This window comes from Salmo trutta, chromosome 10 (assembly GCF_901001165.1).
Source record: "Salmo trutta chromosome 10, fSalTru1.1, whole genome shotgun sequence".
In the NCBI taxonomy this organism is placed as follows: Eukaryota; Metazoa; Chordata; class Actinopteri; order Salmoniformes; family Salmonidae; genus Salmo; species Salmo trutta.
In genome coordinates this window covers 28,562,827-28,707,005 of record NC_042966.1, presented here as the reverse complement: position 1 = coordinate 28,707,005, position 144,179 = coordinate 28,562,827, and the positions used below count along the sequence as shown (strand labels likewise).

Below are 144,179 nucleotides of genomic sequence, written 5' to 3'. Positions count from 1 at the left end.
CAAAGACCGTAATTAATTTGCCAGAATTGTACATAATTATGACATAACATTGAAGGTTGTGCAATGTAACAGCAATATTTAGACTTAGGGATGCCACCCGTTAGATAAAATATGGAACGGTTCCGTATTTCACTGAAAGAATAAACGTTTTGTTTTCGAAATGATAGTTTCCGGATTTGACCATATTAATGACCTAAGGCTCGTATTTCTGTGTGTTATTATGTTATAATTAAGTCTATGATTTGATATTTGATAGAGCAGTCTGACTGAGCGGTGGTAGGCAGCAGCAGGCTCGTAAGCATTCATTCAAACAGCACTTTTGTGCATTTGCCAGCAGCTCTTCGCTGTGCTTCAAGCATTGAGCTGTTTATGACTTCAAGCCTATCAACTCCCGAGATTAGGCTGCTGTAACCGATGTGAAATGGCTAGCGGGGTGCGCATTATAGTGTTTAAATCGGTGACGTCACTCGCTCTGAGACCCTGAAGTAGTTGTTTCCCTTGCTATGCAAGGGCCGCGGCTTTTGTGGAGCGATGGGTAACGATGCTTCGAGGGTGGCTGTTGTCGATGTGTTCCCTGGTTCGAGCCCAGGTAGGGGCGAGGAGAGGGACGGGAGCTATACTGTTACACTGGCAATACTATAGTGCCTATAAGAAAATCCAATAGTCAAAGGTATATGAAATACAAATCGTATAGAGAGAAATAGTCCTATAATTCCTATAATAACTACAACCTAAAACTTCTTACCTGGGAATATTGAAGACTCATGTTAAAAGGAACCACCAGCTTTCATATGTTCTCATGTTCTGAGCAAGGAACTTAAACGTTAGCTTTTTTACATGGCACATATTGCACTTTTACTTTCTTCTCCAACACTTTGTTTTTGCATTATTTAAACCAAATTGAACATCTTTCATTATTTATTTGAGGCTAAATTGATTTTATTGATGTATTATATTAAGTTCAAATAAAAGTGTTCATTCAGTATTGTTGTAATTGTCATTTTTACAAATAAGTAAACAAATAAATAAATAATCGGCCGATTAATCGGTATCAGCTTTTTCGGTCCTCCAATAATCGGTATCGGCGTTGAAAAATCATAATTGGTTGACCTCTATAAGAAATCCCGCTATGCCCTCTGGAGAACCATCAAACAGGCAAAGCATCAATACAGGACTAAGATTGAATCCTACTGCACCGGCTCCGACGCTCGTCAGATGTGGCAAGGCTTGCAAACTATTACGGACTACAAAGGGAAGAACAGTCGTGAGCTGCCCAGTGACACGAGCCTACCATATGAGCTAAATTACTTCTATGCGTGCTTCAAGGCAAGCAACACTGAAGCATGCATGAGAGCACCAGCTGTTCCGGACGACTGTGTGATCGTGCTCGCTGTAGCCGATGTGAGTAAGACAGGTCACAAGGCCGCAGGGCCAGACGGATTACCAGGACGTGAATTCTGTGCCCAAGAACAGCAAGGTAACCTGCCTAAATGACTACCGACCAGTACCACTCACGTCTGTAGCCATGAAGTGCTTTGAAAGGCTGGTCATGGCTCACATCAACACCATTATCCCAGAAACCCTAGACCCACTCCAATTTGCGTACCGCCCCAACAGATCCACAGACGACGCAATCTCTATTGCACTCCACACTGCCCTTTCTCACCTGGACAAAAAGAACACCTACGTGAGAATGCTGTTCCTTGACTACAGCTCAGCGTTCAACACCATAGTGCCCTTAAAGCTCATCACAAAGCTAAGGACCCTGGGACTAAACCCCTCCCTCTGCACCTGAATCCTGGACTTCCTGACGGGCCGCCCCCAGGTGGTAAGGGTAGGCAACAAAAGGAGGAGGGGTGTGGACTACAGGAAAAGGAGGGCCGCACGCCCCCATTCTTATCGACGGGTTGTAGTGGAGCAGGTTGAGAGCTTCCAGTTCGTTGGTGTCCACATCACCAACAAACTATCATGGTCCAAACACACCAAGACAGTTGTGAAGAAGGCACGACACCACCTATTCCCCATCAGTAGACTGAAAATATTTGGCATGGGTCCTCAAATAGTTCTACAGCTGCACCATCAAGAGCATCCTGACTGGTTGCATCACAGCCTGGTATGGCAACTGCTCGGCCTCCTTCCGCAATGCGCTACAGAGGGTAGTGCTTAAGCCCCAGTACATCACCGGGGCCAAGCTTCCTGCCATCCAGGACCTCTATTATTATTTATTTATTTATTTAACCTTTATTTAACTAGGCAAGTCAGTTAAGAATAAATTCTTATTTACAATGACGGCCTCCCCGGCCAAACCCTAACCCGGTCGACGCTGGGCCAATTGTGTGTCACCCTATGGGACTCCCAATAATGGCTGGTTGTGATACAGCCTCAAATCGAACCAGGGTCTGTAGTGATAAAGGCCTCTAGCATTGAGATGCAGTGCCTTAGACCGCTGCGCCACTCGGGAACCCTATACCAGGCAATATCTGAGGAAGGCCATAAAAACTGCCAAAGACTACAGCCACCCTAGTCATAGACTGTTCTCTCTGCTACCGCCCGGCAAGCTGAACCGGAGCGCCAAGTCTAGGTCCAAAAGGCTCCTTAACAGCTTCTACCCCCAAGCCGTAAGACTGCTGAACAGCTAATCAAATGGCTATCCGCACTATTTGCAGTGACCCCCCCCCCCCCTTTTTTATGCTGCTGCTACTCGCTGTTACTATCTATGCATAGTCACTTTACTCCTACCTACATGTACACTACCGTTCAAAAGTTTGGGGTCACTTAGAAATGTCCTTGTTTTGAAAGAAAAGCACATTTTTTGTCCATTAAAATTACATCAAATTGATCAGAAATACAGTGTAGACATTATTAAGGTTGTAAATGACTATTGTAGCTGGAAACGGCTGATTTTTTATGGAATATCTACATAGGCGTAGAGATGCCCATTACCAGCAACCATCACTCCTGTGTTCCAATGGCACGTTGTGTTAGCTAATCCAAGTTTATAATTTTAAAAGGCTAATTGATCATTAGAAAACCCTTTTGCAATTATGTTAGCACAGCTGAAAACTGTTGTGCTGATGTTCTTCACTCTTATTTTTCTTAAAACTGCATTGTTGGTTAAGGGCTTGGAAGTAAGCATTTCACGGTAAGGACTACACCTGTTGTATTCGGCACGTGACAAATACAATTTTTTTGATTTTATTGATCTCAATTCCCAACTTATATGCATTTACTAATGACATAAAGCTTGTAATTATTCTGGTGTGGAAGAAAGCGCAAATATTACTGCCAGATATTTATATTATAGCCTGAGGGACATACCATGACCATTAATTCCCTGAAGTATGTACATTGTATACAACTTGGTCAATCTCTTCATTCAAAGACTCAATCATGGACACTCTGACTGACAGGTGTGGCTGCTTTGTGTGATGTATTGTTGTCTCTACCTTCTTGCCCTTTGTGCTGTTGTCTGTGCCCAACAATGTTTGTACCATGTTGTGCTGCTACCATGTTGTTGTTATGTTGTGTTGCTACCATGCTGTGTTGTCATGTGTTGCTGCCTCACTATGTTTTTTTTTAGGTCTCTCTTTATGAAGTGTTGTGTTGTCTCTCTTGTTGTGATGTGTGTTTTGTCCTATATTTATATTGTATTTATTTTTTATTTTTAATCCCAGGCCTCCGTCCCCGCAGGAGGCCTTTTGCCTTTTGGTAGGCTGTCATTGTAAATAATAATTTGTTCTTAACTGACTTGCATAGTTAAATAAAAAATAAAATAAATAATACATAGCATAATCATCATCCATTTACATTAGCTATTATTATTATTTTTTTATAATCTTATTTTTAATTAATTAAATATTTCAACCGAAGATTACACAATACAACAGCAGTAGTGTTGTACCTCTATACATGATTGTATGTACTATTATTATTACTACTGATATTAACTGTATTTCATTATCCTCATTGCATTGTACTGTATTTACTGAAATGCTGTACCACTATACTGCTTTGGCAATATCTACAAATTGTATTTCATGCCAATAAAGCAATCTGAATTTGAGAGAGCGAGAGAGTGTGAGAGAGAGAGAGACAGACAGAGAGAGAGAGAGAGAGACAGAGAGAGACAGAGAGGAGAGAGAGAGAGAGAGAGAGGAGAGAGAGAGAGAGAGAGAGAGAGAGAGAGAGAGAGAGAGAGAGAGGAGAGAGGAGAGGAGAGGAGAGGGGCTTCTTTCTGAGATCATGGAGACGTGACCTCAGAAAGAAGCGAAATGAAAAGGTAAAAGATTAAAGGAGTGGTAAAGGTGAAAGCAAGTGCACGGGAGCTGCACATACAATAGGAGCAAAGAGAGATGGAAAGAAAGGACCCAGAGAGCAATGCTGTTTAGGTCAGAATAGGAAAACAGTCTCCATCTAGAATCCATACCCAATTCTCAGCACCAACACCACTAAACAGACATTTTGCAACCAGGGAGGCGATCTCCAAACTACTTAGTTGGGACCCTTCAATCCAGCCAAGCACAAAGCGCCTTTAGCCCTATGAGCCAAGCACAGCCTCCTCAGCCAGACATGTGAGCAGATGACATAGCCTGGCCTGACAAGCCAAACAGACAGAACCCTTATTGCCGTGAGCCTCCCAGGCCCGTCCAGTGTACTGTACCTCCTCCACTCCATAATGGACCTGATAGAGTCTAATCAATAATCCAAACTCCCGCCTGCCTCAGACAAACTGTCAAGAGTGAACCTGCATGTAAGCATTTCATTGTACTGTGTACATATGACAAATAAACTTGACAACAAAGACAAGAGATTCCTCTTCAGCCTGTACTGTATGTGGAGGCTGTCTGTCAGTAGAGAACAGAGCACACCGATCCACTGCCACGCCGAGGCCAGGAGAACAGCTTCAGAGTGCTGCCCTGCGCCTTTTGTTGTTGTTTTGCCGTTCTAGTTCTGGGTCAGTGGTTCGCCATGAAAGGAAACACTACTCACAAGAGGAGCAAAGCCACCCAGTATTTATGAAAAGGTTCCTCCCTCACAAGGAAAGTGTTATGATATATTTGGGTGGCATCCTGAGGAACATAATTGCCTACAAGACAATGAATAGTCCCAGTATTACTGTGAATATACCCTTTATTATAATATGTCCATGTTACCCATCTTACCACTGATTATCAGCAATGAGGAGAATAGATTATTTTATCATTTGAAGCTTTTGTTCCTGTCTATGTTAGTACAATCAGCATTGTTTTTATTGACCTAATATGAACAGCTCTGAAGTTCTTCTGTATGTGGTCAACTGGGCACTGAACACATACAGTTAAATCTAATACTGTAATTACATATTTATTAACTATGTTTTGGTGGATTTATGATGTTTATGTTATGTTGGGCAGTGTATGTGAAGTGTGGTAGTCAGGACAGATGCTGATATTTGCATGTCCTTGGCTGGGGCTGGAAACTGTAGGGATATACAGGTTTCCTAAAAACATAACCTATTCCTCCTTAGTGAAGCTCACCCTCTCTCCTATAGTGAAAATCTAGAGGAAGGTGTGCCTACGTTGATCACATGATCCAATCTATGTCACATGATCCAAGTTAAAGTCTCCTCATAATCCAAGAAACATGTCAGCATGTATTGTGTGTTGGACATAGCATTGATAATCTCATTTGGTTGAAGATTTTGAGAAACCACATGTGCATAACTCTTCATTAGGTGTAGCCTAATGTGCTGCATGTCTTCTCAAATGAGTCTGCAGCTGCTTATCTTATAAGAGAGCATATGGCCTTAAGGAAACCTCATGATTCCAGTATTTAACTGGAAGGCTGTGAAAGAGAGACTTCTCTGTGTGCACTTTCTTCTCTGTGTCCATCTCAAGGGCATCAAGGTTTCCAATACATGCAAATGATCAATCAATTGCAAGTTATGTTAGTGGTTTAGAAGCAGCTCTGTCAGTGAGACTCATAGCTGACTGGCCTTGTCATCCCACATTGGATTTTAACGCACTGTTGCTTTTGACATGGAAACGTTGCTTTTCTCAGAATGCAGGCCTACATCGTCCTCTGCACCGTTCCTACGAAACAGGGTTATATGCTTATGGATCTGTCTGGGTCCAGATCGTGGGATGATACCGGTGGCCTAGAGAAGTATCAAAGCACCAGGAAACTAACGGTGGATGCCAGCCAGGGGGTTTTGTGAGGATGGTGTTGTTGATGATGATAAAGTAACATTATTTATAGCTCTAGACTGTTTTGCCAAATAATAATGGAGACTTTGTATAATTTATTCTAATCGTAAAGGCATCAGGATGCTGAGGGTGAGATGAAAACTACTTGGTAAAAAGGCACTATGTGCAAGGAGCACCAAATAATAACGGGACATAGCCTACCCATTCCTCGTAGTGCTTACTGCCATTCTGCAATATATCTTCAAACTGTATGATGCAGTTAGCCACGAAATCGTCATATCCAATTGGCGCGTCGTGAAAAACCGACAGTTCGATTTTCCTTCCGTCATGCACCTCCGTAACGAACTCGTCGTTCCACGCAGGGCTGTTGGTTTTCTGTTTGGTGGAGGTTTGGCCCACACGCGAGTCATCCACGTTTAGTGCGATGTAGGTGTCTAGGAGAAAAGTCTGTGTTTTTGGGCCAACCGCATGCCTGAGAGACCAAGCCGTCGGTTTCAAGTCCAACGCCTCACAAATCTTGATCTTCAATAACCCATTGAAAACCACCATTGCGGTGATGTAATCCTCTTCAATGGGCTTTGGAACAAGACTGGTTGTTTACAATATATTCCTTTAACCCAGCCACTTCAACGGGTCATAAATAATTTAGCCTAGTTTTATGTAGCGTTTGAATCCTCAAATTAAGACAACGGATTGAATGGTTTTTCCAAGAGGTTGTGACTTGAATATAAGGGGAAAATGCCGTCCAGTGTCACTCTATCACACACGTACCAATCGGATGCTTATCAGTCGTTTTGAAACAGTCCAGAGACAATAAATGTTCTTGTTTTTGCTCTCTAACAGTTTCGGTTTTCACAATGATAATCCACATTTGGGTTTTAACCAGACAAAGCCTTTCTTTTGAATATAATAAATACACGTATTGAGAAGCGTATACGCAGGAAAAATATGACCATGCAGCAGTTGGGATATCAACAGCCTACCCAAACCGCAACCCGACAGAGCAAAATCTATCAAAGATATCTATCCTCGGCAACTCCACTAGGCTCTGGAAACACTCGTATTCCACTGTTGGAAGATAGGGCGACTCCTGCCTCCTTGCAGTGCATTTGGGATGTTTCCCAAACAGGCTACTCGACTTGTGAATAGCTCAAGCAATGTATAGTTGCCGGTCGACTCTAGGTTGTGGTTTTCTTGGTTTCTGTTCGCTCCTTATCCTCCCAGGATGTTCTCTCGCCGTTGCTGTTCTTGGTTTCCTGCAGACCTACCTCTTCTCCCCCCCGACCGTCTAAACGCTGCTGCAGGAAATGCGCAAAACACGTCAGTTTCTCGGCGCGCCGCGTCTTGTCTATGCCAGATGGGGGAGTGCGACGCAACAGTCAGTGTAGGCGAGCCGACCAGGCTGTCAGGACATAGGCGCATCCCAAGTGCTCAAGTGATAGACACTGGGATATTATTTTCTGGAGTAGGCCTACTCATTCCACTTCGGGAACATATCGGGGAGGCTCATCGCAGATGGGGTTATGAATACTGTTATAAGCAGGGACTATTGCATCAAATACATGGAAAAGGGGTGGATCATCGGGGTGGTTCGGTATGTCTGTTATTTGCAACATATGATTATTTTAGTCTACTTGATATAAAACTGACCGTTGCACCTGAATTACACCCATAGCTATAACAACAATACTTTATCTATTTTTCAAAACCATATCGTCGCGGATGATTATGATGATCATAAGATTACATGAATGACAATTCACACGGTTTTAGCATTGGGTAAACCATAGGAAATTCAATTATTGTGGATTTCTTTGCGACCTGATTAATAACCCATAAAATGTGAAGAGAGCCCACATTTTCCTAATATCTACATTTAAATGTATCCATAAATAAAGCGTATTTGACCCAACAGTGCATCCCTATTGTCTGGCCTATAACATCAAACGTCTAATTTATCGACCTTGACACAAGAAAAGCAATGTAAAAAAGCAATGTGGTGCCATGGTTGATACCGGCCAGGCAAAGTTTGCAACCACATATCACTGAGGTTTGTGTGGAAATTCCCTTCAGTGTTGCACGTCGGTCTGCTACAAATGCACCACATTTAGGCTGCGTTTGCTGTGTAAGCTGGCGTTTCATTTCTTAGTGTATGGCTCCACCACGTGGAAGGAATGAGGTGTCTGCACAGTTAGGCATATGGAAGAATAGTGGAACATTTAATTCACTATGACAACTAGGCTTGGCTACATCAATATTGTAACAGCACACAAACTCAGAGAACAACAGCTGCCTATACAGTGTAATCAGAAAGTATTCAGACCCCTTCTTTTTTTCCACATTTGGTTACATTACAGCCTTATTCTAAAATGGATTACATTAATGTTTTTCCTCATCAGTCTACATACAGTACACCATCATGACGAAACGAAAACCGTTTTTTAGCATTTGTTTAAGATAAAAAACAGAAATACCTTATTTACATAAGAATTCAGACCCTTTGCTATGAGACGCGAAATTGAGTTCAGGTGCATCCTGTTTCCATTGATCATCCTTGAGATGTTTCTACAACTTTTTTGGAGTCCACCTGTGGTAAATTCAATTGATTGGACATGATTTGGAAAGGCACACAGCTGTCTATATAATAAGGTCCCACAGTTGACAGTGCATGTCAGAGCAAAAACCAAGCCACGAGGTCGAAGGAATTGTCTGTAGAGCTCCAAGACAGGATTGTGTTGAGGCACAGATCTGGGAAAGGGTACCAAAAAATGTCTGCAGCATTGAAGGTACCCAAGAACACAGTGGCCTCCATCATTTTTAAATGGAAGAAATTTGGAACCACCAAGACTCTTCCTAGAGCTGGCCGCCCGGCCAAACTGAGCAATAGGGGGAGAATGGCTGTAGTCAGGGAGGTGACCAAGAACCCGATGGTCACTCTGACAGAGCAACAGAGTTCCTCTGTGGAGATGGGAGAACATTCCAGAAGGACAATCATCTCTGCAGCACTCCACCAATTAGGCCTTTATGGTAGAATGGCCAGACAGAAGCCACTCCTCTGTAAAAGGCACATGGCAGCCCGCTTGGAGTTGCCAAATGGCACCTAAAGGACTCTCAGACCATGAGAAACAAGATTCTCTGGTCTGATGAAACCAAGATTGAACTCTTTGGCCTGAATGCCAAGCGTCACGTCTGGAGGAAACCTGGAACCATCCCTACGGTGAAGCATAGTGGTGGCAGCATCATGCAGAGCGGGTGTTTTTCAGCAGCAGGGACTGGGAGACTAGTCAGGATTGAGGAAAAGATTAACCGAGCAAAGTACAGAGAGACCCTTGATGAAAACCTGCTCCAGAGCTCTCAGGACCTCAGACTTGGGCTAAGGTTCACCTCACCTTTTTTGTATGCTATTTTAATATATGAGAATTAACCAATGATATCAGGCCACACCCGGCCATGATTACAGACACCTGTGTGTCTTTTGACACTATATAAATGAGTCATCCCACAGTGTTTGTCATTATACCCTGATGAAGACAGCTTGTCTGTCGAAACGTTGGACATAAATATTTTTGCATCTGAGCACCTAGAGTGTGCGGCTCGCCGCTTGAGAGGATCTGCAGAGAAGAATGGAAGAAATTCCCTAAATACAGGTGTGCCAAGCTTGTATCATCATACCCAAGAAGACTCAAGGCTGTAATCACTGCCAAAGGTGCTTCAACAAAGTACTAAGTAAAGGGTCTGAATACTTATGTAAATGCGATATTTCAGATTTTTTATTTTTATAAATTTGCAAAAATTTAGAAAACCTGTTTTTGCTTTGTCATTATGGGGTATTGTGTTCAGATTGATGAGGGGGGAAAACGATTTAATCAATTTTAGAATAAGGCTGTAACCTAACAAAATGTGGAAAAAGTCAAGGGGTCTGAATCCTTTCCAAAGACACTGTATCATCAGTTGAAACGTCTTTCCTACCAGCTACCGTTCTCCTGTGAGCTGCTCCATGCCACAACCATGAGACCTGCATGCTCTTGCTGCCTTCAGATGATATTCCATTGAAACTAGGCTATGTGTGTTATTATTTTAGGCAAGTTAGTTAAGAACAAATTATTATGTTCAATGACGACCTAACCCGTAACTACATAATTGTATACCTCCACTACACTACTTTGATACACATCAGTGGGGATTAAGAAGCCAGTACACACAATGCCCATTGAAAAGGAAGTGGGTATATGGTCTGGTGCAATGTTCCGTCTAAACTGTGTGTGCCGGCGCATAGTAGCCCTGAGACTGCCGCGCAGCTCCCCAGGACTGCAACACAGAAGAAACATCAGCTCATGAGATATAACTTCACTCAACTTTCTAGAGCAGTGGTCACCAACCAACCGGTCAATCTCCAAGGCATCCCTAGTTGATCGCCAAACATTTCTGTAAAAAACCCAACGATAAAGCTTGTACCCAAGAAGGCAAAGATAATTGAACTAAATTACTATCGCCCTGTAGCACTCACTTCTGTCATCATTAAGTGCTTTGAGAGACTAGTCAAGGATCATATTACCTCCACCTTACCTGCCACCCTAGGCTCATTTCAGTTTGCATACCTCCCCAAAATGTCCACAGACAATGCAATCACCATCACACTGCACACTGCCCTATCCCATCTGGACAAGAGGAACACCTAGTTAAGAATGCTGTTCATTGACTACAGCTCAGCATTCAACACCATAGTACATTCCAAGCTCATCGTTAAGCTGGGTCTCAACCCCACCGTATGCAATTGGGTCCTGGACTTTCTGACGGGGCGCCCCCAGGTGGTTAAGGTAGGAAACAACATCTCGACTTCACTGACCCTCAACACTGGGGCTCCACAAAGATGCATGCTCAGCCCCCTCCTGTATTCCCTGTTCACCCATGACTGCGTGGTCATGCACGCCTCCAACTCAATCATCAAGTTTGCATACGACACAATAGTAGGGGGCTTGATTACCAACAACGACGAGACTCGAAGTGTGGTGTCAGGAAAACAACCTCTTACTCAACGTCAACAAAAGAAAGGAGGGGCCTCCCGAGACGGTGTACGGTGTATCCTCCGACACATTGGTGTGACTGGTTTCTAGGTTGGATGGGCGTTGTGTCAAGAAGCAGTGAGGCTAGGTTGGGTTGTGTTTTGGAGGATGCATGGCTCTCGACCTTCGCCTCTCCCGAGTCCGTATGGGAGTTGCAGCGATGAGACAAGATTGTAACTACTACCAATTGGGGAGAAAAAAGGGGGGAAAAAAACAACAACAAAAAAAACAAAGGAGATGATCGTGGACTTCAGGAAACAGCAGAGGGAGCACCCCCCTGTCCACATTGAAAGGACAATAGTGGAGAAGGTGGAAAGTTTTAAGTTCCTCGGCGTACACATCACAGACAAACTGAAATGGTTACCACCCACACAGACATTGTGGTGAAGAAGGCACAACAGCGCCTCTTCAACCTCAGGAGGCTGAAGAAATTTGGCTTGTCACCTAAAACCCTGACAAACTTTTACAGATGCACAATCAGAGCATCCTGTCGGGCTGTATCACCGCCTGGTATGGCAACTGCACCTCCCTCAAGGCTCTCCAGAGGGTGGTGCGGTCTGCACAACGCATCACCGGGGGCAAACTACCTGCCCTCCAGGACACCTACAGCACCCGATGTCACAGGAAGGCCAAAAAGATCATCAAGGACAATAACCACCTGAGCCACTGCCTGTTCACCCCGCTACCATCCAGAAGGTGAGGTCAGTACAGGTGCATCAAAGCTGGGACCGAGAGACTGAAAAACAGCATCTATCTCAAGGCCATCAGACTGCTAAACAGCAATCCCTAACTCAGAGAGGCTGCTGCCTACCGATACATAGAGACTCACTAGTCACTTTAAACAATGCCACTTTAATGTTTACATTTCTTACATTAATCATCTCATATCTATATACTGTATTTTATACCATCTATTGCATCTTGCCTATGCCGCTCTGTCATCACTCACCCTTTAGATTTGTTTGTATTAGGTAGTTGTTTAAAAAAAGAAGGGAATTGTTAGATTACTTGTGGAATTGTAATATTACTTGTTAGATATTACTGCACTGTCGGAACTTGAAACACAAGCATTTCGCTACATCTGCTAACCATTTGTATGTTACCAATAACATTTGATTAGGTTTTTTGATTTGCCATTTTTTGATTTGTCTTAGGCTGTTGACGGTAGGTGCACCCGATTCAGCTGCCCTGCTTGCCGAGTAGGCAAACTGTTGCCACTTTGAACCATTTCATGTGTCTGAAGGTACGATCTCTGCCTTCCCGGTGGGCCCAGAGAGCAAATCAAGTGCACTACAGGGCTACCGATGGTAAAGCGGATGGCTCAAATGACCGTGTCTGCAGTAGTAGCAGTCATAAAAGAAAGCTATAGCAAAGTTAATACTGGGAGAATTAAAACCATGACTAGAGAGAGACTGTCAACGAAAACAGCAAAGAGCTGCTGCTTGTAGGAGTGAGTTCATGTTTCAATTCTTACTCAACACTGTCAACATTTTATGAACCGTAAAATGTGCGTTCTTCCAATTTCCACTCAGCGCTGCAACAAGCACTGCAGCAGTAATGAATGAGTAGGAAACTGTATCGATAGGCTTGCATTGTTGTTATTATTAGTGGCTTGGGACTTTTTTAATATCAAGGAATATTTTACTTTCTCTGAGTTCATAGGAGTAACAACATGAATTTGTGCAGCATAAATAATGCAGTGCGACTCGAGTTCGCAATCAGCTAGCGACTGGAACGAGCAGCAAAAAACACTCAAACTGGACCGTTTTATCTCCATCTCTTCAAATACTCAATCATAGACACGCTTACTGACGGCTGTGGCTGCTTCGCGTGATGTATTGTTGTCTCTACCTTCTTGCCCTTTGTGCTGTTGTCTGTGCCAAATAATGTTTGTACCATATTTTGTGCTGCTGCCATGTTGTGTTGCTACGTTATGTGTTGCTGCAATGCTATGTTGTTGTCTTAGGTCTCTCTTTTTGTAGTGTTGTGGTGTCTCTCTTATCGTGATGTGTGTTTTGTCCAATATTTTAATTTTATTTTTAATCCCAGCCCCGTCCCCGCAGGAAGCCTTTTGCCTTTTGGTAGGCCTTCATTATAAATAAGAATTTGTTCTTAACTGGCTTGCCTAGTTAAATAAAGATCAGCTGAAGGACAGTGTCAGTGGGGGAACGGGAGAGCAGAGGAATGTTGAGAGGTGGACCCTCAGTCTACTGAGACTGACCACAGATGCAGGCACCATCATCCCAGTAAAATACAAATACAACTATTTAAATGTATGATGACGCAGCGGTGCGTCAAAAGTAATAAAACAACGGCTCTATTACCGGTTTGATCATATAGCCTACCTTAAAAATATATATATAATTAAAAACAAATGTCCCGAACATCAGTACACTGGCAGGGAAATTCAAGCAAAGCCAATGTGCGGTGATAATGTATTGGGCCTATAGCTTACTGCACAGACCTCACTGCTACAGTACTGTTTTTAATTGGTTAATGTTGCATAGGCTTACGTTTTTTAAGTAATGTAAAAAAAAAAATCTGAGCGGTAGATCTAGGCTTACATTTTGACTCAGAAAAGGTTGGTGACCACTGTTCTGGAGTTTTCCCTGTTAATACTATCTACGTTTCCCTTTACTGTGTCAATTGTGATCTTTTCAACGCAATATTAGCCAATTTGAATGCAGCATATCGAAACAAAACGAGCTATGCAAGAGATTGTTTAGTAGGCAGAACGCATCAGAGTAGGATTTTATTGCATTGACATGCACGACTCAGCTCATACTCTACAGACCGGTGCAGTTTAACCAATCAGAGCTGCAGTAGGCCTATAGGCAAATAGACCATTTCCATATATGGATCTGCGCCATTTACTTTGAACTGGTACGCCGTCCAGTTGGTGGCGGTAATGCACCATTAACATTGGATGCCATCCGCCGTTAAACCTCATCGAAGAAGAAGACTTTAAACTGGCCGTGAGTAGATGTGCTCGTTTTGAGATCAGAGCCGAGAGCTGCATGTAGACACGTGCACATTTTGTACAAGTTCTTTGCTAGTTAGTGAGTTATTAGCCCAGTTATAGATTATTTGTATTCAGCCATAGGGGAGTGAATGCTTCCTACAAGAGCACAACAAACGTACATTTCTAGACATCTTTGAAAAGCAAGTCAGGTAAAGGGCTTTTTTTGTCTTAATAAAGGGGCAATGTGGTATTTTGAGACAGGCTTGAATAAGCTAAGTAGCCAAAAGACAGAGGGTAGCATAATTTGTCTGATTCTCTGTAATAATGGTATGGGAATAATAATACATTTTATTTTATTAGTGGTTTTTTTTGCATCAAACAACACTACATTTTCAGTGACCTCCTTGTCTGAAGGCCAATCCCTGCATGTTTTTTTCAAAAGTCTCATGAAATGTAGGCCTACATTGAACACCACACATTGGCTGCTACTGTAGGCTGAATGATAGAACAGCTATTTCCATGTTAAAATGTTATGGGATGCATTTTCTCCTTTGTTTTTGATGGTAGGCCACTCTGGTAGGCCTACATTATGATCAAATAGCCACAGTAATCTACTTGGCCACTGTTAAAACTGTAACCTAAAGCGGGTACAGCCTCAGTGTTCACAGTAAACGCTCGCTGGAAGTTGCACTGAATTTCACAACGTTCCAGTTTGCGCTCAGCAGACCTGAAATTTGCTCAGTGATGGAAAACATTTGAGGGAACATTGGTGTGGTGTATACCTGTGTATAGCCTCCACTACACCACTGGCCCCTTGTGTTTTACAAAAAGTGCACTCTTCTACATGAGTGCGCTGGTATTATGGTTGCTGTCCTTTCAGAATCACAAACCTGTCACACACTGAAGACCTATAGGTTCACCACTGTACTAACCTGTCACACACTGAAGACCTATAGGTTCACCACTGTAGGTTCACCACTGTACTAACCTGTCACACACTGAAGACCTATAGGTTCACCACTGTACTAACCTGTCACACACTGAAGACCTATAGGTTCACCACTGTACTAACCTGTCACACACTGAAGGTCTATAGGTTCACCACTGTACTAACCTGTCACACACTGAAGGTCTATAGGTTCACCATTGTACTAACCTGTCACACACTGAAGACCTATAGGTTCACCACTGTACTAACCTGTCACACACTGAAGGTCTATAGGTTCACCACTGTACTAACCTGTCACACACTGAAGGTCTATAGGTTCACCACTGTACTAACCTGTCACACACTGAAGACCTATAGGTTCACCACTGTACTAACCTGTCACACACTGAAGACCTATAGGTTCACCACTATACTAACCTGTCACACTGAAGGTCTATAGGTTCACCACTGTACTAACCTGTCACACACTGAAGGTCTATAGGTTCACCACTGTACTAACCTGTCACACACTGAAGGTCTATAGGTTCACCACTGTACTAACCTGTCACACTGAAGACCTATAGGTTCACCACTGTACTAACCTGTCACACACTGAAGACCTATAGGTTCACCACTGTACTAACCTGTCACACACTGAAGACCTATAGGTTCACCACTGTACTAACCTGTCACACACTGAAGACCTATAGGTTCACCACTGTACTAACCTGTCACACACTGAAGACCTATAGGTTCACCACTGTAGGTTCACCACTGTACTAACCTGTCACACACTGAAGACCTATAGGTTCACCACTGTACTAACCTGTCACACACTGAAGACCTATAGGTTCACCACTGTACTAACCTGTCACACACTGAAGGTCTATAGGTTCACCACTGTACTAACCTGTCACACACTGAAGACCTATAGGTTCACCACTAACCACTAACCTGTCACACACTAAAGACCTATAGGTTCACCACTATACTAACCTGTCACACTGAAGGTCTATAGGTTCACCACTGTACTAACCTGTCACACACTGAAGACCTATAGGTTCACCACTGTACTAACCTGTCACACACTGAAGGTCTATAGGTTCACCACTGTACTAACCTGTCACACACTGAAGGTCTATAGGTTCACCACTGTACTAACCTGTCACACACTGAAGACCTATAGGTTCACCACTGTACTAACCTGTCACACACTGAAGACCTATAGGTTCACCACTGTACTAACCTGTCACACACTGAAGACCTATAGGTTCACCACTGTACTAACCTGTCACACACTGAAGACCTATATGTTCACCACTGTACTAACCTGTCACACACTGAAGGTCTATAGGTTCACCACTGTACTAACCTGTCACACACTGAAGACCTATAGGTTCACCACTGTACTAACCTGTCACACACTGAAGACCTATAGGTTCACCACTAACCTGTCACACACTGAAGGCCTATAGGTTCACCACTGTACTAACCTGTCACACACTGAAGACCTATAGGTTCACCACTAACCTGTCACACACTGAAGGCCTATAGGTTCACCACTGTACTAACCTGTCACACACTGAAGACCTATAGGTTCACCACTGTACTAACCTGTCACACACTGAAGACCTATAGGTTCACCACTGTACTAACCTGTCACACACTGAAGACCTATAGGTTCACCACTGTACTAACCTGTCACACACTGAAGGTCTATAGGTTCACCACTGTACTAACCTGTCACACACTGAAGACCTATAGGTTCACCACTAACCACTAACCTGTCACACACTGAAGACCTATAGGTTCACCACTATACTAACCTGTCACACTGAAGGTCTATAGGTTCACCACTGTACTAACCTGTCACACACTGAAGACCTATAGGTTCACCACTGTACTAACCTGTCACACACTGAAGGTCTATAGGTTCACCACTGTACTAACCTGTCACACACTGAAGGTCTATAGGTTCACCACTGTACTAACCTGTCACACACTGAAGACCTATAGGTTCACCACTGTACTAACCTGTCACACACTGAAGACCTATAGGTTCACCACTGTACTAACCTGTCACACACTGAAGACCTATAGGTTCACCACTGTACTAACCTGTCACACACTGAAGACCTATATGTTCACCACTGTACTAACCTGTCACACACTGAAGGTCTATAGGTTCACCACTGTACTAACCTGTCACACACTGAAGACCTATAGGTTCACCACTGTACTAACCTGTCACACACTGAAGACCTATAGGTTCACCACTAACCTGTCACACACTGAAGGCCTATAGGTTCACCACTGTACTAACCTGTCACACACTGAAGACCTATAGGTTCACCACTAACCTGTCACACACTGAAGGCCTATAGGTTCACCACTGTACTAACCTGTCACACACTGAAGGTCTATAGGTTCACCACTGTACTAACCTGTCACACACTGAAGACCTATAGGTTCACCACTGTACTAACCTGTCACACACTGAAGACCTATAGGTTCACCACTAACCTGTCACACACTGAAGGCCTATAGGTTCACCACTGTACTAACCTGTCACACACTGAAGACCTATAGGTTCACCACTAACCTGTCACACACTGAAGGCCTATAGGTTCACCACTGTACTAACCTGTCACACACTGAAGGTCTATAGGTTCACCACTGTACTAACCTGTCACACACTGAAGACCTATAGGTTCACCACTGTACTAACCTGTCACACACTGAAGGTCTATAGGTTCACCACTAACCTGTCACACACTGAAGGCCTATAGGTTCACCACTGTACTAACCTGTCACACTGAAGACCTATAGGTTCACCACTATACTAACCTGTCACACTGAAGACCTATAGGTTCACCACAGTACTAACCTGTCACACACTGAAGGCCTATAGGTTCACCACTGTACTAACCTGTCACACTGAAGGCCTATAGGTTCACCACTGTACTAACCTGTCACACACTGAAGGCCTATAGGTTCACCACTAACCTGTCACACACTGAAGGCCTATATGTTCACCACTATACTAACCTGTCACACACTGAAGACCTATAGGTTCACCACTATACTAACCTGTCACACACTGAAGACCTATAGGTTCACCACTGTAGGTTCACCACTGTACTAACCTGTCACACACTGAAGACCTATAGGTTCACCACTGTACTAACCTGTCACACACTGAAGACCTATAGGTTCACCACTGTACTAACCTGTCACACACTGAAGGTCTATAGGTTCACCACTGTACTAACCTGTCACACACTGAAGACCTATAGGTTCACCACTGTACTAACCTGTCACACACTGAAGGCCTATAGGTTCACCACTGTACTAACCTGTCACACACTGAAGACCTATAGGTTCACCACTGTACTAACCTGTCACACACTGAAGACCTATAGGTTCACCACTGTACTAACCTGTCACACACTGAAGACCTATAGGTTCACCACTGTACTAACCTGTCACACACTGAAGGTCTATAGGTTCACCACTGTACTAACCTGTCACACACTGAAGACCTATAGGTTCACCACTAACCACTAACCTGTCACATACTGAAGACCTATAGGTTCACCACTGTACTAACCTGTCACACACTGAAGAGCTATAGGTTCACCACTATACTAACCTGTCACACTGAAGGTCTATAGGTTCACCACTGTACTAACCTGTCACACACTGAAGACCTATAGGTTCACCACTGTACTAACCTGTCACACACTGAATACCTATAGGTTCACCACTCTACTAACCTGTCACACACTGAAGACCTATAGGTTCACCACTGTACTAACCTGTCACACACTGAAGACCTATAGGTTCACCACTGTACTAACCTGTCACACACTGAAGACCTATAGGTTCACCACTGTACTAACCTGTCACACACTGAAGACCAATAGGTTCACCACTGTACTAACCTGTCACACACTGAAGACCTATAGGTTCACCACTGTACTAACCTGTCACACACTGAAGACCTATAGGTTCACCACTGTACTAACCTGTCACACACTGAAGACCTATAGGTTCACCACTGTACTAACCTGTCACACACTGAAGACCTATAGGTTCACCACTGTACTAACCTGTCACACACTGAAGACCTATAGGTTCACCACTGTAGGTTCACCACTGTACTAACCTGTCACACACTGAAGACCTATAGGTTCACCACTGTACTAACCTGTCACACACTGAAGACCTATAGGTTCACCACTGTACTAACCTGTCACACACTGAAGACCTATAGGTTCACCACTATACTAACCTGTCACACTGAAGACCTATAGGTTCACCACTAACCTGTCACACACTGAAGGCCTATAGGTTCACCACTGTACTAACCTGTCACACACTGAAGACCTATAGGTTCACCACTGTACTAACCTGTCACACACTGAAGACCTATAGGTTCACCACTGTACTAACCTGTCACACACTGAAGACCTATAGGTTCACCACTGTACTAACCTGTCACACACTGAAGGTCTATAGGTTCACCACTGTACTAACCTGTCACACACTGAAGGTCTATAGGTTCACCACTATACTAACCTGTCACACACTGAAGACCTATAGGTTCACCACTATACTAACCTGTCACACTGAAGACCTATAGGTTCACCACTGTACTAACCTGCCACACACACACTGAAGACCTATAGGTTCACCACTGTACTAACCTGTCACACACTGAAGGCCTATAGGTTCACCACTGTACTAACCTGTCACACACTGAAGACCTATAGGTTCACCACTATACTAACCTGTCACACTGAAGACCTATAGGTTCACCACTAACCTGTCACACACTGAAGGCCTATAGGTTCACCACTGTACTAACCTGTCACACACTGAAGACCTATAGGTTCACCACTGTACTAACCTGTCACACACTGAAGACCTATAGGTTCACCACTGTACTAACCTGTCACACACTGAAGACCTATAGGTTCACCACTGTACTAACCTGTCACACACTGAAGGTCTATAGGTTCACCACTGTACTAACCTGTCACACACTGAAGACCTATAGGTTCACCACTATACTAACCTGTCACACACTGAAGACCTATAGGTTCACCACTATACTAACCTGTCACACTGAAGACCTATAGGTTCACCACTATACTAACCTGTCACACTGAAGACCTATAGGTTCACCACTGTACTAACCTGCCACACACACACTGAAGACCTATAGGTTCACCACTGTACTAACCTGTCTATAATAGATATAAAGACTGTTAAAATTTCCTTCTGTTACAATTTCCCCCGGTCTCCCCTTACTAACAGTGAGCGTGCAACTTTCCAACAATTTCCCCTAACAGTGAATTAAGGAAATTCTTACAAAGTTTTAGGATATTTTCAACGAAAGTAAAGGACAGTTATGTTATGAGTAAAGTAGGAAGCCCAGTTTTCAATAGGCGATGAGAAATTAATGTTTCAGGGAAGGAGTGTATATACAGTTGAATTCGGAAGTTTACATACACCTTAGCCAAATACATTTAAACTCAGTTTTTCACAATTCCTGACTTTTAATCCTAGTAAAAATTCCCTGTTTTAGGTCAGTTAGGATCACCACTTTATTTTAAGAATGTGAAATGTCAGAATATTAGTAGAGAGAATGATTTATTTCAGCTTTTATTTCTATCATCACATTCTCAGTGGGTCAGAAGTTTACATGCACTCAATTAGTATTTGGTAGCATTGCCTTTAAATTGTTTAACTTGGGTCAAACGTTTCGGGTAGCCTTCCACAAGCTTCCCACAATAAGTTGGGTGAATTTTGGCCCATTCCTCCTGACAGAGCTGGTGTAACTGAGTCAGGTTTGTAGGCCTCCTTGCTTGCACACGCTTTTTCAGTTCTGCCCACAAATTTTCTATAGGATTGAAGTCAGGGCTTTGTGATGGCCTCTCCAATACCTTGACTGTGTTGTTCTTAAGCCATTTTGCCACAACTTTGGAAGTATCTTGGGGTCATTGTTCATTTGGAAGACCCATTTGCGACCAAGCTTTAACTTCCTGACTGATGTCTTGAGATGTTTCAATATATCCACATAATTTTCCTCCCTCATGATGCCATCTATTTTGTGAAGTGCACCACTCCCTCCTGCAGCAAAGCACCCCCACAACATGATGCTGCCACCACTGTGCTTCACGGTTGGGATGGTGTTCTTTGGCTTGCAAGCATCCCCCTTTTTCCTCCAAACATAACGATGGTCCGTTCTATTTTTGTTTCATCAGACCAGAGGACATTTCTCCAAAAAGTACGATCTTTGTCCCCATGTGCAGTTGCAAACCGTAGTCTGGCTTTTTTATGCCGGTTTTAGAGCAGCAGCGGTCTTAGAGCTGCAGCGGTCTTTCAAGTTATGTTGATATAGGACTCGTTTTACTGTCGATATAGATACTTTTGTACCTGTTTCCTCCAGCATCTTCACAAGGTCCTTTGCTGTTGTTCTTTGGCACTTTTCGCACCAAAGTACGTTCAGCTCTAGGAGACAGAACGCATCTCCTTCCTGAGCGGAATGATGGTTGCATGGTCCCATGGTGTTTATACTTGCGTACTATTGTTTGTACAGATGAATGTGGTACCTTCAGGTGTTTGGAAATTGCTCCCAAAGATGAACCAGACTTGTGGAGGTCTACAATTATTTTTCTGAGGTCTTGGCTGATTTCTTTTGATTTTCCCATGATGTCAAGCAAAGAGGCACTGAGTTTGAAGGTAGGCCTTGAAATACATCCACAGGTACACCTCCAATTGACACAAATTATGTCAGTTAGCCTATCAGAAGCTTCTAAAGCCATGACATAATTTTCTGGAATTTTCCAAGCTTTTTAAAGGCACAGTCAACTTAGTGTATGTGAACTTCTGACTCACTGGAATTGTGATACAGTGAATTATAAGTGAAATAATCTGTCTCTAAACAATTTTTGGAAAAATTACTTGTGTCATGCACAAAGTAGCTGTCCTAACCAACTTGTCAAAACTATATTTTGTTAACAAGGAATTTGTGGAGTGGTTGAAAAACAAGTTTAAATGATTCCAACGTAAGTGTATGTAAACTTCTGACTTCAACTGTATTTGGCCTGGCGAAGGGGTTTTATTCGCTGACTGAATGGAAGCTGATAATTCAGGTTTTTTCTCCGCTGGTCTCACATGGTCTGGGGAAGAAATTAAGAGTCCTCACTGTCGAGAAATTATGGGTCCTCACTAGAGGTCGACGAATTTAATCGGTATGGCCGATTTTCACGGTTTCATAACAATCGGTAATCGGCCTTTTTGGATGCCGATTATGGCCGATTACATTGCAATCCATGAGGAGACTGCGTGGCAGGCTGACCACCTTTTACGCGAGTGCAGCATCAAAAGGACCTTGTGGCTGCAAGGAGCCAAGGTAAGTTGCTAGCTAGCATTAAAGTTATCTAATAAAAATAAACTATCTTTACATAATCAATAGTTAACTACACATGGTTGATGATTTTACTAGGTTAACTAGCCTGTCCTGCGTTGCATATAATCAAAGCGGTGCCTGTTAATTTACCATCGAATCACAGCCTGCCTCAACTTCGCCAAACTTCAGTCTTAATTAACCGTAATTAATTTGCCAGAATTTTACATAATTATGACATAACATTGAAGGTTGTGCAATGTAACAGCAATATTTAGACTTAGGTTGCCACCCGTTCGATAAAATACGGACCGGTTCCGTATTTTGCTGGAAGAATAAACGTTTTGTTTTCGAAATGATAGTTTCCAGATTTGACCATATTAATGACCAAAGGCTCGTATTTCTGTATGTTTATTATAATTAAGTCTATGATTTGATAGAGCAGTCTGACTGAGCAGTGGTAGGCAGCAGCATGCTCGTAAGCATTCATTCAAACAGCACTTTACTGTGTTTGCCAGCAGCTCTTAGCAATGCTTGAACCACAGTGCTGTTTATGACTTCAAGCCTATCAACTCCTGAGATTAGGCTGGCAATACTAAAGTGCCTATTAGAACATCCAATAGACAAAGGTATATGAAATACAAATGGTATAGAGAGAAATACTCAATGCGTCATAATTCCTATAATGAATACAACCTAAAACTTCTTAACTGGGAATATTGAAGACTCATGTTAAAAGGAACCACCAGCTTTAGCTTTTTTACATGGCACATATTGCACTTTTACTTTCTTCTCTAACACTGTGTTTTTGCATTATTTAAACAAAATTGAACATGTTTCATTATTTATTTGAGACTAAATTGATTTTATTTATGTATTATATTAAGTTCAAATAAAAGTGTTCATTGTTCATTTAGTATTGTTGTAATTGTCTTTTTTACAAATATATATACTGCTCAAAAAAATAAAGGGAAAACTTAAACACCCCATCCTAGATCTGAATGAAAAAAAAAATCTTATTAAATACTTTTTTCTTTACATAGTTGAATGTGGTGACAACAAAATCACACACAAATAATCAATGGAAATCCAATTGATCAACCCATGGAGGTCTGGATTTGGAGTCACACTCAAAATTAAAGTGGAAAACCACACTACAGGCTGATCCAACTTTGATGTAATGTCCTTAAAACAAGTCAAAATGAGGCTCAGTAGTGTGCGTGGCCTCCACGTGCCTATATGACCTCCCAACAACGCCTGGGTATGCTCCTGATGAGGTGGCGGATGGTCTCCTGAGGGATCTCCTCCCAGACCTGGACTAAAGCATCCGCCAACTCCTGGACAGTCTGTGGTGCAACGTGGCGTTGGTGGATGGAGTGAGACATGATGTCCCAGATGTGCTCAATTGGATTCAGGTCTGGGGAACGGGCGGGCCAGTCCATAGCATCAATGCCTTCGTCTTGCAGGAACTGCTGACACACTCCAGCCACATGAGGTCTAGCATTGTCTTGCATTAAGAGGAACCCAGGGCCAACTGCACCAGCATATGGTCTCACAAGGGGTCTGAGGATCTCATCTCGGTACCTAATGGCAGTCAGGCTACCTCTGGCGAGCACATGGAGGGCTGTGCGGCCCCCCAAAGAAATGCCACCCCACACCATAACTGACCCACCGCCAAACCGGTCATGCTGGAGGATGTTGCAGGCAGCAGAACATTCTCCACAGCGCCTCCAGACTCTGTCACGTCTATCACGTGCTCAGTGTGAACCTGCTTTCATCTGTGAAGAGCACAGGGCGCCAGTGGCGAATTTGGCAATCTTGGTGTTCTCTGGCAAATGCCAAACGTCCTGCACGGTGTTGGGCTGTAAGCACAACCCCCACCTGTGGACGTCGGGCCCTCATACCACCCTCATGGAGTCTGTTTCTGACCGTTTGAGCAGACACATGCACATTTGTGGCCTGCTGGAGGTCATTTTGCAGGGCTCTGGCAGTGCTTCTCCTGCTCCTCCTTGCACAAAAGCGGAGGTAGCGGTCCTGCTGCTGGGTTGTTGCCCTCCTACGGCCTCCTCCACGTCTCCTGATGTACTGGCCTGTCTCCTGGTAGCGCCTCCATGCTCTGGACACTACGCTGACAGACACAGCAAACCTTCTTGCCACAGCTCGCATTGATGTGCCATCCTGGATGAGCTGCACTACCTGAGCCACTTGTGTGGGTTGTAGACTCCGTCTCATGCTACCACTAGAGTGAAAGCACCGCCAGCATTCAAAAGTGACCAAAACATCAGCCAGGAAGCATAGGAACTGAGAAGTGGTCTGTGGTTACCACCTGCAGAACCACTCCTTTATTGGGGGTGTCTTGCTAATTGCCTATAATTTCCACCTGTTGTCTATTCCATTTGCACAACAGCATGTGAAATTTATTGTCAATCAGTGTTGCTTCCTAAGTGGACAGTTTGATTTCACAGAAGTGTGATTGACTTGGAGTTACATTGTGTTGTTTAAGTGTTCCCTTTATTTTTTTGAGCAGTGTATATAAAAATCGGCCAATTTAATCGGTATCGACTTTTTTTTTGGTCCTCCAATAATCGGTATCGGCATTGAAAATCATAATCGGTCGACCTCTAGTCCTCACTGTCAGAGACCAAGTCAAGACAGAGTGAAAATGTATCTGACACCAAGACAAGACCGAGACTGGACTACAACACTGCTTTCTAACAAAGATATAGAGTACATATATTTCAGGATGTTGTGTATCCCTGGAAAATAATCAGAATTCATGTAATCATAACATTTTGAAAACATAGCTTGTACAAAAAAAGTGGTCTCTTGGTACAACTTACCCCGGGTATGAGGTAAGTTGAGCATAGGGACAAGGTAAGTTGAGCCACCTTGGGGTAAGTGGATGATGGTGTCCTGTGATAGTGGGTGATGGTGTCCTGTGATAGCACTGGTAGGTCAAAGTTTATTTCTTGGAATGGAGGTATGGTACAATATATTGTATATTTTAAATGTATGCCTACATTTAGATATAGATCTCTCTGTTCAATATTACTTACCCTTCCATTTCTTGACCAATTGTCTGGCACAGGGATGTTGTTTCGATGTGCCAGTAGGCAAGTTATCTGTATTTGAAGCTACTAAGCCCATGGAAAATGGTCCACTAGATTCCTGATATGTTTAGCAAGCTCAGGCACCATGTCATCAGATAAGACCTTGTGTGCCTCTGCTATTCTACCATAGTCTCTCTTTAGCACAGGTACTGTACATATTTGTTTTATTTTTCTCAGTCTATTTTTGTCATTCAGGGAATTTTTTCATCCCTTGCTGCTGCTAAAATTGAATTATTCCCTTGCTGCTCTCTCAAAAACATCAAGGGAGGCTAGACCCCATGCTTGTTTAAGTTTGTATACATGGGGCATGTTGATATCGGCTCTGTAACAATAAAAATACACTATCGTGAATTCATATGAATGACACATTGCAGAGAACACCAGAAGAATTTTCACTGAATTATCACAGTTAATTATTGTAATGTTTGTTTGTGTCAATTAATCCCATAAGGGATGGGTTGCCAACTGGCGATTTGACACAAAAATAAAATGTAATTCATTCATGTCATAAAAAATATACAGTACCAGTCAAAAGTTTGGACACACCTACTCATTCAAGGGTTTTTCTTTATGTTTTACTATTATTCTACAATGTAGAATAATAGTGAAGATATCAAAACTATGAAATAACACATGGAATCATGTAGTAACCAAAAAAGTGTTAAACAAATCAAAATACATTTTATATTTGAGATTCTTCAAAGTAGCCACCCTTTGCCTTGACAGCTTTGCGCACTCTTGGCATTCTCTCAACCAGCTTCATGAGGTAGTCACCTGGAATGCATTTCAATTAACAGGTGTACCTTGTTAATTTGTGGAATTTCTTTCCTTCTTAAATGCATTTGAGCCAATCAGTTGTGTTGTGACAAGGTAGGGTGGTATACAGAAGATAGCCCTATTTGGTAAAATACCCTGTCCATATTGTAGAAAGAACAGCTCAAATAAGCAAAGAGAAACGACAGTCCATCATTACTTTAAGACATGAGGGTCAGTCAATCCGGAACATTTCAAGAACTTTGAAAGTTTCTTCAAGTGCAGTCGCAAAAACCATCAAGCGCTATGGTGAAACTAGCTCTCTTGAGGACCGCCACAGGAAAGGAAGACCCAGAGTTACCTCTGCTGCAGAGGATAAGTTCATCAGAGTTACCAGTCTCTGCAATTAAATCGGCAATTAACTGCATCTCAGATTGCAGCCCAAATAAATGCTTCACAGAGTTCAAGTAACAGACACATCTCAAGATCAACTGTTCAGAGGAGACTGCGTGAATCAGGCCTTCATGGTCGAATTGCTGAAAAGAAACCACTACTAAAGGACACCAATAATAAGAAGAGACTTGCTTGGGCCAAGAAACATGAGCAATTTACATTAGACCGGTGGAAATCTGTCCTTTGGTCTGATGAGTCCAAATGTGAGATTTTTGGCTCCAACCGCCGTGTCTTTGTGAGACGCAGAGTAGGTGAACAGATGATCTCTACATGTGTGGTTCCCACCGTGAAGCATGGAGGAGGAGATGTGATGGTGTGGGGGTGCTTTGCTGGTGACACTGTCTGTGATTTATTTAGAATTCAAGGCACACTTAACCAGCTTGGCTACCACAGCATTCTGCAGCGATATGCCATCCCATCTTGTCACGCGGAATGACGCTGGAGAGATGAAGCAGGTATGGGGAGTAAAACATTTAATTATAACGGACAGAGACGAGACAGGAACAGTGTCAGAAACAAATTCAAAAGACAAAAACAATACAATGCAGCAGCGGGGAACTGACATATATAGGGGAGGAAATGACAGGTGATAGGTGAGTCCAATAATGCTGAATGCTTGTGACGAGGGAAGGCAGGTGTGTGAGATGGATGGCAGGAGTGCGTGATGAAGGGTCATCTGGCGCCCTCAAGTGCCAGGAGAAGGGAAGAGCGGGAGCAGACGTGACAGTACCCCTCCCTCTTGGGACGCCACCCAGCGTCCCACCTGGGCAAACCGGCCGAGACATTGGCGCTGGGCAAGCCTGTTGGGGTGTGAAAGCCCGGCGAACCGGCAGGAGCGTGAGAGCCTGGCGAGCCAGCCGAGGCATGAGAGCCTGACGATCCGGCTGAGGCAAGACACCTGTCAATCCCGCAGCAGAAGGGGAGCCCGATAATCCAGAGGAGTGTGTCGTGGGATGGGAAGCCGCCGAACCAGGAAAACCTCTCGAGCCAGCCAGGGCGTGAAAGCCCGACGGGCTGGCTTAGGCACCCCGGTTCCATCAGCGGCAGACTCCACCCCAACGTCACCAACAAAACAAAAGACTAACAAAAACTCCTGGACCAGCTGGGCGAACAAGAACTGACGATCCGGCTGAGGACCGACATGGGATGGGCGCCAACCGGGGAAAGGAAACCTCTCGAGCCAGCTAGGGCGTGGAAGCCCGACAAGCTGGCTAGGCATCCCCGGTTCCATCGGTGGTGACCCAGAGCCGCTGCCACCATTCCAACTGGAACGTCAGTACTCCCCGATGCTTCGTATGTTTGGCTGCTGCATTGATTATTTTCTGTTTGCTGACGCTGTTCCTGTCTCGTTATATGTCCGTTATAATTAAATGTTACTCACCATACCTGCTTCGTCTCTCCAGCGTCATCTCATGTGACACATCTGGTTTGCGCTTAGTGGGACTATCATTTGTTTGTCTACAGGACAATGACCCAAAACACACCTCCAGGCTGTGTAAGGGCTATTTGACCAAGAGGGAGAGTGATGGAGTGCTGCATCAGATTACCTGGCCTCCACAATCACCCGACCTCAATCCAATTGAGATGTTTTGGGATGAGTTGGACCGCAGAGTGAAGGAAAAACAGCCAACAAGTGCTCAGCATATGTGGGAACTCCTTCAAGACTGTTGGAAAAGCATTCCAGGTGACTACCTCATAAAGCTGGTTGAGAGATTGCCAAGAGTGTGCAAAGCTGTCATCAAGGCAAAGGGTGGCTACTTTGAAGAATCTAAAATCTATTTTGATTTGTTTAACACTTTTTTGTTTACTACATGATTCCATATGTGTTATTTCATAGTTGTGATGTCTTCACTATTATTCTACAATGTAGAAAATAGTACAAATAAAGAAAAACCCTTGAATGAGTAGGTGTGTCAATTTTTCACTGGGACTGGTATGTATGTATGTGCCATTCATTCATACAAGGATACACTTTCATGCTCGGGTTAGGACCTCCATATTGCAGCTTATAGAGACCACAACTGATGTATTAAAACAATCTACTTTAGTTAAGATACAAGCCTCATGAAGCCTATAACACAATCAATTAATTTGACTTCATGAAAATATGTTTTTTGGACCTAACTTGCATGCCACTTTTTCCATGCGGTTTCTTTCTCCATTAAATTATGACCTCTTCCTAAATATTTGGTCACATGATTAATTTTGTGTATGGTTTCCTAGAAACAAGGGGTTGCTCAACTAACCCTTTGGCTCAATTTACCCCACTCTCCCATAGAATAACTATAAATCAAACACTTAATCCAGATGTAGCCTGTTGCAAATAAAGGCAATAGGGTCAATATAGTAAGGATTTTAGGTGCCAAAAAATGTTGCCTTTTCTCATTAGATATTTTGCATTCTGCATTTTAGTGTAGCTCAAAGTAATATTCTTTGGAATAATTGCCTATTATTGCCAAAATCTCAGTTGCCCTACAATTTAAGTGACTCTGGCCCTTTAAATGTGATTCAGAATGGACTACACCATTTTCATCAGGGTGTTTTTCTTGTTGTGAGTACTAATACACTGAAGTACATTTCAGTACAATGTTAGTTACTATAATACAGCGTTTTATAAGTAGTATATTGTAAAGAGTTGATATGACTTAGTGTCCCTCTGTACAAATAGATTGACGGAAGTGATCCTAAACTATGATTGGATGAGCCCTATCACGTCACGTGTTGGCGGAAGTAGCAAGAGCATCGTTTGCCAGATGTTTTGCAACATAGCTTCTAAGCAATACAGCCCTTTCAATTGAAAAATACTATCAACGTGAGTAGCTTGTTGTACTGTTGTTTAACAAACTGCTAAACATCTTTCCATCCTCAATGCAACACTAACCAATGTTTTCATAATGTAGCTATAGGCCTAGCTAGCTACGCACAGGGAGACAAATCACTCTGGTGACACTCGCGCCAGATTTGAATGAATAATGATACCCGGCCGTTAGCTTAAGTTAATACCAATTGTAATTTTAAATGGATAGTTGCGGGACGAAGCTACCCGGCCGTAGCAGAGGTTGGGCCAGGGGTATTTTGCAGCGAAGAGCAACGTATTCAACTACTAGTTATTTAACTGCAGGCCTCTGCAACCAATACTGTTATAATCATAGCTATTACACTAGAGACCTGACGAACCTTTTCCACGAGTGACACAGAGCGTTCCATTTCCAGCTTAACGGTCGTGCTATCAGAGATCCTTGGGACGTCCCTAACCCTCATTGAAGTAAAACATGGTTAGGCAAGGTGTATGGTTAGTGCATAGGGGGTATGGACATCTCAAGTATCCCGTATAGTTTATGGGGTACTAACGTTAGCTTGGAACTACCCTCTTCGAACTGGGGTGAAATCATTACGCCGATTCTGTTGCAAAACGTTTTGCAAAAGAAACCATTCACTCCAAAAGTTAAACGAAAACGAGAGTTTATATGGGACAAAATCAGGTAGGTCCCTCCCCGTTTCGTTCCGTTTGCAGTTTGGTACTTAAACGGTAATTGGTTTCCGTAATCAATACACACACCCCTGATGCTCTCCTGAAAATAAGTAGGCCCTAGTATGTGGTGTTATGTTGTATAGTATACATGCTGATCATTGCTCCCCATATTGCTACCAAGTTCCCCAGTTATCTGTGTAACTCAAGTTTATTATGTTCCTACAGTTTGTACATGTATTTTGTTTTCGAGTGCTTACTGTGTATTTGTTCTTGTTTGTTTCCGTTTCTCGGAGCTCTAACGTACTATGAGGCGCGGACGTGTGCGTGGTTTTGAGTGGTCAAGGTATTTCTACCTGCCTCTACCAGTGTCCTGTAAGGGCTGATGGGGAGAGTGTGTAAATACTTATTAAATACAGCCATCTCAGTAGGCCTAGGGCTACCAGTAGGCAGTTTCCCAGGCCAAATTCAGATTTTGGATTGTTCATTTTAATATTGGTTTCATTGGAGAGCCTTTGCTTTTGTAAGTCTTTTTACCGAGGTTATTGTAGGCCAAGGGCAGGAGTAGAGGCTATTTAGAAAATCTGGTTAAATGTGTATTAGCCTACATACAGTCCCAGTCAAAAGTGTGGACACACCTACTCATCCAAGTGTTTTCCTTTATTTGACTATTTTCTACATTGTAGAATAATAGTGAAGACATCAAAACTATGAAATAACACACATGGAATCATGTAGTAATCAAAAAAGTGTTAAACAAATCAAAATATATTTTGAGATTCTTCAATGTAGCCACCCTTTGCCTTGATGACAGCTTTGCACATGCTTGGCATTCTCTCAACCAGCTTCATGAGGTAGTCACCTGGAATGCATTTCAATTAACAGGTGTGCCTTGTAAAAAGTAAATTTGGGGAATGTCTTTCCTTAATGCGTTTGAGCCAATCAGTTGTGTTGTGACAAGGTAGGGGTGGTATACAGAAGATAGCCCTATTTGGTAAAAGACGAAGTCCATATTATGGCAAGAACAGCTCAAATAAGCAAAGAGAAACGGCAGTCCATCGTTACTTTAAGACATGAAGGTCAGTCAATCCGGGAAATTTCAAGAACTTTTAACGTTTCTTCAAGTGCTGTCACAAAAACCATCAAGCGCTATGATGAAACTGGCTCTCATGAGGACCGCCACAGGAAAGGAAGACCCAGAGTTACCTCTGCTGTTGGGGATAAGTTCATTAGAGTCACCAGCCTCAGAATTTGCAGCCCAAATAAATGCTTCTCAGAGTTCAAGTAACAGACACATCTCAACATCGACTGTTCAGAGGGGACTGCGTGAATCAGGCCTTCATGGTCAAATTGCTGCAAAGCAATAGTGGGACTATCATTTGTTTTTCAGCAGGACAATGACCCAACACACCTCAAGGCTGTGTAAGGGCTATTTGACCAAGAAGGAGAGTGATGGAGTGCTGCATCAGATGACCTGGGCTCTAGAATCACCCGACCTCAACCCAATTGAGATGTTTTGGGATGAGTTGGACCGCAGAGTGAAGGAAAAACAGCCAACAAGTGTTCAATATATGTGGGAACTCATTCAAGACTGTTGGAAAAGCATTCTAGATGAAGCTGGTTGAGAGAATGCCAAGAGTGTGCAAAGCTGTCATCAAGGCAAAGGGTGGCTACTTTGAAAAATCTCAAATCTATTTTGATTAACACTTTTTTTGTTTGCTACATGATTCCATATGTGTTATTTCATAGTTTTGATGTCTTCAATGTTATTCTACAATGTAGATAATAGTAAAAATAAAGAACCCTTGAATGAGTAGGTGTGTCAACTTTTGACTGGTACTGTATATGACACAGCATTATTGATATTGTTGGCTCAGGCTATGACACAGCATTATTGATAGTGTTGGCTCAGGCTATGACACAGCATTATTGATAGTGTTGGCTCAGGCTATGACACAGCATTATTGATAGTGTTGGCTCAGGCTATGACACAGCATTATTGATAGTGTTGGCTCAGGCTATGACACAGCATTATTGATAGTGTTGGCTTAGGCTATGACACAGCATTATTGATAGTGTTGGCTTAGGCTATGACACAGCATTATTGATAGTGTTGGCTTAGGCTATGACACAGCATTATTGATAGTGTTGGCTTAGGCTATGACATAGCATTATTGATAGTGTTGGCTTAGGCTATTACACCTTTGTTTGATTTGACAGTAAGAGTGGGTTTGGTAATGGTTAAATTAAATGTTGATTAAATCTCTCACCAGATGCAACGGCGAACTCGCACAGTTAAAGTCTACACGGAAAAGACAACAGATGGAGATTCCGATGAACTGTGAGTTTTAACTTAAGTTAGGAATCGTGTATGGAATTCATTTGATAAAAATTGTGTTGTTGCGTGTGTATTCTAAAGCTTCTATATTCACAGTTTCCCTTTTGATCAGTTTTCCATAATACAAGCCTCTGTTCCCTTAGTAGTCCACACACTCAGTCAGCGAGTGAAGATGAGATTGAAGAATGGCAGCCAGAATCCAAGGCCCCCAAGAGGCAGCAGAAAGCTCAGCCAAGCGAGAAGAAACCAGCAGTGAAGAGGCAGGCTAAACCTAAAGAGCCCAAGGAGTCCAAACCCAAAGCCCCACGCAAACCAGTGGAGAGGAAGCCCCGAGCTCCCAGAGCCCCTAAAGCTCCCAGAGCCCCTAAAGAACCCAAACCCCCTAAAGAACCCAAACCCCCTAAAGCTCCCAGAGCAACAAAAGGAGGTAAGAAGCAGCAGGCTCTATTAGAGGAAGAGGCTGGAGGAGCCAATCAGACTAACTCCATCTGTGATGCAGCGGAGTCACAGCAGTCAGTCAGGGTCAAAGAGGAGGTAAGAGTCATGTAAACTCTCCACCTGTTTAGTAAGCTTTTATTACAGTACTAACAATATTGTGTTCATTTGGTTAGACATTACTTGCTTTGTAATTGCATTGCATTAATGGAGTTGAGTGATTTTTGTTATTACAGTGGTATAGGGACTTAGTGGTACAGTGTAATACGAACTGCTCAACATGATTTCTATGAAATTACTACACATTTGGCTGTACATAATGGTAGACACCTCACTGACTGACTTCACCACTTTTTATATCAGGTAAGTGTTTATATACTCCTCTACTGGATGTCTTTCAGAGACTGTCCTTCATTGTTCCTGATGGATCCTGCAATGACAACATGTCCAGAGCAGGGGGCGGGTGGTCCGAGGGGCCCTCCTCCAGCCATCAGCCTTATGGGGTGAAGAAGGAAGAGCCTGAGGAGGACTTCACGTTTGATGAGCCTTCTCTGAAGAGACAGAAGACCAGCAGTGCCCCTCAGGGCAGGCCCACCAGACTGCCCACCTCAGGAAGAGGCTTTGGAGAAGACCTGAACATGAACTGGGACCTTATTCAAGTAAGTCCTTTGAGTAATTCAACAACAAACCATCATTTTCAGCTCTAACCTAAATAAACTGAACAGTTGCTAAACTGTTGTGCCAAACCACCAAATATGTAAATAGCTGGTCTGACTGAATGGCACCTTAAAATCCTCTGCAAAATAGTTGACCATTGCAATCAATGTATGTTTCCTCGTTAATGTAGTATTATTCACATGGTACTTTGATTCCACTGTGATGAAGCGTTCTCCTCTGTGTGTTGTCAGTTGCTGTCTGAGAGGACAGGGGTGGAGCAGTGGGTGTGTTTGAACATTTCCCAGCTCTTCAGAGAGGAGAACACCATTCCCTTTATAGTGCGCTACAGGAAAGAGATGATCAACCACATGGACGCAGACGCCGTGAGGGACGTGCAGCTGGTGCTGGAGGAGATCTAGTGAGGAACTTATTAGTGGGTTGCTATACCAGTTCATTAGACTGGAATAGAAAATAGTATTTGAGTTGTTTATTTGACTTCACCATAAGTAACTTAAGATAATCAAACAAATATTTCATAGTAGCCAGTGGTGTAAAGTACTTAAGTAAAAAATACTTGAAAGCACTACCCTAAGTCGTTTTTTGGGGTATCTGTACTTTAATATTTATAATGTTGACTATTTTTACTTCACGACATTCCTAATGAAAATATTGTGCTTTTTACTCCATACATTTTCCTTGACACCCAAACGTACTCATTACATTTTGAATGCTTAGCAGAACAGGAAAATGGTGTAATTCACACACTTATCAGGAGAACATCCCTGGTCATCCCTACGGCCTCTGATCTGGTGGACTCACATAAACACATACTTTGTAATTGATGGTCAGAGCATGCCCCTGGCTGTCCATAAATTAAAAAAACAAGAAAATGGTGCGGCCTGGTTTGCTTTATATAAGGAATTTGAAAAGATTTATACTTTTACGTTTGATACTTAAGTATATTTTAGCAATTACATTTACTTTTGATACGTAAGTATATTTAAAACCAAATACTTTTAGACTTTTACTGAAGTACTATTTTATTCAGTCACTCACTTTTACTTGAGTCATTTTGTATTAAGTTTACTTTTACTCAAGTATGACAGTTGGGTACTTTTTCAACCTCTGATGATACCCTGCATACTGTATATTTGTATGTCTGCATAAATAACTGTTACAACCAGTCAGTGCAATAACAGACCATCCCCGTTAGATGGCGCCAATCACACAAGTTGGGTATTATTATAGTTGCCGATTTTTTTGTTTTGTTTTGCGTATTTCATCTGTTTTTCTGTGTGTGTGCTTCTGTATTTGTGTGTGTGTGTCCATGCATGTTTTCATCTGTGTGATCCTGTGATCTCTCTAGTGCACTGGCGAAGAAGACGCAGACTATCAGTCAGACTCTTAAGAAGGAGGGAGTCCTGACTGCTGAGCTGGAACAGGCTCTGAGGAACTGCAGGACCGCTGATGAACTGGACCACGTGGTGAGTGAGAGCAGTCTACTTAGGGTTGCAAAGGGATGGAATGTTACCGGTAGTTTTTTATTTTTATTTACCAGTCAACTACTGGAATTCTGGAAACTTTCAAGGATTTTACGGAGTTTTCATATTTGATTTGATTTGTATAGCTGTAAAGCATTATCTTAAATATAACCCATGAACTTCATGAATACCGTTAATGTTTCATATTTTTCCATAGTTTACCAAAATTACCTATTAATTACCAACATTTCAGAAAATTCGGTAAATTACAGGGAGTTTTTCAACTCTAGGTCTGACCAGAACTGGACAGTGCATGTATGTGATCTGGACCTGAACTGGACCATGTGATGACTGACTCACTGCCTGATGGAATATCCACTCTGATGTGTGCTTGTACCCCTGCAGTATGCACCCTACAAGAAAGGCAGCAAGCTGAGCAAGGCCCGTCGTGCCAAGCAGCTGGGACTGGAGTCTGCTGCCCACGCCCTGCTACAGAGTCCTCACACTCTGGACCTGAGAGCCTGGGTCAAACCTGGGACTGAAGGTACACACATTATCACCCACACACTAAAGTCACTCAAATCTACTGACACTTAAGTTATACTGCCAATAGTACTGAATTCCCTGTTGGAAGATTCACGGATTTCCTGCTTATCTACTTCTAATTGTAGGAATCTTCCAATCAGGATTTCAGGAAAACCAGGGAATTTTTGGAAAGAATTTTGCAACCCTAGCCCTGTGTCTCACACCTTACACTAGCCAGCTGGGCTAATCTGCAGCAACTCCAGTTCTTTGCCATTATCAGTTACCAAGATTTTAAAGAATTGGTCACAAGAGGGCAGCGAAGTTCTATGAAAGGGGACCACAATGGGGATGCTTTGGCTAGATGTAATTTCTCCCAACCCCCCTCCGTAAGATACGGTTGATTGCACTTCCAGTGAAATTGAATGTATGGTAATTCAGTATAATGCCATTGCTTTCATATGCAGATGAAAAAATACATTTCCATTAGACCTATAATGCTGGACATGCGCTCTCAGAATTCAGCACATAACGATGTCGATCTTTGGACACCGGGTTTGCTTTGAGTAACACAGTCAAACCTTTTACATACTGTACAGGCAAAGTATTGATGTTAGTTTCTGTAGAATAACATTGTAATGCTCAAATCTCCCAGTATGCTGTCCCACTGATACCATAGTCTTAGTGCTACAACTAGTTTATTACTGTGTTCATATCCTAATGTGAATTATATATACATCATTTCTGCATGTGTCTGCCCCACAGGTTTGTCCACTGTGGAGGAGGTGTCGACCGGAGTGGAGCAGATTTTGGCTGATATGATTGCTAAAGACGGAGAGACCCTGACCCATATAAGATCTCTGTAAGAACTTTCTCCTTCTCTCCCTCTTTGCCTTCCACACTATGTACAGTACTGTGTTCCCCACTCCATCTGTTCCCCGTCTCCAATCATTGTTTCAGCTAAACCTGTGATCTAGCTGGTGGCAAGCATAAATAAGTATTCTGTGACACTTCTTGGCATCTGTGTGTGTGCATAGATATTTCAAACCTCTTTTGAACGTTACTTACAGTGTTACGGTTATCTCTCTCTCTCTCTCTCTCTGTGTGTCTGTCACGCTCTCTCTGTGTGTCTTTTTGTCTTTCTGTGTGTGTCTGTGTCTCTCTCTCTCTTTCTCTCTCTCTCTCTCTCTCTCACTGTGTCTCCTCTCTTTCTCTGTGTGTCTCTGTCTCTGTGTCTATCTCTGTGTGTGCCTCCTCTCTCTCTCTTTCGGTCTCTCTGTCTGTCTCTCTCTCAGATGTGATAACAGCATGGTGATGCTCCAGTCGTCTGTGTCTAAGACAGCCCTGAAGGAGCAGCAGCAGCAAAAAGAGGGTCACCAGGGGAAGCCCAAAGACATTGACAAGTTCCACCTGTACTGTGACTTCACCTGCAACGTGCAGCGTATTCAACACCACCAGGTGAGTCCCAGACAGACCCCTCAGCCAGTAGCAGGGAAATGGCTTTCTCATTTCCATAACTCTAGCTCTAACCATGCATTCAGGTCAATGTCTTCAATGACAAGATGCATTATTTCCATCCATCACACACTAAACCACATACAGTATCTAACACTGGTGAACACCTGTCTTGATGCCTATTATACATTAGTAGAACCACATAATAGTATTCAATGTGCTAATAGTCAACTGTTTGGACTATGGTATGAAATGTGTACATAGCATTTCATGTTTACGTCTCTTTGTCCACTGAGCCCCAAACTGTTTATGTAAAAATGAGTGATCTTTGAGTAATGTTGTAAGATCACTGTGAGTTTAACTCTGTGGCAGTGCTTGGTATTTCCCTCGGCCCCCTCCCTGCGTGCCACTTCTGAATGCTAGTCACGTCAGGCGAGGTTAGCCATGCCCCCGTCCCACTCAACCTGCCCCCCACCTTTTCCTGTGGCAGCTTGGTTACTCAGAGTTGGTCCGGGGCCACATGTCACAGTGGGTCTGTCATGGGCGCACCCTGCCCTCCTCCTTTCCTCTTGCCCCGGTCTGTGTCCCCCCAGTCATTCCCTCTCTGCTCCTCTTAACATATGTGACATGTCCCCCGCCGATGTGCCATTGGATTAGGGCCTGAGATTGACAGGCGTTCCTCCGCCGTGACAGCAGCTCACTGCCCTGAGAGGCAAAAGGGAGAGAGCGAGGGAAGGAGGTAGAGAGAGAGATAGAGAGTGAATGAGTGAGTGGCAGCTGCGGATGAGTGGTGCATAGCTGCAGTCATGGTGTTGGCCTTTCCATTCAGGCGCTTGTGCGTTCTAGTCGAGAGCAGCCCACTCTGCGAGCGACATTGTTAATTTTGTGACGCAGAATTGTCACTGAGTGTTAATTTCTCCAGCAGTGACCTGCTAGCTGTTGGATTCCGGCAAAAATGAACCTTTTCTTGGCGTCATGTTTAAAGGGGAAAGGTTGTTGTATGTGTTGTGACAGGAGGCATGTGTACGCACATACGTACTCGCTGTTTAATTTAGCACATTAGGCTAGCCGCAGTCAGTCAGGCAGGCGGGCAGGCAGGCAGGCAGTGTATTAAGGGTGTTAAGTTGTGGTCAGTATGTATTTATGCAGCTGGGTACAGAAACATTCAGGGGACAGAAGCTCCTGGAGATAACACTTTAAACTGAACACTTAGTTAAAGAATTAGTTGATTCTAAATGGTGTTGTTTTAATGGGTTGAAAAAATGCATTTCTGTTGAAACATCAATTTTTTTTTCAAATAGTTTATAAGCATAGGCACTAAAAGCATGATTGATCATCAATCAAATATATACACATATATTTGTGATAACTCTAATCTGAGTCAGTGGAGTTGATATTTCTAAAGACACTGAGTTTATATTTCCTCTGGACTTTTAGACATTGTCCTTTTGCTGGGAATTACTGTTAGCCTACACGTAACCTACTACACAGAACACAACAATTCTTACAGATTGTCAAATGGCAGTTGAAGTTGTATGCCATTTGGAATGTATTGGCCAATATCAGATTGAATTTGTGGAACATTTGAACTCTCTTGAAGTGCAGAAACAAACTGTATAATTACTTTTAATGAGTGCAGGTGCAGCGGAACCAAAATAAGTAAAAAGGGAAATCTGCATTTAACCATCCGTATCAATTCCATCAGTTTACACAGGTATTTAAGACCTGACTGAACACTCAAAGAAACACTATCACAATGATGTATTAATGTACACACACACACACACACACACCACATCGTAGAGTAGGTGTGACTGTCTACTCTGTGCGTGCCTGGTCCTCCCTGTGATTGACAGGCGTGACGGTGGAGAGGTGAAGTGGGTACGGTCAGCAGTGCTGTGGCCCTGCGTTGTGACCGGTGTGTTGCCGGGGGTGACCGATGCGTTGTGACAGGCCTGGTGTCAGGTGACCAGCTGGCCTGATTGATTGTTTAGCGTCCGCCTCACGCCGCCTCACACCCAGGACCTCCAGCTGTCCCTTCAATCACATGTTCTTGCCTGCACCACAACACTGACGACACAGAGCAACATGATCCTACCCCCTATGCTCTCTTAGGACAGACATTTGGAAAAGTCAAGGAAATAGGTGATAATCCATTGTTCAAGGCTTCTTGCTCAGTTGCACTGTTGCTATTAAACTAAGATGCAGCTGGAGTTGCACTATTTTTCTCAGATGGTCAGGGTTAGCCCGTCGAGTCTAGTTTTAGATTTCACCGTTTTAAGTATTGATCCTAGAAATGGGCTGTATGTTGGCTTTGTGTGCCATGTTCAGAACGGAAATGGTTGCTGTCACTTGGGCTCTTTCACAAACTATACATATAACTAAATGTGTTGTGCAACACAGAAAATGTAAATAACATGTTTTCTAAGCATTTAGTAATGGGAAGTATTTCCTCAAACAATTACTAAATGCTTAGAAAACATGTTATTTACATTTTCTGTGTTGCACAACACATTTAGTTATATGTATAGTTTGTGAGTCCATTAAGCATTATTGATTACTTCCTAATAATTACTTACAACTTACAACCACAGTTTATCTTCCCACCATAGTTTTATTTATTTACTAACAACAGGGCATGTCAAACTCAATTTTAGCCATAGTCAGAGTGCATCAACAGTGCCTCTCCATAGCTATTAACGTCTTGCTTATACTTTGGAATATGCCATTAGGGATTTGTTTTTCTATCCACAGCTCTAATTCCATTTGCGTCTCCAACTGGTTTCTAATCTTCTTGTCTGTGGTTGGCCTGGAGTGTAGTGGACCCAGATTTGTCTGCTTCCTCAATTATAGACCGGCTGTGATGGACAGGTGGGGAAATACATGCCTGTTCTCTGCAGTTGGACTGGCAGCTATTTGCATTACGCGCAGCCAGACGTGTGTGTGTGTGTGTGTGTGTGTGTGTGTGTGTGTGTGTGTGTGTGTGTGTGTGTGTGTGTGTGTGTGAGCTAGATTTCCTTTATAATAATAGAGAAATAGGACGTTTGCCATTTTAAAATTATGGTTTAATGATTATCTACAATTTCCAAAATAAACTTTGCATTAAAACAAATTGTCCAAGACTAGTCAGAGGGATCTTGTAATTTGGATGTTTTCCCCCGTTATTTTATTTCAGTTAAAACATTGTTGTTTTATGAGATTACACATTTATTTGAGTGGCAATTATTTTTGTCAAGTCACAGTTAAAATATAGGCTAAGGGAATAATGTGATTTCATTCTCTCGTTTTAGAATAATCTATGCTTCATTCTTTAGCTTTGATTCGATTTAATTCAGACTTTATTGCCAATCAACAATGGATGATAAGGCATTTGTTTTAGGGCCAACACTATTACCGACTATTCCATCAGGGTAAGACATTACAGTAACGTAGAGATATGCAGTAGGACATTTAAAGTGAAACATGTTGGGTATACTGTATGGAACATTTATAGATAGACACTGAGTGGACATTATGAACACCTGCTCTTTCCAAGACATAGACTGACCAGGTGAATCCAGGTGAAAGCTATGATACCTTCTTGATGTCATCAGTTAAATCCACTTCAATCAGTGTAGATGAAGGGGAGGAGACAGGATAAAGAAGGATTTTTAAGCCTTGAGACATGGATTGTGTATGTGTGCTATTCAGAGGGTGAATGGGCCAGACAAAATATTTAAGTGCCTTTGAATGGGGTTTGGTAGTAGGTCCCAGGCGCACCAGTTTGTGCAACGCTGCTGGATTTATCACGCTCAACAATTTCAAGAATGGTCCACCACCCAAAAGACATCCAGCCAATTTGACAAAACTGTGGGAAGCATTGGAGTCAACATGGACCAGCATCCCTGTGGAACGTTTTTGACACCTTGTAGAGTCTATGCCCTGACGAATTGAGGATGTTTTCAGGGAAAAAGGGGGGTGCATCTCAATATTAGGAATGTGTTCTTAATGTTTAATATACTGTGTGTGTGTGTGTGTGTGTGTGTGTGTGTGTGTGTTTATTTTTATTTATATATATATATATATATATATATATATGCAATGCTTAAATTATTTTTGGCAGCGATAATCTCAGTATTATATTGAATATTTATGATTCTAACACGATTATACAAATAATGAAAACAAGTCTTTATTCAACCCAAAACTAATATGATATTTATTTAAAACTAAATGTTTCCCTATAAAACATGGGATCAAGTTTATTTTTTCTTGAGAACACTCATTGGTGTATCGCAACCCCCATGTTGTGTGTGTTTGTTCTGAAAATGAAAAGATAAGGAGTTAAAAGTTCACCACATCGTCTTGTTTTCTTTGAGCCCTGCCTATCGCCCAGTTCAACGAGCAACACATTCACCATTCCTTACTCTTATTTAGAAAGTAAATATTGAATCTGAATCGCTCAGTCTTAAAAATAATATTCATTAATGTAGCTGACATTCCTCATATTTTTCCAATTAGGATTTCATTGTTTATGAAGAACATGATATGTTGGAAGAAAAAAAAAAAATCTTCATATTAATAATGTAAATACTGAACTTGCATGTCCTGCAGTAGGATTAATTGGAAGGATTGAAGTTGTCAGACTGTCTGGTAACAACCTCTTAATATCTGCCAAACTCATTAAATCTCAGGCAGATGTGATGTAGTTCACATCATAGCATGGGAAATGTGTTTTTTCTGTGTAGTTTTGGCTGCGTTCTACACTCAAATGCTATCAATTTGGCTTAGCATTGTTCCTAGTTGTGGAAAGGGTTTCTTGGAGTGTGTGATGGAGAGGAAACCGTAAAGGAGTGATTGGGATTTTTCACATTACTGGGTATTATGCTACGCCCACTTGCCATCTACATTTGTGGCTCTTGGAGTGTTGATTTCAATGGTGTTTGGTGATAGAGGTAGCTAGCCGTCCCGTCAGGCCCAGAGCGATGGAGGACGCGTGGCAGGGTGGTGTCTTGTGGCCAGCGTTCAGGTAGCTGTCACAGCCATCACCTCCAACATTCTCACCCAGGTCATCGTCTTTAACGAACACTGATTCACCAACACAGACAGGACTGGGACAGATGCCTGTTCTCTGACAGAACATCTGTCTGTTTTTCTTTATGGTGTTCTCCACTGAGTTGTCCCTTAGAGAAACCCCGCTCAGTGAGGAGGAATATAGTATTTGGGGGAGGACATGAAAGTTTGTTGGATGTTTTGTCCGACTTTGTTCGATCGCACGCAAAACTTCAGATTTGATGAATATCGCATGAGAAATCACCCAGTGAACAGAAAAGCTCAAGGGGGGAACATGCCAAAAAAGGAAATATAATTTTCATCATGATTCTTGCAGCATTAATTTCTGTCTCGATCTGGCCATTAGCTGTTGTGATGTGGAGGGCGGGGGTGGATGTGGTGACTGCTTGGTGGCAGGCTGGTAGGATGTGTGTGGGGGTGGATGTGGTGACTGCTTGGTGGCAGGCTGGTAGGATGTGTGTGGGGGTGGATGTGGTGACTGCTTGGTGGCAGGCTGGTAGGATGTGTGTGGGGGTGGATGTGGTGACTGCTTGGTGGCAGGCTGGTAGGATGTGTGTGGGGGTGGATGTGGTGACTGCTTGGTGGCAGGCTGGTAGGATGTGTGTGGGGTGGATGTGGTGACTGCTTGGTGGCAGGCTGGTAGGATGTGTGTGGGGGTGGATGTGGTGACTGCTTGGTGGCAGGCTGGTAGGATGTGTGTGGGGGTGGATGTGGTGACTGCTTGGTGGCAGGCTGGTAGGATGTGTGTGGGGGTGGATGTGGTGACTGCTTGGTGGCAGGCTGGTAGGATGTGTGTGGGGGTGGATGTGGTGACTGCTTGGTGGCAGGCTGGTAGGATGTGTGTGGGGTGGATGTGGTGACTGCTTGGTGGCAGGCTGGTAGGATGTGTGTGGGGGTGGATGTGGTGACTGCTTGGTGGCAGGCTGGTAGGATGTGTGTGGGGGTGGATGTGGTGACTGCTTGGTGGTAGGATGTGTGTGTGGGGGTGGGGTGGGGTGGGGGGCATTTGTCAACTTGGCTCTTCCGCATCGAATCCAGATTGACGGGTCATTTCTTCCCTTTCTCTCCAAAAGGTTTTCCTCCGAAAAGGTCAGACACTTAAAACAATTTGCTTAACAGCATGCCACCTTTCCTTATAGCTAGATGGAGGAATTAGTGGGAGAGAGCAGGGAGGTTTTCTACAGTGTAGACTGTGTGTGTATGTGTCCGTGCCAGTGTGGCGTGGGTTGGCTTTCTGTGCTGTTTTTGGAAAGTGTGTGTGAGGAGTAGGGGGGCGTAGGGGTCTGCCGTGTGGTGCCGTGTGTCGCCTGTCTCAACAGGTTATGTTTTTCTTGCAGACCCTGGCCATTAACCGAGGGGAGAATCTGAAGATTCTGACAGTGAAGGTCAACATCCCTGACAGGGTGAAGAGCGACTTCTGTAGGTGGTGTGTCAACATCAGGTCGGTCTCCCCCCCCACCCACACACACACACACACAGATCCCTTGAACTTCTCTCTCCTGTACTTTCCTGCTCCCTCTCTCTGTCTGTGCCCTGTACCAGCCTGTAACAGTGGTGTCAAAACAGTGGTGGCCGTTTGCAGTCTGTCCTCCAGGTGTGAAGGGCATAGGTGGGAGTCAGGTTCATGTGTAGTCACACTGTCGATGTTTCTGCTTTGGTTACAGTGGCCCCTTCTAGAGCATCATTCCCTATTACAGACACGGAAAGTAACTCAAAGCTCCATGCAGTTATTATACCTGTTCTTTGTCTTTTAAAGCTCATATAGCCACAGGTAAAGTCAAAGTTAGCTTCTTTCTCTTTGTGTAAATAAAATATTTGTAAAATACTATGCATAATAACATGGCTTAGCAATAATAATTGACAATGTTTTTGTGGAAATGTACCCTCACTCACAAGTTGGATTCGATGCTGTAAAGATCATAGAGTCATCAATGTGAAAATGCCTCTCCACATTCACAGCTCAGTGGCTTTTTATGGTGTTAGTAAAAATAGTTTTCCAGTCTCTTGTTTCAAAATAGTTCAAATAGATTCCCAAATGGAGAATGTTTTTTTTACATATTTCGACATGTACTGTATGCTGCAGAGCTTTTAAAATATTATTTTAAAGATCATATGATCATGCATTTAAATACATCATATTACATTGTACAACAATATTGCCCCTGGAAATGAGTTTTCCACAGTGAAATAATTGAAAACACCACAGTAAATGAAACAGCACATGAGATTATTTTGTTTTGAAGTAGACCATAATATGATATTCTAATTTGTTGATATACAAGAAAACCCCAATTGACACATTTTGTTGTTTTAGAAAATGTATTTGAGTGAGATATGGCCCTGTTTTTTCTCTCTCTTGAATGAATTTGTTTTCAATCTGGTAGAAGGTAAGATATATGTATTTTTTTTTTTTTGCATAGTTTATTTCTGTATTTCTTTAATTGTTTGAGAATAACATTGTATTAGAAATCAAATAATATATCTTACATAAATGCATATCTACCCAGCAATTTGGCAAATTCCTACTAAAGGTGTACTTGCTTATCATGGAAAGTGTATCAATTGAATACATGAGTGTTTTGTGTGATTTTTAAAATGGTTTGTGAGGAGATATTAATTTTCCCCCAACATTTAAAAAAAAAATATTTTGTTAAATCCTTTTCTTGTAAAATGTTTCTTTCATTCTATTTTAATATCTGCTTAACTTGTTAGTTTCTTTAAACTCTCCAGGTATCCCATTCATAACAATAATAGTGAAAAATATCCCGTTTTAAGTGATGGTGGTGTAAAAATCTCAAACCAAGACTTTATTTAGTCATGGAGCTGTACTGTAACCTATGAGGGCAAGGAATGTGAGAGGACCTGTATTTTACTGAAGCCACATATGTAACCAATCCTTTCCTGATCAAAAGAAAGAGAAAGGTAAAAACAGTGAAATCTTACATTTTCTGTTTACAGAATTCACAGAATAACTCTAAAACATCAGATTCACACCAAAAGGGATACTGTGCATCCATATATATATATTTTGTCAGAAAATGACTCAATTTAATATAATTTTTGGTTTCTGCTGTAGATGGAGACCCAAGGGTTACGCTAGAGAGGAGCTGATGAAGATCTTACGAGACGCAGTGGAGGACTCGTACAAAAGACTCTTATTACCCCTGCTCAGCAGAAGCTACAGGTCTGTACTGAACTCTCTGTGTGTGTGTGTGTGTGTGTATGTGTGTGTGTGTGTGTGTGTGTGTTCTACGAATGAATTTGACTTTACTGTACTGTATTTTAAATACCCCCTGTCTCTCTCTGTCAGGACGAAGCTGACGGTTAGTGCGGAGAAGGAGTCCATAGCCATGTTTGTGCGCAACTTACGCCAGCGTCTGTTGGTGTGTCCTGTGAGAGGCCGTGTCATCATGGGCGTGGACCCAGGGTTCAGACACGGCTGTAAACTGGCCGTCCTCTCCCCTACCAGTAAGAACCCATACTAACATGCCCCTCTTCCACTCTGCGTTTCTGGGTATAGGGTGAAGATTGGTGTTTCAGTCAAAAAACTGCTTCTAGATCAGAGAAAATGTATCGTCCCAGTACTTCATTCTATGTGAAAATAAACATCCTAGCATATCTGCAAAGACCAGTCACACATGTCTGGTCTATACTGTAGTCTCTACTAGTCTGTACTACTGGAGGAGCAAGGGCTCTCTCGTCTCCACCCCACAGAGCTGATGGACATTCCTCCCACCGGGCCTCTGTGGCTGGGGCCCCATGCAGGGCCACGTTTGGGCCCTCCTCCTGGGCAGCTGATGGCCCGGCCACAGTTCAGGCTGCCAGCCTGGCAGGGGTTAATCAGCTGGCATTCCTGTGTTATGGCATCTGCCCTGCAGCAAACACACACGCATCGACACATACACACACACTCAGCTTGACCATGACAGGTCTGGGGGTGCGTGGTCACATGACCTCCCGTCGGAGCCTTCCAATAGGATCAGTGGCGTCCCATCAGGCTGACAGGAGACGGCAGCAGTTGAGTCGTTCCACCAATTCGGTGCCTTTTGAGAAGTGTAACTTAGTAAAAATAAACTTTTGATTTCACCTAATTTTAGCATTCTGTCATAAAGAGCACATTCAACTTCATGAGAATTTCCCCCCCACATATACTATAGTAAGTACATATTAAAGGTGCAATATGCAGAAATCGCTCCGCCATTTCCTGGTGGCTAAAATTCTAATAGTTTGCCTAATTTCAGTTATGTGACAAAACAAGCAAGTATAGTGTAGAGAATCATTGTACCATCTAAACCGCTGTGAAATATATTTTCAATAACCAAAAATATTGTATTTTCAGCTGTTTGAAGCTGGTGTACAAAACCGAAAGTAAAAGACTTAAAAACAAAACTTAAGAACGGGAAGCATAGAAATAGCACACATAAAACAGATCGACTGCTTCTTAGGCTTGCTTTCGATGAGAATTCTATGTGAATTTGGTCGGTTCACCCAAAAAGTGCCAAATAAAGTAACAGGGTTGACTGTCACATATCACATGTCATATTAAATCAGCCATAAATCCCCTTGTGACAGAGGAATGGAAACTTGTTGTGTGCAACAGGGAGTGGCATGCTTCACAAAAAAAAAAGAAATTGCTATAACATTTCTAGACTGTCTATCTATGGGTAACCGTGTTAACATGTTATGCTCAACCTGTTCCGTTTTCCACCTCAAAACACCAGAAAATTGTTAAAAAGAGTATAACCAGCTCACTTGCTTTTACACTATCCTTTAACTATTAGATGTTCAATGTTTCTTTTGAAAAAAAATAAAAAATTATAAAAGGAATTGTTTCATCATATTAAAACTAGAGTACAGTTCACATAACAGGGTTGACTTTAAAATGAGGGGCATGCGTAAATGAATCACTAATGACATGAATAATATCTTCAGAAATGACTGTCAAAGCAACAAAATAACTAGGGCTTCACAATGATGGTGAAACCTGGAGACATGTTTAGATTAAGTGGGTTGAAATCTTCCTAGAAGTAACAGAGTTGACGGAGGGACATGTTAAAATGCTGAGTGTTGGCACTATAGCAAGTCTTTATTAATATATAAAATCTGAGTTATTGAATTCTCCATGTAGTCTATATTTAAGGACACTTCATTTTATAAAACGGGCTTTTAAAATTCAATATTGGTGCACTATTTCTACTTAAAATAGCAGAGGGACACAAAAGGCTCTCTTTTCGTGGAATGACCCAGCTCTGTCCGTCCGTCCTTAGAGGCACAGGACTGGACAGATCTGGGGGAGAAGTGCAACAAGAGGAGTATTCTCAAAATGGCCTTTTCACACTGCTGAGCTTAGCTTAGCCGAAGCAAGCTGACCTACACTGCCCTGGTAATGCATATATCTACCATAGTTGCTTGAACAGTGCTGAAAGGAAATTATCCAAGCCAACAAAGTGAGGTCTGGGTCGGCATACTTGTATGGAAAGGGTATTAGTCCATCCATTCCATTTTTCCAGGTCCCCCTCGCAAGAGAGGTTTCTAACCTTGAGTCTTTCCCTTGTTAAAGAATCATCTTCACTTGCTCTTTTTGGCTCTCTTCTTGGGTCAGATCCTGTGATAAAGCTAGTAGGAGTGACTTCTTTATTCCTCAGTCTTGGTGACACAGAAGCATTTGTCCATCTTACATACTCACCCCTCCTTTCTGTCCCAGGTCAGATATTATACACAGATGTGGTGTACCTCCATGGTTCAGGTGGGAACAGAGAGGCAGACAAACTGCGCCATCTGATGATCAGATACAGGTACTACGTCTGGTGTGTTAGCGATCAGTTTAAATCAACTGTGGCACATTGTGTAGTGTATATCACTAAGATAAAGAACACCACTTATCAAAATGAAACCAAGAGGATTTTAGGATGATTTAAAAAAACAAAATGTTTGAATATTCACAGAAATAGATCAATTAACCCCTTTTTTGTTGATAGAACACAATGTTTTTTGGTTTCTTTTTCACACTCTCCGTCAACTCTTTCATACACACAGCTGTAACACGGTGGTTATCGGCAACGGCACAGCGTGTCGAGAGACTGAGGCCTTCTTTGCTGACCTCATCAGCCGACGCTTCTTCCAGCCTCTGGACGTGTCATACTGGTAAGACCAGAGTCGTTTCTGTAGACTCCTACTGTATGTCACCAGATAGTCCTAATTGTAGATTCCTACTGTATGTCCCCAGATTAAGTCCTAAGTGTAGATACCTACTGCATGTCCCCAGATTAAGTCCTAAGTGTAGATACCTACTGCATGTCCCCAGATAAAGTCCTGAGTGTAGACTCCTACTGTATGTCCCCAGATAGTCCTAAGTGTAGACTCCTACTGTATGTCCCCAGATAAAGTCCTAAGTGTAGATTCCTACTGTATGTAGGCTACCTAGGGAACTGAGTCAATGTCACTAAGAGGAGGTGCCTACAGGTTCCTCTCAGCATTCAAAAAACAATTAAAATGTTAAATGTACGGAGCTTCACTCGTCAATAAAATTAACAAAGGTAACAAAATAGGGTTAGCATGGGGAAATAGGGGGGGGAGTGGCTAGGCTAAAGGATATGGGCCAGGCCTGGAATGGGTAATTCTTGTGGGTTTTAAATGTCATCTGGACTTTGTTTGAACGCCTCTAATTAAGAGCAAATATCTCTCGCAGTCCATCCGCCGCTGTAACCAGCGCAGCACAATGCAGCACTATCCCATCCAACCCAAATAACGACTAGAGTTTTGATCGTCTCTCTTGCGCCGACGTTTGTTTGTTGACTTTGGGTCAGGACTGGATAGCAGCCCAGAACCACTCAGAAGTGGCTGTGTATGGCGGGGGAGGTGGTGGTGGCGCTTTGGGTATTGTGTTCTTCGTCGCTAGCTGCTGCCAGGCCCAGAAACGGGGTCTGCCTCTGCACTTTTAGGCTCAAATTCTTTTGTGTATAAATGGACCTCTACAGCAGCTGTGAGACAAGTGGATCCATTTCACTCAACAGCCCAGAATAAGGTTTAGATACAGACTCTCCTACACGTATTCTGCCCCTAAGGGCTCACGTGACTCCCATGAAAGCCAGTGTTTTGTTATTCCCAACTAATGGTCAAAGCTGAAATCTCTGGTTGTTTATTAAGTTTGCTTTAACTTGGTTCTACTGGGACGGTTCTTTTCAAAGCTGGAAAACTGGAACACATCATTGTAGCAAGAGATCCACCTCCAGATAATAGCTGTATTTTGTTCTAAAATGGCTTAGTTTTAACTTGTGACATGTGACATGTAGGAATGTCTAACTTCCCTTTTATGTGGTGTTGAATGGCTGTCCTGTATTAGCCTCTCCCTCTAGACTAGGCTGTGCTCCGTCTGTGGGTTTCTACTTTTTATCAGACGACCCGGCTTCACAGCTTCACTCTGGTCTCTCTGATACTCTCTCCTCTCCAAAGAATGAGGGTATTTCTATAAGCACACATCTAGCCCCTCTGTCAGCCATGTCTCTCTCCAAGCCCACTTAAAGTCAATCATTGAGTAGTTAGTTTAGGCTCTGTCCCATGTTGGAGCAGACAGGGTTGAGGGTTCCATTGGTACTACAAGGTGACTGTAGTCTGACCCTGACCAGAGTGGGTCCAGCCAGTGTTCCTGGAACCCTCCACAGTCTCACTTCCCTGTTGGAGTGAGGCAGAGACGTGTCCCTGTTGGAGTGAGGCAGAGACGTGTCCCTGTTGGAGTGAGGCAGAGACGTGTCCCTGTTGGAGTGAGGCAGAGACGTGTCCCTGTTGGAGTGAGGCAGAGACGCTTTGTTTCTCTCCAGATATTTCGCTCTTAACAGCTTGATCAAATCAGATCCCCCCCAAAATGCTTAAAATAGTTCCAGCCTCCTGGATTTCCAGTTCCATTCCTTGAGGAGGACTGTGGTTTTCCCTAAGTCCTTTTTATGGTATTGTAATTTGAAGAGTCAAGGGAAGGATCATTAGCGATGAGGAATGGTCTTTTCAGCACTGGTGACTCCACCTCCCACAAGGATTTTGGTGCCGCTGATCGACCCCTGGTTGACCCGGGCAACCGCCAAGTCATCTTGATGATGATGATGAGCCAGATTGGCGGTCAACACATCAGAAGACCAGGATGCTGGGCTGCTTGCTTTGACCGCACCTGACCAACAACAGTCGTGCCAACCACAAAGTTCATTTTGGTGGGGAGTTGACTGACATGCAGCGTGGCTCAGTGAATCTCCTCACTGACGTGGCGATACACTCTCTACGCCTCTGCGAATCCTGTGGGTGAAAAATTAGAACGCAGAGCCTTAAATCAAAGGCCTCTCGGCACTCCAACCAAGGCCAGACTTCCACACAGTTTATTTAATCTCCTCATGATAAATGTGGCCCATCCGTAACACTGTGGCGAGGGCTGCTCTGTTCCTCGCTTTCCCCCCAGACTGTTTTAGCAACTGGAAACAGTTCTCTCCTTATAGTGATTTTTATTTTGGGCGAATCTATGCAATTATTCTTCATATTTCACTGTGAAGAAAGGCTCGATCAGAGCCTCTCGCTAAGTGAATTTCCTCAGAACTGCTGTAAATGGAAAAACCATATGTGTCTTGTACATAAGCTTGCAACTAGATATTACATATTCTTACTCCAAAAAGACCGGAGTCTGCAAATCCCAGATTTCTTGTAACCAAATGTCTTGGAGATGATTGAGTTGAACAAGCATTATAGTGAATAACGTCATGGATGAGTATCGTATACTTATTTTGATTGTATTATACAATATCATATGATACTATTCTTCCGTTAAGTGGTAACTTATGTTGAATGCCTGTGTGAACTTGAGAAGTTATGTAAAAACAATTGTGTGTGTGTGTCTGTGCTCTCTCTTGCTCTGGCTCAGCCCAGGAACACACACTTCAACCACTTCTCCTGCGCGCCAATCTAATTAAAGAGGCAGCCTCATCCGTACCATCTGCTATCTGTCTCCCTGTGCCACAGCTTGATCAGAACCCCTTGAGGTGCACCCCCCCACCCCTCTGTGCTCACCACCATGCCTATCCCCACGTCCCCCCCAGCCTCCCTTCCCGCTGCCCTTCCGCCTGACTGCTCCTGTGGAACGACAGCCAGCGCCAGCAGCCGGCACACTGAAATGAGCCTCCGGGACTCCCCTACCCTGGCCACGGCAACCCGGCTCTCTGGGGCCTGCTGCTGCTGCATCACTCTGTGTGTGACTGGGTCTAGGTGGACCGGAGGCATAGGGGAGAGTGGGTGGAGGGAGGCATCTGCCTGTTGAGTGAGTTGTTAGATGTACTCATGTTAATAAGGCAGTCATCTTCTGTCTTCACCTGCTAACCTGCTCACTGAAGTTGAGTGTAGCCTTTTCAGACCGCAGTTGAACTTATCTTTGTGTTGTGTAGAGCTAGGATGATCAACTGAAAATGATCGACACTGACCATACCGATCAGTTAACGGAGGCATTTTGCTGATATTGTTCATTACGATAAGTAGCCTATACTAAAGAAATGAAATGAGTTTATTAATATGGGTGATTGTTAATGGGACAATTGATGGCTACAACCATCAAACTAGTGGTAGTTTAAATAATAAAAAAACAACTGTGGTGCACGTTAATGTTATAAACGTGTCATTATATTTAGCGCTATCACATCAATTCAGGCTCAATATATATCAATTCACATCAATATTGCCCAGCTATAGTGGGGTGTTTCACTCTGACTTAAGCCTGCACTTAAACTGCATTTTGTTAAGGGCTTGTAAGTAAGCATTTCACTAAGGTCTACACCTGTTGTATTTGGTGCATGTGACGAATACGATTTGATTTGAAACCTTTTTTCTACTGTGTGCGTGTGTGTCCGTATGTTGGGGAGGTGTGTGTGTGTGTGTCTGTAGGGAAGATGAGTGTGTGCGCGCACTGTATGTAGGGCAATTGTGTCCAGGAGGCAGTGGGTCCTGGGCAGGGGTAGGGGTCACGGGTAAAACCTCCACCCTGGACACAGCTGTGTGTCTCTGGATTCCTGTGTGTCTGTCCACACTTCCTGATGTTCACCAGATCTCCAGCAAAACCTTTCCTACTAGAGCTGGGAGATGTGGACGAAAATCAATATTATCCTTACTACTACTACTGCTTGGAGTGTTGTAGCTATCAATTGTCCCGTAAGCAATGCACCATGTTCACAGTATTACTTCATTTCAAACTTGACATTCCTTTAGTAAATGCTACTTATCGTTATTATCGATATCTTTAAAATCCTGGGGAGTTGCAGCGATGAGACAAGCTCGAAATTGAGGAGAAAAGGGGGGTAAAATACAAAAAATCTATCCAAAATAAATCTCAGCTCTATTTCCTGCCGTACACCATTCCTGTCGGGTAACCAAAGACTGTGATGTACAAGAGATTTCTAGGTTACCTTACTACCCTTTCACCTCGATTCCCTTTTCTCTACTATAGTTACTAATTCAAGCAATGACAAGAAAAGGAATAATAATCAAGTGAATTAAATAGTATATTTTGATTTAAATAATTGAATTTGATATAGTATAGCCAAATGTAGAAGAAAATGTCATACTTTATATAGTTTTATCCATTCAATCAGTCCACTCCTGGGATTTTATATTTGTCTTTAATAACAGTGATCTGACATCATGTAGCTTTTGGCTGTACGGTAAGGACTACTTTATTACTTCCAGTCTCATTATAGAGCTTCATTACTGGTTAAATTCTAACTTCAGATACATGTGCGTAACTCGAGCAAGACTGTCATTGACATAAAAAAACATGGCTGTGGTTGGCTGTGTTTCAAGGTAGTTGTGCCATCTTTAGATGGCTCAGATAGAGTTGAGCCTCCCTCTCTGACCATGAGGAATGGAGTCCTTGTCATTGTGCCACGTCTCTCTACATCTCCTGTCTTTGCTCTTGTGTGTCTCTTTGCACAGTATCTCTGACTCGCTCTCTCTTTGAATTAGCTCCAATATAGGCACAGTAGCCTATATGGCAGAGGAAGGCGCTTTATATGTACCATAACCATAGAGGAGTTGACGTGGTGGCTTGGTGTCATTGAGTGTGATCTGATATATGAGCTGTAGGATTCTCCTCCTCCCACACCTCCATGGCCTGTCTGCAGCCTGCTGCTGCCTCCACGGGGCTTCACTCTGATCCCTGCCCTTCACCCCTGTCCTGTCTGACGCTCTGCCTCTGATCCCTGCCCCTCACCCCTGTCCTGTCTGACGCTCTGCCTCTGATCCCTGCCCTTCACCCCTGTCCTGTCTGACGCTCTGCCTCTGATCCCTGTCCCTCACCCCTGTTCTGTCTGACGCTCTGCCTCTGATCCCTGCCCTTCACCCCTGTCCTGTCTGACGCTCTGCCTCTGATCCCTGCCCCTCACCCCTGTCCTGTCTGACGCTCTGCCTCTGATCCCTGCCCTTCACCCCTGTCCTGTCTGCCAGCCCACCTCTACCTCTGATCCCTGCCCTTTACCTCTGTCCTGTCTGCCAGCCCACCGCTACCGCTACCTCTGATCCCTACCCCTCACCCCTGTCCTGTCTGCCAGCCCACCGCTACCTCTGATCCCTGCCCTTCACCCCTGTCCTGTCTGCCAGCCCACCTCTACCTCTGATCCCTGCCCTTCACCCCTGTCCTGTCTGACGCTCTGCCTCTGATCCCTGCCCTTCACCCCTGTCCTGTCTGCCAGCCCACCGCTACCTCTGATCCCTGCCCTTCACCCCTGTCCTGTCTGCCAGCCCACCGCTACCTCTGATCCCTACCCCTCACCCCTGTCCTGTCTGCCAGCCCACCGCTACCTCTGATCCCTGCCCTTCACCCCTGTCCTGTCTGCCAGCCCACCGCTACCTCTGATCCCTGCAGATAGATAGTGTTGTTTTCGGAGAGAGCGCTGTGTCTTAATTATGTCTGAGCTTTCACTAGTCTAATTACCCAACAGAGTGGGGTGGAGTAGGGCGGTTACCGTGACCGTATTACCACCACAACGGCAGTCAAATTCCACATGAACATTTAGTCACGATAATTAGGCTTCTCCAAGCTCTGATGCTGGTCATTAGTAGCCTACCAAACTTGCTAACTGCCTGGTACTCAGCACTCTAATCAGTCTGACATCAATGCAAATGTTATCAAAAATCGAATTAAACACTTCATGAGAGCCCATGAGCTCATGTTGCGCAACATTTCTATAGGCCATGAAATTGCGTGAGAAAACAGAGTGATGGCTTCTTTTAAAAAGAGGAGGATCCCATCAGCTTTGTATAGGCTACTATAGGCCTACTATATTTTTTTCTCATAATATTAAGCACATTGCTTCTCTTACAACAGGAGTAAAGCCTACCTGGCTGGCATGAAAATAAATCACGGAGAAAAGCATCCTCCATTCGCTATTTAAGTGCATAGAGGACATGTATTTTTTTCCCCCTTCCCTCATTTTGAGACAGGTGCATGATAATAGTCTATTCTAAATAAATAAAAAATTCACACATATATTATTTAATATATGTAAAGACAAGATTAAATCAAGAATAGTCTGATGGGTGACAATATTAGCCTATCAGTAGTGAATGAAATATTATCACTTGTGAATGATGCCTAGCTTGCGACTTTTTCAAATCAGTCGCACACCTCATGTAGCCTAGCCAAGAGGTTTATATGTTTTTTTAAAGGTTTGTATCACAGCTAAAGTGGCCAAATAACTTCTTAAAATTAAGCACATTATTCCACTTTACAACGGGTAGAGCCTAACTGGCATACATAAGCAGCATGTGAGTTTCAAGTTTGGGGAAGATCATTTTCACCATAAAAATGCATTACATGCATAATCACGTGTTTTCCCGCTAATGAAACATTTGCACTTATAGCCTAGTGTGTGCATTGATGTGCTTATAATGTGTAGAAATGGCCTAATAGTGTATCAACATTTTAAGCTAAAGGTTCTGAGCTGTTGTGTCAGCCTTATTTGCTGAAAAAAAGTTTTTTGATGCTAGTGGTGGTATTCATTTGGGATCTATCGCATCCCACAACTGTCTCAGACTATGTTTTGAATATTAATTTTTAGGTAGAATAGGTAAACTTTTGAGCTATGGGGGATAGTAGATTGACATAGGCTTGTGCTTTTGCTGTTCTCATCTTGTTGGCTGACAAAAAGTAAATGTGGACAGTTCTTCCAATAGCTTTTATATGCGCCTCGGAATTGCATAAGGACACGCACAGTTGCATCCCCGATGTGTCTGTCTTCAATTGTAGCCTGTGAGAAAGACCTGATCACGGAGCACGCAGCCGGGAGAAGGAAATTATCATTATTCATTTCAGCCCAAGGGCATAATGGCCACTGGCCACACAAAGGGGATGCCGCTGGGAAATTTGAGGCATTATCAAGTGCTTGTCAAATTGTGAATGAGAGACTGATGAAGTGTGTACAGCCTGCGTCTTTCATGCACTTTTTTACAAATCATAATTAGTCGCATCATGCAGCCTTAGAATGTATAACATTTTTAACATAGCCCAACATTTGTATGACAACTAAAGTTACATAAATAACTCTAAATTAAGAATATAGGAGTACCTGTTTCTTTGTTATGTGCTCAACACAGAATAGCCGCACTCCCTCAGATTGTTTGGAGAAAATATCCTTTCTATTTTACTCAGCTATGTTCAATTGTTTTCTTCATACTATGAAAATAATATGAATAAAATACAATTTTATTGGTCACATACACAAATTTAGCAGATGTTATTGCAGGTGTAGCGAAATGCTTGTGTTACTAGCTCCAACAGTGCAGTAGTATCAAAGAATTCACAACAATACAAACAAACCTAATAAGTAAAAGAATGCAATTAAAAAATATATAAATATTAAGAAGAGCAATGTCGGAGTGGCATTAACTAAAATACAGTATATACATATGAAATGAGCAAAGCAGTATGTAAACATTATTAAAGAGACCAGTGATATAGGGCAGCAGCCTCTAAGATGCAGGGTTGAGTAACCGGGTGGTAGCCAGCTAGTGATGGCACGGAGCTCTAAGGAAATCTTGTCTGCTAAATAAACTGTGTAACCCACAGCCATTTGGCATAGCCAGATCAGGGCCTAACATAAGGACACTCAGAGTATGCTATTCTGTTCTTCTGAAATAGACTACATTTTCTTCATATCATGTTCCTTTAGACTTGTCTAAAATAAATCATTGATTTATTGTGATGGTGTAGGCTGGTGTACATGTATTTTAAAATGTAGATGTTCCATGGGTCAGCATCAGTGGCTTGTAGGCTATGTGTGGAAGCCAGGGGATGCTAAATGTGTTTATGTTAATTAACGGTCAATTACCGTCAGACCGGCTGTTATTTGCTTGACAATCACCGGCTGACGGAATTTCATGCCACAGCCCCAGGGTGAAGGAGAGTGGGGAGAGGAGTACTTCCATAGGTCACTTCAGATATGTCCAACATTCTGTGAGCAGTGTGTGTGTATTATTCCTGTACTCTGCGTGTGTTCTCGTCATGGTGGCCCGCCACACGTGCCTTCCCAGTCTCATTATCAAGTGTGAGTGGATGGCCGGTTGACAGGCCCAGTCCCTCCACAGTGTGACCTTCTCTGTCACGCTGTATTAGCAGCAGGCCATCGAACGCTCAGCCTTTGTCACAGGGCATAAACGCCCTCTCAGGGCTCAGCGGCTGCTGGACAGGGGACGCTCCTCTCTCCCTGTGTCCACCTCTCAGATAGGCAGCCCTCAGTGCTGGATACCAGCCGATGACTGTGACCTAAGATGTGTCACTGAGACGAGCGCAACGCGGTGACATCTAACCCCTACCTCCCTGCCAGGCCAGGCCAGGGTTACAGTGTGTCCTAACTTCTGCCAGTTCAGCTGGTCTAGTGGCTATGGAGCTGTAAACCTAGGGTATTGGATCTAACTCTTGTCCCTGGAAATGTTCCAGGAGTTCAGTTGGTTTGTTGATTTCATGCTTGGATTGACTCAATACATTTAGGATAATGATGCACCTTTGAAAGCAGTCCACACAAAGACAGTCCAGGTTTTCAGTTCTAGTTTGGGTTCTGCTACAGCAGTCCCTCTTGGCACTCAGGATGCGGTAAGACAGGGCTTAATTTGTAGATCAGGAGGTGCCCTGAAGGAACCGGAATGCAAAATAAAAAGGACACCTTTATAATGAAGCATTGCAGGCATTATTAACGCTTTTGTGTAGTGGCATAGAGCAGTAGAGTAGAGGTGCTTGTAGTGGCATAGAGCAGTAGAGTAGAGGTGCTTGTAGTGGCATAGAGCAGTAGAGTAGAGGTGCTTGTAGTGGCATAGAGCAGTAGAGTAGAGGTGCTTGTAGTGGCATAGAGCAGTAGAGTAGAGGTGCTTGTAGTGGCATAGAGCAGTAGAGTAGAGGTGCTTGTAGTGGCATAGAGCAGTAGAGTAGAGGTGCTTGTAGTGGCATAGAGCAGTAGAGTAGAGGTGCTTGTAGTGGCATAGAGCAGTAGAGTAGAGGTGCTTGTAGTGGCATAGAGCAGTAGAGTAGAGGTGCTTGTAGTGGCATAGAGCAGTAGAGTAGAGGTGCTTGTAGTGGCATAGAGCAGTAGAGTAGAGGTGCTTGTAGTGGCATAGAGCAGTAGAGTAGAGGTGCTTGTAGTGGCATAGAGCAGTAGAGGTGCTTGTAGTGGCATAGAGCAGTAGAGTAGAGGTGCTTGCAGAAGTTGCACACATGGGGGATTTTATTTGTAGCCTAGGGTCCCCCCAAAAAAGTGGCCTTTTATAAACGCATTTCACTGACAAACTCAGACGACCTTGTCTTGAATCCACCAATAGCCTAGGCCTAGGTGTGCAGAGAGACACATATTGTACAATATGAGGAGATTATAGCCCTAAAAAAGCTTTCCAGTTTCACTGACTCATCCAATGATGCGGAGCTCACTCACCTGTGATGGCCGATGCGCTGTCTTGTTTTACTTTGTTAAACAATGCTGTTCGCAATATGCCTATTTTGAAGTTTGTAAAATATTTTGGTAGCCTACAGACAGATTAGTCTTCTCTTTTCAGCATGAGCCATTTGCTTTCCAAACTGTGTTTTCCCACGATTGTATATGAAATATTGTGAAAGGCCTATTTTGGCTGCATGCTGTTCACTAACAGATTTGCCACACGGTCCCGACTGTAGGCTATGCCTTGTGATTGGGCTACGCACAATCCACAGCTAGGTATTTAAAAAATAAATGTGTCTGTCATTTTACCCCTTTTTTTTCTCCCCAATTTCGTGATATCCATTTGCGATCCAATTACGATCTTGTCTCATCGCTGCAACTCCCCAACGGGCTTGGGAGAGGCTAAGGTCAAGTCATGCGTCCTCAGAAACATGACCCGCCAAGCCGCGCTTCTTAACACCCGCTTGCCTAACCCGGAAGCCAGCCGCACAAGTGTGCCGGAGGAAAACACCCTTCAACTGACGAGGTCAGTTTGCAGGCGCCCAGCCCGCCACAAGAAGTCGCTAGAGTGCGATGAGACAAGTAAAGCCCCCCCGGCCAAACCCTCCCCTAACGACGCTGGGCCAAATGTGGTCCACCCTATGGGACTCCCGGTCACGGCTGTTCGAACCCCAGGCTGTAGTGACGCCGTAACACTGCGATGCTGTGCCTTAGACCTCTGCGCCACTCGGGAACCTACATTGTTTTTAATAAACTATATTGATCCTCTGTGGCTAAATTATACTCCTTGTGTAGTATTCCGAATTATAGCAGTTTAGTGAATCTCACTATAGATATTTATTTTATATTTTTTGTACTTTTTATCCCCTTTTTTTACCTCCTGTGATGCAGTGCCTTAGACCGCTGCGCCACTCGGGAGGCCCGACACTCACTCTGGTTATGTGAGAGATTCAGGTGCGCTTCTCTCAACACAGCAACAACACAGCAACGGCCATGCGTTGGTCTCTAGGCTACAATGTTGCCTTAACCATAAACACGTTTTCACAGTACGTTTTTTTAGGGGGCAGGAGAATTACAGAGGAGGCAACTCAAATTAACACTGATCGCTTTTATTGGAATTTTTACATGGCAAACAGGATCCGGCTCAAATTAAGCACTGGGTATGACTGAGAGAGATAATGTGTATAACTGGACATGGAGGAGATGGCATCATGGCGTGGCCGGTGGGTGTCCATGTGAAGGACAAGCTCAGCTGACATTAACCCCATCAGAGCAGAGTTGTAGATCTCTGGGCAGTAGTCATGATACAGAGTGCCTGGTTCCCTTGACCGCTTGAGAACCATGTCCCCCTCACTGCCCCCCTGTCACTCCTAAAGGCAGACAAGAACCGAGATGACCCCCCCAAAACCTCACCCCCCTCCGCCCAGTATCAGAGACCCCAAGGCCGATCCCCGAAGCCACCGGCTAGCCAGTCTCTCCAGATCAGTTTCACTCTGCACTGGGCAGAAGGCTAGGATATGGACCAAGACACTCTCTCTCTGTCTATATCTGTCAGTCTGTCTGTCCATCCAGTCTGGGGTTGAATTGGAGTTTTGCTGTGTCTTGTTGAGTAGCTACCATAATGGGGTGACAATGCACCGCTGTTCAGCGGTTTGTGTTCAGAGGTTTTGTGACATTTCCTTAAGAGAGAGAGAGATATGTGATATGTAACAGAGATTATTGATTTCAAGCAGGAGTAGAATGTTTGGTGAGTTCACCTTAAATGCCAAACCTATGACCGTGTTAGTTGGAGATTTTTTTTGTCCTCACCTTTCTAAGCCTGTGAGCCTCAGCCCAGGTCCGAAGCTCCATGTATAGCCAAGTATCTGCTGTCCAGGAACCAGTGGCGTGGAGAGAGATGAGTAGTGATGAGTCCTGTCAGTGAGTGTCTCTGTAACAAGCAGCTTCTCCCTACAGTCCCTGTACTGTCAGAGTGTATAAGGCCTGACGTGCCTGCCTGACGTGCCTGCCTGACGTGCCTGCCTGATGTGCCTGCCTGCCTCACCGTAGTACTACTAGTGGTGGTGAGGCTCTGTCCTTGGCCGTACTCCACTCTGTCTTCAGGTATTCACTGCTCTCTGATCCCACCCTGCTCCTGGTAGAATGAGATCACTGCTGGCTTAGGGGGGTTTGGCCCATGATGATGTGGCCTGGGCCCTGGAGGGAGCCAGCCAGGCAGGCGGGCAAGGATCCTGGCTAGGGTGATTAGGATCCTGGATAATGACAGAGAAAAGCCAGGAGGCTAGAGGCTCACTGAAGGTTAGCCGTCTGAATCACAAAGGACAGACTGACGGACACGGGGGTCTGGACTGTGGTACGGACTGGGGCGCTCTTCCAACTTCCACTGTCCGCTCCTTTACCCAGCAGCGCCTCAAACACGTCCTGGTGTCCTCTCCTGCTGTTGCTGAGTGTCCCTTGTTGGCTCACTTCCCAAGAGCTCTGTATTAAGGACTGTTACATCATCTCTCCTATACACATCCACATACAGTATACTGCAGATTTTAATCAACTTGAACATCTTATCCGGCATACATTTATGCCTGACACTTGTATGGTACATTAGCGGTATATTTCTTGTCAACCATAACGCATACATAATCATAACTCTATAGTCGTTCTTAACGAGTAAGCTTTTACCACTACTCTGTTTATATTTTCCCTAATATACGCAAAGATATGCCGATGTCATGGACTATAATGCAGTCTGCGCTGATGGATGGTAGCTTTTTGTGAGAATGAAGCAAGGTTCTTTGTCGCCACGAACTCAAAGCGTCAAATCCCCACAGACGTGTGTGTGTTCATTTCCATACGTATGTCTCTCAGCGACTCAGAGTGGCTGGAGCCAATCTCCAGCAATAACACTTTTACTGCACTGCACATTTCACGCTTCATTTGGCTCTGCTGGGCCGTTTGAAGGACTTTATGGCCATTGGACATTAGAGAGAAAGAAACATCAAAACATGGAAACCTCAATGCCACATCTGAATGCTTGCAATAGCAGCCACTCTCCTTAAATTGGCCCAAGGAATCAGTTGTGTGTGTATATCTATGAGAAGGACTTATTTTAAGTGGCCTCAAGCTCCGTTTTAAGATTGAGATGGAATAGAAACTAAGAATGGAAACCAAGATGCACAATAAAGCCAAAATGAGTAATTGCGCATTTTACCAGATGGATCAGAACATGAGACAAGAGAGACATGTCCCCCATCTCAAAATTTACACAAGTTGTAAAGGAGGCCGGCTATGAACAGTTTGTGCCCAGGCTGACCAGTAGATAGATATGGTTTGAATGGGAGCGTGGGGGCTGTGGGCACTCACAGGTGGCCAACAATGTGCCACCCTGCTGCCCCACTGGTGGCCAAGCATAGCAATCTCTCTCCCCTTAGGGCACCAACGCTTTCTGCTCTGCCATGTGTGTGTGCTAAACATGTATGACATGTTTGTGTGTGTGTGTGTGTGTGTGTGTGTGTGTGTGTGTGTGACGAGCGTCTGCCACCAGATTGATGTGAGTGGCTGTGAGACCTTGCTCTTTTCAGACGTGCTCTGCGGTGGCAGCTGGAGTGTGGCATTGGCGGGGCCCCACGCTGACTGGGCGCTTCCTGCCTCCTAGCACCAAGCGTGAGACTGACGGCCCCTGACACCTGCCATTTGGACCCTTTTCTGGGTGAAAAATGTCATAATTTTCCGACAGGACCAGGGCCGGTATCTGATCATCAATCCTCCGGCCAAAGTCCCCCGGGTCAGGCTTTGCAGCTGACTGAACAATGGGGCAAAGCTGTTTGAGCTGTGTGTGTGTGTGTGTGTGTGTGTGTGTGTGTGTGTGTGTGTGTGTGTGTGTGTGTGTGTGTGTGTGTGTGTGGAGAGGCAGAATACATCCATTCACACAGATGCATCACTCTCACTGAAAACCCTAAAATACGCTCTAAGGAGAGCAATCAATTTCCCTTTTTTTAATCACTTCTTTACAACCTCATCAGTTCAATGAAGTTAAGTTTAATTATAATCATCTATTCAACCCAGGATAGGAGGCTGTATGGCCTTTCTGTTCCTGGATCAGCTGAACCATGTGGCAGGGCAGTCAAATAATTGGATGTAGAGGTTGGACAAAGCCTTGAGATGATCATTATTTGAGGGATTACACTGATGGTGTTGATGTTGACGTCATGGTATTTTGAATTTAGTGATCGCTGATTGGTGATGTCACAGAGGATTGTTCCAATGATATCAGAGAGAGAAAAAAATAGTTCTGCATATAAGGTCCTAAAGTGGGACAATAGACCCAGTTGGTATTAGATAGAACGTCGCAACCCTGCCCGCCTGTGGGGAAAACAACCTGTGGTTACCTAGGTTACCCCATTTGGCTCAAAGCAAAAACGTAACCTTTTTCAAATGCAATTTTCTTGTCATCTGCTTGTATAATTATAAAACTACATTTAAGAAAAGTACAACATGTCAAATGATAATTGTTCAAAATTGCCTGCTCCCTAGCATTCTCACAACTTAGAAAAACATAATATTGTAGGGCAGCGTTTCCCAAACTCATGGGGTTGATTATTTGAATCAGCTGTGTAGTGCTAGGGCAAAAACGAAAATGTGCACGCACCCCTTGGGGTCCCCAGGACTGAGTTTGGGAAAACCTGTTGTAGGGCTTCAGTTCAGACATATTCAGTTCAATGAGTTGTGGGGTTTAATGGAGAGACATATTCAGTTCAATGAGTTGTGGGGTTCAATGGAGAGACATATTCAGTTCAATGAGTTGTGGGGTTTAATGGAGAGACATATTCAGTTTAATGGAGAGACATATTCAGCTCAATGAGTTGTGGGGTTTAATGGAGAGACATATTCAGTTCAATGAGTTGTGGGGTTTAATGGAGAGACATATGCAGTTCAATGAGTTGTGGGGTTTAATGGAGAGACATATTCAGTTCAATGAGTTGTGGGGTTTAATGGAGAGACATATTCAGTTCAATGAGTTGTGGGGTTCAATGGAGAGACATATTCAGTTCAATGAGTTGTGGGGTTTAATGGAGAGATATATTCAGTTCAATGAGTTGTGGGGTTTAATGGAGAGACATATTCAGCTCAATGAGTTGTGGGGTTTAATGGAGAGACATATTCAGCTCAATGAGTTGTGGGGTTTAATGGAGAGACATTCAGCTCAATGAGTTGTGGGGTTTAATGGAGAGACATTCAGTTCAATGAGTTGTGGGGTTTAATGGAGAGACACATTCAGTTCAATGAGTTGTGGGGTTTAATGGAGAGACATATTCAGTTCAATGAGTTGTGGGGTTTAATGGAGAGATATATTCAGTTCAATGAGTTGTGGGGTTTAATGGAGAGACATATTCAGCTCAATGAGTTGTGGGGTTTAATGGAGAGACATATTCAGTTCAATGAGTTGTGGGGTTCAATGGAGAGACATATTCAGTTCAATGAGTTGTGGGGTTCAATGGAGAGACATATTCAGTTCAATGAGTTGTGGGGTTTAATGAAGAGACATATTCAGTTCAATGAGTTGTGGGGTTTAATGGAGAGATATATTCAGTTCAATGAGTTGTGGGGTTTAATGGAGAGACATATTCAGCTCAATGAGTTGTGGGGTTTAATGGAGAGACATATTCAGCTCAATGAGTTGTGGGGTTTAATGGAGAGACATTCCGTTTGGGGTTTTAATTAGAGAAAGATTAGTCATTTTTATCTTGTTCATGACGCACTCTTTTCTCATTGCAACCCCATCTTAAACTTTGTGGTGCATACTAGAATCAAAGGCCAAAAGCAGACTGAGTCTAATTTTGTTTGGGGATTTGCTGCTTCCTGTCTCTGTTTCACAGTGTTCTGTATCATGTCACCATGGGGATGATATCGTCATTGCTCCTCGCTAACAGACCTGATGATCTAATGCTGAATTTTAATTTGGGAGTGGTTTGAGCGAGGGGTCCGGGGGGGGGGGAGTATCAAAGCTTGTATCCGTCTCCCCCAATGTCTGTCATGACTGGCCGTCAGGGGCAGCGGCATGGAGGGGGTGTGAGAAAGGGAGAGGGCTACAGTAAGACTAGGGTTCGGAGGGAGCTTGGCTGTGACTTTGCCGAAGGACAGGAACCAGGAACAATGGTCTGAGTAAGTGAGTGACAACCCTGAAGGGCCACCAAGTCATCCTTTTCACTTAGAGGCATCCGTTGACTTTATGCTTGTGTGTGTGGCAGTGTGTGTGTTAGTGTCCACTTAGGCCAGAGCGCAGGGCACAGACAACCTTCTGCTGGCTGCCACGGCGATGCCCTCGCCATGACGATGGTCTGGGTACCATGGAGACAAGGGGTCTAGGCTGTATCTATGACAGGGCTGCTACCAGCTGCCCCAGCGGCACTGCTAATTAATTCAGACATGATAGGGGCTAGCCTCTCTCCCTGTCTCTCTCTCCCTCCCCTTTCCTCTGTCTATCCCTTTCTTATATGACTGTGGAGATTCTTTGGGGGCACTTTCCCCTGGGACAGACACTAACTTTACAGACTCTCTTTCAACTGACCCAGAGCATCCTACTGTGTCACATATCACTTAATGAGGAAGAGAGTGTGTCTGTTTATTTGTTGCTTGGCCTATTTTATCTGTGGTTGCTGCCTCACTGACGTACAGGGAGACCCATGGCCTTGTCAGTGGATGGATGTCCTTCCTCAGCTCAGCGCTGCCTGTATTTGTCAGATATCATTAGGCCTTGTTCTAAGAGACTTGTGCTGGCCTGCTATCAAACTATCAGCACTGAAAGACTACTCTTCCCCATCACTGGTCACCAGCCTTCTCTCTGGAACCTGCTGTAGTGTGTCTTGTGTGTCTGTGCATGTGCGAGAGAGTACATGAACTTGTGTGTTTTGAAGTGTGTGTGTGTGTGTTGGTCAGAGGTGTCGAACCAGATGGGCCTGTTTCTGAGGAGCTGCCTCCAGGCTCTGGAGTGGCGAGAGAGAGACTCAAATCAAATCAAGCTTTATTTATACAGCACATTTCAGACATGGAATGCAATGCAATGTGCTTTACAGGAAAAAACAAATAAAAAAAAAAATAAAAGCTGAAATATTCACTAAACAACAAACATAAGATAAAAACAAAAGAATGGCACATACTGAACGGCTAAAAAGCACCCCAAGGAAAAGCAAAGGTAAAAATATATGTTTTAAGATCTCTTAAATATGTCCACAGTTTTGCCCCCCTACCTCAGGTTCTCTGGCAGGCTATTCCAGAGGCTGGTGTCATAGTAACTAAAGGCTGCCGCTCCATGCCTCTTGGTCCTAGACTTTGGGATAGTTAAAAGGCCAGTGACCTGAGAGACCTATTGGGTACATAACTGAAAAGCAAGAAAGAGAGAGAGAGCCAGACGGGAAAACAGAACCACCATCTTGTTGCTTCACTCTCATCAGCATGTGCGTAAGCCTGTGTGTGTCAGTTTGGCTTGTTGCCAAGCTCATCCTATATCCATACAGGACATGATCTTATATCTGGCTGTGGCCTGCCATTGGTCCCTGCTTCATGCAAACTCTTTACAATATATGGTCCTCTGCCTGTCTATCTCAATCACAGTGTTTATCTCTCTATAGCTCTATCTGTCCCTCTTTATCTGTTTTTTTTGTCTCTTGTCTGTCCTTGTCACTATTACTATTTGTTTGTCCCTCTGCCTCTCTGTGTGAGAGTGGTGTGTGTTTGGGTGTGTGCCCTGTGCTGTGACCTCCTAATCCGTCTGACTGTCTTATTAATGACCAGCTTGCCAACTTCATCTCCTCTGACCCCGCTGAAGGTCATGTGCCAACGCTCGTTAGCGCTGTCACTACGAAGACATGTCAGCTGTCAGCAGAGGCGGGGGGGGGGGGGGTGCTAATGCAGAGATGGCTAGAGTAGTCAAAGGGGGGAGGGAGAAAGATGGGAAGAGAGAGGGGGACAAGTTCATTTAAAATGTAATTCTTGTCAAAGACTTCTGTCGGCTGTTGCTAAACAGGATGGTACTAATTGGCAAGGTTGTCGTGGCAGAGGCCCCCGTTCTAGGGTCTTTTGATGTGGCTGTAGTGAGAAGGGGATCTTAAAAGAGGTTTGGATGTACCAACAGTGAGTGTGAGAGGGGCAGGCGCTGACCTCTCATCACAAAGGTCAGCTGATATGAACCCTGAGGGGAGATACTCCCCCATCTGATCTGTCTATCCAAGAGGAAAGAGAGAAGGGTATACACTGAAGATGGAGGATGGATCAGTGACATGACTTTATGTTAATACCTCTAACCGGACATGGAGGATAATATGGCAATTGTGAGATGATACAAAATGCATCATATGGGATGATTTCTGTATTTTGAAAGTTACATATCTTGGAAACTTGATTGCTGACAAGCAAAACATTTTGGGACTTTGTCAACAACCGACTAATGAAACAAATACCCAAAGATCGTTTTTGGGTGGAGATTTCCTTTAATGTCTTCAATTCCCCCACCATTTCTCAGTCATTAGCCTACAATAGATGTTTAGTAGTGGTAGCGGCAGAGGCAGCAGCAAAAAAAGAAACGTCCCCTTTTCAGGACCCTGTCGTTCAAAGATAATTCGTAAAAATCCAAATAACTTCACAGATCTTCATTGTAAAGGGTTTAATCACTGTTTCCCATGCTTGTTCAATGAACCATACACAATTAATGAACATGCACCTGTGGAACGGTCGTTAAGACACTAACAGCTTACAGACGGTAGGCAATTAAGGTCACAGTTATGAAAACTTAGGACACTAAAGAGTCCTTTCTACTGACTCTGAAAAACACCAAAAGAAAGATGCCCAGGGTCCCTGCTCATCTGTGTGAACGTGCCTTAGGTATGCTTAGGATCTCAATTCTATTGAGCACGTCTGGGACCTGTTGGATCGGAGGGTGAGGGCTAGGGCCATTCCCCCAGAAATGTCCGGGAACTTGCAGGTGCCTTGGTTGAAGAGTGGGGTAACATCTCACAGCAAGAACTGACAAATCTGGTGCAGTCCATGAGGAGGAGATGCACTACTGTATGTAATGCAGCTGGTGGCCACACCAGATACTGACAGTTACTTTTGATTTTGATCCCCCCTTTGTTCAGGGACACATTATTCCATTTCTGTTAGTCACATGTCTGTGGAACTTGTTCAGTTTTTGAATCTTGTTGTGTAAATATTTCTATGAACATATGTTAAGTTTGCTGAAAATAAACGCAGTTGCCAGTGAGAGGACGTTTCTTTTTTTGCTAAGTTTGGTAGTAGTAGTGTTGTTCTATCGTCCTCATTTAACATGTTGAAAATAATGAATATTGAAATATTACTGTGGCTACAGTTGGTTTGACTCCAAAATGGCCTTCCAAAATGGACCTGGGGCTTTCCCCACCCGGACCCGATATGCATAAATAAAAAATGTAAATATAGAGACCCGTTCCGAACGGACCCGAGGACAATTAGACCTGTTCCTGGTCCGATCCGAGTGAGGGAAGCAGCAGAGAAGTACATTTTAAGCGACCTTATTAACCGGAGCTGATCAAGAGCGAGGGAGAGGAGGTAGAGAGTGTTGACGGTCTAGCAGTGTGTGCAGGCTACTGTGAGTGTGAGTGAGTGACATGGGAACAGGGAGGAGGGAAGGAGAGACAGCAACCAACCAACCAAGCCAACTCACGCTATAGCAGACTAATACACTATATATACAAAGTATGTGAACGCCCCTTTAAATTAGTGGATTCGGCTATTTCAGCCACACCTGTTGCTGACAGGTGTATACAATTGAGCACACATCCATGCAATCTCCATAGACAAACATTGACAGTAGAGTGGCCTTACTGAAGAGCTCAGTGACTTTCAAAGTGGCACCGTCATAGGATGCCACCTTTCCAACAAGTTAGTTTGTCAAATTTCGGCCCTGCTAGTGCTGCTGCGGTCAACTGTAAGTGCTGTTATTGTGAAGTGGAAATGTCTTGGAGCAACAACGGCTCAGCTGCGAAGTGGTAGTCCACACAAACTCGCAGAACTGGACTGCTGAGTGCTGCAGCGGGTAGCACGTAAAAATCATCTGTCCTCGGTTGCAACACTCACTACCGAGTTCCAATCTGCCTCTGAAAGCAATGTTGGCACAATAACTGTTTGTCGGGAGCTTCATGAAAGGGGTTTCCCTGGCCGAGCAGCCGCACACAAGCCTAAGATCACCATGCGCAATGCCAAGTGTCAGCTGGAGTGGTGTAAAGCTCTCTGCCATTGTACTCACTCCAGAGAGAGAGTTCTCTCTAGAGTGATGAATCACGCTTCACCATCTGGCAGTCCGACGGACAAATCTGGGTTCGGCGGATGCCAGGAGAACTCTACCTGCTCCAATGCATAGTGCCAACTGTAAAGTTTGGTGGAGGAGGAATAATGGTCTGCGGCTGTTTTTCATGGTTCGGGCTAGGCCCCTTATTTCTAGTGAAGGGAAATCTTAACGCTACAGCATACAATTACATTCTCATTGATTCCAACTTTGTGGTAACAGTTTGGGGTAGGCTCTTTCCTGTTTCTGCATGACAATGCCCCCGTGCACAAAGCGAGTTCCATACAGAAATGGTTTGTCGATCGGTGTGGAAGAACTTCACTGGCCTGCACAGAACCCTGACCTCAACCCCATCAAACACCATTGGGATAAATTGGAACTTTGACTGCGGGCCAGGACTAATCGCCCAACATCAGTGTCCAACCTCACTAATGCTCTTGTGGCTGAATGGAAGCAAGTCCCTCCAGCAATGTTCCAACATCTAGTGGAAAGCCTTCCCAGAAGAGTAGATGCTGTTATAGCAGCAGAGGGGGGGACCAACTCCATATTAATGCCCATGATTTTGGAACGAGATGTTCAACAAGCAGGTGTCCACATACTTTTGGTCATATAGTGTAGCTGCCATAGCTAGGTTATTTATCATCCAATATGATTACGTGGTACCTGTCTTAACTGCTAGCTAGCTAACTAGCTAGGCTAATTGAGGCTACTTGCACTTTCTCATCCTACACAGTTACAAACAACAACTCCATTCAGAATATAAAGTAGCAGCCTACCTGTTGGCTTTTGGTCTTTGTAGCCTATCATTCTCCTTTTTAACTTTTAATTCCACCTTCCATTGTTTCTCTTAACTTTTGCCCCACACGGAGGCTCTATGCCTAACTTTTTGCCACTTTGATGACTTATGATTGGCCAACAACAAGCTACACGCGCCACTTTCGTGAAAAGCAAAGAGCAGCAGCATGAAATATACAATTTCTCTCCATCTACTGCAGGAGTCGTGTTCGGATCTGTATGGGTCCTTCCGGACAAGTCAGTTAAAATTACACATACCTAAGACCCGTGACAGTCATATCAGATCCCACCCAGACCTGTGACATTTATATAGAATTCTGTATCCGGAACCTCTCGGATCAGGTCTCGGGTTTTCGGGTACGGGTGATGATGTTAATATTATTGCTCGTTATTTCCACATTTTCATTATTTTTATTATGACTGGTGTTTATAGGCCAGACATTTCTGAAGTGCTAAGCCTATTCTGTCCCAAGTCAATAAGGATATCATTCTGTATTTTATTATTTTTCAGTTGTCACCTTCTGCTGTTGAAGCAAACAGTAGCAGTACACATACACGTCCTCTAGATGGCAGTAGTGTCACACTACAACTGTGTTCTCTGTTCTGCAGGGTTGTGCATTCATCACTCACACACACACACACACACACACACACACACACACACACACACACACACACACACACACACACACACAGAAACTAAGCTTGGAGGTTGAGTCCATTAGTTAAGGATTCATTCTGTCCTTTAGCTCTGCATCACCCTACATTGTCTTATGTCTGCTGGGGCTCCACCTTTTGGCTTTTACCCTCACATCAGGTATATTTCTGGAACTAATGGCCACATTTTAAAAGTAACAAGCAACACAATGGTAAAACTGTTAAGGTATTTGGATGTGCTTGAGTGCTTTACGACCAATTAGTCATAGAATTGAAAATAATAGATAATGCCGTTTTGAATATATGTATGCATGTAGACTTCTATAGTTGAGAACATGTCCTAGGCATATTCATGTAGATAAAAGAGCAGAAGCATTCACCCTGGCCTCTAACCTTATTTGCTTGATGAAAAGGTCTGTGATCACCAGAGTTGGAAGAGATAATTACCATGGTGAAAGGTTAGATTTATTGAGTCGGTGTCTACGACAGAGGGTCACGAACAGAGAAAGGAGAGCTTGTTACTGAGTGAATTAATTGATTTGTAGATAATGGTGCATTTGACGCTAGCCATCTAAGTGGTGCTGAGAATGAGAATACATCAGTGGAAGGAGGGGCTCTGTAAGTGATGTGATGGTTATGACAGTACATTGACTCTTTCTTATGAACTTTAACCGTATTATTTTTGTACATCTTTATTAGGACTATTTGTTTTTCCTCCACTGTTCTTTTCCCTCCATCTTCCCCATTCGCTTACTTTTTTCATTCTTTGTAGGTAACTTCACCTACAAGCTTCCCTAAAAGCTATGTGGATCAGTCTCACAAGCCTTGATAGTCAAAGAAAAAGGAGTGTTTGCGTGAAGGGCAGGAAGGAACAGCAGGGCCTTACAGCAGGGCCTTACTTACAGCAGGGCCTTACAGCAGGGCCTTACAGCAGGGCCTTACTTACAGCAGGGCCTTACAGCAGGGCCTTACAGCAGGGCCTTACAGCAGGGCCTTACAGCAGGGCCTTACAGCAGGGCCTTACAGCAGGGCCTTACAGCAGGGCCTTATGGACTTAAGAATCAAGTATTGATGCTTTGTGAGAAGACAATATTTTAGTAGAAAGAAGAGGCTGGAGGAAAATGGCACTTGGGGGGGGAAATCTAAGAACATAGACACACACTGATAGGGCCTTACTGAACCTTTTGAGAAGAGAGTAACAATACGAGTGTGAGTAGTTCTGCCACTGGCTGACTGCTACTGTGCGATGCTGGCTGCTCCTGTAGACTTCGTCATTGCGCTAATGCTAGTTAGCATTGGGTCCAGTAAATACCTTCAATTTCCTTCAAACTGCACGCAGAGACATACAAATAGTATCCATGACTTCATCCGACTGGGTAAGTAGAACAAAGGACTTAATTGCCAAATTGTTGAACTATCCCTTTAACCATGTGTTCTCTCTGTCTCAGCATCACCAGCGAGGCAGGGGCATCCATCTACAGTGTGAGCCCAGAGGCAGTGAAGGAAATGCCTGATCTGGACCCGAACCTGAGGAGTGCAGGTGAAATACACCTCATGTCATGCCAAATAGTGTCCACTTGCCAAAATATGTCCTCCCTTGCATCACAATGGGATTTGATAAATAGACAATATATGTTTTATGGTTACATACACCAGATAGGTGCAGTGAAATGTGTTGTTTTACAGGGTCAGCCATAGTAGTACAGCACCCCTGGATCAAATTAGGGTTCAGTGCCTTGCTCAAGGGCAGAAGGACAGATTTTTCACCTTGTTGGCTCGGGAATTCAAACCAGCAACCTTTCGGCTCCAACTGCTAGGCTACCTGCTGCCCTAATTAGGAGTTAGCATCCGTTGCCAGGGCCGTTGCTAGAGCTTGCGAAATTCTGACCGGTCTACATAATGAACCAAAGCCTCTGTTGCTATGTTGGTTGCTTAGCTCTTTGCTGGACTCTAGTCTGCTCTTCTGAGTCCTGCTCTGCTGTCTGGTCTGGCCTGGCAGCTCTCCATCTCTGCTGTCTGGTCTGGCAGCTCTCCATCTCTGCTGTCTGGTCTGGCAGCTCTCCATCTCTGCTGTCTGGTCTGGCCTGGCAGCTCTCCATCTCTGCAGTCTGGTCTGGCCTGGCAGCTCTCCATCTCTGCTGTCTGGCCTGGCAGCTCTCCTTCTCTGCTGTCTGGTCTGGCCTGGCAGCTCTCATCTCTGCTGTCTGGTCTGGCCTGGCAGCTCTCATCTCTGCTGTCTGGTCTGGCCTGGCAGCTCTCCATCTCTGCTGTCTGGTCTGGCCTGGCAGCTCTCCATCTCTGCTGTCTGGTCTGGCCTGGCAGCTCTCCATCTCTGCTGTCTGGTCTGGCCTGGCAGCTCTCCATCTCTGCTGTCTGGTCTGGCCTGGCAGCTCTCCATCTCTGCTGTCTGGTCTGGCCTGGCAGCTCTCCATCTCTGCTGTCTGGTCTGGCCTGGCAGCTCTCCATCTCTGCTGTCTGGTCTGGCCTGGCAGCTCTCCATCTCTGCTGTCTGGTCTGGCCTGGCAGCTCTCATCTCTGCTGTCTGGCCTGGCAGCTCTCATCTCTGCTGTCTGGTCTGGCCTGGCAGCTCTCCATCTCTGCTGTCTGGTCTGGCCTGGCAGCTCTCCATCTCTGCTGTCTGGTCTGGCCTGGCAGCTCTCCATCTCTGCTGTCTGGTCTGGCCTGGCAGCTCTCCATCTCTGCTGTCTGGTCTGGCCTGGCAGCTCTCCATCTCTGCTGTCTGGTCTGGCCTGGCAGCTCTCCATCTCTGCTGTCTGGTCTGGCCTGGCAGCTCTCCATCTCTGCTGTCTGGTCTGGCCTGGCAGCTCTCCATCTCTGCTGTCTGGTCTGGCCTGGCAGCTCTCCATCTCTGCTGTCTGGTCTGGCCTGGCAGCTCTCCATCTCTGCTGTCTGGTCTGGCCTGGCAGCTCTCCATCTCTGCTGTCTGGTCTGGCAGCTCTCCATCTCTGCTGTCTGGTCTGGCAGCTCTCCATCTCTGCTGTCTGGTCTGGCAGCTCTCCATCTCTGCTGTCTGGTCTGGCCTGGCAGCTCTCATCTCTGCTGTCTGGCCTGGCCTGGCAGCTCTCCATCTCTGCTGTCTGGTCTGGCCTGGCAGCTCTCCATCTCTGCTGTCTGGTCTGGCCTGGCAGCTCTCCATCTCTGCTGTCTGGTCTGGCCTGGCAGCTCTCCATCTCTGCTGTCTGGTCTGGCCTGGCAGCTCTCCATCTCTGCTGTCTGGTCTGGCCTGGCAGCTCTCCATCTCTGCTGTCTGGTCTGGCCTGGCAGCTCTCCATCTCTGCTGTCTGGTCTGGCCTGGCAGCTCTCCATCTCTGCTGTCTGGTCTGGCCTGGCAGCTCTCCATCTCTGCTGTCTGGTCTGGCCTGGCAGCTCTCCATCTCTGCTGTCTGGTCTGGCCTGGCAGCTCTCCATCTCTGCTGTCTGGTCTGGCCTGGCAGCTCTCCATCTCTGCTGTCTGGTCTGGCCTGGCAGCTCTCCATCTCTGCTGTCTGGTCTGGCCTGGCAGCTCTCCATCTCTGCTGTCTGGCCTGGCAGCTCTCCATCTCTGCTGTCTGGCCTGGCAGCTCTCCATCTCTGCTGTCTGGTCTGGCCTGGCAGCTCTCCATATCTGCTGTCTGGCCTGGCAGCTCTCCATCTCTGCTGTCTGGTCTGGCCTGGCAGCTCTCCATCTCTGCTGTCTGGTCTGGCCTGGCAGCTCTCCATCTCTGCTGTCTGGTCTGGCCTGGCAGCTCTCCATCTCTGCTGTCTGGTCTGGCCTGGCAGCTCTCATCGCCCCCACTGTCTGTGTGCCTGTAAGGGTGAGAGAGCGGAAGTGCACTGCAGAACATAACTGACAGCACTGTAGGCTTGCCTGCCTGCCAGACTGTCTACCCACTAAACTAATCAGTCATGAAGGGGTCAACCTTGACACAAAATATCCTCTCTAGTTATGTTGCCCAGGACTTTCTCACAACACTGCATTTGTTTTAAGGTCAATAACTTCAGTTGTAGGTAGCTCTCAAGCACTGACATTAACCTGCAACTATCCCACATCAGTCAACACTGACATGGTGCCATGTTATTGACAAACTATTCTGTCCCTTGTCCTAGCAGTCTGGTCATCTCTGTAGAAGTCATTATGTTGCTGTGAAATCAGATTTCCCTCAGGGTCCAGGCTGTGTGACGGACCACACAAACTCTCTCCACTCTGCACAATGCACCATCTCAAACACAGAAACACATTTAAGAAACTCTGGAAAATAATCAAACGCTCTCCAAAACAGGATTTGAGAATTATTCCAGACTTCCTCTATAAAAACAGTAAATCAAGCTGGGGATTTATTCATACATTTTCCTCTGGTCAAGAGCGCTAGCAAGCCCAGGGAGACATATTTATCCCCTTAATGAAAGGCGTAAGTAATGTAAGTGTTTTATTTTGGATGTGTGTAATAATGTGTGGGCATTTATCTTGGATGTAATAGAGTAGAATGGTGAGAAGGATATTGTAGAAAGATTGTTCTGTGTGTGTGTGTCGGGGGACGGGGGGGTGCTTTCAGTATGTGGATGTGCTTGTCAGCGGAGAGTGTGTTTTGAACAAAGAGGGCCTTAAGGGCTTGTTGTTTTACACCACACTTCCAAATGATAGAACTCTTCCCCCTGCCCTGGTCGGTCTGAACTCCTGAGAGGGGTACTGATGCCCCCTAGTGTGGAAAGGTAATGACAACACCCTTAGATTATCCACTGCCCCTCTGTCAGGACCCTGAACTCAGATGCGATGGTTATATGACATTGAGTGGGAGACGGTAGTGAGACAGTATCTGAGTGGATAGTTCTGTGGTTCACTATCTAGGCTAGTGGATGCTTTGTGGGTGCATGTATTTCAATCAGTGATGACAAAGTGTTTTGTTAGGGATTCAATATGTAATTATGTGTGTGAATATGTAAGTAGACGGCCTGATTGTAGCCTATATTACATCATACAAGACTATATTAGAAATGACGCTGATGCGGGTGTGTGTTTGAGTAACGAGGCTGGTGATGAATGTCGGACTGGTGGATGATATGGTGAAGTGCATTATGGTGGAGGACCGTCTAGATGTGCGAGGCTGAGTCGGTGTGAAAGAAGAGGAGGAGGATGTGGTGGTGTGTTTTGCTAGATGACTCGCTGGATGTACGTAGTTGAGGTGGGACTGGGACGGAGGAGCATGTGGAATCAATGCCTCACTCTCTGCATCTCCCCTTGGAAGCCTGTGGGAAACTGCAGCCTGCAACAATATTTAGACAGGGATGGAGTTTCAGCCCAGGCCTTGTACAGCACACACAAAAGCACTTCTCTCCTCCGAGTCCTCTCGCTGTAATAGGGGGGTCATTTGTAAGCAGAGACTAGCAGCGCTCTCTCCAGCACTTATTGAAAAGTTTACTAGCCAAGCTAAAGATTCACCAAGGAGAGGAATCTGGCATGGACTGGATGTTTGGTAGCTCTCCAGTGGGGTAGTGCTGATAAGCTCTCTCTCATAGACCGTCATGGTCAGTTCATTGGCGACTCCACAACTTGTGTAAAATTCTTGTCGTTTTTGAATGATATGTCCCTAGCATGCTCTAGTAATCACATGTTGTCAATCTCTTATACTGGTCTAAGAGTCACCAAATATACACTCAACTGGTTCCATTCACCAAACTCACTTATGTTGTCATTGGCATATAAACAGATGACATTCGCAAGCTCTCGCTGGGGTTTATTTCTCTTTAATTAGAGTTTTATTGGCTTTAAATTGAGTTTGGTATTAGGTCTATTTGCATCTATTTTGAGATTCTACTGCTGAGAACTCTGTTAATGCGATCTCTATGAGGAATAAGAGGTGTGTGTGTGTGTGTGTGTGTGTGAGATATTTTGTGTATTTGGATTGGAAATAGTTTCTGTCCTCATGTTGTAGTGGCTGTGAAATGATGTCATGTGTTTAGTAATGTTTATAATTTTTCTTCTTGTCAGCCACCCTGGAAAAGGGATTTAGCTACATTTAACTCAACTTCAAGTATTACAAACATCATCATTAAACGTGTGTGTGTTTGCGCGCGTTTGTGTGTGTGCGTGTTTGTGCTTGTGCGGCGGCGTGTTGCATCTAATTTCTCCTGAAGTGTACACTTGTTCACTACTTTCAACAAATCTAAAAACCTTTTATTGGTGGAGGAATGGGCTGCAGGGAGTTTCCACCATATTTCTTATATGTACCAGTTGTACGTGTACCAGTAAACATGTACCAGTCATTTCCTTCCACATGAACAAGAGCATACTTTGGGAGGAAGATGGGATAATAGCCAGGGGGAGAATCTTAATTGCATCTCCTTGATTCCTCGCATCCTCTCGCCTCGCCGCCTCCTCAAAACCCATTTGATGAGATCCAATGGGTTTTGAGAAGGATGCAAGGAGAGAGGATGCGAGGAATCAAGGAAATGCAATTAAGATTCTCCCAGTGTGTTTATGTGAGAAAGCATGGCTGTCTCCAGATGTGTCCTGGAGGCAGGTGGGTGGAGTTCTGCTACACCTGCATTGCTTGCTGTTTGGGGTTTTAGGCTGGGTTTCTGTACAGCACTTTGAGATATCAGCTAATGTAAGAACGGCTATATAAATACATTTTATTTTGATTTGAGTTAAGTGACAGGTGAAGGCACTCTAATTGGCTTGCAGCCGTAAAGTTCATTAAGATGATCCCCCACCCCACCAATCATGAGGAATGGCCTGCCCTTAGGACAGCCCCTAACATACATATTTGCATATTTAATAAGTGTAATCAAGTCTGTTAGTATATGAAATATGTAATTTATTGTTTTACTTTTCATCATCCCTCCTGGGATTTGAAAAGACAATTTCTCTGTTTGCAGGTATTGGTTAGGTCTAATAGTAATTCATTAGTTTGTGTGTTGGGCTCTTCTTTTCCCAGTGTCCATAGGGAGACGAGTTCAGGACCCGCTGGCTGAGCTGGTGAAGATTGACCCGAAACACATCGGCATTGGTACCTACCAGGTCAGTGATTCCCTATTCACTCAGTCCTCACACTGTCTTCTGCCTCTCATCTCTCCCTCTCTCCCTATTCACTCAGTCCTCACACTGTCTTCTGCCTCTCATCTCTCCCTCCCTCCCTATTCACTCAGTCCTCACACTGTCTTCTGCCTCTCATCTCTCCCTCCCTATACACTCAGTCCTCACACTGTCTTCTACCTCTCATCTCTCCCTCCCTCCCTATACACTCAGTCCTCACACTGTCTTCTACCTCTCATCTCTCCCTCCCTCCCTATACACTCAGTCCTCACACTGTCTTCTACCTCTCATCTCTCCCTCCCTCCCTGTACACTCAGTCCTCACACTGTCTTCTACCTCTCATCTCTCCCTCCCTCTCTATACACTCAGTCCTCACACTGTCTTCTATCTCTCATCTCTCCCTCCCTCCCTATACACTCAGTCCTCACACTGTCTTCTACCTCTTATCTCTCCCTCCCTCCCTATACACTCAGTCCTCACACTGTCTTCTACCTCTCATCTCTCCCTCCCTCCCTGTACACTCAGTCCTCACACTGTCTTCTACCTCTCATCTCTCCCTCCCTCTCTATACACTCAGTCCTCACACTGTCTTCTATCTCTCATCTCTCCCTCCCTCCCTATACACTCAGTCCTCACACTGTCTTCTACCTCTCATCTCTCCCTCCCTCCCTATACACTCAGTCCTCACACTGTCTTCTATCTCTCATCTCTCCCTCCCTCCCTATACACTCAGTCCTCACACTGTCTTCTACCTCTCATCTCTCCCTCCCTATACACTCAGTCCTCACACTGTCTTCTACCTCTCATCTCTCCCTCCCTATACACTCAGTCCTCACACTGTCTTCTACCTCTCATCTCTCCCTCCCTATACACTCAGTCCTCAAACTGTCTTCTGCCTCTCATCTCTCCCTCCCTATACACTCAGTCCTCACACTGTCTTCTACCTCTCATCTCTCCCTCTCTATACACTCAGTCCTCACACTCTTCTACCTCTCATCTCTCCCTCCCTCCCTATACACTCAGTCCTCACACTGTCTTCTACCTCTCCTCTTTCCCTCCCTCCCTATACACTCAGTCCTCACACTGTCTTCTACCTCTCATCTCTCCCTCCCTCCCTATACACTCAGTCCTCACACTGTCTTCTACCTCTCCTCTTTCTCTCCCTCCCTATTCACTCAGTCCTCACACTGTCTTCTACCTCTCATCTCTCCCTCCCTCCCTATACACTCAGTCCTCACACTGTCTTCTACCTCTCATCTCTCCCTCCCTCCCTATACACTCAGTCCTCACACTGTCTTCTACCTCTCATCTCTCCCTCCCTCTCTATACACTCAGTCCTCACACTGTCTTCTACCTCTCATCTCTCCCTCCCTCCCTATACACTCAGTCCTCACACTGTCTTCTACCTCTCATCTCTCCCTCCCTCCCTATACACTCAGTCCTCACACTGTCTTCTACCTCTCATCTCTCCCTCCCTATACACTCAGTCCTCACACTGTCTTCTACCTCTCATCTCTCCCTCCCTCCCTATACACTCAGTCCTCACACTGTCTTCTACCTCTCATCTCTCCCTCCCTCCCTATACACTCAGTCCTCACACTGTCTTCTACCTCTCATCTCTCCCTCCCTCCCTATACACTCAGTCCTCACACTGTCTTCTGCCTCTCATCTCTCCCTCCCTATACACTCAGTCCTCACACTGTCTTCTACCTCTCATCTCTCCCTCCCTCCCTGTACACTCAGTCCTCACACTGTCTTCTACCTCTCATCTCTCCCTCCCTCCCTATACACTCAGTCCTCACACTGTCTTCTACCTCTCATCTCTCCCTCTCTATACACTCAGTCCTCACACTGTCTTCTACCTCTCATCTCTCCCTCCCTCCCTATACACTCAGTCCTCACACTGTCTTCTATCTCTCATCTCTCCCTCCCTCTCTATACACTCAGTCCTCACACTGTCTTCTATCTCTCATCTCTCCCTCCCTCCCTATACACTCAGTCCTCACACTGTCTTCTACCTCTCATCTCTCCCTCCCTCCCTATACACTCAGTCCTCACACTGTCTTCTATCTCTCATCTCTCCCTCCCTCCCTATACACTCAGTCCTCACACTGTCTTCTACCTCTCATCTCTCCCTCCCTATACACTCAGTCCTCACACTGTCTTCTACCTCTCATCTCTCCCTCCCTCCCTATACACTCAGTCCTCACACTGTCTTCTACCTCTCCTCTTTCCCTCCCTCCCTATACACTCAGTCCTCACACTGTCTTCTACCTCTCATCTCTCCCTCTCTCCCTATACACTCAGTCCTCACACTGTCTTCTACCTCTCATCTCTCTCTCCCTCCCTATACACTCAGTCCTCACACTGTCTTCTATCTCTCATCTCTCCCTCCCTCTCTATACACTCAGTCCTCACACTGTCTTCTATCTCTCATCTCTCCCTCCCTCCCTATACACTCAGTCCTCACACTGTCTTCTACCTCTCATCTCTCCCTCCCTCCCTATACACTCAGTCCTCACACTGTCTTCTACCTCTCATCTCTCCCTCCCTCCCTATACACTCAGTCCTCACACTGTCTTCTGCCTCTCATCTCTCCCTCCCTATACACTCAGTCCTCACACTGTCTTCTACCTCTCATCTCTCCCTCCCTCCCTATACACTCAGTCCTCACACTGTCTTCTACCTCTCATCTCTCCCTCCCTCCCTATACACTCAGTCCTCACACTGTCTTCTACCTCTCATCTCTCCCTCCCTATACACTCAGTCCTCACACTGTCTTCTACCTCTCATCTCTCCCTCCCTCCCTATACACTCAGTCCTCACACTGTCTTCTACCTCTCATCTCTCCCTCCCTCCCTATACACTCAGTCCTCACACTGTCTTCTACCTCTCATCTCTCCCTCCCTCCCTATACACTCAGTCCTCACACTGTCTTCTGCCTCTCATCTCTCCCTCCCTATACACTCAGTCCTCACACTGTCTTCTACCTCTCATCTCTCCCTCCCTCCCTATACACTCAGTCCTCACACTGTCTTCTATCTCTCATCTCTCCCTCCCTCCCTATACACTCAGTCCTCACACTGTCTTCTACCTCTCATCTCTCCCTCCCTCCCTATACACTCAGTCCTCACACTGTCTTCTACCTCTCATCTCTCCCTCCCTATACACTCAGTCCTCACACTGTCTTCTGCCTCTCATCTCTCCCTCCCTATACACTCAGTCCTCACACTGTCTTCTACCTCTCATCTCTCCCTCCCTCCCTATACACTCAGTCCTCACACTGTCTTCTACCTCTCATCTCTCCCTCCCTCCCTATACACTCAGTCCTCACACTGTCTTCTACCTCTCATCTCTCCCTCCCTATACACTCAGTCCTCACACTGTCTTCTACCTCTCATCTCTCCCTCCCTCCCTATACACTCAGTCCTCACACTGTCTTCTACCTCTCATCTCTCCCTCCCTCCCTATACACTCAGTCCTCACACTGTCTTCTGCCTCTCATCTCTCCCTCCCTATACACTCAGTCCTCACACTGTCTTCTACCTCTCATCTCTCCCTCCGTCCCTATACACTCAGTCCTCACACTGTCTTCTGCCTCTCATCTCTCCCTCCCTATACACTCAGTCCTCACACTGTCTTCTACCTCTCATCTCTCCCTCCCTCCCTATACACTCAGTCCTCACACGGTCTTCTGCCTCTCATCTCTCCCTCCCTATACACTCAGTCCTCACACTGTCTTCTACCTCTCATCTCTCCCTCCCTCCCTATACACTCAGTCCTCACACTGTCTTCTACCTCTCATCTCTCCCTCCCTCCCTATACACTCAGTCCTCACACTGTCTTCTACCTCTCATCTCTCCCTCCCTCCCTATACACTCAGTCCTCACACTGTCTTCTGCCTCTCATCTCTCCCTCCCTATACACTCAGTCCTCACACTGTCTTCTACCTCTCATCTCTCCCTCCCTATAGTCTCCCCTCATCCTCTGTCTTCCTCCTTCCCTCAGTTCTTCATACCTTCCCTCTTTTCTTTTCACTGTCCTCACCCCTCTGGCCTTCTCTCTTCCCTTCACCCCCCCTTCTCTCCCTCCTCTTTGACCCCAGTCTTTTCCATTGCCTGCCCAGAGCAGAGTGTTGGTATTGAAATTAGATTATTGGTTAGTCCAAACAGAAGTCAGCAGGAGCAGTGAGCTAATCCTATTCCGGCCGGTTTGCTCTCGCCGCCTCGTGTCACGACTAATCCATTTTTCTCCTCAAATTAATTCAATTAGACCCTCCTGGTAGCATCATATATTGACACAGAGCTGGGACAAATTAGTATTTTCTCTAGCCATTGCTCACTCTTGTCTCTCCTTTGTGCTCTCTCTTTATCTCTCTCACTATCCCTTTCCCCCTCTCTCTGCTAAAAAACAGCTTCAACTCTGGAGGACCTTAAGTGAAAATAAATGCAGATTACTTTACTGAAGAAACAGTTTGTTGTTTCTTGGGAGGCTGGTGAAGGAGAGAAAAAGACTTAGTGTTTTCCCCGCTGTAGAGCTGTGTTGTTATTAGGAGTTCCTAGGCAATGGAAAACAAACAGAGAATCTGTCTGCACCCTTTATCCAGTGAGGGGGAGTGAGGTTTGCCCGCCTGCACCCCTAGAGATTGTTACAGGAAGGTGCTCTAGTTGGAGTTGGACATGAGCTGGAGGCAGCGCAATGCATTCTGGTTGGTGGTCGTTCAGTAGAAGAACCTCAGTGCAGAATGACAATGATAGACAGAGATGTCTGGGAGTATTCAAACAAACTGAAAAATAATATTAAACCACAGACACACTGATATGTCTGTTCTTGCATACACACACTTACAAACATCATTTACCAATGTACATGAAGTTCAAGTGTAAACTCTGCCACACACACAGGCATACCCACTGGCTCTCTTCCGAGTGCAAGGTCTCCTCCTCAGCCTTTGGTTTCTTTCTCCGCTCTAACTGAAAGCAGATGTTCCCTGGGAGAAGAAGACAGCCCACGAGCTGTGTCCCCAGGCCAATTCACAGTCCACTGCCTTTAGACACACACACACTCACAGCACAGAACAATGCAGCAGTGAAATATGGGGCTATCTGAGAGTTCAGTGAAGCCCCCCCCAAAAGACCTCTCAGCCTTCACTCCACTGTTCTCCAGCCCAGTCTGAGTCCCTCTTCTCTCCCCCGCTCAACAGACCCAGACTGCTGCGTGGGCTGACCACTCCCGATGGCTAGCCAAGACGGTGCTGGTCAGCCAGCCAGCCAGTGTCCCCCTCCCCCATGGGCCGTGGGTCTGACACTCTGTGCTCCCCCGCCCGGCGCGGGTCACGGTGACGTCCCCCCTCGCGTCTGTCAGCGTAGAGGGTTTATTTACCCTGTCACATGATCTGAGAGGGAGAGGGAACCGGAGCCGGGCGACTGGGGCTGAGACGTGATGACTGATGTGGGGACCAGAGATTCAGAGTTGAGGGAGACTGAGGCTGGGGGGGGAAGTGTACAGACCTGTAGTGTACAGACCTCAGTTCTGGGTTATTTGATCTCTCAAGCTCAGTGTTTTTTGTTCTTGTCTTGAATTTGTTCTCACAAGGCAGTTTCTGTGTTGTTTCACCAGCTGTGTGGTTCTTTTGTTTGGCCTTAGTTTTACTGGACGGTCTGAGACAATGTTGTAATGACTAAAGTGGCAAGTGCTTTTCAACAAACAGGCTCTGCTGTAAACAGTGACGGTCAATGCTAGCACTGCAGGCTAACTCCCTATATGTGTCATCCACTAACTTAGCTAGCATGGAGTTTATTAGCCCAGAAAGCTAGAGAGCACCCAGCCAAATGAAACAGAAATAAAGTGCACACATAGCGCCTCTTTCACACCCTTGACCTGATGAGAGCAAGGAAATGGGTGGATGGGTGAAAAAGACTGGAGCAATAAAATCTGATTGGCGCTAACCATAGTCGAGGGACCCTGCTGAAAAGGTCATTTTGACTCCAAATACATACGGTAGAAAGAAATGAACAGTTTCAGCTAGAAACTCAAGTTTTTCTTACTTTGAAGACGTGTATTGTTGAGTGTGTTTATTTATTTATTAGAAGTTATACATAGTCATACATTTACTTGATGTGTTATGGACGATATGTGAATCTACAAGTTCTGCCTAAAATGTGATTCCAACTTATCTTTTCATAGATAAGAAATAGATTCAGATTGAAGCAGATTTCAAAGATGCCATGATACCAAAATGATGTCTAATGGTTTTTGGATGATCTAGGTCTACGATCTTCCTTCCCAGAAGGATACTGTGTGTATTTTCCCTGACATGAACACTTTCCTGTTGACAGTGGCTTTGTTCTCACATGTCAATCACTGGTGATGTGGGCGGAGCCTCACTTCAGGGGAATCCCCTGGGTCATATTTTCAGCCCCAGCTGTGTTTGAAAACACAGTGAAACACAGCCGGATATTAAAGAAGCTGTCACTCCTCACCTCTCTCCCCTCTCCTTGCCCCCATACCTCCCCTCCCCTAGAGCACCCTGGGAAAGTGTGCTGTTTAGCAGTTAAGGTTAAGGCAGGTTTTGTGTCAAGGCAGGTGAGATGGCTCCATGGCCCCTGGCAGGTGATTGTGATGTCACTTCCATCGGTAGTCCAAGCAGCATTCTCAAGGTCTTGTTTGGTAGACACATTTTGATTGGCTGACCCTCTGGGCTCTTCTCCGACTCTGAGTCTATAGGTGCCTACAGGGCGGACAGGAAGAGAGGGGTAAGTGGAAGGAGGGAAGAAAGGAGGGGTGGCAAGTGATGTAGGGATGACAGTGATTGATGGCTCTTGCCTGAAAGCAGCTTCTGAGCGTGGGAAAAAAAGGAAGTTTTGCCACTGAAAGGCTGTGGCTCAAATGCAGGAGAAGCCCTAACTTTCACTGTAACCCAATTTGGCTCTCACAGTTCCTCTGTTAGTGTCAGAGTTTTTCCTATGCTGTACAGGTCGATATATGTGCCCTAGTTACCTAAATCTTTCAGCTCAGGAGTGAAAACCCACTTCATTGTTTTTCAATGGGATTCACAATTTGGACAGCACTGTACAGTATGCGAGGCAATATGGAGAATAAAATTGTTTTCGTACTATAGCTTTCCTATAACCACCGTTATTTTTATTGCCGAGGTGCATTGCGCAGCATGATAAACAACCAGTACATATTGTGTTCTTCGAACCCGAGGGCAATAATGTCAGAGGGGGAAAAATGGTTTGTTTGTAGTAACTTGTTGCTGTAATATTGCAAATGGACGTGACTGTTTCACCATTCAGGATTCCAGCTTTATTCATGTATGTAAGTGAATTCAGTGAAATGCAGAATTTGTTGTTGGGCTACATAACAACCGATCTTTCTGAGTAGTGAAGTAAGTGTGTGTGTGTGTGTTCTCACAGCATGCTCTGCTAGTGGTGCCCTGTGTTTCCACTGAGAGGTGTGATAGAAGGAGGAGGAAGAGGAGGACAGACCGCTCTGTTGGCAGGTGTTTATTGGCAGACTTTCTCACAGCCCCTAGCCGAATAGCACAGGGCTCAGGGCTGTTCATCAAGGCTGTTACAATAACATAAAACCATCTCCTCACTGTCATGATGCTTTACCTTCTGATTTAGCACTGTTTATTGACACACACACACAGGCACTTGCATGCATGCATATATATGTATCACACACACACTTTCCACAAACTCAGCGCTGCCTGGCTGTAACACATTGGCTGTATATATTTAAGACACATGGGACCTAGAGGCTGTCGGTCAGTCAGGACCAAAACATTTTCAGTGGTGGCTCTCATTATGGGCCATACAATCACTACCTTAAGGGCCTCAGTAGAAAGTGCCGTTCTGGCTTCTGTACGGTTGTAAGGCAGTTGTCAGACCTTAAGTGATGGGCTTCGTGAATGCGTGTCAGTCAGTGAGACCAGTTAGTCACTGACCACCATTACAGCTCCACGTCAGTCAGCGCCTCTGCAATCGCCTCTTTCAGAACCCTATCTACCATTCTGCCATTCTCTCTCTCTCTCCTGTTTGATTGGGGGCTTTAATGTTTGCCGGAGAATACCTGGCTCTGGTTACCATGAGAGGCCATGGTGGGTTTGGGGTGGAGGGGGAGGGGCCATGTAAAGGGATCTCATTTAAACATCTTTTGTGTCTCTCCAACTGGGAGAGAAATCTGTTTTCAGAGCCTGCAGCTGGTTAGACCAGCGAAGCGGGGTCTCCCTCTGTCTGTCGTGACCCCGCCGACTGATTGACATCTCGGAATGGCAGCGTCTCATAATAAGCTGTTAACTGGGCTGAGTGTAGACAGAAACACTTTGTTCTGGACTGGGGCCCGTCCAACCCAAACAGGACCTCGCACCTGAATCTAATCCCACCTCTCCACACCGCCGTGGTATGGGGGCTGGGGTGAGGGGTGGGAGTTGTGGGTTTTGGGTAGCTTGGAGGTAGTAGGGTGAGGAGGGGGTGCTGCCTTTTTTACCCTCGTCCTGGCAGTGTTTATGCTTTCAGGGGAGGGGGGGCATAAGTGTAAAAAAAAAAACCAGCCCAAATTCTTCCCAAACTAACCACAGTCTGTCAATGGCGTAATTGGTTTTCTGGTGTTGTGTCTTCATGGCTAACATCGCAAGCGGCCGTCGCTGGGCTCAGCTGTCAGTCTCTCGACCATTCACTCTGTGTGCGTGTGTGGGTGTGGGAGGGCACGGTGAGGTGCCAGTAAACTCACTGCTTATTCAATTATAGATAAGGCAATGTTTGAACACCTCTGATTGATTCCAAGTGCTGGGCGTTGAGTCTGAGGAGAGGATCAGAGGGGTAGAGAAAGAAGGTGTGTGGGGGGGTACTGCTTGCACAGCCTGGGGGCTGGAGGGGGTTAGGACAGAGGGAGGAGGGGGTGAGGAAGAGGTGAGGTAGAGGGAGGAGGGGGGAGGTAGAGGGAGGAGGGGGGAGGAGTGAGGAGGGGGTGAGGACGGAGGGAGGAGGACGGAGGGGGTGGGGAGGGGGTGACAACAGAAGGAGGAGAGGGTGAGGAGGGGGTGAGGACAGAGGGAGGAGGACGGAGGGGGTGGGGAGGGGGAGGAGAGGGAGGAGGGGTGGGACGGGGTGAGGACAGAGGGAGGAGGGGGTGAGGACAGGGGAAGGAGGGGGGAGGAGTGAGGACGGAGGGAGGAGGACGGAGGGGGTGGAGAGGGGGTGACAACAGAGGGAGGAGAGGGGGAGGAGGGGGTGAGGACAGAGGGAGGAGGGGGAGGCAGAAGGAGATACGCTCCATAGGCTTTCTCAGTGACACATTAAAGTGAGTGGAAAGCTGTGAGGGCCCTATGCTCTGCCTGTGCTGATAGACACACACTTACACACACACGTCTGCCCTGCTGCTGCAGCCCACAGCGTGCCTGCCTGCCTGCCTTTGACTTTGAATGATGTGAATGTGTGTTTTATGGAGCAGAACCTCCTAGCCTCTTCTTACTCGCTCCACTCCGACACCACTACTCTGTTACACAAACAAACTGGACATGTGAGGTCATACACTCTGGGATGGAACTCAGGCCTTAAAGACACAATACTTTAATACACTTTCTCTGAGGTCATCTGGGAATCTTGTTGTTGTTTTGCTCCTTGTTTGGGTGGGGTGTACTGTATCACTCCCATCCATCCCTCTGTTTCACCAGTACTATGTTCTCCCGTTCCCTCCTTCACCAATCCGGAGAGGGTGTTTTTACCCGGCGTGCCAGCGATAATACGCTCAGTAGGGGCGTCCCGCATCATAAATTTGCCCGCGCCCCCTGTAAACGACTCCCTCAGTGCCCCTGGGCCAGTGTTAAAAATAGTTCCTAGGCTGTTGTGATTGATGGGTTCCTAATGAGTGTGCATTCCTGTTCTGAGGCTGAACCTGGCTGGAGGGGAGCGTTTTAAAGGTGTCCTCTCATCCACGCCAGTGCTGGGACTGTGAGAACCTTCACCCCATCCTCAGCCCATCCTCAGCCACGGTTAAGCAACACAAGCCAAGGGTTCGACTCATTAATGGGCAACATATACACAATATCTCTCTGTTGTATTTTTGTGAGGAACTCATTATTTATACCACCTTTTTGTAATTTGAATACCACAACGTTAATGTTTTTGATTTTTTATATTTCTTTATTTTCACATTTTGTTTGGGTTGCACTTCCACTATAATATTATGTGAGGGTTGTTGGTGTGTTTGTCCACACCTGCATAGTACATTCCACAACCCTGCTCACGTGTCTCACCTCTCTAAGGTTACAGCAGGAATGGGAGAACAGAGTCAAACAGGAGGTGCTGTTCTTGTGTGAAAAGACTCCTCAAACCGGTGTGACATTATAGGTGCTTCCCAGCTCTCAGTTCTCTCTATGTTCCTGAAATACTCACCATAAATGATGCTGTGTCATAAATCTGTCTTCTCAGGCTTTGCTACAGAATATTCATGTTTGGAAAGTTAATTTTAGTCCCAAAACTGCCTGTGGCTGAAAAGTTTTGATGAACAGCAGCGTTTTACCTGTGGAGCCACTAGGGGAAGAGTAGGAGTTTAGACAAGCTAGAGAAAAAGACCTTGGCTTGAGTGCTCCACACACTCATTGTTTCTCTCTCCCAGGACCTCGTGCTGAAGGTTTAATGTCACCACTGCCGCAGTGTAAAAACCACGACTAATGTTGTGCGAACGGCAGAGGACAGAAAAACATCATATGAACCAAATCCCAGTGATATCCTACCCACAGGTCATAAAGTATGTTAGGGGGGTTGGTGGGGTTATGATGGATGAGCAAGAATGACGTGATGAGTTACGGGCAGTGGCAATGCCAGTACCAATGGTAGTGAGTGACAGTGGCCCCGGTGGTGTTATCCAGTAGACTGTGAAGTTAGACAAACACAGTGACGCTGCTAGTTTACTCTGTAATCCCACACGCTTCCTGCCTCTCTGGACAGTCACTCTGCTCTGCTGTCTGTCTGTCCTCCCTGGTCAGGTCACTCCACACATGCTGGCCCCCCTCCTGGCACCTGTCAATCACCCTGTCACATGGCCCAGTGGGACTCCTCTCCTTCCTACGTTTTCTTTCTCTCCTTTTTCTGTTTTCTCTGTCCCCCCTTCCATACTTTCCCTCTTTATTTTCTCTTTTTCTTTCCCCTTTTACTTTTACTTTCTTTCTGCTCTCTTATTTCTACACTTTGCTCTCTTTTTCTCTCCTCTCTCTTTCATTTTGCTTTCTTTAATTTCTCCTGCCCCAGTGTGTCAGGGCTCTCATCACCACCACACATCCTTCCATTAGGCTGCAGTAGCTCTCAGTCCCCGGAACACTCCAGAACCCCTGGGCAGTCATTAGCAGGCCTGCCCTCACCCAACAAACACAGGTCTGGGAGCAGCGCATTAAAACATCAACGCCTGCTTTGTACAGGGGACAGAAAATACAAGCTATGTGTATTCAGACTTGACCAAGCTCCCACAGCCCGACCCAGGCTCATGCAATATACTGTAGAAGTTCACTAGAAGATGTAGAAGAAGTGACAGAGAAGATAGACTTCAATATTACTGAGTCAAAGGATATAATTTGCATCCCCTCCATATGTAGTACAGTATGTGGAACTCTTTTACATTTGATTTTCACTTTAGAAAATAAAAATATTTTTAGATGGCCTCCAACCCCACTCCATCTTTACCTTCTACCTCATGTGTCCTGAGGTGGATTCTTCAGGTAAAGAACACTGAGGCCCACAGAGTCCCCCTTCCTGTCTGCCTGAAGCCAGTGTGCAGAGTTACAGTGAGGGAAAAAAAGTATTTGATCCCCTGCTGATTTTGTACGTTTGCCCACTGACAAAGAAATCATCAGTCTATACTTTAAATGGTAGGTTTATTTGAACAGTGAGAGACAGAATAACAACAAAAAAATCCAGAAAAACGCATGTCAAAAATGTTATAAAATGATTTGCATTTTAATGAGGGAAACAAGTATTTGACCCCTCTGCAAAACATGACTTAGTACTTGGTGGCAAAACCATTGCTGGCAATCACAGAGTTCAGATGTTTCTTGTAGTTGGCCACCAGGTTTGCACACATCTCAGGGGGGATTTTGTCTCACTCCTCTTTGCAGATCTTCTCCAAGTCATTAAGGTTTCGAGGCTGACGTTTGGCAACTCGAACCTTCAGCTCCCTCCACAGATTTTCTATGGGATTAAGGTCTGGAGACTGGCTAGGCCACTCCAGGACCTTAATGTGCTTCTTCTTGAGCCACTCCTTTGTTGCCTTGGCCGTGTGTTTTGGGTCATTGTCATGCTGGAATACCCATCCACGACCCATTTCCAATGCCCTGGCTGAGGGAAGGAGGTTCTCACCCAAGATTTGATGGTACATGGCCCCGTCCATCATCCCTTTGATATGGTGAAGTTGTCCTGTCCCCTTAGCAGAAAAACACCCCCAAAGCATAATGTTTCCACCACCATGTTTGATGGTAGTGATGGTGTTCTTGGGGTCATAGGCAGCATTCCTCCTCCTCCAAACACGGTGAGTTGAGTTAATGCCAAAGAGCTCCATTTTGGTCTCATCTGACCATAACACTTTCACCCAGTTGTCCTCTGAATCATTCAGATGTTCATTGGCAAACTTCAGACGGGCATGTATATGTGCTTTCTTGAGCAGGGGGACCTTGCGGGCGCTGCAGGATTTCAGTCCTTCACGGCGTAGTGTGTTACCAATTGTTTTCTTGGTGACTATGGTCCCAGCTGTCTTAAGATCATTGACAAGATCCTCCCGTGTAGTTCTGGGCTGATTCCTCACCGTTCTCATGATCATTGCAACTCCACGAGGTGAGATCTTGCATGGAGCCCCAGGCCAAGAGAGATTGACAGTTCTTTTGTGTTTCTTCCATTTACGAATGATCGCACCAACTGTTGTCACCTTCTCACCAAGCTGCTTGGCGATGGTCTTGTAGCCCATTCCAGCCTTGTGTAGGTCTACGATCTTGTCCCTGACATCCTTGGAGAGCTCTTTGGTCTTGGCCATGGTGGAGAGTTTTGAATCTGATTGATTGATTGCTTCTGTGGACAGGTGTCTTTTATACAGGTAACAAACTGAGATTAGGAGCACTCCCTTTAAAAGTGTGCTCCTAATCTCAGCTCGTTACCTGTATGAAAAACACCTGGGAGCCAGAAATCTTTCTGATTGAGAGGGGGTCAAATACTTATTTCCCTCATTAAAATGCAAATCAATTTATAAAATTTTTGAGATGCGTTTTCCTGGATTTTTTTGTTGTTATTCTGTCTCTCACTGTTCAAATAAACCTACCATTAAAATTATAGACTGATCATTTCTTTGTCAGTGGGCAAACGTACAAAATCAGTAGGGGATCAAATACTTTTTTCCCTCACTGTACCAGTTGTAGGAGTGTAACATACAGTCTCCATCTCTGTCACACTGCTTCAGGAGGAGAGCTCCCAGCTTTCCCTACTTCTCTTACTGCCCTCTCAGGACCAGTGGAAAGAGCATTCTCCCTGGCTGTTTAGAAAACGTGTTAGTGCTGACACAAAGGGGGCGATTTGCTCACATGTTGTTATCGGTTTACAAGGTGCTGTTTGTTCAGCTAGCGATTGAGTTACATGGCAAACGGGGCCAGGCAGTAAGCGTTTTCAGGGAGAAATGCTAATCGCAGGCCCCTTCACCAAAAATATATATTTTTTTAGATCACCTGATCCCCCTCTTTGTCCCCCGCTTGAGGGTGTGGGACACCACACTGCTCTTCTCCTCCCCCTCTTGCCTGTGTGTTATGGTAGAGGTACGGGTGGGGCCATCTTTGTATGTTGCTAGCTGTTCTGTCTCTCATAAATATACTGTAAGATCACTTTTACAAATGAAATGCACAAAAATGCACAAACACTGGTATTAGCCAGTGTTGTGATCGAGACCGATTTTAAAGATCAAGACCGGAGCAAATCGAGTCCGAGTCAAGACCAAGACCGGAGAGAGACCGAGAAAGTGAGTCCAATGCAGGACCATGATTGTAATTTTGTCAAACCACCACCGCAGTAAGAGTTAAAAAAAATATCCAGTATTTCTGTGTTCATACAGTACCAGTCAAAAGTGTAACGTTTGGACACAGCTTCTCATTCAAGGGTTTTTCTTTATTTTTTTACTATTTTCTACATTGTAGAATAATAGTGAAGACATCAAAACTATGAAATCACACATGGAATCATGTAGTAACCAAAAATATATATACACTGCTCAAAAAAATAGTTCCTATGCTTCCTGGCTGATGTTTTGGTCACTTTTGAATGCTGGCGGTGCTTTCACTCTAGTGGTAGCATGAGACGGAGTCTACAACCCACACAAGTGGCTCAGGTAGTGCAGCTCATCCAGGATGGCACATCAATGCGAGCTGTGGCAAGAAGGTTTGCTGTGTCTGTCAGCGTAGTGTCCAGAGCATGGAGGCGCTACCAGGAGACAGGCCAGTACATCAGGAGACGTGGAGGAGGCCGTAGGAGGGCAACAACCCAGCAGCAGGACCGCTACCTCCGCCTTTGTGCAAGGAGGAGCAGGAGGAGCACTGCCAGAGCCCTGCAAAATGACCTCCAGCAGGCCACAAACGTGCATGTGTCTGCTCAAATGGTCAGAAACAGACTCCATGAGGGTGGTATGAGGGCCCGACGTCCACAGGTGGGGGTTGTGCTTACAGCCCAACACCGTGTAGGATGTTTGGCATTTGCCAGAGAACACCAAGATTGGCAAATTCGCCACTGGCGCCCTGTGCTCTTCACAGATGAAAGCAGGTTCACACTCAGCACATGTGACAGACGTGACAGAGTCTGGAGACGCCGTGGAGAACGTTCTGCTGCCTGCAACATCCTCCAGCATGACCGGTTTGGCGGTGGGTCAGTCATGGTGTGGGGTGGCATTTCTTTGGGGGGCCGCACAGCCCTCCATGTGCTCGCCAGAGGTAGCCTGAATTAGGTACCGAGATGAGATCCTCAGACCCCTTGTGAGACCATATGCTGGTGCGGTTGGCCCTGGGTTCCTCCTAATGCAAGACAATGCTAGACCTCATGTGGTTGGAGTGTGTCAGCAGTTCCTGCAAGAGGAAGGCATTGATGCTATGGACTGGCCCGCCCGTTCCCCAGAACTGAATCCAATTGAGCACATCTGGGACATCATGTCTCGCTCCATCCACCAACGCACGTTGCACCACAGACTGTCCAGGAGTTGGCGGATGCTTTAGTCAAGGTCTGGGAGGAGATCCCTCAGGAGACCATCCGCCACCTCATCAGGAGCATGCCCAGGCGTTGTAGGGAGGTCATACAGGCATGTGGAGGCCACACACACTACTGAGCCTCATTTTGACTTGTTTTAAGGACATTACATCAAAGTTAGATCAGCCTGTAGTGTGGTTTTCCACTTTAATTTTGAGTGTAACTCCAAATCCAGACCTCCATGGGTTGATAAATTGGATTTCCATTGATTATTTTTGTGTGATTTTGTTGTCAGCACATTCAACTATGTAAAGAAAAAAGTATTTAATAAGATTATTTCATTCATTCAGATCTAGGATGTGTTATTTTAGTGTTCTCTTTATTTTTTTGAGCAGTGTATATTTTATATTTGAGATTCTTCAATGTAGCCACCCTTTGCCTTGATGACAGCTTTGCACACTTCACCTGGAATGCTTTTCCAACAGTCTTGAAGGAGTTCCCACATATGCTGAGCACTTGTTGGCTGCTTTTCCTTCCCTCTGCTGTCTAACTCATCCCAAAACTCCTCAATTGGGTTGAGGTCAGGTGATTGTGGAGGCCATGTCATCTGATGCAGTACTCCATCACTCTCCTCCTTGGTCAAACAGCCCTTACACAGCCTGGAGGTGTGTTGGGTCATTGTCCTGTTGAAAAACAAATGATAGTCCCACTAAGTGCAAACCAGATGGGATGGCGTATCGCTGCAGAATGCTGTGGTAGCCATGCTGATTAAGTGTGCCTTCAATTCTAAATAAATCACAGACCGTGTCACTAGCAAATCACCATCACACCTCCTCCTCCATGCTTCACGGTGGGAACCAAACATGCAGAAATCATCTGTTCACCTACTCTGCGTCTCACAAAGACACAGCGGTTGGAACCAAACATTTCAGATTTCCACCGGTCTAATGTCCATAGCTCGTGTTTCTTGGCCCAAGCAAGTCTCGTCTTCTTATTGGTGTCCTTTGCAGCAATTTGACCATGAAGGCCTGATTCACACAGTCTCCTCTGAACAGTTGATGTTGAGATGTGTCTGTTACTTGAACTCTGTCAAGCATTTATTTGGGCTGCAATTTCTGAGGCTGGTGACTCTAATGAACTTATCCTCTGCAGCAGAGGTAACTCTGGGTCTTCCTTTCCTGTGGCGGTCCTCATGAGAGCCAGTTTCATCAAAGCGCTTGATGGTTTTTGTGACTGCACTTGAAGAAATTTACAGAATTCTTGAAATTTTCCGGATTGACTGACCTTACCTTAAATTATTGATGGACTGTTGTTTCTCTTTGCTTATTTGAGCTGTTCTTGTCATAATGTGGACTTGGTCTTTTACCAAATAGGGCCATCTTCTGTAAACCAAACCTACCTTGTCACAACACAACTGATTCGCTCAAATGCATTAAGAAGGAAAGAAATTCCACAAATGAACTTTTAACAAGGCACACCTGTTAATTAAAATGCATTCCAGGTGACTACATCATGAAGCTGGTTGAGAGAATGCCAAGCGTGTGCAAAGCTGTCATCAAGGCAAAAGGTGGCTACTTTGAAGAATCTCAAATACAAATATATTTTGATTTGTTTAACACTTTTTTTTGGTTACTACATGATTCCATATGTGTTATTTCGTAGTTTGTCTTCACCATTATTCTGCAATGTAGAAAATTGTAGAAATATAGAAAAACCCTGGAATGAGTAGGTGTATCCAAACTTTTGACTGGTACTGTATTTCAGAACAACATACTGTATGGATTCTTTTGACATTCAGAATACTGACAAAATGCATGCTGAGGGAAAAGAGAGCCACTCTACAAATTATTACTAACCCAAACAGTTTTTACAAAAACTCATGGAAACTTCTGCCTTCTTGAAGGCTAACAGGTCACTGCGCAATAGCGAGCAGTAGTTTTCCCACGGTCTAGCTAGCTGGCTTTTGTTATCGGCTAGTTTGCAGCGGCTGCAGAAGGTGTTATCAAAGAGAATGTTGTTGCTAATTTGTTAGCTTCTCCCTTTACAATAATAACTTTAAACAGGAAGTTAAGTTTGAAATGACCATCATCTGATGAGTGGAACTGTGCTTACAACAGCCAGCACGCTGCACTATAAAACAATATTTTTGAAAATAACTTAAGTGTGTGAAACGTTGCATTTAAAGTGGAACTGACAGCATTTTAGCAATATGAAATCTTATTAAAATCTATTCATATACACCCCTAGGAACAATATGACACTTTTAAAACATTTTCTGACAAGCAACCACTTATATATGGTCATTTTCATGTTTTCATAAATTCTTAGAAATTATGGGAATTATGTATACTAATGCAGTTGTGAAAATTCTATAGCCACGGCCCTGCCATTTTTCACATTGAACTGGACTGTGTGTTTATAGGCAGTTGCAACAGCGTGACATTAGATCATTAGAACGCATTTGCCAAAAGCCACAAAATACACTTCCTGAATGGATTTCTGCAAATATGTAAACATCACGGGACTCTTCTTATATTTGGGAACTTTACAGTCTTATTGATCAAACAACCATGAAAAGGTAGGCTCTCTCTCCCTCAGTTATGCACCTCAACAATAACATGATCAACATCTAAGCAAGATGAGCTGAAGTCTAACGAAGGAACAATAGATTAAACCTCTCAAACTTTTTCAGAGTGTTGGCCGTCAAACTTGCACTGATAAACAATGGGGAATTGTAACCTCCTCGTCCTTCTGCAGCTTGCCTGCCAAATCATGTTTGTCCCAACCAAGCACCCAAGCTTAAGTTGGCTGGCTAGCTTGCTAGCTAGTTGGCTGGCTGGCTAGCTTGCTAGCTAGTTGGCTGGCTAGTTAGCTAGCTACTTCCAGACACAAATGAGAGAACACCTCACTCTGACCATTTTACACGCTGCATCAGAGCTGGTTAGGCTGTTTAAATGTTATCTAGAGCGTTCTTGACTAACTATTACTTTTTTTGCCTACATTTACTGACACCGGTCATATTCAGCAGGTGTTGCGCATTCGTAAATTCATCAGTTGTTCTGCACTCTGGCATACTCAGACAAGAGTGCTCTGAAATCGGAGAAGATAGCCAGAGTGATTTTGCGAACGCAAGAGATATGCTAACTGGATAACAGTTGTTGAAGTTCTTGCTAGCTAACCAAATGAGCTGTGTATAGCTACCGAAAAACTATGAGGGGAAAAAGTCCATCACTTACCCACTCCTTCAATGACATGACATCCTCCTAGCAGCTATCTAGCTAGCTATCTAGCTAACGTTATGCTCCATCTTTTTAGCTTGCTACGTAAATAGATATGCTAGCCTATTAGCTATGTTATGACATACTTGTAATCATTGCCCTTGCTAGTTTGATTGTATTGACATTCCCAGCCTTAGTTACATTCGTCTGTTTTTGTCCAGGATATTGAGTCATTTATTAAGTCATTGAAACTGAAACAGTGCATCCCGAATGGAGGCAGCAAACAACGTATCAGGCCAGCTGTGATTTACAACCTGAATTGCCAGGGTTAGAGCTTCCAAGTCTGTTCTATTCATTCTTATTTCTATGAGCTCATCTTTCCCACCTCTCTCTCTTTATCTTCATGGTGTCGTAACTCTCTCTCTCTCTATTTAATGGGTGACTCAGAGGTCACAGCCAAACCTCTCTGATCAAGGTGTGATGTAATGTAACCCAAGACAAACACCCTCCATCAAACAGATTCAAGTCATGGATCAAGGGACTAGTCCTTTGATGCTGCCAGTTGTGCAGTCGCCATACTGTGCTTGTGTGATTTGTAATACATCGCTACCGTACAAAGTCCAATGTCACCTGTTTTTTTTGGGGGGGGGGTTTTCCACGTGATTTTTGTTTTCTATGTTTTGAGTGCAATACTTCAGTTTCGGTAACCATGTCGATATGACTATCTTCCATCCTGTCCCTGGTCTGTAGTGTAGTGTAGTAGGTAATCCTGAACCAGCTGTTGGAGGTATCAGTGTGCTGCTAAACCCCAGTGTTAGGCTGCCACTACAGGGCCTTAAATCAGAGCCTCCTACTCCTCCCTCCCTTCCCCCTGGATCTCTTCTCTCTGGGCTCCTGTGGCTCCACTACTGGGCCTTACTGTGTGAATTCCTGAATGAACTCTGGCACAGACACACACACACACACACACACACACACACACACACACACACACAGGTGGGCCCAGGACCGGATTAAGAAATCATAGGCCCCGGGGCTTTGCTTCTTTTATAGCTTTCTACTAGATGTTGGAACATTGCTGCAGGGACTTGCTTCCATTCAGTCACAAGAGCATGTTGGGCGATTAGACCTGGCTCGTGGTCTGCGTTCCAATTCATCCCAAAGGTGTTCGTTGGGGTTGAGGTCAGGGCTCTGTGCAGGCCAGTCAAGTTCTTCCACACTGATCTCGACAAACCTTTTCTGTATGAATCCCACTTTGTGCACGGGGGCATTGGCATTCTGAAACAGGAAAGGGCCTTCCCCAAACTGTTGTCACAAAGTTGGAAGCACAGAATGGTCTAGAATGTCATTGTATGCTGTAACGTTAAGATTTCCCGTCACTGAAACTAAGGGGCCTACACCGAACCATCAGTTACCCCAACAGCCCCAGACCATGACCCATATACACTACCATTCAAAAGTTTGGGGTCACTTAAAAATGTCCTTGTTTTTGAAAGAAAAGCACTTTTTTTTTGTTCATTAAAATAACATCAAATTGATCAGAAATACAGTGTAGACATTGTTAATGTTGTAAATGACTATTGTATCTGGCTATGGAATATCTACATAGGCGTACAGAGGCCCCTTATCAGCAACCATCACTCCTATGTTCCAATGGCACGTTATGTTAACTAATCCAAGTGTATCATTTTTAAAGACTAATTGATCATTAGAAAACCCTTGAGACTGGTCTCGTCAGTCTTTTGCAATTATGTTACCACAGCTGAAAACTGTTTTCCTGATTAAAGAAGCAATAAAACTGTCCTTCTTTAGACTAGTTGAGTATCTGGAGCATCAGCATTTTGTGGGTTTGATTACAGGCTCAAATTGGCCAGAAACAAAGATCTTTCTTCTGAAACTCGTCAGTCTGTTCTTGTTCTGAGAAATGAAGGCTATTCCAAACTGAAGATCTCATACAACGCTGTATACTACTCCCTTCACAGAACAGCGGAAACTGGCTCTAACCAGAATATAAAGAGGAGTGGGAGGCCCCGGTGCACAACTGAGCAAGAGGACAAGTACATTAGAGTGTCTAGTTTGAGAAACAGACGCCTCACAAGTCCTCAACTGGCAGTTTCATGAAATAGTACCCGCAAAACACCAGTCTCAACGTCAACAGTGAAGAGGCGACTCCGGGATGCTGGCTTTCTAGGCAGAGTTCCTCTGTCCAGTGTTTTTTTTGCCCCTCTTAATCTTTTATTTTTATTGGCCAGTCTGAGATATGGCTTTTTTTTTTGCAACTCTGCCTAGAAGGCCAACATCCTGGAGTCGCCTCTTCACTGTTAGCTAACACAACGTGCCATTGGAACACAGGAGTGTGATGGTTGCTGATAAGGGGCCTCTGTACGCTGTCGTGTCTTTGGAATCATTAAAACTGAAGACCTATTTATCAAATAACTCTCGGGGCACCAAGGAAAATATTCAGATTACACAGTTATAATTTTCCTAATATAACTTTCAGATATTTTAATATCTGATTAATTAGTCTGTGAATTAATTAATTATTTACCTCACGTTAGTCTCATTCCAAATGTTGTAAATTGTTGGTTATCTGCACGAACCCAGTCTTCACTATGAGTCATCCATACATCAATTGTCTTAAAATAATTTATTTACTAACTAAGTAATTCACAGAAATGCATAACACAAACAACGTAGATATAGTTACAAAGAAATTATAGAGGAATGTGCCCTAGTGGGCTAAACCGGTATGGCGGCTTGTTAGATAAAAGGGGAGTGGGGGTCAGCTGAGAAGGCACTACAGAGTTGATAATTATAACAATTGAAATGCTACTCCTTTGCACATGAACGCTCACTCATTCAGGAAGAATTGCAATCAATATATATATTTACGCTCAGTGTGTCGTCGGGATCTCTGTTGAAAAGTTTGTTTCTGTTGGAGAGTTTGTCCGCTCTCTCTCTCTCCGTCGTGGTTAGAATGGATAATTCAGAGTAACATTCATTCATGTCGTTATAGAATAGCTGTTTCGGCTGTTGTGAGTCTTCGCGTTCAATCATACCGAATTCCTAGCTGCAGACTAGTAATTAATATCAAAGACTTGTTCTTTATTCTGTCGGTATCGATAGTCTAAGAGTTTAACCACATGGTATGGTTAAAAGTTCAGCAAGAGAAATGCATGGTCTGCAACCTTTAGCCATCTCATAATTCAGGTAAGCTTGGTCTCCTCTCAAACCTTGGCCCTCTCGTTATTGAGGTAAGCTGGTCTGGTGATAGAAAACCTAGGTGGGGGTTTTATTCGGAACATCGAAAAGGCTGTCTCATGACGCCAGGTCCTGTCTGTGTCCCTGGGGGCGTGCCAAGGACTTAGTGAAACTTTAAACAGAAATACAATTCTCTCACATGAACCTCTCTTGGGCAGGTGGGACGCTAGCTTCCCACCCACGGTTCACACTATTCAACAGCCAGTGAAAAATCAGTGCCAAATTCAAAACCACAAAATGTCATAATTCAAAGTTCTCAAACAAAGGACTATTTTACACCATTTTAAAGTACACGTCTCCTTAGTGTAACCACATTGTCCGATTTCAAAAAGGCTTTATGGCGGAAGCATAAAGTTAGATTATGTTAGGACAGTTCCAACACAAGAAAAAGCACACAGCCATTTTCCTAGCAAGGACAGGCGTCACGAAAACCAGCTAAAATTATGCACTAACCTTTGACGATCTTCATCAGATGACACTCCTAGGACATCATGTTACGCAATACATGCATTTTTTGTTCGATAAAGTTCATATTTATATCCATAAACCCCATTTTACATTGGCGCGTGATGTTCAGAAAATATTTTGCCTCCAATACTGCCGGTGAATCAGTACAAAAATTTACAAAAATACTCACCATAAACGTTGATAAAATATTAAACTGTTATTCAAAGAATTATAGATCAACATCTCCTTTATGCAAACGTTGTGACAGATTTCAAAAAAGCTTCAAAAGGAAAGCGCACTTTGCAATAATCTGAGTACTGCGCTCAGAAAAATACACTAGGCAATACAGATACCTGCCATTTTGGAGTCATCTAAAATCATAAATAGCATTAGAAATATTCACTTACCTTTGATGATCTTCATCAGAAGGCACTTCCAGGAATCCCAGGTCCACAATAAATGTTGCTTTGTTCGATAAAGTCCATAATTTATGTCCAAATAGCTCCTTGTTGTTAGCGCGTTCAGTTAGCTACTCCAAATGTAGGAAGCGCACGGAAAATGTCACGACGAAAAGTAAAAAAAGTTATATTTACATTCGTTCAAACATGTCAAACGTTGTATAGCATCAATCTTTAGGGCCTTTATCACTTAGAACTTCAATAATATTCCAACCGGACGATTGCAATGTCTTGAAAAACGTTTTGGAACACAGCTAAATCTCACATGAATACGCGCCAAAAAACGCCAGTACCTTCCTGAGTCAACAACTTCCAACTTACTCTGTTCGCTCACTGTTCATCATAGAAGCCTCAAACAACTTTCTAAAGACTGTTGACATCTAGTGGAAGCCTTAGGAAGTGCAAAATGAACCCTAAGTCAATGTGTGTTCGATAGGCAATGACTTGAAAGGACTACAAGCACCAGAATTCTCACTTCCTGGTTAGATTTTTCTCAGGTTTTTGCCTGCCATATGAGTTCTGTTATACTCACAGACATCATTCAAACAGTTTTAGAAACTTCAGAGTGTTTTCTATCCAAATCTACTCATAATATGCATATTCTAGTTCCTGGGCCTGAGTAGTAGGCCGTTTAATTTGGGTACGTCTTTCATCCGGCCGTGAAAATACTGCCCCCTACCCTAGAGAGGTTAACATCATTACATAGCATCCCATCATATCACAAATAGCTTCATCCTTATTCATTCATTTTATACAACCATTAGATGTAAGTCTCATACCTTAGACTCTTCTATAAACATGGTTATGGTAATGTGGCGGTATTGTCTCTCATGAGTTTCACAAAATTGTACCAAACGGACCAGTTCGTAGCTGGATTCTTCACCGATCTTTTATACCTTCTCCAGAACATAAATGTCGTTCGGTTCTCCAGTTCTGTGAGGTGGAAGAAATTCCTTTGTCCTCTCTATGAAAACTCACTCTCTCTCTATACTGTGGCCATGAGGAGAGGATCTCCTCATAGGAATTTACGACCTCTTCTGACAGAGCCTGGTGTCAGGACTATAGAGGTAGGGGGATGGTGCATAGAAAAGGGCTGGTGCAGAGGGGGGGGGGTATAGTGCTCGATGTACCCAAAGAGGGCAACGTCATGACAACGCCTATGTAGATTTTCCATTAACAATCTGCCGTTTCCAGCTACAATAGTACAACATTAACAATGTCTACACTGTATTTCTGATCAATTTGATGTTATTTTAATGGACAACAAAAAATTGCTTTTCTTTCAAAAACATTAAGTGACCACAAACCTTTGAACGGTAGTGTGTGTGTGTATGTATGTATGTATAGTTGAAGTTGTAAGTTTACATACACCTTAGCCAAATACATTTAAACTCAGTTTTTCACAATTCCTGACATTTAATCCTAGTAAAGATTTCCTGTCTTAGGTCAGTTAGGATCACCACTTTATTTTAAGAAAGTGAAATGTCAGAATAATAGTAGAGCGAGTGCTTTTTTTCAGCTTTTATTTCTTTCATCACATTCCCAGTGGGTCAGAAGTTCACGTACACTCAATTAGTATTTGTATTTTGCCACAACTTTAGCAGTATGCTTGGGGTCATTGTCCATTTGGAAGACCCATTTGCGACCAAGCTTTAACTTCCTGACTGATGTCTTGAGCTGTTGCTTCAATATATCCACATAATTTTCCGTCTTCATGATGCCATCTATTTTGTGAAGTGCACCAGTCCCTCCTGCAGCAAAGCACCCCCACAACATGATGCTGCCACCCCTGTGCTTCACGGTTAGGATGGTGTTCTTCGGCTTGCAAGCCTCTCCATTTTTCCTCCAAACATAATGATGGTCATTATGGCCAAACAGTTCTATTTTTGTTTCATCAGACCAGAGGACATTTCTCCAAGAAGTATGATCTTTGTCCTCATATGCAGTTACAAACCGTAGTCTGGCTTTTTTATGGTGGTTTTGGAGCCATGGCTTCTTCCTTGCTGAGCAGCCTTTCAGGTTATGTCGATATAAGACTCGTTTTACTGTGGATATAGATACTTTTGTACCTGTTTCTTCCAGCCTCTTCACAAGGTCCTTTGCTGTTGTTCTGGGATTGATTTGCACTTTTCGCATTAAAGTATGTTCATCTCTAGGAGACAGAACACGTCTCCTTCCTGAGCGGTATGACGGCTACGTGGTCCCATGGTGTTTATACTTGCGTACAATTGTTTGTACAGATTTTTAAAAATCTGAGGTCTTGGCTGATTCTTTTGATTTTCCCATGATGTCAAGCAAAGAGGCACTGAGTTTGAAATACATCCACAGGTACACCTTCAATTGACTCAAATGATGTCAATTAGCCTATCAGAAGCTTCTAAAGCCATGACATCATTTTCTGGATTTTTCCAAGCTGTTTAAAGGCACAGTCAACTTAGTGTATGTAAACTTCTGACCCACTGGAATTGTGATACAGTGAATTATAAGTGAAATAATCTGTCTGTAAACAATTGTTGGAAAAATTACTTGTGTCATGCACAAAGTAGATGTCCTAACCGACTTGCCAAAACTATAGTTTGTTAGCAAGAAATTTGTGGAGTGGTTGAAAAACGAGTTTTAATGACTCCAACCTAAGTGTATGTAAACTTCTGAATTCAACTGTATACATACATACATACATACATACATACACTTTAAAATATATATTTATATATGTATCTTTTTTGCTTCTACAGACAGATTAGTCTTCTCTTTTCAGCGGTAGGCATTTGCTTTCCAAACTAAGTTTTTCCCATGATTGTATTTAGAAATTTGCAAAAGGCAAACAGACAGCCGCAGCATAACATTGAAATATAATCCATCGATGGCAGTTCCTATTCAAGTCAGGTCTGGCAGCCATTACTAGTGTACCCATGAGTTTAACAGTCAAATTGCCAGTGTAAGAGGTTCCAAAACCCTTCTATGGATTGTATGTCTATGGCCACAACACAAAAAACTGTATATTTGGCTCACATGCTGCCCAAATTGCGGCCTTCCCGACTGTAGGCAACCGGTAACTGCCAAAATAAAGGAAACACTTGAGTAAATGAGGGATACAAAGTTTATGTTATGGTGTGTGGGATGCATTTTCCTGGAATGGTTTAGGTCTACTTGTAGAATCTGTGCCAAGGCGCATTGAAGCTGTTCTGGCAGTCATTTCTTGAAAATATTGATCCTCTGTGGCTAAATTACGCTCTCTGGTTTGTTTTGAACATTGAGAGGGGCTCCTGTGGTTGGGCTTTTGCCTTGTCCCTGACTCACAATTGACCAGTCACATTTATTTATTATGCAGTTTATTTCGTATTTTTTTATTAATCAGTTACGCACGAGGCCCCCTACCTCCTCTCCTCCCCCCATCTGACGATTACCAGAGCGGCAGCAGCAGGCTGTGATGGATGTCTGGGTGTATGATACAGAGGGGGATCAGTTGACAGACGGACAATGACTAGCAGATGCAGGGGCAGATTGGCTGCAACCAGTAGATCTGGTGACAACATTTTATGTGTGTGTGGGACATGTGATTGAAGATGGGTTGCACAACAGCCTAAGAACCTCTGTGAGGGCATGGAAAGTTGGAGGACATGTTAAGAAACTAGTTTCATTGTAATGTCCAGTAGTGATAGATGTCATTTTCCTCCTTTCAGAGTGTGGCCTTGCTTTCTACCGCACATCCATTCTGAAGGTGATGGATTTCACATTGTATGACGATGTGTAGCCATAGACTGTTCACTCTGCCACCATCCGGCAAACAGTACCGGATCATCGGCTCTCGGACCAACCGGCTCGGAGACTGATTCTACCCCCAAGTCATACGACTGCTAAATATCCAGGCTGCTAAATAGTCAATTAATTGTATAAAATGAATAATTAAAATACTGAGCTATATTTTATGCTAAAAAAAAAACATTGTTTTATACTACTACAATTGCCCAGAGTTAGAAAGTTTGTTTAACAAATAAGCATTTTTTTCTCTCAAAAAGGTAGGGGTCAAAATTATTGACACCCCTAAAGATTCTTAGAAATAAAGTAGTCAAACGTTTAGTAGTTGGTCTCATATTCCTAGCAGGTAATGATTACATCAAGCTTGTGACTCTACAAACTTATGTTTCAGATTATTTTGTGCCCAATAGAATTGAATTGTAAATAATGTATTGTGTCATTTTGGAGTCACTTTTATTATAAATAAGAATAGAATGTTTGTAAACACTTCTACATTAATGTGGATGCTAGCATGATTATGGATAATCCTGAATGAATCGTGAATAATGATGAGTGAGAAAGTTACAATGGGTCAAAGACCATTCCCCGAAGACATGCTAACCTCCCCCGTTATTAGTAATGCTGAGAGGTTAGCATGTTCTCGGGGTATGATCTTTGACCCTCTAACTTTCTCACTCATCATTATTAATGAATCTTTCAGGATTATCTGTAATCATAATTGCATCCACATTAATGTAGAAGTGTTTAGAAACATACTTTTTCCCCCTCACTGTATAAATTATTTGATCCCCTGCTGATTTTGTACGTTTGCCCACTAACAAAGAAATGATCAGTCTATAATTTTAATGGTAGGTTTATTTGAACAGTGAGAGACAGAATAACAACAAAAAATCCAGAAAAACGCATGTCAAAAATGTTATAAATTGATTTGCATTTTAATGAGGGAAATAAATATTTGACCCCTCTGCAAAACATGACTTAGTACTTGGTGGCAAAACCCTTGTTGGCAATCACAGAGTTCAGATGTTTCTTGTAGTTGGCCACCAGGTTTGCACACATCTCAGGAGGGATTTTGTCTCACTCCTCTTTGCAGATCTTCTCCAAGTCATTAAGGTTTCGAGGCTGACGTTTGGCAACTCGAACCTTCAGCTCCCTCCACAGATTTTCTATGGGATTAAGGTCTGGAGACTGGCTAGGCCACTCCAGGACCTTAATGTGCTTCTTCTTGAGCCACTCCTTTGTTGCCTTGGCTGTGTGTTTTGGGTCATTGTCATGCTGGAATACCCATCCACGACCCATTTTCAATGCCCGGGCTGAGGGAAGGAGGTTCTCACCCAAGATTTGATGGTACATGGCCCCGTCCATCGTCCCTTTGATGCGGTGAAGTTGTCCTGTCCCCTTAGCAGAAAAACAACCCCAAAGCATAATGTTTCCACCTCCATGTTTGATGGTGGGGATGGTGTTCTTGGGGTCATAGTCAGCATTCCTCCTCCTCCAAACACGGTGAGTTGATGCCAAAGAGCTCCATTTTGGTCTCATCTGACCACAACACTTTCACCCAGTTGTCCTCTGAATCATTCAGATGTTCATTGGTAAACTTCAGACGGGCATGTATATGTGCTTTCTTGAGCAGGGGGACCTTGCGGGCGCTGCAGGATTTCTGTCCTTCACGGCATAGTGTGTTACCAATTGTTTTCTTGGTGACTATGGTCCCAGTTGCCTTGAGATCATTGACAAGATCCTCCCGTGTAGTTCTGGGCTGAATCCTCACCGTTCTCATGATCATTGCAACTCCGCGAGATGAGATCTTGCATGGAGCCCCAGGCCGAGGGAGATTGACAGTTCTTTTGTGTTTCTTCCATTTGCGAATAATTGAGAGGGGTTGAGAGGGGGACGTGACCGTCCCACCTGCGGGACACACTATTCAACAGCCAGTGAAATATCAGGGCGCCAAATTAAAAACAACAAAAATCTCATAATTAAAATTTCTCACACATACAAGTATTTTACACCATTTAAAGATAATCTTCTCGTTAATCCAACCACATTGTCCGATTTCAAAAAGGCTTTACGGCGAAAGCATAGCATTAGATTAGGTTAGGACATCACCTTGACAAGAAAAACCACACAGCCATTTTCCAAGCAAGGAGAGGCGTCACAAAAAACGGAAATACAGCTAAAATGAATCACTAACCTTTGATGATCTTCATCAGATGGCACTCATAGGACTTCATGTTACACGATACATGTATGTTTTGCTCGATAAAGTTCATATTTATATTCAAAAAACCCATTTTACATTGGCGTGTAATGTTCAGAAATGCTTTGCCTCCCAAAACTTCCGGTGATTGAGCACATCAATTTACAGAAATACTCATCATAAACGTTGATAAAATATTAAACTGTAATTCAAAGAATTATAGATACACTTCTCCTTAACGCAACCGCTGTGTCAGATTTTTTTAAAACTTTACAGCAAAAGTACACTTTGCAATAATCTGAGTACAGCGTTCAGACACGAAACCAAACCCGCCATTTTGTGGAGTCAATAAAACTCAGAAATAATATTATAAATATTCACTTACATTTGATCTTCATCAGAGTGCACTCCCAGGAATGCCAGGTCCACAATAAATGTTTTGTTTTGTTCGATAAAGTCCATAATTTATGTCCAAATACCTCCTTTTTGTTCGCGCGTTCAGTCCACTACTCCAAATGCAGAAAGCGCGTGAAAAAGGCACGACGAAAAGTCAATAAAAACTTCTATTTACGTTCTTAGAAATATGTCAAACGATGTATAGCATCAATCTTTAGGATGTTTTTAACATAAATCTTCAGTAATATTCCAACCGGACAATTCCAATGTCTTCAGAAAAGAAAAGGAACACAGCTCACACTCACGTGAGTGCGCGCCTCTGAGCTCATGTCATTTCCTCACTCATCTGACTCCAGGCCCTCTTGTTCGCTCCATATTCACAGTAGAAGCATGAAACATCGTTCTAAAGACTGTTGACATCTAGTGGAAGCCTTAGGAAGTGCAAAATGAACCCCAAGTCACTGTGTACTGTATAGGCAATCACTTAAAAAACTACAAGCCTCAGATTTCCACACTTCCTGGTTGGATTATTCTCAGGTTTTTGCCTGCCATATGAGTTCTGTTATACTCACAGACATCATTCAAACAGTTTTAGAAACTTCAGAGTGTTTTCTATCCAAATCTAATGATATGCATATCCTACCTTCTGAGCCTGAGTAGCAGGCAGTTTAATTTGGGCACGCCTTTCATCCGGACGTCAAAATACTGCCCCCTACCCTAGAGAAGTTAAGAGTGTGCCCCTAATCTCAGCTCGTTAGCTGTATAAAAGACACCTGGGAGCCAGAAATCTTTCTGATTGAGAGGGGGTCAAATACTTATTTCCCTCATTAAAATGCAAATCAATTTATAACATTTTTGACATGCGTTTTTCTGGATTTTTTTGGTTGTTATTCTGTCTCTCACTGTTCAAATAAACCTACCATTAAAATTATAAACTGATCATTTCTTGTCAGTGGGCAAACGTACAAAATCAGCAGGGGACCAAATACTTTTTTCCCTCACTGTACATTTATAGTGACTCCAAAATTCACAATACATTATTTACCATTCATTTCTATTGGGCACAAAATAATTTGAAAAGCATCCAAAACAAACTGCAAATGCATCCAACAAGTTTGTAGAGTTACAAGCTTGATGTAGGCATTGTGTGCTAGGAATATGGGACCAAATACTAAACTTGTAACTTGATTTATAAGAATCTTTAAGGGTGTCAATTTTTAACACTACCTTTTGAGAAAAAATATATATTACTTGTTAAATCTCTTTGAGAAATTGTATCAGTATAAAATTGTACATAAAATATAGCTCAGTATTTGAATTATTTATTTTATACAGTTATTATTGCTCATCTTTATGAAGGGTGCCAATAATTTCTGTCCCCACTGTATAAAATAATGAGAGCCATTGCTACAATTTGTGCACTGGTAACATACTCCATATGGACACTTACTGTACATACTTTAGGGGTAACAAACAGGCTAGCCACTATTCCCCCTTTGTTCTCAATCACTTGTCATTTTTGGGCTTTGTCCTCATGTTATTTTTTCTGTGTCCATCTCAGTTTTGTACAGCCCTAGAAGTGTGAAAGGTTTGTCTGGATTAACTCCTCTGCTAATCTAAAACCCATGTGGGAGAGCTTTGAAGACTCCCTGACCCTGTCCAACAAAAACAGGCTCTGCCCCTGCACGTCTCCTCATCTATCTGCACGTCTCCTCATCTCTCTCTCTCTCTGCCTCTCTGCACGTCTCCTCATCTTTCTCTCTTTGCCTCTCTGCACGTCTCCTCATCTATCTGCACGTCTCCTCATCTCTCTCTCTCTCTGCCTCTCTGCACGTCTCCTCATCTCTCTCTCTCTCTGCCTCTCTGCACGTCTCCTCATCTCTCTCTCTTTGCCTCTCTGCACGTCTCCTCATCTATCTGCACGTCTCCTCATCTCTCTCTCTCTCTCTCTCTGCCTCTCTGCACGTCTCCTCATCTATCTGCACGTCTCCTCATCTCTCTGCCTCTCTGCACGTCTCATCTCTCTCTCTTTGCCTCTCTGCACGTCTCATCTCTCTCTCTTTGCCTCTCTGCACGTCTCCTCATCTCTCTCTCTTTGCCTCTCTGCACGTCTCCTCATCTCTCTCTCTTTGCCTCTCTGCACGTCTCCTCATCTCTCTCTCTTTGCCTCTCTGCACATCTCCTCATCTCTCTCTCTTTGCCTCTCTGCACGTCTCCTCATCTCTCTCTCTTTGCCTCTCTGCACGTCTCCTCATCTCTCTCTCTTTGCCTCTCTGCACGTCTCCTCATCTCTCTCTCTTTGCCTCTCTGCACGTCTCCTCATCTCTCTCTCTTTGCCTCTCTGCACGTCTCCTCATCTCTCTCTCTTTGCCTCTCTGCACGTCTCCTCATCTCTCTCTCTTTGCCTCTCTGCACGTCTCCTCATCTCTCTGCCTCTCTGCACATCTCGTCATCTCTCCCCACTTTCTCTCTCTCTGCACCTCTCCTCATCTCTCTCTCTCTCTCTGCCACTCAACCCCTTCATGGCCCCACGTCGGCAGATTTGCAGGAAGACATTTTGCCATAAACGGCTGCTTATATTGTGTGCCTAAATCCTTTCAGGATTGTGGCCTAATTAAAGTTGAGCACTGTACAGTACAGAGCAGGTCACTTACCAAACAGCCTTATGTCTCAGGTTTTTGTTATCGTGGCTGTGTTGAGTCTCATTGGTGATAGGAGGGATAACAGTAACATCCAATATGAACTGCCATATTCAGGGGATTATAGTCATGGCTCACTGAGAAAGATTTAATTATGTTGAGTGCACTGATGTCATTGATGTCAGATAGTCGTGGTAACCTCTTAAGCCAGTGGTCAGAGAGTGAGAAATGTAATGAAGAGTTTAATGAGGTGTTTGTGGCTGGCTGGGAGGGTTTGGGATGTTAGTTGTGGTAAGGAATAGATGACTGTTTTGGAAAGGGGATTTGTGTATGTTTAAGAGTTTTACCGATGGTCGCAGGGCTTGTGTATAAGGCAGAGAATGGCTGGTTTGATTTAGGTGTGGAAGGATAGTTTGTACTGGGTAGAAGGATAGTTTAGGCTGGGTAGAAGATTAGTTTGGGCTGGGTAGAAGGATAGTTTGGGCTGGGTAGAGGGATAGTTTAGGCTGGGTAGAGGGATAGTTTGGGCTGGGTAGAGGGATAGTTTGGGCTGGGTAGAGGGATAGTTTGGGCTGGGTAGAGGGATAGTTTAGGCTGGGTAGAGGGATAGTTTGGGCTGGGTAGAGGGATAGTTTGGGCTGGGTAGAGGGATAGTTTGGGCTGCGTAGAGGGATAGTTTGGGCTGGGTAGAGGGATAGTTTGGGCTGGGTAGAGGGATAGTTTGGGCTGGGTAGAGGGATAGTTTGGGCTGGGTAGAGGGATAGTTTGGGCTGGGTAGAGGGATAGTTTGGGCTGGGTAGAGAGATAGTTTGGGCTGGGTAGAGAGATAGTTTGGGCTGGGTAGAGGGATAGTTTAGGCTGGGTAGAGGGATAGTTTGGGCTGGGTAGAGGGATAGTTTGGGCTGGGTAGAGGGATAGTTTGGGCTGGGTAGAGGGATAGTTTGGGCTGGTTAACGGTGTGGGGGCTAGCATACTTTAGCTGTTTGAGAGGCACATGTTGTAATGGCTGCCATCACTCTTTCCAGCACGATGTGTCTCAGAGCTCTCTGAAGGCAGCCCTGGACGGGGTGGTGCAGGAGTGTGTGAGCTTCGTGGGAGTGGACATCAACATCTGCTCAGAGACCCTGATGAGGTAGGGCCGAATAGTTTCCCTCAGCAGTCACAACATGGCCTTCACACACGATCTGACCGCCAGCGCACTGTTTAGTCTGACGCCCCACTCTGTCTCCCACTCTGGCCCGACTGGGACGGGCAGGCCTGACAGAGGGAATCATTTACATTTTAGTCATTTCGCAGACGCTCTTATCCAGAGTGACTTACAGGAGCGCTTATGGTTACGTGCCTTGCTCAAGGGCACATCGGCAGATTCTTCACATAGTCTGCTCGGGATTCGCACCAGCGACCTTTCGTTTACTGGCCAAATGCGCCTAACCGCTATGCTACCTGCCGCCCAGTGCTTGGCTGACAGGCAGACTCACACTCCCAAAACACATTCACACACACACAGTCACTCCCTCACCCCCCTTGTCTGCCTCTGTAAAGGCTTGGAGAGAGTTACAGCATGTTTGTTTTACTCGGCGCTTGGCCTTAACCAACAAAACAACAAACTAGTGTTCAAGGTGTCATTACTACATTCCAAAATCTCCTAGTGACCCCCTTCTCTTTCTTTATACATACACACAGCACACCATTACACCTTTTTCTAAGGGAAAGCCTTTTATGAAATGAAGGTGCAGGGCCCAGGCAGTAGGCAGTGATCAGGTCATCTGTTTACCTGGGTGTTAATGAGGTTTTTACAGGGGCCCCAGACAGGCCTGCCCAACGCTCCAGAGCCCCAGACACACTGGACGTGTTCAATATTACTAGCCCTTTATTTAGGAGGGATGACATACTGTGGTATGTTTACACTAGGTCTGTCTGTCTGTCTCTGTCTGTCTCTCTCTCTGTCTGTCTGTCTCTCTGTCTGTCTCTGTCTGTCTCTCTCTGTCTGTGTCTCTGTCTGTGTCTCTGTCTGTCTGTCTGTGTCTCTGTCAGACAGACAGACAGACAGACAGAGACACAGACAGAGACACAGACAGACAGACGGAGACACAGACAGACAGACGGAGACACAGACAGAGACACAGACAGACAGACAGACAGACAGACAGACAGACAGACAGACAGACACAGACAGACAGAGACACAGACAGACAGACAGACACAGACAGACAGACACAGACAGACAGACAGAGACACAGACAGACAGACAGACAGACAGACAGACAGACAGACAGACAGACAGACAGAGACACAGACAGACAGACAGAGACACAGACAGACAGACAGAGACACAGACAGACAGACAGAGACACAGACAGACAGACAGTCAGAGACACAGACAGATAGACAGAGACACAGACAGACAGACAGAGACACAGACAGACAGACAGACAGACAGACAGACAGACAGACAGACAGAGACACAGACAGACAGACAGAGACACAGACAGACAGACAGACAGAGACACAGACAGACAGACAGAGACACAGACAGACAGACAGAGACACAGACAGACAGACAGAGACACAGACAGACAGGCAGAGACACAGACAGACAGAGACAGACAGACAGACAGACAGAGACACAGACAGAGAGAGACAGACAGACAGAGACACAGACAGACAGACAGACAGAGACACAGACAGACAGACAGACAGAGACACAGACAGACAGAGACACAGACAGACAGAGACACAGACAGACAGAGACACAGACACAGACACACAGACAGAGACACACAGACAGACAGACAGAGACACACAGACAGACAGAGACACAGACAGACAGACAGACAGAGAGAGAGACAGAGAGACAGACACAGACAGACAGACAGACAGAGACACAGACAGACAGACAGAGACACAGACAGACAGACACAGACAGACAGAGACACAGACAGACAGACAGACAGACAGACAGACAGACAGACAGACAGACAGACAGACAGACAGACAGACAGACAGACAGACAGAGACAGAGACACAGACACAGACAGAGACACAGACAGAGACACAGACAGAGACACAGACAGACAGTCTGGACTGCCAGTGCACTGGCAAACTGGAGGTCACCAGAGCAAAGCCCCTCAAAGCCTGTAGTCTGGAGAATGGAAAAGGTCACACACATAGAACATGTATGTCTTAGGGAAACCCGGGGAGATTTATTCGTAAACATTGCTGTGATTTCCAAGAAAAATAGGGTGTGGTTTTCCAGGTCACATGCTCCAATAGATGAGCAAATGGCCGAGCGAGGGTAACAACAACAACAACAACAACAGTCTCTTGATGATGTTCCCTGCTAGTAATACGATGCTGCCCTTCCTCCTTGTCCTTAATGGAGAGATGTGTAATTACCAACTATGGTGTTACTGTTGTTCTGTGGTTTTACTGCAGTAACCCATGTGTGTCTGTGTGTCAGACACGTGGCAGGTCTGAATACAGGGCGTGCAAAGAGCATAGCAGAGTGGAGGGAGACGAACGGGCCCTTCATGAACAGAGATCAGCTGAGACTGGTGAAGGGCCTGGGCCCTAAGAGCTACCAGCAATGTGCCGGCTTCATCAGAATCAACCCTCAAAACCATCTCACCAACCACAGGTACACACAACCCACCAACCACAGGTACACACAACCCACCAACCACAGGTACACACAACCCACCAACCACAGGTACACACAACCCACCAACCACAGGTACACACAACCCACCAACCACAGGTACACACAACCCACCAACCACAGGTACACACAACCCACCAACCACAGGTACACACAACCCACCAACCACAGGTACACACAACCCACCAACCACAGGTACACACAACACACCAACCACAGGTACACACAACCCACCAACCACAGGTACACACACCCACCAACCACAGGTACACACAACCCACCCAACCACAGGTACACACAACCCACCAACCACAGGTACACACAACCCACCAACCACAGGTACACACAACCCACCAACCACAGGTACAGCAGCATCAGACCTGCCAACCTGCACGCATTTTGCATACCATGCTCGCAATTTGAGGTCAAAGTACTCTGGTATTAAAAACTACCATAAAATATGCAACCATAGGCTTCTAGTTGGCACTTTGCGTTTTTTGACTCGACCGTCTGAAGTTGGAGCTGAGCCAATCGGAGGACTTGGGCGAGGACCTCAAATCCAGCTCCCTCGCTCTCCGCTCCAGCTCCCTCGCTCTCCGCTCCAGCCCCCTCGCTCTCCGCTCCAGCCCCCTCGCTCTCCGCTCCAGCCCCCTCGCTCGCAGCCCCTCGCTCCGCTCCAGCCCCTCGCTCTCCGCTCCAGCCCCTCGCTCTCCGCTCCAGCCCCCTCGCTCTCCGCTCCAGCCCCCTCGCTCTCCGCTCCAGCCCCCTCGCTCTCCGCTCCAGCCCCCTCGCTCTCCGCTCCAGCCCCCTCGCTCTCCGCTCCAGCTCCCTCGCTCTCCGCTCCAGCCCCCTCGCTCTCCGCTCCAGCCCCCTCGCTCTCCGCTCCAGCCCCCTCGCTCTCCGCTCCAGCCCCCTCCCTCGAGCTGGACGGCAGTTCACCACTTTGTCCGGAGACACCACTAATGTGTGAGGAATATGGAGAACTGTTGCCAAATACATTTTACCAAAATTGTATGTTTTAGTCAAGCACATAACCACTATCATTTCGTAGTTAGCTCCTTAGTTAAGGCATCATTATGACAAAGGTAGTTAGCTACAGTGTTTTGTCAACTAAGCCAACAGTAGTAGGCGAGAGCGTGTTGACGAGCAAGGAAACGTGCAGTGTTGCGGTACTTAAGTGCCTGTCACTGCGTGGATGGAAACAGACATGACAGAGAGCTGTTCTGCTAAAACCCTCCTTCACAGAAATGTATATTGGACTGTTAAAGATTAGTAGGCCTGTGTTAATGAATCAGTTGTTGATCTGTCCTCTTGATATTACTGTATGTCAACAGTAGGCAGCTAATGATGTCATAATAGTCAGTCCACCAATGACAAGGTATGTTGAAAGGTTGGTAGCCTAGTAGTCAGACCTAACTTGTTCTGTCCATATATAAAAATGACATTTGATTTGTAGAGCGCTTTTGATTTACAGACAGAAATCACAAAGCTCTTATTAACAATATGAGCAACTATTGAAATATACACTAGCTAGTTCACAGGTTCACTGATTGACCCACTCAAGGGGAAAAGTGTATTAGTTACACCATGGACATAGACTGAGATCTGAGCGCTGACTGAAATGATTCTTATTTTTATTATGAGGATATTTCAATTCATGACTTTGAATTGACTAAATTGAAAATGGAATTGCATCCAATCTTGTTTGAGATGCTCTCCCATCCTCTACTCAGTGAGTGTGGTGTTGTGTTGGTAGTGATGCAGCAGGGGGTAACTCAGCCCAAGCAGCCCAGGAGAAGCCTGCAGCCAAGGGGAAGGGAAAGAGCAAAGCCTCAGCTGCTGTACCTACCCTGCCCAACCCTCTGGACCAGACCTGCATCCACCCAGAGTCCTACGCTGTGGCCAGGAGGTGAGAACTACTTACAACCACCACCCACCACCCCAAAGCATGTTCCAACTAACGTGAGCTTCAATTTTACCCCAGCTTGTAGGCTACTTCTGGGGGCATTGGGGGATGGTTGCTTATAGTTTTTTTGGTTTTGATTTGGCCAGACATGGGAGCCAAATGTGTGTGTGTGTGTGTGTGTGTGTGTGTGTGTGTGTGTGTGTGTGTGTGTGTGTGTGTGTGTGTGTTTACTGCTTGTAGTCGTGTGTGTGAGGGGGATCTTGGTAGCATCTGGTCCTGTGGCGCTGTGCTGTGTGAGATGTGATTGTTAGCGCTGCTGGTGCTGATATCAAAAGCACATTGAGCATCTGCCCTGGGCTTTGCAGCTCTGTGGCTGGGTGGCTGTCTCTCTGAATGGGGCTGGACCCTGCAGCTGCAGTCACTCAAATCTGTTTAGACTACATCAACCTGACACTTAGCATTGGCTCTTAGCATGTTGATGTGCCTTTCACTGCTAGCGTGAATGTATTTTTACATGTGGAAAAGAGAAAGAACTTCATCAGACAGGACTCATTTTGCTCCAAATGGGGTGTACAGATAGGGTTGTCTCTCTGCCTCAGTGATCTATCATTAAAGGGGCCCATAGGGGTTAGAGGTTTAACATAACCACTTACAACTAGGAGAGGGCAAATAATCACCCTGTCATATTCTCACAATCACCCCCCCTCATCCCTGCTTTACTCCCTTTCTTTCTCCCTCATTCCCCTTCTCATACACCTTTCCCCCTCTGTTTGTTTTATTTTCTCTCTGTTGAGCCTCATTTCCTACTAAATTAGACAGAAGAGCCTCACTCTATCTATTATCACAAGTCTATATTGTTACCAAACGCTGCTGGTCCTAATGGAGGAGGTTCTGTTAGTGCTGCTGGTCCTAATGAAGGAGGTTCTGTTAGTGCTGCTGGTCCTAATGGAGGAGGTTCTCTTAATAATGCTGCTGGTCCTAATGGAGGAGGTCCTCTTAACGCTGCTGGTCCTAATGGAGGAGGTCCTCTTAATGCTGCTGGTCCTAATGGAGGAGGTCCTCTTAATGCTGCTGGTCCTAATGGAGGAGGTCCTCTTAACACTGCTGGTCCTAATGGAGGTTCTCTTAATGCGGCTGGTCCTAATGGAGGAGGTCCTCTTAATGCTGCTGGTCCTAATGGAGGTTCTCTTAATGCTGCTGGTCCTAATGGAGGAGGTCCTCTTAATGCTGCTGGTCCTAATAGTGGAGGTCCTCTTAATGCTGCTGGTCCTAATGGAGGTCCTCTTAATGCTGCTGGTCCTAATGGAGGAGGTCCTTTTAATGCTGCTGGTCCTAATGGAGGAGGTCCTCTTAATGCTGCTGGTCCTAATGGAGGTTTTCTTAATGCTGCTGGTCCTAATGGATGTTTTCTTAATGCTGCTGGTCCTAATGGAGGTTCTCTTAATGCTGCTGGTCCTAATGGAGGTCTCTTAATGCTGCTGGTCCTAATGGAGGTCTCTTAATGCGGCTGGTCCTAATGGAGGAGGTCCTCTTAATGCTGCTGGTCCTAATGGAGGAGGTCCTCTTAATGCTGCTGGTCCTAATAGAGGAGGTCCTCTTAACACTGCTGGTCCTAATGGAGGTTCTCTTAATGCGGCTGGTCCTAATGGAGGAGGTCCTCTTAATGCTGCTGGTCCTAATGGAGGTTCTCTTAATGCTGCTGGTCCTAATGGAGGAGGTCCTCTTAATGCTGCTGGTCCTAATAGTGGAGGTCCTCTTAATGCTGCTGGTCCTAATGGAGGTCCTCTTAATGCTGCTGGTCCTAATGGAGGAGGTCCTTTTAATGCTGCTGGTCCTAATGGAGGAGGTCCTCTTAATGCTGCTGGTCCTAATGGAGGTTTTCTTAATGCTGCTGGTCCTAATGGATGTTTTCTTAATGCTGCTGGTCCTAATGGAGGTTCTCTTAATGCTGCTGGTCCTAATGGAGGTCTCTTAATGCTGCTGGTCCTAATGGAGGTCTCTTAATGCGGCTGGTCCTAATGGAGGAGGTCCTCTTAATGCTGCTGGTCCTAATGGAGGAGGTCCTCTTAATGCTGCTGGTCCTAATGGAGGTCCTCTTAATGCTGCTGGTCCTAATGGAGGAGGTCCTCTTAACGCTGCTGGTCCTAATGGAGGTGGGCCTCTTAATGCTGTTGGTCCTAATGGAGGAGGGCCTCTTAATGCTGCTGGTCCTAATGGAGGAGGTCCTCTTAATGCTGCTGGTCCTAATGGAGGAGGTCCTCTTAATGCTGCTGGTCCCAATGGAGGAGGTCCTCTTAACGCTGCTGGTCCTAATGGAGGAGGTCCTCTTAACACTGCTGGTCCTAATGGAGGTTCTCTTAATGCGGCCGGTCCCAATGGAGGAGGTTCTCTTAATGCGGCCGGTCCCAATGGAGGAGGTTCTCTTAATGCTGCTGGTCCTAATGGATAACCTCTTAATGCTGCTGGTCCTAATGGAGGAGGTCCTCTTAATGCTGCTGGTCCTAATGGAGGGGTCCTCTTAATGCTGCTGGTCCTAATGGAGGAGGTCCTCTTAATGCTGCTGGTCCTAATGGAGGTCCTCTTAATGCGGCTGGTCCTAATGGAGGAGGTTCTCTTAATGCTGCTGGTCCTAATGGAGGTCTATTAATGCTGCTGGTCCTAATGGAGGAGGGCCTCTTAATGCTGCTGGTCCTAATGGAGGTTTTCTTAATGCGGCTGGTCCTAATGGAGGAGGTTCTCTTAGTGCTGCTGGTCCTAATGGAGGAGGTCCTCTTAATGCTGCTGGTCCTAATGGAGGAGGTCCTCTTAATGCTGCTGGTCCTAATGGAGGATGTCCTCTTAATGCTGCTGGTCCTAATGGAGGAGGTTCTCTTAATGCTGCTGGTCTTAATGCTGCTGGTCTCTTATTGCCAATTGTCATTATACAGACAGAATGGGTTGACTAGACCATGCGTGACCACTAGCAAGCAATCTCTCTCTCTCTCTGTCTCTCTCTTCCCAGAAAAATCTGTGCAGCTGTTCAGTACTGGAAGAATTTAAGTCATGATTTTGGAAATGAGGGAATTTGGGTTATTCCTAATATAGTGTGGCACAGTATGTGGGTTAGCCAGCCCCAGAGCCCTGGTTGTGTCCAGAGCTGGAGGAATGGCTTGAGACTAATGAAGCGAACACGGCGTCTGTCTGAACGATGGCTTTATAATGACACTGACAAGCATGAGAGATTCCCAACAATCTGTAACCCATTTGGACACAGCTCACAGACACATCCCTCTTTTCCTCTCTGGCACCCTCCCCTCTCTTCCCCGATCTCTACCCCTTTCTCACACACATACTGGCAGTACAATTCAGAGGCCAGATAAGCAAATACTTGGAACCTCCTTTTAACAGTTTCTTATTGTTTGATGTTAGTGAAATCTTATCTGCTCAGCCGTTACTGTAAATGAAAACAGGTTTTTAAGGTAAATCTCACAGTGACTTTGAGCGTTATATTAAAACGCTACGCTGTTCCTCCCTTTAACACATATCACAGATCCTGGTACAGTGTATGGGGGAGGACAGAGGCTTAAATCAATCCCACATTTGATCCTAGCGGGCGTGTGGCAGCCTTTATTGGGTTTTGGGGGCTGATACTGTTGCATTACAGCTGATGTGTGAGGCGTGGGCCAGCAGGCAGTCATGGAGGATCCTGTTGCTCTAATGTGATGAACCTGATACACTCAGCCACACCGCTGGGAACGACTAATACACACACAGATATAACCAAACTCACACACAGTCATCCATCCACAATGGCCTGCTGTCTGCATTGAATAGTGTGGATGCATAGAACTGGGTTTTAGAGTAGACTATTTGCAGTACATAGTGTACTTAAGAGTTGCACTGAACATAATGAGACAATTACGGTGAATCATCTACCCCAGTAAAAGTCATGCGTGTAGTGTCAGTCATAGATGTTTAGTGTCAGATCTTCAGTCCACAAATCAAATCAAAGTGTATTTGTTACGTGCACAGGATACAGGGTGTAAATGGCACAATGTAATGCTTACTTGCAGGCTCTCCTCAACAGTGCAGTACACTTTATCAATTGGGGCAGTAGGTAGCCTAGCAGTTCAGAGTGTTGGACCATTAACCGAAAGGTTGCTGGTTTGAATCCCCGAGCCAACTAGGTGAAAAATCTTGCGATATGCCCTTGAGAAAGGCACTTAACCCTAATCGCGCCTGTTAGTCGCTCCGAATAAGAGCGTCTGCTAAATGACTAAAATGTAAATATTATCAAAAATATTCACCTACTGTTCAGTATGCGGTACAGAAGTGATGATTGCGAGCCCACTTGGCTGGCTGGCTGGCTGGCTGGCTGTGTAATAGACTGGGTCAACTCTCTTAACTCCTTCAAGGTGGATCTGGACAGGCTCTATGCTGAGGCCCACCCAGCCTCTCTCTGTGTGTAGCCCTGGGCCTCGTCCAGCGCTCTGGCCCCGTCACCACTGGTTCTCATTACCACCACCCAGAGGGAGAGGAGAGGTGGAGAGGGTACTCACTGGGCCCTCTCCCAGCGCTCTGGCCCCGTCACCACTGATTCTCATTACCACCACCCAGAGGGAGAGGAGAGGTGGAGAGGGTACTCACTGGGCCCTCTCCCAGCGCTCTGGCCCCGTCACCACTGATTCTCATTACCACCACCCAGAGGGAGAGGAGAGGTGGAGAGGGTACTCACTGGGCCCTCTCCCAGCGCTCTGGCCCCGTCACCACTGATTCTCATTACCACCACCCAGAGGGAGAGGAGAGGTGGAGAGGGTACTCACTGGGCCTCACCCAGCGCTCTGGCCCCGTCACCACTGGTTCTCATTACCACCACCCAGAGGGAGAGGAGAGGTGGAGAGGGTACTCACTGGGCCTCGCCCAGCGCTCTGGCCCCGTCACCACTGGTTCTCATTACCACCACCCAGAGGGAGAGGAGAGGTGGAGAGGGTACTCACTGGGCCTCGTCCAGCGCTCTGGCCCCGTCACCACTGGTTCTCATTACCACCACCCAGAGGGAGAGGAGAGGGTACTCACTGGGCCTCGTCCAGCGCTCTGGCCCCATCACCACTGGTTCTCATTACCACCACCCAGAGGGAGAAGAGAGGTGGAGAGGGTACTCACTGGGCCTCGTCCAGCGCTCTGGCCCCGTCACCACTGGTTCTCATTACCACCACCCAGAGGGAGAGGAGAGGTGGAGAGGGTACTCACTGGGCCTCACCCAGCGCTCTGGCCCCGTCACCACTGGTTCTCATTACCACCACCCAGAGGGAGAGGAGAGGTGGAGAGGGTACTCACTGGGCCTCGCCCAGCGCTCTGGCCCCGTCACCACTGGTTCTCATTACCACCACCCAGAGGGAGAGGAGAGGGTACTCACTGGGCCTCGTCCAGCGCTCTGGCCCCATCACCACTGGTTCTCATTACCACCACCCAGAGGGAGAGGAGAGGTGGAGAGGGTACTCACTGGGCCCCGTCACCACTGGTTCTCATTACCACCACCCAGAGGGAGAGGAGAGGTGGAGAGGGTACTCACTGGCCCTCTCCCAGCGCTCTGGCCCCCGTCACCACTGGTTCTCATTACCACCACCCAGAGGGAGAGGAGAGGTGGAGAGGGTACTCACTGGGCCTCGAGCGAGAAGCAGAGGCAGAGGCCCATGGCTGGGCTCCCTCCCTGGTACCCCTTAAACACAAACACACCAGGCTGAAACCCGAGCCCTGCAGAACACCCCCGCCCAAACCAAAGACGCCACCCTACCGCCCACCCGCCACAACCACCACCAGGGCCTGCGCTGTGCCTGTTCATAAATCACCCCGTGTTCCCCCTACCCCCCTCCAGGAGAGACACACTACCTCTGTGGCTCTGATGACCAGCACAGAAATCAGGGAGGAAGGGAGAGTGGGAGAGGGGTGTTTCTGAAGAAAGGCTTCTTATTTTACTGTTTTGTTTTGTCTGGTTTGTTGCCTGATCTAGATAGATGATAGCTGGGGGGCATTGGTTGAGTTCCATGATAGCTTTGTGTGTGTTTCTTTTTAGAATTGTGTGTGTGTGTGTGTGTGTGTGTGTGTGTGTGTGTGTGTGTGTGTGTGTGTGTGTGTGTGTGTGTGTGTATGCATGCTTTGGTTCAGTATGTTGTGCTTTACTTGACCATAGTGTGTATTGATCGGGCTACACATAGCCCACATGCACACTCCGTGTTGTGTGGCTAGAGAGATAAAGTGATCTGGAGTGATGTGAGCTGCCTGCCTGCCACGTGACTCTAACTGAGCCAGGCTGGAAGTCATCAGCCGGCCAGGAGAGCCAACATGGAGACCCGGCAAGTCTGTTACTATGTACTCCGTGTGTACTTTTCACTATTTTTCAGAACCTCATAATTCACTCGGGGGACTTTTCTCTTTTTCTTTTTTATGCTTTACCTTGGTGAGCTGAGCAGGATGCTTACTGACTGACTGACTGACTGACTGACTGACTGTAAACTCTGTATTTATTAGGGAGTGTTTCTCCTATGTGGTCATTCTATCCCTGTGTCTGGCCTTCTCAGTGCCAGAGGATCCTACCAGGTCTGTGGGTTAGTTCTTAAGGACACTGGAGGGTCTGGATAGATAGAGCCACAGTTTAAGGGCAGCATTTGTCTCAGTCCAGAGACAAGCTCGGGGTCAGAGGTCGAATGGCAAGGAGTGAGCGTGGCTGGGCAGAGACCCCTACAGCTGCACTGTACAGTTTGTACACAGCCTGTGTAGAGTTACATCTCCACAGCCAACTGCACTTGTCAACGAGACGTGTGTGTGCATGTCTGTGTATTAATAAGAGTAGGTTCTGTGTGTGTACATTATGAATGTGTCTTTCCAGCAGCAGTCGTCCTCTGGGGCAGCTACAGGAAGTGGGTGTGGCCTGGACCCACCTGCTCTGTCAGTCACAGGGAGGACAGCTGCTGCTGAGTAGCTGGCGTCAGGATTCCACGACAACAGACGGACATCCATCACCGACGATAGCTGCCTAGCGGGTCCTCCTGCCCTCAGCTGTGGCCTGGATTCCTACTGCCCCCCCTCCACAACCCCCTATAGACCTTTCAGACCCCCTGCAATCCTACAGGCACCTCTGGCCAGTCTGACCCCATCCCTTGGGCCTACACCCCTAGGTTCTAGATACCAGCTTCTTTCTAAGAGTGTACTGTCTGTTGGCTGTTTGCTCTGTACAAGTGCACACTTTGAGGGATTACAATTCAGATCTAGATTCAGAGTTCTGGATTTGCACCTGTTAGTAGTTTCTTGACACATATTTTAGTCATTCTGATTGTGTCTAGGATGGTTCCTATCATGTTATGTGATGGTCAGTTTGAATGGCTGCTCATTCATGGAGTGATGAGATATTATTCAGACAGTGGGATGATAAAGCCCGCCCCTGCTCAACCTGCTCCAGTCCAGGTTGAGCAGGGGCGGGCTCCCAGGTCTCGGTGGCGATGGTGTTTACCAGCCTGCGTAGACAGAGGTGATTTATGGAGAGGTGAGGGGTGACGTCCCCGCAGTGTGCACTTATGAACAGAAAGAGCATGAGCTGGGACTCTGAAACCAGAGATTTAGGGCATAATTATTCTCACACCTCAATCCCCCTCTCTCCCTCTCCTCCTCCCATTCACCCTGAGGCCTCTCAATTGGTCTGCCAGGGGGCCAGGCACACGTGCTGCGGCCCACCATGGAGCGCAGTTAAAAAGTCATTCATTAAGACTGCTTACCCCACCTGTGTGTGAACTGGCCTGCAGGGACAGAGAGCGAGCAGGAGAGAGGATGGATGGATGGAGATGGGTTAGGAGCAGGGGGGGCTGCCTGTCTCCCTCCGTAACTCCGGCTCCTCAGGCAGGCAGGCAGGCTTCTCACAACAGCAGGCAAGCAGGCTTCTCACAACAGCAGGCAGGCAGGCTTCTCACAACAGCAGGCAGGCAGGCTTCTCACAACAGCAGGCAGGCAGGCTTCTCACAACAGCAGGCAGGCAGACTTCTCACAACAGCAGGCTGGCAGGCTTCTCACATCAGCAGGCAGGCATCTCACATCGGCAGGCAGGCAGGCAGGCGTCTCACTCAGCAGGCAGGCTGGCAGGCTTCTCACATTCACAGGCAGGCAGGCTTCTCACATCAGCAGGCAGGCAAGCTTCTCACATCAACAGGCAGGCAAGTTTCTCACACCAGCAGGCAGGCAGGCAGGCTTCTCACACCAGCAGGCAGGCAGGCAGGCTTCTCACACCAGCAGGCAGGCTGGCTGGCCACACCGGCAGGCTGGTCACACCGGCAGGCTGACCACACCAGCAGGCAGGCAAGCTTCTCACACCAGCAGGCAGGCAGGCTTCTCACACCAGCAGGCAGCCAGGCTTCTCACACCAGCAGGCAGCCAGGCTTCTCACACCAGCAGGCAGCCAGGCTTCTCACACCGGCAGGCAGCCAGGCTTCTCACACCGGCAGGCAGGCTGGCCACATCGGCAGGCTGGTCACACCAGCAGGCAGGCAGGCAGGCTTCTCACACTGGCAGGGAGGCTTCTAACACCAGCAGGCTGGCAGGCAGGCTTCCTACACTGGCAGGCAGGCTTCTCACACCAGCAGACTGGCAGGCAGGCTTCTCACACCAGCAGGCAGGCTTCTCACACCAGCAGGCTGGCAGGCAGGCTTCTCACAGCAGCAGGCTGGCAGGCAGGCTTCTTACAGCAGCAGGCAGGCTTCTCACAGCAGCAGGCTTGCAGGCAGGCTTCTTACACCAGCAGGCTGGCAGGACACCAGATCATTACTTAGGGCTTTTTTGTTTCTCTGTGTTTGCTCGTAGTTGATGCACCAGTCCATGTATTGTATTGTATTGTGTTGTGTGTTGTGCGCAATATAAATCCCATGTTATTATATATACATACATTATGATGATGCTGTGTCTGACTCCCCTGTCTCTCCTCTCCTTAGTTTCCTGTCCCTGGTAGGGGGCAGTGTGGACCAGATGGGCCGGCCAGAGCTCAGACAGTGTGTGGAGGCCAGTGTGAAATGTCAAGGTCTAGAGGCCCTGGCTGAAACTCTCAACACCACCCCAGACACACTGCAGCTCATCATAGACGGACTCACCCAGCCTCCTGGCTTTGACATCCGCCAAGGTAAAACCTCACCTCTGTCCCAGACCTACTGTCACTATAGTCCTATTACACAAGTCTGGTGTCAGAGCCTTGTCCTGGGCCGTATCTAAAGCCATTCACCCTTTACTGGACGCCTCTCCTGAGAACCATTACTACAACTCACCCATATCAACGGGCCTGTTATGAATGTTATCCTACTCCAGCCCAGCCCAAGCACTGACCCAACCTGTCATTTAATAAGACTGGGCCTCTCTGTCTCTCTCTCTCTCTCTCTCTCTCTCTCTCTCTCTCTCTCTCTCTCTCTCTCTCTCTCTCTCTCTCTCTCTCTCTCTCTCTCTCTCTCTCTCTCTCTCTGTGTGTGGCTATTGGTCAGCTGGTTCCTATTGTAGAACAGTTAGGTGATCCAGTCATCTCAAAAAGCATGCCTCCTCCTCGTCATGAAACGTGATATGCTGTTATCACCCGTCCCTGCAGGAAAACAGTGTTGTGCTTCTCTCACCTAGTGGTTGTTGCAGAGGCCGTGTTGTTGTTTTATAGATGATCTTAGTTTTTCTCAACTAGACGCCACAGGGGAGGTCACCGTGGAGGACGCGGCAGTGTAGTTCTGGATTTCTCCTTAAAGAGAAGAGCCTCTTTCTCATTAATGATATATCTGTCGGCAGGCAGGACAGTAACGACCTGGGTCTTCCCCCTCCAAATGATGACAGGGGACATCAAAGCCTGGAGCGCTGCCCGGCCCAGTCTAGGCCCCTCAAACACACAGGCTCTGGGGGACTGGGCAGGGGGTTGGATCTTCAGTATGAAGGGGAGGTAGATGAGAGAGAGTGGGGGATGATATGAGGGGAGAGATGCCAGAATCACAACCCAGACCACTGGCACTCTGTCTGTCTGTTTTAAGTGTATCAGTTTGTAGACTGGCTGGTCATTGCTGACAAGTATGAAGTGCGGTAGAGAAATGGAGCGATCTACAGCCTCAAGTGTTGACTTGGCTTCAATCCTGAACAGAAATGTTCCATTATCATGTTCTGTCTCTAAAGGGCATGCTGGTAGCAGCACTGGTGCAGTGAGTTCAGATCAGTCATGGGCGACTGTCAATCATATTGAATGAGAGAGGGGTGTGTAGGGTAGTGTGTTGGGAGCTGGGTGTCAGCGTCTGGAGGTCATGGGTTCAGCAGCAGGTTGAGGTGCTCAGGTTCTGTTGTGATGTGTCTCGGTGCATACTCAGCTGTGTCAACAGATAGCATGAGATTTGGGTGTTAGAAGAGGATAATTGTAGATGAGTGTTTCCTGGACCGTGAGCCCATGCTGAAGTTAATGCTCCAGAAAACGGACAAAATGGAAAACTGAAAAAGCAAAGCCCGTGAGGAATGTGGAAGTATGCAGAAGCAAATATTGGGTATCCTGCTTAGGAATATGATATCTGTTCTTCATTCCACTGTTTAACCTCCCTCCTTTCCTTTCTCTCCTTCTCTCTTTCACTCCCCCGCAGACTTCGAGAAGGCAGACTTCAAGCGTGGCATTGTGTCTATGAGTGACCTGAGAGAGGGGGTGGTTCTGACGGGCCGGGTGGAAAACGCCACTCTGTTCGGGGCCTTCGTTGACATCGGAGTGGGCCGCAACGGGCTCATCCATAAGAAGTACATCACCCCAGACAAGCTGCCAGCTGACCAGAGGAGACGCAGCCTAGCCCTGGGCCCCGGGGAGAAGGTGGAGGTCAGGGTGCTCAACGTGGACCCTCAGCGGGGCCGCATTGGACTGGACCTCATACGGGTCCTCAGATAGACCAGTGTGGACTGGACCATGGCTTTGTTGGGTCATGTTCAGTAGGGCGAAAATGTTATAAAAACAGCAAAAGTACTACCTGAACACGACCCTTCTGTGTAGCCACTACTAGAGCATCTCTGTGACAGAAGATACTGACATGGATGTTGAAGTGTCATTACTGACATGTAGTTTTCAGTATGTTAGACCAACTCTTTATGCCTCAGTTTGTATTATTTTAAAAACCATGATTAAACATGTTTTGAGAAATGTGTTAATAAATGGAAAATGATCAACCAAAGTGATGAAAATCAAGCCTAACTGAATTTTTGTAAAACCCAGTATTGTGACATTGTCTGTTAAGTGATGATTGGCTAGGTACTCATTTAAATGATTCTCACCTGCTGGATGCTGTTACTGTGGCAAGTATCAGACGGTGTCTCTGCTGTCTTGTTACCCATACGGCCCTGCCAGTGAGTTGATTGACAGTCTCTGAGGGGAGGGGCGGGGCAGGGGGAGTAAGCCAGAGGGCCACAGCGAAAGGAGCCCAGACACAATTATCCCAGGAAAGAGCCGCTGTGCCGCACTAATCATACGCTTCAAAATGAATCCCATATTCCCCTCTGTATTATCCAATCTGTTTGTGTTTATGTGGCACACATTGAGCAATGCATCAATAAGGCACACACAAGCCTGCTGGAGTCCCCTGTGTAAACCTTGGAGAATACCCAACCAGTGTTGCTCCCTCCAGGATAGAAGGGGAATTTGCATAGTGCATCTAACACTGTCATTGTGTTACAGAGTTGTTTCATCAAGACTGACCAACAGTGGCAGTGCTTTGTGGTGATGAAAGACTATACATGCCGATTGGCTTCATGCACGCTCCCTTGTGTTGTCTCTTTAGTTTCCAAATCAGTGTTATTGTTTAGCGTTTGAGTGGCTTTGTCATTTTTCATGTCGTCTCCTAATCAGGATTATAAATCGCTTAGCTTTTCGGTAGTGTTGTCATTTTTCATGTTCTCTCTTCTATTTTCTCTCTCACTGTGTGTGTGTGTGTGTGGTCCATCTGTGGCGTGTGTGAGAGAAGTAGGGTCTGACAGGAGTGTGTTCAATCTTTTCCCTCTCACTTGGGCTCCTAGACACACAGAGCTTTCCATGGTCTCCCCACACGGTCCTGTCCAGCCAGAGAGAGCCACTTCACAAGGGGAGACCAGTGTCATTACAACCCTCTCTTCAGGAGCACAAGTCACTCTCCCCTCTGAACGTGACCACGCAGATACCAGAGGCAATTTGACTGGCAGCTACTGTCGGGTATGTCTATCAAACACACTGGTGGAGCCCCCCCCAAACAAGTTGTAATTATTACAACAGAAGGCAGGCTGCAGCCAGCCTCGGCAGAGGCTGATTCAAATGACTAACGGTGAGGATGGGAGGGATCCTGCCTTCTCTGTGTTCTCTCTGCTGTGTTTCTGACTGAGTTCTATGACCATTCATCCATCTCTCCCATCTCTGTCCCATAGAGGTTGGCTCACTGCCCAACAAGACCTCACGGTTTAACACTGACTTCAGTATTCAACGTTTGTCCACGGAGGGGTAATGGAAACATCATCCATGGTGTGCAAAATGGAAAGAGATCTCCCAGTTGGCCTTGTGTGTGTGTGTGTGTGTGTGTATGTGTGTGAGACTAAGTCCTGGTGTGAGGTCACTTTATGAAGGTTGTGTAATAGATTGTATCCTCCACCTCCTTCCAGCCCTATTGGGCTCTGAGTCATCTCCCCACAATGACATAGTGCTTGATGATGGGGAGATGGGCAGAGGCCAACAGTAAACCAACCAGCTTAGGGTTGGGTGGATGTAAGGATTTAGTGTCAGGGTATGAAACATGTCTTTTCAATGTCAAGTTTATTTGTCACATGTTGTACACAGTACAATAAAATGTTAACTTGCAGGTTCACCTCTCAGCAATGCGGCTATAAGAATGAAAGTAAGTTTTCAAAAAAATAGACATATTACAAATGTGTAATTTTCACTGAGTTTAGAGATTAACATTGTGGTCTTTTGGCAATAGTGGGGGAAGGTATTCATAGACTGGTGAACCACAGCATGGATCATCTGCTCTCAAACTGATATTGAGCTACAGTCATACCCTAGTTCAGCGTTCTCCAAACTCTGTCCTGGGAACCCCAAGAGGTGCATGTTGTGATTTTTGCCCAAACATTACACAGCTGATTCAAATCATCAAATAGTCATCAAGCTTTGATGATTTGAATCAGCTGTGTAATGTTTGGGTAAAAACCAAAACGTGCACCTCTTGAGTTCCCCAGGACTGAGTTTGGGAAATGCTTCCCTAGTTCATACCCTAGTTTTCTGAACTCTTCCCAGCAGCACCTGTCACCCATATCCCTCACACCTACGATGAGTCAGTAACCTGCCCCTCTGCAAAGCACAGAGACTAATAATGTACAGGACTGTATGATCCTGTCCCAACTGCATGTTGCTGTACGGTACCAGAGGTTCAGCTAGCTGCTAGAGATGGCTTATTACAGCATGTTGCTGTACGGTACCAGAGGTTCAGCTAGCTGCTAGAGATGGCTTATTACAGCATGTTGCTGTACAGTACCAGAGGTTCAGCTAGCTGCTAGAGATGGCTTATTACAGCATGTTGCTGTACGGTACCAGAGGTTCAGCTAGCTGCTAGAGATGGCTTATTACAGCATGTTGCTGTACGGTACCAGAGGTTCAGCTAGCTGCTAGAGATGGCTTATTACAGCATGTTGCTGTACGGTACCAGAGGTTCAGCTAGCTGCTAGAGATGGCTTATTACAGCATGTTGCTGTACGGTACCAGAGGTTCAGCTAGTTGCTAGAGATGGCTTATTACAGCGAGTTAGTGTGTCTGGTTTTTTGTGACCGTGTTGACAGTGGGGAGAGAGGGATGGATGAGGGAGGAGTGAGGGAGGTATAGAATGACACAGCAAATGAAAGACTTTCTCTGGTTTCTTCTCTCTGACCTCATCAGTATGATTGTGGGTTTTATGAGCTCCTTACACCCTGCACATAATTTACCGCACACACACCACACACACAGCTTAGATCAAAGTAGCTAAGTTCATACAAGGAAGGAGCAATTATCCCCAAAGAATCAACTCTGTACTGGGGCTTCAATATAATGAAAAACAAAAGTGATAAAACAGAGATTTAGAGATTCTTCATATCTGCTAACCCCCTGTATATCTACAGCACATAGTCATTCAGATACTGTTCTCTCTAATACACTCAGTGGCGATGCCTGGGGGCAGGTGACTGGCTGGCTGTTTTGCATTTTCTCCGCACCTCATCAGCAGAGCTTATAAAGGCCTGTGTCCCCAAACGAGGAGGAATATTAACTGTGGCGCGCGAGCGTCTGATTAGCGGCCCTTCCTTCTGGGAGCCAGTCCCCTTCTCCGGGCGTTCAGAGCTGAAATTCACTACCCCACCGCACCGGGGGCGATTACCGTAACTACGTTACCCGGCTTGCACATCCCCTCCAGCCTTGCTGCTCATCTCCAATAAGTGGATAATGTCTTTAGACTGATTATGAGGGTGGAGGGGGTGAGCAGCCCCTCCAGCAGTTAGCCCTCTCTGGGTAAATATTTTCACAGCAGCCCAGGTGTTCCAGGCCCCACAAAGACATAAGGGACTGGGGGGAGAGAGACAGAGAAGGAAGGGGGAGAATGCTGTGTGCACGTGGGGGTAATGGATACCTTGTTGTGTTTAGAATTGCAGATGTTGATTCACCTCAGCATGGGAGGACACACACACACACACACACACCCTATAGCTTCATTTCAGACTATTGCTTGCAAATGTACCTTCAGTGGAAAAGGATAGTGGACATGAGATTGTTTATTAATCTTGCACTCATCCACTGCTGAGTATAAGTCATTTTGTCTTCTCCCAATTTAGGCCTACACCCCCCCTACCACACACACACACACACACAACACACTAACCCCCTCCAGGGCTGCACAGTGAGATGTGTTTTGGGACACGCCAGGCCCCTTCCTGTCCCCGGGTCGTGGCCGCCGTTGGTGGCTGATGGTGATTGACAGCTGAGACAGGAGAGTAGTGTTTTGGTTTGGTAGGGCCCTCGAGGGCCTCAGTATAGGGGAGGCCTTTATGTAAAAGTCCCTTACAGGACGCCAGTCAACTTTCTCACACTGATTCATATTCATATCTCTTATCCATATCTCATGTCCATCCCACAGGGATCACAGCTAGAGCTGGGACCAACACGGGCCAGCGAGAGGAAGGAAGGGGGTTTAAGGGGAAATCAGCAGAATACACTGGGAAACATTCTTCTGAGGCGCAGTATGGCAGGATCCCAGTACTGATTCACTTGGTGATGGTGTCGTAGTAAAGCGGTTCCCAAACTGTGGGGCGCGCAGGGGGAAACTCAGTCCGGCTTTAAAGTTACTTTTGAAAGTTGTAATAGTAGAATGCACAAGGTGACATATAAAAGATGGAGTAATGCATCCTGAGTTCCTCTTGTCATGTCAGTCATTACAGACCCTAGTACAGGGGTTCCCAAACCTTTTCACTCAGTCAAGGAGACCGAGTCAAGGCCGAGATCGGGATGGGGGCAAGGGCTCAGAGACCGAGTCAAGACTGGTACCAGACCAATGCGATTCCAATTCAAGGCCATGATTGTAGTTGTCAGATCGCCACCACAATAACAGCTAAAAATGTTTTTCTGTTCATTCAGAAGAACATATGGATTCTTTAGGCATTCAGAGTAGTAAAAACATGCTAAGATCACCGGTCTCTAAACAATAGATAAAAATACTAAATATTTTCTTCTGCTGTCCCTTTAGCGAGTGTGCGTCTCTCAAACAGTTTCACCCAGTCTCCCCTACTACCATAGCAAGAACATTGTGACAAGGTTTGAGGATATTTTTCTACAAATTTAAAAGACAGTAATGTTATGAGTGAAGTAGGAAGCCCAGGTTTCATTAGGTATTAAGATATATAAATGTGTCATGAAAGCAGCGTGCATATTTGGCCTGTCGAAGGTTTGTATTTTTTTACTCCACTGGTCTTGGCTTGTCTCTGGAAAAAAGTCCTCATTGTCTGAGACTGGGTCAAGACCGAGTTAAAAGTATCCGAGACTGAGACAAAACCTAGACACACCACAATGTGGGCTCGAGACCGGTTTTGAGTACCACAACACTGGTCGCAAGTATCTGTTCAGCTATTACATACCGCTCCTTGTACTGCGGTGGCAGCGATGGTGATGGAGGTGGTGGTGGTCACCACCCGTGTGGTACTACTCTGTCAGCTGTTAGGAGGAAGGAAGAGGGCAGTCTATTTAGCTGGAGTACCGCTGGCCCTGTTCCTCCCAGACAGCTAATGATGATCTATTTTTCCTGATGGCCAAACGGCTCAGGAACAGGAAGAGCTTTGGCTGTCATCATTCCCTACAATCACTGGCCCGATTAGCCCAGCGCTCCATTAGGCCGGCCACCAGCACAACTGTTGGCACAGCTGCTAACACCTCCGCAGCCCTCTGGGCACAGCCAGCCAGCGCAACTGTTTGTTTAGTCACAATTTCAGCTAGCCATTAATGCTGAGGCTAATGTAGAAATGCTATTAACCCAGTTATGCTTTTGCCACAGCAGACTGAATAGCTGTCAGTGGTTAGCATTAACACAAATGCTATCTGGCACAGCCATAGACATATACATCATGGGGCACAGCTGGGATCGTTTCGGGAGGTCATTCCAGGTATAGGGAGTATCCATGAAAAGCTATGGTCACTGATTCAGTAGCCTGCTCATTCATGTATGCTAGTAATCCTCCAGCCGTTCACCATTGCCTTAGTTCTTTCTGTTGTCATCAGGAGTGGAGGCAGGGTTACTAATGACTTGGGTTAAAGGGCAGGGCCAGAGGGACACTACTGACAGGGAACTGGATATACAGTAACTTCCTATGGGAAAATGATAGTGGAGGGAATAGTCAGGGAAGGGACTGTTATTTATAGCTGTTTGTCTTGTTTTTGCACAGAAACTAGAGAATTGTAAGTGTGTTTTTGAGGACATTGGGGTTGAGCAACCTTGTGGAGTTGATTCATTCTGATTACTCTCGCTTTATAATTTAGCTACTACTCATGCTATAGCCACATGTTCCAAGCCAACACCACCTCACCTCTGATCACTATAACACTGTTACTCTCTGCCCCCTGGACACAAGAAAATCATAAAAGCATATTTCACTGATCTTCGAAGCCAGAGAGCTTGTTTCAAGCCTCATCAGAAAGAGCCAGAGCTTCCCGCTGAGTGATTACTCGGAATCCTGCTGTAGGCCAAACACAACACTGTTATGTTTAATACCTTAAAACCCATGACCAGTTCATATGACCACAGAGCACCATTCTGGCTCAGGGGATCTCTTTCCAGTGGCGAGGAGACCTATTTTAAGAGATGGCCGCTGGAGGCTCCAGACTACGTTGACTATGGCAGGGAAGTCGTCTCCCGAGGGCCAGCTGGGACCTGTGTTCTGGTGTTCTACTAACGTTGGTCTGCTCGATCTTCCAATGGAGCACAGAGGGAAGGAGGCAAGGAACATTTCATGTTAAGAGTGTGATTTTAGCCATGTGTGTTATAGCACATCCCTGCCATAGTAGACGGTAGCAGATGGGCTCTGCTCACTGTTACAATACATACTTTTATTCTAACAGCAAGTACTGTGCATACACTCCAACATTAGAGCCAATTTACATTTTTACTGACCATAATAAGAGTGTTGGTTATATGCCCTGGTTATTCTGAAAATAACTCAGGACCTATAGTGTGCTACAAATTCATTCTGAGTTACAAGCCTTTTGTTAGATATGCCAACAGTGCAAATAGCAAGTGTATTCATGAGAAAGCACTTTGTGTGATTTTTTTACGTGAGATGTCTGATGCCCTGTAGATTCCCTCAGCATTCACTGAGATGACCTTGTTCAAGAAGAAAACAAATACTGTATCAGAGGACATAGCTAATATTCCGAGTTTGTTTAGCTGCTTCCCCAGGGCTATTTACAGTTGTTTTTTGTTTGTGTGCTATTGATTCCTGTGAAATTATAGAGAAATATTGAACAATTTATTTTCTCTAGGAAAAAAAGTTGTTGTTCAGCAACCAAGAGCAGAAACTCAACGGGGCTTTGTTCAAACAAATATTGAAATGTATACTAAACAGTTCCTGGACCAAAAAATACATGACGTTTTCAAGAAGTTTCTGTTCATAAACAAATGCATGGGTTGCCATCTCAGAGAAAAGTTCCCATCGTGGCATGAACATAGTGTCCTGTAGTGTACTTTTCAGGGGCTAGACTAGAGAAAGGATCTAATACAGATGATTTTGCCTGTTGGGAAAGGGGATACCTAGTCAGTTGTACAACTGAATGCATTCAACCGAAATGCCTTCAGCATTTAACCCAACCCCTCTGAATCAGAGAGGTGCTTTGGGAGCAGTTATTGTTGGGGGTTAAATGCCTTGCTCAAGGGCAGAACAACAGATGTTCCCACCTTGCCAGCTCAGGGATTCAAACCAGCAACATTTTGGTTACTGGCCCAATGCTCTTAACCGCTAGGCTACCTGTTGATGGGTCGAGTACTGTAGGGACATGTAGAGCAGGGAGACTTAGAGCAGCACATTGCCCTGGGGGCTCCAGTGACATTCCCAGGCCTCTGCCCTCGTCAAGTCTGACTCCAATACCATGGGGCTGAGACGCATTCTCCATGCTCGTGATGGAACCTGAATGGATCACTTTACCATAGCATAGCCCAACACTTGACCAGTCAGAGGGGAGAGAGACATGGAGAGCAGCATAGCAGTAGACACGCGGAGCAGAGCGGACGGCGGTCGGAACGGTGTAAACACGCAGCAGTACGGCAGCACTGTAATCACAAACATCCTCCCACGTCCACCCGATCCTCAACACCCTCTCTCAGGTTACCCAGAGTACACTGCAGCAGCACCATTGCCCCTCTGATGTCATTCCACGTCTGCTCAGCACAACGTCCTGACCACACAGGCACCCCCCCCCCCCCCACCCTCCTTGGGCCCTCAATGGGGATATGCCCAAGAACCGGCATGAAACGTAATTTCATCCCGATTTAAAATAAATAGGTGAACGAATGAATTAAAACGAGGGAGATCTAGCAGGGCGCGGCTGTGTTTGGGTAGGGAAATGTGATACAGGGGGGAGGAGAAGGAGGGAGAGAGGGGGGGGGATGATGTTAACCCCCTCAGTGTCTCACTCTGCTATGGTCTGCTGCTGCAATCAGATCTGGGAGCAGGCCGGAATACAGCACAGCCTTGTGTTGGCTTTGGGTTCAGGAGGCTGGAATTTCCTGTGTTTTCCCCTGGTTGGTGGGTCTGTTGGTCGGTTGGTGTTATGCTGTATAGATCCAGCAGATCGGTTGGGCTGTGTTTTGCTCGGCTCGGGCATTGTTCCCTAGTCGGGTTCAGATCCCAGCTGAACTCTCATCCTGGCCGGAGAGGAAATCAAACTGCAACACAAAAATGTACCCCGGTTTGAGGTTTTATTGTGGGGGGAACATGAGAACGTAATGAAGCCTAATGAAGATCTATACTGAATCAAAGTAGGTATGAACGTTTTCTTAAATGAAGACGGCTGTTAAAATTCTTTGGATGCAATGGAGACCCAGCTTTGGATCAGGAATCTGCCTCGTTAGAGAGGCCTCCGTGTGCGTCTGTCTCACCTGTCTGGAAATATGTTGCGGTTTGGGAAGGTTCCACGGGCTGCATGCATAATTCTACATCCAGCCCAATCAATTGCTCAGTTCTTGCTGTTACACACCCGGCCAATCGTATGGGCTTCTAGAGGTCATGTGACCAGTTGAGTTAAAAGCAGACAGCGGGCACCTAATTTTTTACCCAGGACTAAATACATAATGACCTGTCTATTCTCTCAGCAAGCTTACTCTATGGAAACAACTTTACAGCCCTGTTTAACATCCATTGCATGAGTGTGCCTATGTGAGTGTTGCAATGTACAGGAGTAGATTTTGTTACATGCCCTTTTATCCAAGTGTGTGTAATTGTACCTTTACCAACCAATATTTCTGGGCTTTCAAAGAAGGCCTAAGACACCAGAGGAACCCAATGACGCTGCTGGTTGCCAGGTTTTGGTTAAGCCAAGTAACTGCAACATTTTACCATGACTTCCAATCAGATTTTGGCCAAAGCAAGTAACCGAAGCTCACATTTTATGCCCCGATATCCAATGCAAACAGGGGTTTGATTAAGGTGAAGCTGTTAATTGTTCTGTAATGGTCTTAGTGAAAGCCCAGGGCTGGGTAGCTCTGTGGGGTCCTTCTCTCTGTGATGGAGCAGACCCCTGGTCCTGTGTAATGGTAGAGGCTACAGACAGCCCAGGGTGGAGAGGGTAGGGAAAGGCTATCATGTTGTCTTTGGCTCACAGAGTGAACTCAAAGCCTGTGTTTATGGGGAATTGGGCAGTCCGGGGACACATCAGACCCAGACTTAGAGCTTGGCACTTGTTGTGCATAGGAGCTGTAGGATATTGGCCAACTAGGTTGGTCTGTTTATTAAGACTGTGGCCCTACAGGCTCTGTCTGTTTTTCCAGATTGTTTTGAATCTAAGAACTGTACTGTAATGCTTACCTCGAGTCATCTAAAATATTCTATGCTGCTGAACGAGATATACTTTCACAGTAAAGAATGGAACTGAGCTCATCCCACTTTGCACACTTCAGCGTGACATCAAATTATTGGATTTTAGAAAGTCATATGTGAGGAAACAGAGGAAATATATTTTCTTGCACCGCTGGCATTTGAGAGAGGGAGAAAGAGAGGGAGAAAACTATCATATCTCCAAAACCCCTGTGCTGTGGTAGGTTCATGGAAAACTACTTAGAGAACTCCAGACGGTTAACGCTTGCCAGAATCTGTGCAAAGTCCAAAAGGAATTAATATTAATATTAGAAAGAGGTAACCCTGACATGTGCAATTTAGGCCAGAGCCCGGTATAAATCTATCCCAGAAGCCACTACTTCCGCCCAGCCGGGGCCCTGAAACCTGGAAAACAACGAGAGCGTAGCGTCTGAAATATCCATTGGCCAATTATCTCTCTCGCCCGGCTCGAGGCTCGCGGCTCAATAAAACCATCTCGGGGATGAGGGGAGGCTTTTCTTGTCTTAACCGGATGCAAGTGCCAGCTCCAACGCATCCCCACTGACTTACAGTTAAAAAGTGAAGGACATTATTTCACCCTCTCTATTTCATATATCACCTGTTCCAGATTTCTGATATTACACAATAGTTAGAGTGTATTAGTGTAACCTTGAGGCTCAGAAACAGGTCTGCATTATTGTAACTCGCCACATTGTTGCCAATGACTGTATCTGTTCCTATGTTTATGCACAATTAACCTAGCCTAGTGTAAACGACCTTGTTCATTCGACAGATATGAAAATGACTGTCTTACAGTCAAATGTCTTAGTCTGGGGTGAGAGTGACACAGATAAGAGATGCAGTATCTCAGTTCCCAGAGTAACTACCTGGCAGTAATGGTCCCTCTAAGCTGCACACGGGCGGTCGCCCCAAGACTGCTGAGCAGAAATATCAGCCCACCAAGAGAAGCACGAGATTGAACTTCACTCAACTCTCTAGAGCAGTCACCAACTGGTCAATCTGTAAATAGCCTTATGTTCCTATTTATTTGTGTTCTTCTCGGGCTGTTGGCAGTAGGTGAACCCGATTCAGCTGTCCTGCGTGCCAGGTAGGTGAACTGTTGCCATTTTGAACCATTTCATGTGTCTGAAGGTACAAACTCTGCCTTCCCGGCGGGCCCAGAGAGCAAATCACGTGCACTATAGGCTTACCGCTGGCCAATCGGATGGCTCAGATTACCGTCTCTGTAGCAACAAAGTTAATACTGTGAGATTTCAAAACATTTTAAACCATGACTAGAGAGAAAAATGTCAACGAATACAGCAAAGAGATGGTGTTTTTATGACTGAGTTCATGTTTAAGTTCTTACTCAGTACTGTCAACACTTTGTATTCAACACTTTGTATTCAACACTTTATGAGCCGTAAAATGCGCATTCTTCCTATTTCCACTCAGCGCTACAACAAGCAGTGCAACAGTAATGAATGAGTAGGAAAGTGTATCGATAGGTTTGCGTTATTATTAGTGGCTTGGGACTTTTTTAATATCAAGGAATATTTTACTTTCTCTGTTCATTGGAGTAACAACATGAATTTGTGCATGAGGCAGAAATAATACAGTCCTACTTGAGTTTCGCCATCAGCTGGAAGACGGTGTCCCTTTTTAGTCAGTGTCAGTGGAGGAAATGGAGAGCAGAGGGATGTTGACAGGCGGACCCTCAGTCTGCTGCTCTCTCCCTCCGCTGAGACTGACCATCAGAGGCAGGCACCATCAGCCCAGTAAAATAAAAAGCAAATCATTTAAATGTACGCTCCCTCAGCTGTGCCTCACAAATAATACAACAACGGATCAATTACCGGTGTGATCATATAGCCTACCTCAAATTTTGAAAGATATATTTTTTAAATGTCCCAAACAACAATGCATTGGCAGGGCAATTCAAGCAAAGACAATATGCGGTAATAATGTATTGGGCCTATAGCTTACTGTCACGTCCTGACCCTTGTAAGAGGTCATTTGCCATAGTAAAGTGGTCAGGGGGTGACAGGTGGTTGTGTTGGGTGGTTTTGGGTTTTCTGTTTATATGTGGGGTTTTTCTAGTATTCTATTTCTATGTTTTGTTTTCCATGTTTTGGCCGGGTATGGTTTCCAATCAGAGGCAGGTGTCTTTCGTTGTCTCTGATTGGAGGCCATACTTAGGCAGCCTGTTTTTCCTTTGGGGTTGTGGGTAGTTGTTTTCTGTTTTGTTCCTTGTAACCTGACGGAACTGTTGACGGTGGTTTTTGTTGTTTTGATTTAGTGTTTCATTAAAGTAAAATATGAGCACTTTACACGCTGCACCTTGGTCCCCTTTGTACGACCCCCGTTACAGAACTACCCACCACCAACGGACCAAGCAGCGTGCATTCTCCAGGAAGAAGAGCAGGACCAAGCAGTATGGTTCAGAGGAGAGGACCTGGGAGGAGATCCTGGATGGTAAAGGATCCTGGACGTGGGAGGAGAGCCAGGCCGGAAGGGATCGCCTCCCATGGGAACAGGTAGAGGCAGCGAGGGCGGAATGGCGATACTGGGAGGAACGGCTAGGCAAGCAACTGGAGGTCAAGAGGCAGCGGCAAAAACATTTTTTGGGGGGGGCATACAGGTAGATTGGCGAAGGCGAGGTTAAGACCTGAGCCAACTCCCCGTGCTTACCGTGGGGAGCGAGTGACGGTAGAAGCACCGTGTTATGCGGTGGTGCGCATGGTGCCCGGTGCGTTTCCTGTATAAAATACACCTGGGAGCCAGAAATCTTTCTGATTGAGAGGGGGTCAAATACTTATTTCCCTCATTAAAATGCAAATCATTTTATAACATTTTTGACATGCGTTTTTCTGGATTTTTTGGTTGTTATTCTGTCTCTCACTGTTCAAATAAACCTACCATTAAAATTATAGACTGATCATTTCTTTGTCAGTGGGAAAATGTACAAAATCAGCAGGGGATCAAATACTTTTTTCCCTCACTGTATCTGGTCTCCAGTGCGTCTCTTCGGCCCAGGTTATCCTTCACCTGCTCTACGCACTGTACCCCCATTCACCAGCACGGCCCAGTTCGTCCTGTACCAGCGCTCCGCCCTTGCCGGGCTATAATCAACATCGAGCCAGGATGGGTTGTGCCAGCCCTAAGCGCCAGTCCTCCAGTGCGCCTTCAAGGCCCAGTGTACCCTGTGCCTGCTCCGCGCACTCTCCCTCCAGTGCGCCACCGTAGCCCGGTACGTCCTGTGCCTGCTCCGTTCAATCTCCCTCCAGTGTGCCACCATAGCCCAGTATGTCCTGTGCCTGCTTCTCGCACTCTTCCTCCAGTACGCCTCCATAGCCCAGTACGGCCGGTGCCTGCTTTGAGCACGCGGTCCTCAGTGCGTCTCCCCAGTCTGGTGAGACCAGTTCCAGCTCCCCGTAGGAAGCCTCCAGTGATGATCAATGGTCCGAAGCCTCCAGCGATAATCCATGGCCCGGAGCCTGTAGTGTTAATCCATGGCACGAAGCCTCCAGTGATGATCCATGGCCCAGAGCCTGTAGGGATGATCCATGGCACGAAGCCTCCAGTGATGATCCATGGCCCAGAGCCTGTAGGGATGATCCATGGCACGAAGCCTCCAGTGATGATCCATGGCCCGGAGCCTGTAGGGATGATCCATGGCACGAAGCCTCCAGTGATGATCCATGGCACAAAGCCTCCAGTGATGATCCATGGCCCGGAGCCTGCAGCGAAGGTCCCCAGTCCGGAGCCTCCAGCGACACTCCTCAGCCCAGAGCCTCCAGCGACGCCCCTCAGCCCGGGGTCTCCAGCGACGCCTCTCAGCCTGGGGCCTCCAGCGACGGTCTGCAGCCCAGATCCTCCAGCGGCGACCTGCAGCACAGATCCTCCAGCGGCGGCCTGCAGCCCAGATCCTCCAGCGGCGGCCTGCAGCCCAAATCCTCCAGCGGCGGCTTGCAGCCCAGATCCTCCAGCGGCGGTCTGCAGCCCAGATCCTCCAGCGGCGGTCTGCAGCCCAGATCCTCCAGCGGCCAGCCCAGATCCTCCAGCGGCGGCCTGCAGCCCAGATCCTCCAGCGACGGCCTGCAGCCCAGATACTCCAGCGGTGGCTTGCAGCCCAGATCCTCCAGCGGCGGCATGCAGCCCAGATCCTCCAGCGGCGGCCTGCAGCCCAGAGCTTCCGGTTTGGATCTACAGTCCGATTCCTCTGATAATGATCCACAGGCCAGGGTTACAGAAGCGGAGGGATCTGCGGGCGGAACGGGGGTTACGCCCTGATCCGGAGCCACCTCCGTTGCTGGAGGATTGGAGGTAGAGGAAGGGTCTGGGTGTAGCGCATGAGCCGCCATAGACGTTTGTCACCCTCCCTTTGTGTTTGGGGTTGTTTTTGTTGGGTTTTTGTTTGGGTGCAGTCGGGGTCTGCACCTTTGGGGGGGGTACTGTCACGTCCTGACCCTTCTGTCGAATGGACAAGGTCATTTGCCATAGTAGAGTGGTCAGGGCGTGACAGGTGGTTGTGTTGGGTGGTTTTGGGTTTTCTGTTTACATGTGGGGTTTTTCTAGTATTCTATTTCTATGTTTTGTTTTCCAGGTTTTGGCCGGGTATGGTTTCCAATCAGAGGCAGGTGTCTTTCATTGTCTCTGATTGGAGGCCATACTTAGGCAGCTTGTTTTTCCTTTGGGGTTGTGGGTAGTTGTTTTCCATTTTAGTCTTTGTACCTGACGGGACTGTGTTGGTCGTTTTTTGTTATTTTGTCAAGTGTCATCATTAAAATATTGAAAATAAGCACTATCCACGCTGCGTCTTGGTCTCCATTTCACGACCCCTGTGACACTTACTGCACAAATCTCGTTGCTACAGTACTGTTTTTAATTGGTTGTTGCATAGGCTTACGTTTTTTACGTAATGTTAAAAAAAATCTGAGCGATAGCTCTAGGCTTACATTTTGACTCAGAAAGTGATCTTGACTGAAAGGTTGGTGACCAGTGTTCTAGAGTTTTCCCTATTAATACTTTCAACGTTTCCCATTACTGTGGAAATTGTGATCGATCAAAGCAATATTAGACACTTTCAATACAGCATATCCAAACAAAACGAGCTATGCAAGAGATTTTGTTGTAGGCAGAACTCATCTGAATAGGATTGTATTGCATTGACACGCACGACTCAGCCCATACTCTACACAGACCGGTGCAGCTTAACCAATCAGACCTGCAGTAGGCCTATATGCAAATAGACCATTGACATATATGGATCTGTGCTATTTACTTTGAACTGGACTGTGTTCACAGCATGAGAGGTCGTGAGTAGATGCGCTTGTTTTGAGATCAAAGTGAGAGTTGCATGTAGCCACGTGTACACATTTTGTTAATATTCTTTGCTATTTAGTGAGTTATTAGCCCAGTTATAGATCATTGTAGCCAGCAATAGCAGAGTTTTTGCTTCCTACAAGAGCACAAAACGTGTACATTTTTGAAAAAGTGAGTCAGGTAAAGAGCTTTTCTTAAATGGGCCTTGTTGTATTTTGAGTGAGCCTTGAATAAACTATGTAGCATAATTTGTCTGATTCTCTGTAATAATGGTATGGGAATAATAATGCGTTTTATTTTGTAAAGTGGTTTCTTGCATCAAACAACAACATTTTCAGTCACTTCCTTGTCTGAAGGACAAGTGGATAAACAGGTTAATGTCAAGCCCTGCATGTTTCAGAAGTCTCATGGAATGCGGGCCTACATTGAACACCACACATTGGCTGCTACTGTAGGCTGAATGATAGAACAGCTATTTCCAAGTTAAAATGTTATGGGATGCATTTTCTCCATTGTTTATGATGGTAGGCTACTCTGGTAGGCCTACATTATGATCAAATAGCCACAGTAGCTTACTTTTCCTCTGTTAACACTGTAACCTAAAGCGGGTACAGCCTCAGTGTTCACAGTAAACGCTCGCTGGAAGTTGCACTGAATTTTCACATGGTTCAAGTTTGCTCTCAGCAGACCTGAAATTTGCTCAGTGCCGAAAGTAAATACCTGGTAGTATCTCAGTTCCCAGAGTGAATACCTGGTAGTATCTCAGTTCCCAGAATAAATACCTGGTAGTATCTCAGTTCCCAGAATAAATACCTGGTATTATCTCAGTTCCCAGAGTAAATACCTGGTAGTATCTCAGTCCCAGAGTAAATACCTGGCAGTATCTCAGTTCCCAGAATAAATACCTGGCAGTATCTCAGGCCCCAGAGTAAATACCTGGCAGTATCTCAGGCCCCAGAGTAAATATCTGGCAGTATCTCAGTCCCCAGAGTAAATACCTGGTAGTATCTCAGGTCCCAGAGTAAATACCTGGCAGTATCTCAGTTCCCAGAGTACATACCTGGCAGTATCTCAGTCCCCAGAGTAAATACCTGGCAGTATCTCAGTCCCCAGAGTAAATGCCTGGCAGTATCTGAGTCCCCGGAGTAAATGCCTGGCAGTATCTCAGTCCCCAGAGTACATACCTGGCAGTATCTCAGTCCCCAGAGTACATATCTGGCAGTATCTCAGTCCCCAGAGTAAATACCTGGCATTATCTCAGTCCCCGGAGTACATACCTGGCAGTATCTCAGTTCCCAGAGTAAATACCTGGCAGTATCTCAGTCCCCAGAGTAAATACCTGGCAGTATCTCAGTCCCCAGAGTAAATACCTGGCAGTTTCTCAGTCCCCAGAGTAAACACCTGGCAGTATCTCAGTTCCCAGAGTAAATACCTGATATACTATCTGTCTGCTGTGATTAGATCACATCTGATGTTTAGGATCATGACCACCCGGCTGCCTCTACTGATTGGGTAAATAACACAGCTGAACAGTGGTAGCTGTCACACACCTGTGGAGTTAAAGGTTGTGACCCTGACACCTTTCTAAGTGTATGAACTAAGCCCAGACTATTCCACCTGCCTTGCTGTAGAGGTGTTCGTGCAGCCTGTTGGCGTGCTGCCTCTGGCCAAAGAAGCTAGAGGAACTGTGGCTGTGCGTCCTGGAATGAGGCAATGTATTTCTTTACCTCAGGACTCAGCCAGCTGCATGACATGAGAAAAAAGCTGCAGCAACTAATTATGACAGTGTGAGTAAAAGTGAGCTCAAACTTGGCCTCTGCGAATCATGATGGATTGTGTGCACGATGTTGAATAGTATATTCATAATATTTACTCAAATACCGCAGGAAATGAATGGCTTTACAGAGCAGCCGTTTCAATTTACACATTTTGGGTTCTTTTTTTGGGCCTTTGAATTTAAACGGTAGGGTTAGTACGGCTCTCTTGTTCTCTCTCTTTCTCTCACTTTCTCCTGTTAGGTGCTGCCTGATGCTGAGAGAGGAGAGCTGGGCTTGTTGTCACAGAAACAGGGGGGCAGTTAAGATGGCTGTGAGTGGCAGTGTTGTCCTCAGGTAGGAGGTTAGTGTTACAGGAGTATTTCCTTTCCCAGGCACAGAGCAGGAGAGAGAGTGTAAGTCTCACTGCCCCAGGGGGTAGCTGTAGCCCTGCCTGCCATTGTTCCACAGAGTAGGGGGAGAGGGGCAGTACAGCAGGTGGATGAGCAAGCCTGGAGGAGAGACGAGAGGGGGAAGGACATGGGAGGGGGGAACATGAGATGCCTAGACCTCACCTGGAGGCAGGGTGGTTGCCCAGAGCGATGATCTGTCACTCACAGGTACTGCAGGGCTGCTGTTCCCAGGCCCTCTCAGGTAAAGAGGGAAAGGGAGTGAGAGAGAAGGAGAGAGAGCATCCTCACATAAGCTGATATATGATACTGTTCCTTTCAGCTCCTCACCTCATTTCACATCACCTTCACCAAAACAGTAATACCACTTACCAGTCAGTACACAAGCAAGGACCTTCAGAAAAACACTGTCAAAAATTGACAGTAGGGTTGCACTCCATAAAATTAAGAAGTTAGATGCAAATGCAAAGATGTTTAAGCCTAACACAAACTTCACTGATAGACTAAAAATATGACTATGATTTTAACATCCTGAGGTGGGATATGCTTTCCATTGCTCTGGGACTGTGGTATAGATTTTGTGGGGTTAGGGAGAGGAAGTGGGATAAAGAAATTTGTAGTATGATCTTTATTAGATGGAAATGTATCTGAGATTGTGTGTGTGTGTGTGTGTGTGTGTGTGTGTGTGTGTGTGTGTGTGTGTGTGTGTGTGTGTGTGTGTGTGTGTGTGTGTGTGTTGTACTGCTGAGTGGGGGTTTCCCAGAAGAGCATTGGCAGTGTCATTTTCCCCCACTAATGTCTGTGGCTGTCCCATTGGGGCTTGCTACTGGAGCTCATAGCGATATCCGGTTACCCAGGTGTGTGTGTGTTTGTCTGCGTATCCCAATAACAACAGGTCATGACGACAACACGTCTGTCCCTTCAGTGATAATATCCCGAATCCTTGCCCTCTCCATATCAAGACATATACACACCCTGCATGAAGCACGACTGCAATGTCACCTCCTATGAAGAGGGCAAGGACAGCACATCCAGCTTCTATCTCCAGGCCATTAGCCTATAAAATAGTCACCACCAGTCGGCCTCCACCCAGTACCCTGCCCTGAACCCCAGACACTGTCACTAGCCGGCTACCACCCGGTACTCTACCCTGCACCTTAGAGACTGCTGCCCTATATTCATAGAGCCATTGAACACTGGTCACTTTAATAATGTTTGCATACTGTTTTACTTACTTTATATGTACATTGAGTGTACAAAACATTAGGAACACATGCTCTTTCCATAACAGACTGAACAGGTGCAAGCTATAATCCCTTATTGATGTCACTTCTTAAATCCACTTCAATCAGTGTAGACGAAGTGGCGGAGACAGGTTAAAGAAGGATTTTTAAGCCTTGAGACAATTGAGACATGGATTGTGGGAAGCATTGGAGTCAACATGGGCCAGCATCCCTGTGGAACGCTTTCAACACCTTGTAGTCTATGCCCCGACGCATTGAGGCTGTTCTGAGAGCAAAAGGGGGTGCAACTCAGTATTAGGAGGGTGTTCCTAATGTTTTGTACTCTCATTGTATATACTGTATTCTAGTCATGGTTCATCCTATATAACTACTGCTATACATACCTTTTCTATTCATATACTGTCTATACACACCATTCACATACATATATATGATTTATATTCCAGACTCAGGTCCGGAAGCTAATTTCCTGTAACTGTATGCATTTTGCTATGGAGTTTATACTGGGTATTTATATAGTGTTTTGTTGACATAGTTCATTATAATATTGCTACTACTGTACATTGCCTTATAGTTACCGTGTTCATACACATCACATATTTATTTATATACTGGATTCTTGACATAGCTCACTAATATACAGTGTATCTACTGCTGTACATATCAGTCCTAGTACAGTTGAAGTTGGAAGTTTACATACACCTTAGCCAAATACATTAACTCAGTTTTTCAC

At 45.4% G+C, this 144,179-nt stretch overlaps 2 protein-coding genes across 4 annotated transcripts in view; one reads left to right on the top strand and one right to left on the bottom strand.

The window, feature by feature from the left end:
- Positions 1-7,579, bottom strand: part of LOC115201530 (protein kinase C epsilon type) — a 150,908-nt gene extending 143,329 nt beyond the window's left edge. The window contains exon 1 of the mRNA XM_029765234.1: positions 6,387-7,579. Coding sequence (XP_029621094.1) covers positions 6,387-6,734 — 348 coding nt within the window. The 5' untranslated portion in view covers positions 6,735-7,579. The remainder of the gene's footprint in view (positions 1-6,386) is intronic.
- Positions 7,580-29,587: 22,008 nt separating this feature from the next.
- srbd1 (S1 RNA binding domain 1) lies at positions 29,588-125,344 on the top strand. 3 transcript variants are annotated; one of them, XM_029765233.1, is made up of 21 exons: positions 29,588-29,683; positions 32,614-32,681; positions 32,825-33,212; positions 33,515-33,772; positions 34,022-34,188; positions 35,137-35,254; positions 35,657-35,795; positions 36,539-36,635; positions 37,069-37,231; positions 43,618-43,721; positions 45,357-45,464; positions 45,591-45,748; positions 47,985-48,075; positions 48,317-48,424; positions 71,425-71,516; positions 76,912-76,994; positions 109,619-109,725; positions 112,054-112,230; positions 114,008-114,160; positions 123,109-123,293; positions 124,762-125,344. In XM_029765233.1, the coding sequence occupies exons 2-21, from the start codon at positions 32,614-32,616 to the stop codon at positions 125,052-125,054; spliced, it is 3,057 nt and encodes a 1,018-aa protein (XP_029621093.1). In that variant the 5' UTR covers positions 29,588-29,683; the 3' UTR covers positions 125,055-125,344. The 3 variants fall into 3 exon arrangements, with proteins under 3 accessions (XP_029621093.1, XP_029621091.1, XP_029621092.1); XM_029765231.1 differs by having other exon boundaries at positions 32,822-33,212; XM_029765232.1 differs by lacking the exon at positions 29,588-29,683 and adding an exon at positions 30,617-30,686 and having other exon boundaries at positions 32,822-33,212.
- Positions 125,345-144,179: the final 18,835 nt, after the last annotated feature.

Excerpts from the sequence above, each read along its gene's own strand:
- srbd1 (XM_029765231.1), top strand. The coding sequence starts at position 32,614 with ATGCAACGGCGAACTCGCACAGTTAAAGTCTACACGGAAAAGACAACA. Across the intron at positions 34,189-35,136 it reads CTGGTGCTGGAGGAGATCTA|TGCACTGGCGAAGAAGACGC; the intron begins GTGAGGAACTTA and ends TGATCTCTCTAG. Across the intron at positions 114,161-123,108 it reads TCCTACGCTGTGGCCAGGAG|TTTCCTGTCCCTGGTAGGGG; the intron begins GTGAGAACTACT and ends TCCTCTCCTTAG.